Below are 144,179 nucleotides of genomic sequence, written 5' to 3' on the forward strand. Positions count from 1 at the left end.
GGAGCTGCCGGGAAAGTGACATTTTTTTATGTTGAGTAATGCAATTGAAAATATTTTAAGTTGTTATGAAATACAAAGTGTGTTTGAATATGTGTAAAAGTTGATCAAAACGGCCAATGAAGCAAACATGTTTTCATACCGTAAAATGTACTGGTTGAAGGAACGAAAGATTAGTCTCACGACTGATGGAATATTTTGAAAAAAAAAAAGAAATTGGACAAAATGATTTTTTTACTTTTTGATTGAAGGAACGAAAGATTAGTTTCACGACTGATGAAATATCTTGAAAAAAAAAAAATTGGACAAAATGGCTTTTTTACTTTTTGAAAGTGATTGTTAATTTTAAAAATTGCTTAAAAAAAAGTTAAATTTAACTCTTTAAAAGTTAATAACTTTAATAACTAAAAGCCATAGGTTGATCAAGTGAAAGATACTTTTGTCCTTCATAATTCTCTCTTATTTCAAAATTACCTCTTTTGTATGAAACTTCTAATTTATAAAATATAATTTTTATGTATTATTCTCCTTCTTTAATATATTTTTTTAAATTTAGATAATTATTATTGTACAATAGATGAATTTCTCTAAAAAATAAATAACTCACTAACCTGGAGAACAGCACTGAAGATATACAACTTCATGAACGATCAGTGAACAATCCACCTATATTTGATGACGCAACATTCATATTCGATAATGTTTTAATAGTGATATAGTCATTACTCAATCAAAAGAGTAATATATTTTTCAATTAGGAGTCATTTTATCAAACAAATAATATCATTTGTGACCAACTATTTATCTATTAATGTAATTAAAATGATTAGTAACATATATATTTTGCTTGATGATTTAAACTTTTCTAACAAAAAAAGATTTTTTAGCGCACAAATTTAATAGTCATTCGTGAAACTATAAAACTATATATATATATATATATACACACACACACAACAACAACAACAACAACAACAAACCCAATGTATTCCCATAAAGTGGGGTTTGGGGAGGGTAAGATGTATGCAGTCTATACCGCTATCTCCAAAGAAGTAGAGAGGTTGTTTCCGATAGATCCCGGCTTAAGAAAAAGAATAGCAAACAAGGGGATGGATGACATAACAAAAATAAGGAATAAGAAATAATAAAATAGAACTCAGAGAAATACGAAATACGAGAAATAAGGGCAATGCGAAATGAGAAAATAGGAACTGTTTATTTTTAAAATAAGTTTCAGCACTTTCATAAGCACTTTTAAAGAACTTTTTAAAAGCCACTTTCTTTCAACCCTGGGGACCGAGCATGATTTAGGCCAAATTGGTGTACAATAGCCTACGGTTTTTGGGGTGGGCCTGGGGACCGAGCATGATTTAGGCCAAAAATCAATCGGGCTGCCCCATGCAGGCTGGGGAGTGGCCTAGTGTGGTCCATTATGGTCAGCGGGGCAATTTAGGTTGTCAAACGGGTGAAACAACATGAATGGGGCATTTTCGGGCCAAATCTATGTGCAAAGCCCACGATTTTGGGGTGGACCGAGGGCCTGAGCATGATTTGGGCAAAAAATCAATCGCGCTGCCCCAGGCAGTTTGGGGAGTGGCCTATTGTGGTCCAATATGGTCAGCAGGGCGGTTTGGGTGGTCAAACGAGCGAAACGGCATTAACGAGGTATTTTTGAGACAAATTGGTGTGCTATAGCCAATGATTTTTGGGGTGGGCTCGGGGCCTGGGTGTGATTTAGGCCAAACCTCAACTGAAATACCGCTAGGTAGGCTGGGGAGCAGCCTAGTGTGGTCCATTGTGGTCAGCGGGGCGGTTTGGGTGGTCCAACGGGCGAAACAGCAGAAATGTGGCATTTTCGGGCAAAATCAGTGTGTTATAGCTCATTGTTTACGGGGTGGGCCTGCGGCCAGGGCGTGATTTAGGCTAAAAATTAATCGAGCTGCCCCTGGCAGGTTGGGGAGCGGCTTAGTGTGGTCCATTATGGTCAATGGGGCGGTTTAGTTGGTTAAACAGGCGAAACGGCGCGAACGGGGCGTTTTCAAAATAAGTTGGTGTCTATAGCCCACGATTTTTTGCGTGGGCCTAGGGCCCGGGCATGATTTGGGTCAAAAATCGATAAAATTTCCCCAGGCAGAATGGGGAGCGTCTTAATGTACTCCATTGTGGTTAGCAGAGCGGTTTGGGTGGTCAAACGAGAGAAACAGCGCAAACAGGGCATTTTTGGGCCAAATTGGTGTGCTATAGCCCATGGTTTTTGGGGTAGATCGGGGTCTCGGGAGTGATATAGATCAAAAATTGACCGGGCTGGCCCAGGCAGGTTGGGGAGCGACCTAGTATGGTCAATTATGGTCAGCGGAGTGGTTTGGGTGATCAAACGGGCGAAACGCTGGGAACGGGGCATTTTCAGTTTTTGAGGTGGACTCGAGCGTGATTTGGGCCAAAAATCTATCGAGCTGCCCCAGGTAGGCTGGGGAGCGGCCTAGTATGGTCATTGTGGTCAGCGGGGCAGTTTGAGTGGTTAAATGGGAGAAACAATGCGAACAAGGCATTTTCGAGCCAAATTAGTGTGCTATAGTGTATGGTTTTCGGGGGAGCATAGGGCTCGGGCGTGATTTGGGCCAAAAATATACCGAGGTACCCCAGGCAGACTGGGGAGTGGCCTAGTATGGTCCACTGTGGTCAACAGGGTGGTTTGGGTAGTCAAATGGGCAAAATGGCGCGAACGGGCTTTTTTGGGGCAAATTAGTGTACAATAGCCCACGATTTTCAGAGTAGGCCCGAAGGTAATTTAGGCCAAAAATCGATTGGGCTGCCCTAGACAGGCTGGGAAGCGGCCTAGTGTGGTCCATTGTGATCAGGGGGCAGTTTGGGTGGTCAAACGGGCAAAACGGCGCGAATGGGGCTTTTTCAAGCCAAATCGATGTACAATAGCCTATTGTTTTTGGCGTGGGCCAGGGTGTGATTTGGGCCTAATATCAACCGGGCAGCCCCAGGCAGGTTGGGGAGCGGCCTAGAGTAGTCTATTATGATCAGCGGGGCAGTGTGGGTGGTCAAACGGGCAAAACAACATGAAAGGGAAATTTTCGGGCAAAATCGGTGTGCTATAGCCCACGGCTTTTCTGGTGCACCCGGGTCTCGGGCGTGATTTGGGCCAAAAGTTGACCTGGCTACCCCAGGCAGGCTGGGGAGCGGCCTAGTGTAGTCCATTGTGGTAAGCATGGCTGTTTGGATGGTCAAACGGGAGATACAGCACGAATGGGACATTTTCGAGCCAAATCGATGTGTTATAGCCCACGATTTTTGGGGTAGGCTTGAGGCCCGACATGATTTAGGTAAAAAATAAATTGGGCTACCCCAAGGAGGCTGGGGAGCGGCCTAATATGGTCCATTATGATCAGCGGGGTAGTTTGGGTGGTCCAACGGGCAAAACGGCATGAGTGGGGCAATTTCGGGTGAAATCGGTGTGCTATAGCCCACGATTTTTGGGTGGGCCCAGGGCTCAAGCGTGATTTGAGCTGAAAAGCAATCAAACTACCGCTGGCAGGCTGGCGAGAGGCTAAGTGTGGTCCATACTGGTCAGCGGGGTGATTTAGGTGGTCAAACGGGCAAAACGGTGTATTTTCTGGCCAAATCAGTGTGTTATAGCCCACGGTTTTCATGGTGGGCCTAGGGCTCAGGCATGATTTGGGTTAGTCGATCGGATTTCCCCAGGAAGTCTGGAAGTGGCCTAGTATAGTCCATTATGGTCAGCGGGATGATTTGGGTGGTCAAACGGGCGAAACATCGAACGGGGCATTTTTGAGCCAAATCGGTGTGCTATAGCCCACGGTTTTTGGGTGGGCCCGGGGCTCGAGTTTGATTTGGGCTAAAAATTAATTGGGCTGCCCCAGGTAGTCTGGGGAGTGGCATAGTGTGGTCCATCATGATCTGCAAGGCAGTTTGGGTGGTCAAACGGGAGAAACCACGTGAATGGGGTATTTTCGAGCTAAATTGGTGTGCTAGAGCCCACTGTTTTCAGGTGGGCCTGAAACTCAAGCGTGATTTGGGCCAAAAATTGATTGGGCTATGCAGACACGCTAAGGAGTGGCCTAATGTGGTCCATTATGGTTAGTGGGGCGATTTGGGTGGTCAAACGGGCGAAACAGCAGGAACGGGGTATTTTAGGGCCAAATCGATGTGCTATAGCCCACGATTTTTGGGGTAAGCTCAAGGCCCGGGTGTGATTTAGGCTGAAAATAAACCGGACTACACAAGGCATTCTGTGGGGCGGCCTAGTATGGTCCATTTTGGTCAGCGGGGCGGTTTGTGTGGTCAAACGGGCGAAACGGCAGGAACAGGGCATGTTTGAGACAAATCAATGTGCTTTAGCCTACGGTTTTTGGAGTTGGCCCTGGGCTCGTGCGTGATTGGGCCAAAAATTGACTGGGCTATCCCAGGAAAGCTAGGGAGCGGTATAGAATGGTCCATTGTGGTCAGTGGGGCAGTTTGGATTGATAAACGAGAGAAACAGTGCGATTAGGGCATTTTCAGGCCAAATCGGTATGCTAGCCAATGATTTTCAAGGTGGGCCGGGGCTCGGGCGTGATTTGGGATGACATTTTATCGAGCTACTACAGGAAGGTTGGGGAGCAGCCAAGTGTGGTCCATTGTGGTTAGTGGGGTTGTTTGAATTGTCAAGTAGGCGAATCAATATGAACGGGATATTTTTGGGCCAAATCAGTGTGCTATTTCCCACCGTTTTTGGGATTGGCTCAGGGATCGCTCGTGATTTGGGCCGAAAATAGATTAGGCTGCGCCAAGTAGGCTAAGGAATGGCCTAGTATAGCCCATTGTGGCCAATGGGGCGGTTTGGATTGTTAAAGGGGTAAAACTGCGCAAACGGGGTATTTTTAGGCCAAATCAGTGGGCTATAACCCATGATTTTTGGGTTGGGCCTGGGTCCCAGGCGTTATTAAGGCTGAAAGTCGACTGGGCTGCCCCAGATAGGCTGGGGAGCGGCCTTGTGTGGTCCATTATGGTAAGCGGGGGTTTGGGTGGTCAAACATACGAAACGACGTGAATCGGGCATTTTTCGGCCATATCTGTGTGCTATAGCTCACGATTTTTGGGTGGGCATGGGTCTCGAGCGTGATTTAGCTCAAAAATTGATCGGGCTACCCCAGGTAGACGGAGAGCAGCCTTATGTGGGCCATTGTGGTTAGCGGGGCAGTTTGGGTGGTCAAATAGGAGAAAAGGCATGAACGAGGCATTTTTGGGCCAAATCTATGTGCTATTGCCCACGTTTTCTGAGGTGGGCTCAGGGCTTGGGTGTAATTTGGGATAAAAATTGATCGGTTTTCCCCAGGAAGGTTGAAAAACGGCCCAGTGTAGTCCATTGTGGTCAGCGGGGCAGTTTGGGTGGTCAAACTTGCAAAACGACATGAACAAGGTATTTTCTTATCGAATCGGTGTGTTATAGCCCATGATTTTTGGGTTGGTCTTGGGGCCCGTATGTGAATTGGGCCAAAAATTAATCATACTGCCCCAGGCAGGCTGGGGTGCAACCTAGTATGGTCCATTGTGGTCAGCTGGGCGATTTGGGTGGTTAAATAGGTGAAACGGCACGAGCGGGGCATTTTTTAGCCAACTCGGTGTGCTATAGCCTACGGTTTTTAGGGTGGGCCCGGGGCCTGAGCGTGATTTTGGACAAAAATCAGTCGAGCTGCCCCTGGTAGGCTGGGGAGTGGCCTAGTATAGTCCATTACGGTCAGCGGAGCGATTTGGGTGGTCAAACGGGTGAAATAGCATGAATGGGGCAATTTTAAGCCAAATCGGTGTGCAATAGCCTACGGTTTTTGGGGTGGGCCAGGGGCCCGGGCATGATTTGTGTCGAGAATCGATCGAGCTACCTCAGGCAAGATGAGGAGCGGCCTACTGTGGTTCATTATTTTCAGCAGGACAATTTGGGTAGTCAAACGGGCAACACGACGTAACGGGACATTTTTAGGCCAAATCGGTGTGCTATAGCCCATGGTTTTTAGGGTGGGCCCGGGGCTCGTGCATGATTTATTTTGAAAATCGATTGGGCTCCCCCAGGCAGGCTGGGAGTGTTGTCCATTATGGTCAGCAAGGCGGTTTGGGTGGTCAACCAAGTGAAACGGCGCGAACGGTGCCAAATCGATGTGTTAAAGCACATGGTTTTTGGTGTGGGCCCGAGGCCCGGGCATGATTTGGGCCGAAAATAAAATGGGATACCCCAGATAGGCTGGGTAGTGGCCTAATGTAGTCCATTATAGTTAGCGGGGTGGTTTGGGTAGTTAAACGGGCGAAACAGTGCGAATAGGGCATTTTTAGGCAAAATCGATATGCTATAGCCTACAATTTTCAGGATGTGCCCGGGGTTCGGGCGTGATTTCAGCCGAAATTCGACCGAGCTGCCCCATACAGATTGTGGAGCGGCCTAATGTGGTCAATCATCGGGGCGTTTTGGGTTGTCAAACAGGTGAATCGGCGTGAACGGGGTATTTTTTGGCCAAATCGGTGTGCTATAGCCCACGATTTTTAGGGTGGGCCCAGGATCGAGGCGTGATTTGATCAAAAATTGACCGAGCTTTCCCAGGCAGGTTGAGGTGCTATGTAGTGTGGTCCATTGTCATCAGCGGGGTAGTTTGGATGCTCAAACGGTAGAAACGACGCGAATAGGTTATTTTTGGGCCAAATCGGAGTGCTATAGACCACAATTTTCAGGGTAGGCCCGAGGCTTGGGCGTGATTTGGGCTAAAAATTGACTGGGCTTCCCCAAACATGCTTGGGAGCGGCCTAGTGTGGTCCATTATAGTAAGCGGGGCGATTTGGGCGATCAAACAGGCAAAACAGCGCGAATGGGACATTTTCGAGCCAAATCGGTGTGTTGTAGCCCACGATTTTCAAAGTGGGCTCAGGTCTCGGGCGTGATTTGGTCTAAAAATTGACCGACTGCACCAAAAAGGTTGTAGAGCGACCTAGTGTGGTCAATTGTGGTCAACTGGGCAGTTTAAGTGGTCAAACGGGAGAAATGGCGTGAACAGGGCATTTTTGGGTCAAATAGGTGTACTTTAGCCCATGGTTTTAGAGTGGGCTCGGGGCACGAGCCTGATTTAGGCCAAAAATTGACTGGGTTGCCCTAGGCAGGCTGGGGAACTGCCTAGAATGGTCCATTATGGTCAACAGGGTGGTTTGGGTGGTCAAACAAGCGAAACGGCATGAACAGAGCATTTTCAGGCAAAATTGGTGTGCTATAACCCACGGTTTTTAGGGTAGACCCAAGACCCGAGCCTGATTTGCTTTGAATATCAACCGGGCTACCTCAGGCAGGCTAGAAAGCTACCTAGAGTGGTCCATTATGGTCAGCGGGGTGGTTTGGGTAGTCAAACGGGTGAACAGTGTGAACGGGACATTTTAGGGCCAAATCGGTGTGCTATAGCCCACGATTTTAAGGGTAGACCTAGGGTGCAAGCGTTATTTGGGCCAAAAATTGATCGGGCTACCCCAGGCAGGCTGGAGAGCGGCCTAGTATGGTCCATTAAGGTCAGCGGGGCATTTTGGGTGGTCAAACGAGCGAATCTACGCAAATGGAGCATTTTTAGGATAAATCAGTGTGCTATAGCCCACGATTTTTAAAGTGGCCTTGGGGTCGAGGAATGATTTTGGCTAAAAATAGACCGGGCTGCCTCAAGCAGGCTGGGGAGCGGCCTTTTGTGGTCCATTGTGGTCAGCGGGGAGGCTTGGGTGGTCAAATGGGTGAAACAACGCGAATGGGTCATTTTCGGGCTAAATCGATGTATTATTGCCCATGGATTTTAGGGTTAGCTCAGGGCCCGAGCATGGTTTGGGCCAAAAATAGATCAGGATACACTAAGCATGTTGGGGAGCTGCCTAATGTGGTCCATTATGGTCACCGGGATAGTTTAGGTGGTCAAACAGGCAAAATAGCGTGAACAGGGCATTTTCGGGCCAAGTCGATGTACTTTTGCCCATATTTTTTAAAGTGGGCCCAGGGACCAAGCTTGATTTATTGTCAGAGGGGAAATTTGGGTGGTCAAATGGGAGAAAAGGCACGCCCCACCAATAACTAAGATTGCTCGGGGTTGTATAATCTATCAAATGCTGATTAAGTGTGGAGGATATAGATTGTTTAAGTAGAGAGAGTTGTTGATGGGGGTATTTTCGAGCTAAATCGGTATGTTATAACCTATGGTTTTCAAGGAAGGCCTGAGGCTCGGGCATGATTTGGGCCGAAAATCAATCGGGCTTCCCCAGACACGCTGGAGAACGTCTTAGTGTGATCCATTATAGTCAACGAGGCGATTTGGGTAGTCAAACGGGTGAAACAGCGCAAACAGTACGATTTTGAGCTAAATTGGTGTGATATAGCCCATGATTTTTGGGGTGGGCCGGGGGCCCGAGCGCGATTTAGGCCCAAAGTTGAGTGGGCTACCCTAGGAAGGCTGGGGAGATTCTTAGTATAGTTCATTATGGTCAGCGGGGCGATTTGGGTAGTCAAATGGGCAAAACGGTGCGAACAGGGCATTTTCTGGCCAAATCAGTGTGCTATAACTCACGATTTTTAGGGTGGGCTGGGGATCGAGCGTGATTTGGGCTAAAAATCGATTGGGCTACCCCAGGTAGGCTGGGGAGCGTCTTAGTGTGGTCTATTATGGGCAGCGGAACAGTCTGGGTTATCAAACGGGCAAATCGGCGCGAATGAGGTGTTTTCGGGCTAAATCAATGTGTTATAGCCTACTATTTTTGAGGTGGCCCTAGGAATGGGGTGTAATTTGGGTTGAAAATTGATCAGACTGCCCCAGGAAAGCTGTGGAGTAGCTTAATGTGGTCCATTGTGGTCAGTGGGGTAGTTTGGGTAGTTAAACGCGAGAAACGACACGAACGGGGCATTTTCAGGCCAAATCGTGTGTTATAGCCCACGGTTTTTAGGATAAGCCCGATGCATGGGCGTAATTTGGGCTGAGAATCGATTGGGCTACACCCGACACGATGGGAAGTGGCCTAACATGGTCCATTGTGGTCAGCGAGGCAGTTTGGGTGGTCAAACGAGCGAAACAACGCGAATGGGGAATTTTCGGGCCAAATCATTGTGCTATAGCCTATAGTTTTTGGGGTTGGATCTGGTCCCGGGTAAGATTTGGGCCGTAAATAGATCAGGCTACACCAGGCAGGTTAGGGAGAGGCCTAGTGTGGTCCATTGTGGTCAGCGGGGCGGTTTGGGTGTTCAAACAGGCGAAACGGTGTGAACATGGCATTTTTCGGCTAAATCGGGGTGCTTTTGCCAATGATTTTTGGAGTGGGTCCAAAGCCCGAGCGTGATTTGGGCCAAAAATTAACCGGGCTAGCCCACAATTTTTGGGGTGTGCCCAACCGTAATTTGGGCTAAAAATCAACCAGGCTGCACCAGGGAGTCTTAGGAACGGTCTTGTGTGGTCCATTGTGGTCAGCGGGGTAGTTTCGGTGGTCAAACGGACAAAATGGCGTGAATGGGGTATTTTTGAGCCAAATCAGTGTGGTATAGCCCACGGTTTATGGGGTGGGCCCGAGGCTTGGGCGTGATTTAAACCAAAAATCAATCGGGCTACCCCAGGCAAGTTGGGGAGCGGCCTAGTATGGTCCATTGTAGTCATCGGGGTGTTTGGGTGGTCAAATAGGCAAAACAACGTGAATGGAACATTTTTTGGCCAAGTTGGTGTGCTATAATAGCCCATGATTTTTGGGGTGAGCCCGATGCCCGGGCATGATTTAGTCCAAAAATCAATCGAGCTGCCTTAGGTAGGCTGGAGAGCGGCCTAGTGTGGTCCATATGGTCAGCGGGGCAGTTTTGATGGTCAAATAGGTGAAACGGTGCGAACAGGGCATGTTGGGCCAAATTGGTGTGTTATAGCCCATGATTTTTTAGGTGGGCACGGGCGTAATTAGGCTTAAAAATCAATCGGGCTTTCCCAGCCAGGTTGGGAAGCAGCCTAGTGTGGTCCACTATGGTCAGCAGGATGGTTTGGGTGGTCAAACGGGTGAAACGGCACGAACGTGGTGTTTTTGCACCAAATCGGTGTACTATATAGTTTTCTGGGTGGGCCAGGGGCCCGAGCGTGATTTGGGCCAAAAATTGATCGGGCTACCTCAGGTAGGTTGGGAAGCGGCCTAGTGTGGCCCATTATGGTCAACGGGGTGGTTTGGGTGGTCAAACGGGAGAAAGGACACAAACAAGGTATTTTTTTAGCTAAATCAGTGTGCTATAGCCTACAATTTTTGGGGTGGGCTCTGGGCTCGAGCGTGATTTTGACCAAAAATCAACTAGGCTGCCCCAGGTAGGCTAGGGAGCATCTTAGTGTGGTACATTGTGGTCAGCGGGGCGGTTTGGGTGGCCAAACAAGGGAATCGACATGAATCGATCATTTTTGGGCCAAATCGGTGGGCTGCAGCCCACGATTTTTGGGGTGCGCCGGGTTCCCGGGCGTGCTTTGATCCAAAAATCAACTGGGCTGCCCAGAGCAGGCTGGGGAGCGGCCTAGTGTGGTTTCATTGTGGTTAGCGGGGCGGTTTGAGTGGTCAAACGGGTAAAATTAAACAAATAAGGTATTTTCGGGCAAAATCAGTGTATTATAGCCTATGGTTTTTGGAGTGGGTCGAGGGCCCAGGTGTGATTTGGGTAAAAAATCGACTAAGTTGCCCCAGATAAGCTGGGAAGCAGCCTAGTGTGGTCCATTGTGGTCAGCGGGGCGATTTGGGTGGTCAAACGGGGGAAATAATGCAAACGGGGCATTTTTGGGCCAAATTAGTGTGCTATAGCCCACGGTTATTGGGGTGGGCTCGGGGTTCGATCGTGATTTGGGTTTAAAATCAACCAACCTTTCCCAGGTAGGTTGAAGAGCAGCCTATAGTGGTCCATTGTGGTTAGCGGGGCGATTTGGTTGGTCAAACAGGTGAAACAACCCAAACGGGGCATTTCTGGGCCAAATCGGTATGCTATAGCCTACGATTTTTAGAATGGGCCTTGGGGCTAAATCAGTGTGCTATAGCCCACGATTTTTGGGGTAGCCTAGGGGCCCAGGAGTGATTTGGGCTGAAATTCGACCAGGATGCCCTAGGCAAGGTGGGGAGAATCCTAGTGTGATCCATTGTGGTCAGCGGGGCAGTTTAGGTGGTCAAACGGGTGAAATGGCAAGAACGAGCTAGAGCGTGATTTCATGGTGGGACCGGGGATCGAGCGTAATTTGGGTTAAAAATCGACGGGGCTGCCAGGCAGTCTGGGGAGCGTCTTAGTGTTATCCATTGTGGTCAATAGGGCGATTTGGGTGGTCAAACAGGTGAAACGGCGTGAACAGGCTATTTTTGGGGAAAATCGGTGTGGTATAGCCCACGATTTTTAGGGCAAGCCCAGGGTTCGAGCATGATTATGGCAAAAAATTGACCGGGCTACCCCAAGCAGGTTGGGGAGCGGCCTAGTGTGGCCCATTGTGTTCAGCAGGGCAGTTTGTGTGGCCAAACATACAAAACGGGGCAAACAGCCCATTTTCGAGCCAAATCGGTGTGGTATAGCCTATGGTTTTTGGGGTGGGCCCGGATATGATTTTGACCAAAAATATACCTGGCTGCCTTAAGCATACTGGGGAGCGACCTAGTGTGGTCCGTTGTGGTCAACGGGGCAGTTTAGGTGGTCAAATGGGCGAAACGATACGAATGGGTCATTTTAGGGCAAAATTGGTGTGTTATCGCCCATGATTTTTGGGGTGAGCTCTGGGCCCAGGCGTAATTTGGGTCGAAAATCGATCGGGCAACCACAGGCAGGGTGGGGGCGGCCTAGTGTGGTCCATTATGGTCAGCGGGGCGATTTGAGTGGTCAAAAGGGGTAAATTGTGCAAATGGGCCATTTTTGGGCTAAATCGATGTGCTATAGCCCACGATTTTTGCGGTGATCCCGGGGCCCTGGCGTGATTTAGGCCAAAATCGACTGGGCTACCCCAGGCAAGCTGAAGAGCAACCTAGTGTGGTCTATTATAGATTGCGGGGCAGTTTGGGTGGTCAAATGGGCAAACAGCGCGAACGGGCCATTTTGGGCCAAATCGGTATGCTATAGCTCACGGTTTTTGGGGTGAGCTCAGGGCTTGGGCGTTATTTAGGCCAAAAATTGACAGGGCTGCCCCAAGAATGATGGGGAACGGCCTAGTGTGATCCATTATGGTCAACGGAGCGATTTGGTTGTCAAATGGACGAAACGGCGTGAACGGGCAATTTTCTGGCCAAATCGATGTGCTATAGCCCACGATTTTTGCGGTGGGCTCGGGGCTCGGTTGTGATTTAGGCTAAAAATTGACCAAGCTTCCCCAGGCAGGCTGGGGAGTGACCTAGTGCGGTCCATTGTGGTCAGCGGGGCGGTTTAGGTGGTCAAATAGGTAAAACAGCGCGAACGGGGCCATCTTTGTGCCAAATCGTAGTGTTATATCCCACGGATTTTGGGGTGGGCTCGGGCGTGATTTAGGCCAAAAATCAACCAGGTTACCCCAGGCAGGCTAGAAAGCGGCATAGTATGGTCCATTGCGGTCAGCGGGGCAATTTGGATTGGCAAAATGATGCGAACAGCTATTTTCAGGCTAAATCGATGTGCTATAGCCCACGATTTTTGTGGTGGGCTTGGGGATCGAGCGTGATTTTAGTCACAAATCGATCGGGTTGCTGCCTAGTGTGGTCCATTGTGGTCAACAAGACGGTTTGAATAGTCAAACGGGAGAAATAGTGCGAATGAGCCATTTTTAGGCCAAATAGGTGTGTCATAGCCCACAATTTTCAGAGCAATCCCGGGTATGAGTTGGGTCAAAAATCTATCGGGCTGCCCCAGGCAGGATGGGGAGCGGCTTAGTATAGTCCATTGTGATTAGCGAGGCAGTTTGGGTAGTCAAACAGCGCGAACGGGCTATTTTCAGGTTAAATTGGTGTGCTCTAGCCCATGATTTTTGGGGTGAGCTCATGGTCCGGGCGTGATTTGGGTCGAAAATTGATTCGTCTACCCCAGGTAGGCTGAGGAGAAGTCTAGTGCGGTCCATTGTGGTCAGCAGGGCGGTTTGGGTGGTCAACGGGCGAAACGGCGTGAATGGACCATTTTCGAGCCAAATTGGTGTCCTATAGCCCACGGTTTTAGGGGTGGGCCTAGGGCTAGGGTATGATTTTGGTCAAAAATTGATTGGGCTGCCCCAGGCAGGCTGCGGGGCAGCCAAGTATGGTCCATTGTGGTCAGCGGAGCGGTTTGAGTAGTTAAATGGGTAAAATGGCGCAAACGGGCTATTTTCGGGCCAAATTGGTGTTCTATAACTCGCAGTTTTTAGGGCGAGCCTCGGGCCCGAGCGTGATTTGTGCCAAATTAATCTGACTGCCCCAGGCAGGCTGGGGAGCAGCCTAGTGTGGTCAGCGGGGCGGTTTGAGTTGTCAAATGGGCAAAACGGCGCGAAAGGGGCATTTTCGAGCCAAATCAGTGTGCTGTAGCCCACGACTTTAAAGGCAGGTTTGGGGCCCCGACATAATTTGGGCCGATAATCAATCGGACTGCCCTAGGCAGGCTGGGGAGCGGCCTAGAGTAGTCAAATATGGTCAACGGGGCAGTTTGAGTGGTCAAACTGGCGAAACAGCGCGAATGGGCCATTTTTTGGCTAAATCGATATGTTAAAGCCCATATTTTTTAGGTGGGCCCCAGGCCGGTGGATAATTTAGGCCAAAAATTAACTAGGCTACCTTAGACAGGTTGGAGAGCGGCCTAGTGTGGTCCATTATGGTCAGCAGGGCGGTTTGGGTGGTCAAACGGGCAAAACGGCGTGAACGGGCTATTTTCGAGCCAAATCGATGTGTTATAGCTCACAATTTTCGGGGTGGGTTTGGGGCCCGAGCGTGATTTTGGTCAAAAATTGATAGGGTTGCCCCAGGCAAGCTGGGGAGCGGCCTAGTGTGGTCAGTGGGGCGATTTGGGTAGTCAAACAGATGAAACGACGTGAACGGGCAATTTTTGGGCCAAATCGATGTGCTATAGCCCACGATTTTTGGGGTGGGTCTGGGCTCGAACGTGATTTATGCTCAAAATCAATCGAGTTGCCCCAGGCAGGGTGAGGAGCAGCCTCGTGTGTTCCATTGTGGTCAGTGCGGCGGATTGGGTGGTCAAATGGGCAAAACGGTGCGAACGGGCCATTTTCGAGCCAAATCATTGTGCTATAACCCACGGTTTTTGGGGTGGGATCGGGCATGATTTAGGCCAAAAATTGATCGGGCTGTCCCAGGTAGGATGGAGAGCGGCCTATTATGGTCCATTATGGTCAGTGGGGCGGTTTGGGTGGTCAAACGGGCGAAACGGCGCGAAAGGGCCATTTTCGGGCCAAATCGGTATGCTATAGCCCACGATTTTTGGGGTGGGACCGGGGCCTGTGATATGATAAATACTTGGAAATACAAGAAAAGGCACAAAACATACTCCAAAATAGTCCACAAGTTCAAAGAACAGAGGACCCCTTTGATGACCACTCTCGGATTCAACAAATACAACAAGGATACATTATAAAAATGGTGTATTTCACACCAAAACAGCCAACAAAACAACAATGGTGTGAAGAACAAGATGAACAACAATAACACAAGTTTCATATTTAATAAAGGACCCAAAACAATCCACTACACAAGATAACAACAACAAAAGTAAAGATAGAAAGTAAGACATATCTTATTACAAGGCCTAAGAACTAGGGTGTGGATTGAACACCCAAACCCTTAGAAACATGTAATAAGAACACCTACACTCTTCTTGGACATAAGAGGGACCTCAATCTCCCAAGCACCCAACGTTCCAAGCCAAGAACAAACAACACAAGTGATTCCACACTTGGTGTTCACCTAATTTCGGGTTTGCCTCTAAGAGAAGAGAGGACTTGTGTTACAAAGTGTTACACACTCTCAAAATATCATCAATAACTAATGAATGAAACCCTAAAAGGTTCTATTTATAGTCATTACAAAAATAGAAGCTAAAATGTCTAAAATGCCCCTCTAGAGATAGGTGCCCTTTAAGTGTAATGTAGGGATTGTCTTGTTGTGTTTCAAGGCTCATCTTTACACTTCAAATGTGAGATTAGGGTTGGGTTGGTGTGTTTTAAGTCCTTCACTTGCACACTCCAAGTGTCGGGTTCATTACGCTCTCATATACGTCCATCTTTGTGATCGTACTTGTATCAGCCCGGGCGTGATTTGGGTCAAAAATCGATCGGGTTACTCCAGGCAGGCTGGGAGGTGGCCTAGTGTGGTCCATTGTGCTCACTGGGGTGGTTTGGGTTGTCAAACAGGCGAAACGGTGTGAACGGGCCATTTTCAGGTCAAATCTTTGTGTTATAGCTCACGGTTTTTGGGATGGGCACGGACGTGATTTGTCCCAAAAATCGACTGGGCTACCCCAGGTAGGCTGGGGAGCGGCCTAGTGTGGTCTATTGTGGTCAGCGAGGCGATTTGGGTGGTCAAACGAGTGAAATGGCGCGAATGGGCCATTTTTGGGCCAAATCAGTGTGCTATAGCCCACTATTTTCGAGATGGGCTCGAGGCCCGGGCATGATTTGGATCGAAAATCGATCGGGCTGCTCTAGGCCGCTGAGGAGCGGCCTAGTGTCGTCCATTGTGGTCAGCGAGGCGGTTTGGGTGGTCAAACAGGCAAAACGGCGCGAACGAACCATTTTCGGGCTAAATCAGTGTGCTATAGCACACGGTTTTTTGGGGTAGGCCCGAGACCCGGGCGTGATTTGGACCAAAAATCTATCAGGCTGCCTAAGGCAGGCTGGAGAGTGCCTAGTTTTGTCCATTGTGGTCAACGGGGCGATTTGGGTGGTCAAACAGGTGAAACGACCCGAACGAACCTTTTTCGGACCAAATTGATATTCTATAGACCACGATTTTCGAAGTGGACCCGGGGCCTGGGCGTTATTTGGATCAAAAATTGATCGAGCTGCCCCAAGCAGGCTGGGGAGCAGCCTAGTGTGGTCCATAAAGATTTAAAACATTCAACAATAACTTTGTTAGATACAAGCAAATTCCTTTAAATTGTTACCTAATTCTCTCTTCTGATACCTTCGTTTTAGCAATTTTATTTTTCTTTTGTATAACTTTATTGATCGACATGAAATACTCGTACAACGCCCGTACGGTACTAGTAACAGTAAAACTAAATGAATCACACTAGTAGTTTAGTTGTTGGGACAAGGAACAATCCCAAAACAAATAAATTATACTTTCCAGCATTTAATTATGAATATTAATTAGACCCAAAAATAAGAACCATCCATGTAGAAGGTAGGATAGATAATCCCTTATCGTTTGGTTTGAGGTATAAAAAATCTAAGGGATAAGTTATCCCAGGATAAAATAAAAAATCACTTAATCCCTTGTTTGGTTGGAGGAATTAATTCAACCCGGAATAACTTATCCCACCATTTTCCCCTTAGTGATGGGATAACTTATCCCATATACATGGTGGAATAAGTTATCCCGGATAATCCCGGGATAACTAATCCCGATATTAGCTATCCCGGAATAACAATTTTCCAACCAAACGACCCCACGTCTATCCCATCCTGATAACTAAACGCCTCCGTAAGGAATACGACTGTACAACAAGAGAACTGCACACCCAGAAAGTATAAAATGCAATGTTGGTAAACAACAACATACCCAGTGATTTCCCACCTAGTGGGGTTTGAAGAGGGTCAAATAAACGCAGTCCATACCAATACCTACGAAGGAGAATATTGGTATAGTATACAATGTAATATTTCAAAAATGAGTATTTCTCTGGTAATCTTTTTGAGCCTCACGAGTACACAGTAAATTCTCCCAAAATTTATATCCTCTCCTCGACATTCAACAGTGACAAGATACAAGACTTTATCAAGAACAAATGCTAAAAAGCCGCCACTACGCATTAAAATATAGCTTTAGTGAAATTGTCAAAAGATTTGCTTCCTGAAAGAAAGAAATGAGAAATTTGATTGAATCATGATACAAATTAGAAACAAAAAATTGATAACGAACATTCACATCAGGTTGAGAACCATTTGGTTCCCGTAAAATCATGAGCTCTCCCCTCGACTTCGCTTTGCAGAAAAATGACCATTTTCTTTTGATGTATTGTCCAGAACTGCAGTACTATCCTTATCCTTCAATTTGAAAGTCCAACCTAGAAAATCGGACTCCGGAAACAACAAAGTTGGAGTTGCTGTGTAGAATGCAAGGGGGACCTGTTTAACTCGCCTCCTAATCTGCAATTAAGTATCATAGTTAGACTGCCATTACATGCAACATTAACATTAATAATAGAGGAGGGCAGATGGCCAGCATACAACATGGAGACGGAGTTAAAATGCCAACAACAACATATCCAGTGAATTCCCACAAAGTGGGGTCTGGGGAGGGTAAAGTGTACGCAGTCCATATCACTACCTCAGATGAAGTAGAGAGGTTGTTTCCGATAGACCGAAAAAGGAATGTCAAAAACCCAATACCAAAAGGAAATTTAATCCTACTACTGTGAGGTCTACGACAGCCACAAAAGAGAAATGGCAAAGCAACTCAGGCCATTTAATCAAACGACACAACTCATCGGTTAAAGCAATTATAATACTGAAGAGAGTATGTCAGCCAATTGCAGCAAACTTTTCTAGAAAAATTATTGTCAACCAATAAGTAAATGATTATCATTATACAACCAAAACAAATGTAGTTGCTTAGTGAACATTACCTCATCACCAAAAATTGTTGCATATGAACCAGAACTGAAATCGTTGACTGCTACTTCAGTAGTTTTAGCTCTTACTGTCAAATCATTCTCAAGGGACAAAACAAATCTAACAACACGTAAAAGAAGAAACAGACTTAGTTCAAAAGCTCAATTAAACCAACCATAAATGCCCATCGACACAGGAGAAGCTATAATCATATGATACACTTACCTTGAAACCGGTGGGCAGTAGTGATGACGGAGTGTGTCAACTTCCCACAAAGAACTCCCTGTGGAATGGTAGAATTCAACACATCATCTATGTCAAAAATAGTGTTTTAAACAAGCAAAATGAAAACTTTACATTGAGGAAGCGCTCACTAGTCACTTCTATACCTTACAAATACCCCAACAACCAAAGCATTTCTAATGACTAAGCAAACACACTCGGAATATTGATCCAGAAAACTTAACTTCCACTTAAAGGTATACTTGATCAAGTTATGCTAATAAGCAAATGTTGAAACGACAAGGAGTTAATTTACACTTGTTCACAACCCCAATCCAAAGATCCTGTAGCTAAAAAAGACCAAGTAATTCCTTGGCCATCCCTTTCCACCGAAAGAAGAATGGAAAGTATTCTCCGCCAAAAGAGGTAGTAATATAACCCCAAAGAAAAAAAAAATTAATTAGACAAGTACCCATTCAAGTTGATTGGGGACTTTGAAAAGCCTTTTACCAGATTAGAAAACAAAAAAAGAGACGGCAAAATGCGTGACACTACATTGGTTGACCTACTGAAGCTCAGAGTTGTAAGGTCATGGGAATGCATTTTCAACACAATTTAGAAGGAAACAAGAAGTGGTACAGGAGACTGTGATAGCTGAATTATTGAACTTTATAATGTCATGAAACAAGAAAATTACTCATTGCATTAGTCTTCAAAGGATCAGTCTGCTTGTCATCAAAAGGATCAATGCCAGTCTTCATGCTTGATTTTACTCTGCTGGGACTGGAGACGTTGGTGCTATCATCAGCCCCACTCTCTGCACTTTTAATGTCTGTAGTAGTCTCATTACCACCCTCCTACAAAGAATTTTTACCTCAAATATGAGCTTTACAAATCTACAGTTACAAGGTAGCAGGCAAAAAACTTTACTATGACATTTTCCAAACAGAAATATTTTGCACCTGTGACCCACAAGTTTTTTGTTGAGAAGGAAACATTTTTTGTATAACTATTTGCTGCATAAAACCTGCAGTCATTCATACTTACAATGGAATAAAGGAAGATGTACTAAGCTATAACCTACTTACAGAGATCCTATAACATCAACAAAAGATTCTACATCTTCCATATATCATGTTTACACAAAAAATAGAAAAGGGCATCTTCCTGCATCACACAAGTTGTGTGTCATCCATTCACAAAATAAATAATAACTACTACTCAATCACAAACTAGTTAGGGTTAACTACATGAGTGTTGTACATCCATTCTGCTCTATTTAGATCCGTTTCGCTCCATTGCTCAATAAATTTGTTTTCTACACAAGCTAGGGTTCCCTAAATCTCAGTTTAGCCCTTCACTGTCCCACATAGATACAAAATCTCAAACAATGACTTCAGCAGAAAAGTAGGGTAAGATGCCATAGTCTTACCTGGTGCACCAAGCAATTTATGGAAGGATGTCTCCTCAAGAGATTATGAATTAGAGCGACAATGACTAATGCTCCAGAAGGAGGGACAGCAAGTGATAGCCAACTGAGTTTTTTACAAAACGAAGCTGCCAAATATGCAGGAAGAAGTGGTGATTTCAAGCATGAATCAAGAAGCTGCAAGTGACATTCTGCAATTAGCGTCCATAAACATAACAACTACATCTACCATATTGCAACATATTGAAAAAAATATTTCCATCCAAGACAATCACAAATTAATTGACAAGTAAACCATGTTGTACTGACACCTTCTCTTTATTGATCAGAAATTAACTGATTTTTCAATGAGTAACACACGAAATATCACATAGCTCAAATATCCCTTTTCTGCTTGATAAGATCAGTTCAGTATGCATACTCCTCCAGAGAAACCAATGATGGAACTACGATGGACTTCATGAATCTGAATTCACTTCCTAAACTACAGAAATGACAGTAATCCAATGACAACCATATACAGAAAATATAGAATATGCAGAATTTTTCCAAGTTTACAGTATTCATACTTTCCTTGGGTGCATGCAACAAAGAAAGTCTGATAGTCCCTGCCTTCAGGTGGAAATTCATGTTACATATGGGATTGGTATAAACTATAATCCCCAAAAAAATATCTCATAGTTTGAAAGTCCGCATAGCAACCATACAACGAGAGAAAAATAAAAATTTTGCCATTACCTGGAAAAACCTAGCCCTATGTTTTGCCATAAAAACAGAAGATTCCAATAGAGCATAGAGCTTTTCATAGAAGTTGGGGTAATCTAGACCATGTTGTGTCATGAGAACGAACAAGCTGCTAAGAGCCATCACACTGACTACCCCGCCAATATCATATGACCGGGTTAAGAAATCACTGCATATGAAAAAAGTACTGGAGTCACTCATGAAGACTTATTAAGTCTGAATGAATAGAAGCAATGAGACAAACAAGAAAAGAGTACAATGTATTACCACAACATGAGAGGATTAGACAGATAGGGAATAACAACTTGATGAAGGTTCACCAGAACCTGAGATCACAAAGCAAAAGAGAGAATGTTAGAAATCGTCATAACAATCACGTTTCAGGAGTTAGAAAGCAGAACAGAATCACAAACAAAGCTGGCTTTGGAATAATACCACTTCAACCAAATCTTTTGAGAGGGTCACTGGAAAAGTTAATGTGAAATAGATTTTACTTCTCTGTCCCAGAATTGTTGCCCATCGGCTTTCAAAGGCTAGTTAAGGTTGGTGAAAGCTAAGGTTACGCTAAAATTTCACAAATGTGTACAGTTTCATGATAAAGATAACTCATGAAAACTGCTAAATCATATTGAGGAACTATTAGCCATAGGACAGATATCTATTTTTTCACATAAACATGCTATGCACTACAAAACATTAAAGTTCAAATGAAAATAACGATGTAATATGACAGCATCACTAACCACAACTTGGATCAAGTTGTGATACTGGATAAGAAAAGAATAGATGGAGCAGAGATCATGGAAGTACGGATGTTCCCAAAATATGAAAGCAAAACCTTGTTCCAATGCATGAAACAGATATCCACTCAATGGAACTGTTTATTTACCTCTTTGTAAAGATCAACTGGAAGTGGTAGTCCAAGGAATGATATCCAGGCTTTAGAAAATCTCAGTTTCATCTTTTTTGCGATGTTGGCTGGAGATAAAACCTAAAAATCACAAAGTATTCAAAATATTAGCTTGCATCAAAACCCAAAGAGAATCAGTAAATGTCCATAAAGAACACACTAACAATGTGAGGCACACAGAGGAAAAGGTCTTTTTTTAATTCTTAATTTCTTTTCTTTTTAAATTACAAAGTTTTTACAGTAGATACCTTGATATTAGTTGCTTCGTCCTTGCACTGCTTTCCGGTGTGACCTTTCTCATTTTCTTTTCCAGTAAATATACCTAAATCCACATAAATTTAAAATCACATCAATAGGCAATAAGACAAAAATATTAAGTTAGAATAGGTCATATTGCACGCATTGCCAAGAAGAATGATACGAGCAGCTTGCTTTAGGTAGGTCATATTGCACGCATTGCCAAGAAGAATGATACGAGCAGCTTGCTTTAGGCCTGAAATAGTAAAAACTAAAAACTGCTAAAATTTAAATTGTAGAATCCTGTCAAACTCTATTTTTCTTTTCCTTGTGATATGGTAATTTCTCTAGATCTTCTCCTCCTCTCGATTTTTCTTTCAAAAGCTTTTTTATGGATAAATTGTTCTTCGATTTAATCAAGAAGTTTGATTTCTCTGTTTGTTCAATGCCAGCTTCGCCTTTTGATTCCTTTCCTTTACATAGTCAGATTTTTAGTGAACCTTGTATTTGCTTCTAACCTTTGTAACCTGGGAGCGTTCACCATAGGTAGAAGAAGTTCACAATGTACGTGAGTTCATCAACAACCACTCGGTCGGATATGATGTTGTCTGGTTTGGATGAGGTTCAATTTGATAAGGAGAGGAGACCTTGCTTATTAATCTACACAAGTCGTGACAATTTCACCTTTCTCAGATGCATAGAATCTAAAGCTTGCTTTTGTATTTTTGTACGTGTATGTTTAGTGGCTAGAGTTATTTGTAATAATTGATTTTGATATCAACAATGAAAATAAGCTCTTTCCATACTCTACTGATACTTGATATGAGAAATAGCCCCCTTAAAAACATCACACTCCATTCAACTTCTATAAGACTGCAACCTACAGTCCCGACTCCCGACTAGGTCACTAACCATTTATGAGTGCAGTTACAAAAGTAGTCTGGTGAATCAAACACGATTTCTGACAGGAAATGAACTATCAAGGTGTAATGACCTGAGAAATGGCAATAAAATGAATGCAGTCACTCCAGTTAAAAACTAGAAAGACAGAGGGAAATAACTAACACTAAAATCAACAGCCACGATCAGAATTCAGTTAATGAGCTCCGGGGTCTCAAATGCAGCCAGCTGGACAAGTTCTGTTATAAAGCCTAAAAAACTCGTTTGGCAGAGTATTATGGCATAACTGGTATAGTCCAAATTCTCGTCTCTCTTTCTATCCTCTAACTTGATTCTATTCTATTCTATTCTCTTCCATTCTACAGGTTACAAGCTCATCTATGGAGTCGAGTAGATAGTTTTCCATATTTTTAGTTATCCTTTAGTTTTCATAGTTGTAATCATCATTCAATATCAATCAATATACTATCAGAAAATTGTCCCAAAAATATTGTGATTACTCCTTTTTAGCTTTTGAGAATTGAGATCATAACACAAGGGCAGCCCGGTGTACAAAAGCTTCCGCTATGCGCAGGGTCGGGGGAAGGGCCCCACCATAAGGGTGTATTGCTTGCAGCCTTGCCAATGCATTTCTACCAAAGGCTGTTTCCAAGGCTTGAACCTGTGACCTCGCATTTCTGCCAGAGGCTGTTTCCAAGGCTTGAACCTGTGACCTCCTGGTCACATAGAGGCAACTTTACAAGTTACTCCAAGACTCCCCTTTAGCAAATGAACTATCAAGACTCGATGAATTGAAGGCTTATTTTCTATTTTACTGCACTTTCCAGCAAATGAAGCAGTATGCATGGAGAACATTAGTTGATCATTGTGACATTTAAACGAGTCTTAGGGAAGTTAGGGTGTGTTTGGTATGAAGGAAAACATTTTCTTGAAAATGTTTTTCAATTTTTTCATGTTATTTATTTTCCTCAAATCTAAGGAAAATGACTTCCCTTCAAAAAGTAAGGAAAACATTTTTCAAAACTCTCTTTCAACCTCGCTCTTAAGTTGAAATATTCATACAACACCCAAAATCACTCATCCTTACTCCGACCCCCAATCCCTACACCCACCGCACCCCTACCTCATTCCCCTATCCAAACCCATACTCCCCCCCCCTCCCCCTCCACCACCTTTTCCAAAAAAATATTTAATTTTTTTTTTAAATTCAAACTTTTTCTTACCCTGACCCCCTCCCTCAAAAAAAAATTAGAATTTTTAAATTTATTTTTAGAAAAATTTTAAATTTTTCCTTACCCCACCCTCACTCCCCTACCTCGACCCCTACCCCCCATTCGAAAAAACTATTTCAAATTATTTTCTTACCTCAACCCCTAACCCGAAACTCAAACCCCTACTCCCTTCAAAAAAAAAATATTTAATTTTTTTTTTTAAATTCAAACTTTTTCTTACCCCGACCCCCTCCCTCAAAAAAAAAATTAGAATTTTTAAATTTATTTTTAGAAAAATTTTAAATTTTTCCAAACCCCACCCTTCACTCCCCTACCTCGACCCCTACCCCCCATTCGAAAAAACTATTTCAAACTATTTTCTTACCTCATCCCCTAACCCGAAACTCAAACCCCTACTCCCTTCAAAAAAAAAAAATATTTAATTTTTTAAAAAAAATTCAAACTTTTTTCCCTCCACAACCCGACCCCAGCCCCACCCTACCAACCCCCCCCCCCCCCCCTTCCAAAAAAAATAATTTTTTACTCACCCCACCCTTACTCGCTACCCACCCCCTACTACCCCCCTCAAAAAAAAAAATTCTTACCCCGCCCTTACTACCTCATTTGACAACCTCAACCTCTACCTACCAACCTCCTCCCAAAAAAAAATTAATTTTTTTAATTTGTTTTTAGAAAAAAAAATCAAAACTATTTTCTTATCCTATTTGTTCTCATTATTTTTGTTAAATATATACAAATACTTTTAGAAAATATATACTTAACCAATTTGCATAACGAACACAAGAATATACATAAAAACCAACTTATTTTTCTAGAAAACGTTTTTCTTCCTTCATATCGAACAAACCCTGAAAAATATAGCGTCAAATAATTTTCTAAAATGTATTTTCACTATTTAGCTAAACACTAAAATGTATTTTCTGAAAAATACTTTTCATTCACCAACTAAACACTAGAAAACATTTTCCATAAAATATTTTCCATCCACTAACCAAACATAAGAAAACAAGTAAGAAACCAACGGAAAACATTTTCCTTCGTACCAAACACACCCTTAATCTCCTCTATCAACTATCAAATTGAGGCCACAGGAAAGAAAGATCATAACAAAATCAAGACTTTAGTTGTTGTAGTCTGTCACTGTGTTGCACATAAAAGATACACAAATGCTAGAATACAGGTTTTCATGTTTGGTAACACAATGAAACAATCTGTTGTTCTATTACTATGCAGAAAAATACAAAATTGTTTTCAGCAACTAGAGAGTCCAAGACAAGAAAATAGTCCATCAAGTTCTTGTCATATTAGGTAGAAGTAGAATGCCTGCCTATAATAGGAAAATGTGAATAGGATTAAGCCGTGGAGGTCAAGTTGAGATTGAAAAATATTCTATATATCTATATAAAATATTTTTGTCGCATTTTGACTAATAAAAACACTATATAAACCAGTTTGATCGTCCTAGTCTCCACACAACCAACACTTCAAAACAGAATCACAAGAACACGAATCAGAAAGAACTCTATCATGGGAACAGCTCTTCTGGTCTTGCTGGTTTTTGGCACTCTTACTTACTGCTTAGATGCAAGATTACAGGCTTGCCAGCCGAGTGGAAAAATCAGAGGCACAAAGCCACCTCCAGGGCAATGTAACCCCGAAAACGACTCAGATTGTTGCAAACAAGGCAAGATGTACCCCACTTACAAATGTTCGCCTCCAGTGACCGGTAATACCAAGGCTGTTCTAACACTAAATAGCTTCCAAAAGGGTGGAGATGGTGGTGGACCCTCGGAATGTGATAATCAATACCACTCTGATGATACTCCAGTTGTTGCCCTTTCAACTGGATGGTATAGTGGAGGAGATAGGTGCCTCAACTATGCCACCATAAGTGCTAATCGAAGAAGTGTGAAGGCTAAAGTTGTAGACGAGTGTGACTCAACCATGGGATGTGATGACGAACATGATTATCAGCCTCCATGCCCAAATAACATAGTTGATGCCTCTAAAGCTGTGTGGGAAGCCTTGGGTATACCTGAAGGTGACTAGGGTGATTATGACATTACATGGTATGATGCTTAGCGCATCATATATACTACTTATTGTACCATTCCAATATGATGATTATGTTCATACACACATCACGATTCATGTGTAATATGTGGTGTAAATACTAAGTACTAAATTCTCATGTTTGTAGTTGTGAAATTACAGTGTAATGAAATTCTGTTCATGAAGACTTTTGAAATATAGTAATATCAAAGTCATGCCAATGAAAGACACATGATTCATGAAATCTAAACAGCACTTAGTTTAGCAGCTAACCTAAACCTACTACAATTCGACCAAGATCAATCAATCAATCAATCAACAAGGCCTCCACGCATTAGAAGCTTTAGCGAATGATGTTTACAATCATAATATTGCAGCTATAGCGGGGCAACAAAGAAAATAATTATACAGTGAAAATAAATGTGTTTGAGATACACACATTCAAAATACTCAAGACAATATATCAGGTAGCATCCTGCGGAGAGTGCATCAAATGCAACTTCTTTTGCAGTTAAATTTTTCCTCAATGACACTACAGAGCAGGCTTGACACTTGTCTGAAAGATGGTAATGATTAGCTTCTTGAAGCTGCAGAATTTGTCACAATAAACAATCAAGATAGCAGCAGCCAATTGCAAGCTGTTAGTGTTTGTAGTACTTGTCCGGTTTGGAATTGGCATAGATGTCTAAGGGTGAAATTTAAATCAATAAAGAAAAGGAAGTAATTTCTTTCTCCTTCTTTAGCGTAAGGGTTTGCCTCCTAATACTGAATCATAAGTATTTAAACATTTTTATTAACATTAACGACCAGACCTCTGAGAGTTGCTTCCTGAATCCAAAAGAGACAACTTTGGGTTCTCCCAATAACTAAAAAGTGTAGCACGCCTCAATCTAATTAGGGTATGCTTTGGTGGAGGAACAGCATCAGAAAAGGAAGGATTGTAGCTTAAAAGACTGCATAATTAGGCTTCAGTCTCAAGTTAGTAAAGACTGCATAAAGCTAGACTATTTTTACACCAATTCCTTCCTTATTCAGTCGTGGAACCAGCTATACTGTGTACATATGGCAGGGTTATGAATTGGCCAATTATTAAAATCTGAGCTTTTTAACTTTATAGTGATACCCTCTTCCGGGGAAAAAATATTTAATGATTTAAACTCGATAATGTGGGATACAGAGCTGCAGAACTTCATTTAGCTCTACAGTTGGTTGCAGGGTCCTCTGCTTCTCACGTTAGTTGTGTTAACTTATCTTGGTCTGTGGGAAACAATTTGATATCTGGCAGTCGCGATGACCATAGTGATACATATAGTCAAGACAATAAGTCAGGTCACATCCGATCCAAGGGGTACTACCTCAGACACAACCTTGTTTGCCAGTTAAGTACACTACACAGTGGCAAGCTGATTTATTGAGTGTCCTGTTTTACAATCTCTCGTAATTGATCTCAAGGGAAGCAAGATGATTAGAATGTAACAAAACAAAGACCTAGTTTGTTGTAGCGTGTTTCAATATACATAAAAGATATACAGATGATAGAATAAAGGTTTCGTGTTTAGAGACGAGCTTAAATCAATAATCTGTTGTTCTATTACTACTCAGAAATATGCTGTAACCATCAAGGAAGTAAATATAAGCTATAATCAAATATGTCCTAATAACAAAAAGGAACTTGACTGCTAAACTTCATAACTAAACCACAAGAACAAGAACCATCAAGATTGTTTCATTTCCCGGGGCTCGAACCTCTCGAGGGATTTCAACCATCCCAACTCAACCCAAGTTAGTAAACAATAATTTTCTTATTTCAATGTTATGATACTTTCATCAAAAAATCAGCAGTAGTTAATTGGTACAAGGAAATGTATTTCCTTACACGATAGTGATGGAAACGTAACACATACCAATAATTGACATATTCAAGTGTGACAAAATAATTGCAAACCTACAACGTCAGTTTATGCCCAAAAAGAAACAAACAAAAAAAGAAAAATTAGACAAAAGATTTCTTAATATCAATAAATTAAAAGCAACAAACCCATTGCACTCCCACAACGTAATTAATGAGTGATCAAAATTTGTTTGTCCTTGCATCATAATTTATATTTTGAATGCCCTTAATGAGAAAAAGGGGCTCAATAAGAGAGAAGGCTTGACATCAATTTAAGAGGATTTCAACATACAATGCGAATTTGTTGAAAAGAAGTTTGCCACATTATTTTAACAATATTTGAGTTCCACTGAACATGGTTTCTCCGAGGAGACAGCTTTCACATCGCATGTTATTGGGCTTCTGATTTTAATTGCTGGCCCTAGGGTCAAAGCACAAGATTCTGGAAGAATCAGCAACACCTGTCTCAGAGGCTATTAAATCTAGGTCTCATAATTCTAAAACACCCTTGTTACTGGAGTGTTTGGCATTATCACCTTTGTTGGTGGTGAAGAACCAAAAGAAACAGAAAGTCTATGCAATTGATGAGGCAAGTCATTAATCCAAAACTGCGTCCTAATGTGGCTACTGCTAAACCTTTACCAGCAACGATAACAGCAGTTGTATCTTCATGGTCTTCCCTTCTTACTACCATGGATGAACACCTAAGCCAAAAAAGTTGGCAAGGGTCAATCTCCTGCTTCTCAACTCTTCTAGACAAGGAAGACCGATCTGTGCGCATTGCAGCAGGCAAAGCACTTGCTTCAGTTTTTGAAGTCTGGAGTCTTGAAAAGTTTTCTGGCAAATCTAAAGGATCTAGTGACAGCTCCATAGATGAAGCTAACAAATCTAGTGAATATAACATATACAAGGATTAAGGGAAAAAAGTCCTGTACCAGGTGTAAATGGAATAACATGGTCAGTGAGGTTCTTATAGACGTCCCCCCCAACTTGCTTGGGACTGAGTCTTAGCTGTTAGCCTTGTTTTAGAAGTTAAATAGGGATGAAGCACTATGTCTGGATTAAATAATTGGGAAAGTGAAATTACCTGCAGCGTTCCACATATCATAGTTTGACTTGACATCTGAACCTTCCAAGGGAGGGATATGTGATAGTAGATGATATAACTTGAGAACTGAGAGGTCCAAGCTTTAAACCATGAAAGCAAAGTTACAAAAGAGAAATATTGAGCCCAATGTTTTCACACGAATAAACTAAAACTTCCTGGGTAATGACTAAAAGGAAGAATTGCTTCTATTAGTTGAAAATAGATGCGGCATGCAGAACCAAAAGAAAAAACCATCATATACACTTGGTCAAATCGCAACATATTTAATAGTAGAAAGTAGAAACATCTGATGGGATGGAAAGAAACAAGACTTCTATTGCAAATTAAATTGATATATATATATCCTGGATCTGAAAAGGTGATAAAGGGCGCAGTTTACAAATGACATGCCAAAATAACCGTTTTCAATTCTCTAAGACATGCAAATTATGTGATCTGTAGAAGAGTTGGAAAAGAAAAGCCAATTGAAAAGAAAACAAGGCTGAACTTGGCATCTACAATTTAGATAAGGATATAAAAGGTGAACTAATACTGTTTTTGAGAACCATCATGCAGATGAAATTTGATCAGAATTGACGGGCAAGATGCAATAACCTGGCAAATATAATTTAGCTGAACCTTTGTCCGACCGATTTTTCTTTAACATCCTAGCTATCTGGATTAAATCTAGGGGTGCCTCAATAAAATTAAAGGAAAATGAATGGAAATTCTTAACTTATCCTTCCATCCAAATGGGAAGGTCAAAGAACACAATTTCATGGTAAATAAATCTCACTGAAGCATCAAAAGTAGATGACATAATCATATTTTTTATTTTTATTATGATAACTGTGGTGTCCGGGCCAGCTTGTGTGCACCTCGACTAAATCCACGGGATACCTACCACCTGCCACCTCCCACCAGCAGTAGGTACCAGTAACTCCGTCCACCAAGGCTAGAACAAATGAGAAAAAATCACCTAGTGTCTCTCTGTTGGGATTAACCTGAGACATCATGGTGTTCATCCCACTTCATTGAACCACTAGGCCACAGCCTTGGGTGCATGACATTAATCATATTTGATACAACATTACTTGCCTTGGCTTTCTATAACACAAATATCTACCATAGTTAATCAAATGTTGCAAACAATCAGCACCCAATACAAAAAGAAAAAAAAGTTATAATACATTAATTGAGAAAGGAAAAAAAATTGTCCACGTGATATAAAATGGAATTAACCATCAAGTAATTTCTCACGGAAGGACATAAGCTTCAGTCAGATATTTAAACCAACCTTGATTCTGGCTGGTTCACACCGCTGGTGTCTAGGCCCTCCCTTCTATCGTCTGATAGTAGAAACAACAAAAAAGGGATGAGAACAGGTGCAAGAAAAATAAAAGAGGTAAAGACAGGATGATATTAATATGGAGTAAATAAGGTAGTTATACCGGAGATATCTTTGGCTCCTATGCGTTGGGAAAGCTTTTTGAAGCTGATATAAGTAAAATATCTGATGAAAGAAACCAACTGATCAGAAAAAACATATAAAAATGTATTTGGGCTGATCATTATTTAACCTGATTAAACATGAATGCAGCCAACAGACAGAACTGTCTGAAGCTCAATGAAATGTCTCAGCATATAAGAACGTATCTCAGCCATGCTAAAAATAGAATTAAGAGAATCCCCTACTTCCATTCTCCTTAAAAACATAATCATTTGAGGAAATAGTCTTCATACCGTATATCAATGTACTTAAAATACTTCGATGAGAGCAAATCGAGCAAAACATCATGGACATCGAGGGAGGAATGAACCTGCAACATAGAAAGAAAACCAAAGTATCTTTGTTTGACCATTAGAAAGAAAACAAAAGTATCCTCAAATGAAGTTCCTTGCAAAAACTACGAATGCAATAAATAAAAGATGTGGCCATTACTGTAACTTACAACGCGATCAAGAAGCCTGTGGTAAATAGCAGAGTGAAACTTCCCACCATTTCCAACTTTCACAAACTCCATCAACGTATCCAACACAACTTCCTAATCATTCAAACCAAAGTTAAAACACACAGATCATATCCTTCAATGAGATAAACTTTACTCCCCTATCCCAGTTTATGTAGCACCTTTCGAATTTTGAGATTCAAACAGGTCTTTTCTTTAACAGTAATTTTTCCACATATCTTTTTAATATTTTCATTCGTGCGACTTAAATACTTTATAAAAGTAGTTTTCAAACATGTAAATTTTCTTTCAAATATGTAAATTTTCTTTCAAAAAAATTAAAGATTATATACCCGAATTCACAGTTAAAATTAAGGGTCGTTTGGCCATGAAATTCTTTCACTTTTTTTCCCGGAGCTACACGTTCAAAAAAAATTGGTATTTACTTTTTCCACTCTAAATTACCCAGACAAATTCAAAAACAACTCTAATGCATTTCATGGCCAAACAGATATCATTTTTCACTTTGAAAGCAAAAACTATTCACAATGAAACATGGCCTGACGATAACTAAAATTTTGACTCTCGAAATTCAAAGTGAGCCACATAAATTGGAAAACACAGCGAGAGACAAATATTTAAGAAGTCGGAGTGGCCATTACTCTAAGTGCCTCATTGGATTCGGAACAAATAGCAATATCAAGGAGGTATTGAACGAAGTCATCAAACTTAGAACGAACCCAGGTTCGATAAATAAACTCGGGATCATTCTGCGAGACTGAATGAGTAGAAGAAGGGAGTTGGGGAAGAAGAGGAAGGAAAAATGATTGAAGAGAAAGTAGAGATTCGAGTGCGTATTTTGGACGAGTAGATGGAGTGATGAATGAGAGGAGAAGAGGGAGATTGTTGATGTGTGCTCTTGATGAAAGAAGTTGGTGACCTAGGGTTTTCAGGTCTGATAATGAGTATTTATCTTCGTTTTTCTTCTGCTTCTTTGATGCCATAGAAGAAGAGATTACTTTGATTTTTGAGTCAATTGGAAATAGCTTAACAAATTTAAGCTATGGGAAGCAATTACAGCACTGTGAATTGAATGAAAATGTGTTTTGCTTGATCGAAACACCGTTTGGATTTCTAGGTGAGACTTGGAGGAAGTGTAGAGGAGGAGGGAGGGTTTTGGCAAACACAGGGTTTAAGGTAAAGGGGGAGAAAAATGAGTTGAAAGAGATTAAAGGCAAAATGACTCAATTTTAACTGGTGACAAGAATAAAGAAAGTGATTATATTAAAATAATTAAAAAAAATAAAAAGATTAAAACTTTTTTTTAGTTTTTAATTTAACAAAAAAAAAAATAAAAATTAATAAATTTAGAAAAAAAATAAAAATCTCCCTCCCTCGTCCAGCCATCCCCCACCCCTCCGCCATCGACCCCAGCCCCCTCTCCCCTACCTCACCCTACCCTACCCCCTATCCCAACACCCTCACCTTGCCCCAACACCCCATCTCAGCCTCATTCCCAGCACCCTCACCCCACTCAGCCCCTTCCCAACACCCACACCCCACCCAGCCCCCTTCCCAGCACCCACCCCCCCATCCAGCCCCCTTCCAACACCCTTACCCTTCTCCACCCTCATTCCCAGCACCCTCACCCCGTTTCCAGCCCCCTCCCCCCTTCCAAAATTCAAATTTTATTTTATTTTTAAAATCTTTCCAATCAATTCAATTTTTTTCATATTTTGGGGGATTAAAATTTAAATTTGAAATTTTTTTTATTTGGGATTCAAATTTAAATTTAAATTGAAAGTGAGTGATAGCAAATATTGAAAAATTAGTAATTTAATGAATAAACTTGAAAAAACTTAAAGTTTTTGCGAATTTGTTAAAGATATCCAAATTTAAAAATCAAAATTCATTATATTTGTATATATGAATTTATAGTTAAAAATTTAAATTAGTTGGAGAAAAATTTTAATTATTTGGAATGAATTTGATGTTTAATTTGTGAGCAAGAATAAAAACATGATTATTCAAATTTTTCTACAATTTATAAATTTTTCTTATTTAATTAAATTAATTTTAATATTTAATTTGTTATGTAATATTTTAAAAGTGACTTGAAATTTAATGAAATGCTAGAAAATGACGTGGCATACGTGGCAGCTGACGTGGGAGAGTATGATATACTCTTCAAAAAAGTGTTTAAAATATTATTTTTAGTGGGTTCAGGAGTTCAGATGACAAACATGTAAGTAGAAGTGTGCAACTTATAAAACCGACTACAAGGGTCCATCGAACCATTTTGCCTAAATTAAAAAAAGGGGATAAATGGGTCCACAATATTATTAAATTAGAAAATATAAAGTTGCTTAAACAATTAAGACAGTTATTCGACAATTATATTAGTTGTTTCAACAACTATCAAAATAACTTTGCATAGTTATTAAACAACTTTACAAAGTTGTCGAATAATTTTGATAGTTATTGAGATAATCTTTTTTAATTATTGAGGCGAAAATATTTAAATTTTTAAAATTTAGAGCGCCATCACTTAATTGAGAAACGTATTTATTTAAGGTCCCTTCTCAAACCCCAAAGTTTGGTATAACACTCAACTAAGAGTTCCACAAATATTATAGGACTAGTTACTAATAGCCCGTGTAAGGCACCGGCTCAATAAATATTTTAAAAAAAATTATTTTAATTATTGTGATTTATAGTATTTTTCACATATTTTTTAAAAATATATAACAGATTATTCTTTTTAGATATTTTAAGTTGTTAACTATTGTAATTTATAATATTTTTTTATTTAAATTTCAAATGTTTATATGATCATAAAGTGATATAGTAAAGTTACGATTGAAACAACAAAACAGACATATCTTAATGACTCAAAACAACTAACTAGAAATGATATATCAAAATTATTATAAAAAATACTTGTAAAAAAATTTAAATGGTCATAATAATTAATTAGGAGTGACATAGTAAAATCATAAGTGAAACAGCGAACCAGACATGTCTAATTAAAAGTGATATAACAAATTACTATACAAAAATATTTGGGTGAAGCAGCTAGAACAGACATGTCATAAATATCTATTTTACTTTTTTATTAAATATTATTAATTTTATAATACATAAATAAAATTATAATATTAATTAGAGATGATATAATAAAATGATGAAAAAAACAACTTATGAAGTAGGCAGGAGAAACAGGCATGTTGATGGTGACCTGCCTACTTCTCCTCCTCATTCCCTCTTATAAGATATACTAGATATCAATGGCCCGTGCCAATATATATTATCTTTTGTGTTAAATTATGTGACACAAATAGAATTTAGATAATCAATCATTAAAATTATTTAAGTTTTTACTTATTGTGATTTATAATTTTTTTTCTTCTATTTCAATTTAAGCGACACTGATATAATTTTTAGAGTCAGCCAAATATTTTATATCTTTTAAATTTTGTAAGTTGTTAATTTAATAATTTATAATTTCTTGTACATAATTTTTCAACAAGACTCTCTTTGCCCCGATTTATGTGGCACAGATAAAGTTCAACTATCAATCTATTTTTTTAATATATATTTTTATATTAAGTTCTTAATATTGTTATTTACAATATACTTTATCTCATTTTCAAATGATATATGTTACTTTATGTCTTACTCTGTTCCATTCCAATGCAATTTATGTGGCACTAATATAATTCTGACAGTCAATTAAATTTTTTATGTTGACATATAATTTTTCTAATGTTTAGATGACCATAATAATTAATTAGGAGTGATATAATAAAATTACGATTGAACAACAAAGCAAACATATTTTAAATAACTCATGATAACTTATTAGAAGTGATATAACAAAATTACAATAAAAAATAGATATGAAAAAAATAAGCGGGCCTCGTATAAGATATCAAGTTAATTTAAAACATCAATAGTTTTTTTTTTTTATGTAACTTTTTAATACTTAGATGACGGATAATAATTAATTTGCGATGAAATAGTAAAATTATGGTTGTAGCATCTGAAGCAGACATATCTAAAATGTCCATTTTTTAAAAATTAAATATTATTATTTTCTTAATACTTAAATAATATACAATAATTAATTAAGGGCGGTATCGTAAAATTATGAAGGAAACAGGCACGACGAATATAGTAAAATCACGAAGGAAGCAGGCACGACAACCTTCACCTGCTTCCCTAGTTAATTTATCTTTTTTTTTTTGTTTATTTTAGCTTTTTTATTAAATATTATTAATTTTTTTAATATTTAAATGACGCATAATAATTAATTTGGGATGAAATAGTAAAATTACAATTGAAGCAGGTGAAACAGACGTATCTAAAATGTTTATTTTATTTTTTTTATTAAATATTATTAATTTTTTAATACGTAAATGATATATAATAATTAATTAAGAGTAATATCATAAAATCACATAGGAGGTCCGTGACCTTCACCGGCTTCCCTTCACTCTTCCATATATTAGAAAGTAAAATAAAGGAACCTCATAGGCGTTAGTTGTCAAATAATTAAGCTTTGATTTGAGTTTTGGGAATGAAGTAATTAAGTTTTAAATACAAAACAATTTGGTAAACAACAATTAAGCTTCAGTTTTGTGTTAGGTCAACAATATAGATATTTACTAGCCAATGCACCTCAATAGTTCAATTTAGACTCTTTTCATTTTTATATTCATTAAAATTGGTTATCTAATTTTTTTATTGACATACAAATAGTGTTTTATATATCAAATTAATATAATTTATTATAATTAAGTGATTCAATGAAGTAAAATATATATTAATAAGTAAGTCTTAATTTCAACTATTTAATTAATATTTATAAAATAAAATTATTGTCTTTACGTAAATCTATAACTTTTGAGTTAAAGTCTCCCTGTCCAAGTTCCTTTTATGATTTGGATTGAGTTGTATTGCTAGATATTAAAATTCTATTTTTATAAAAAAAAATTGTGAGTCGAGGATTTGTCACGAAATAATCTCTATATCCCTACAAAGGAAAAGGAAGATGTGTGTACATACTATCATTTTCGAACTTCACTGTGAGATAGTTAAAATAAGAAAGTGAAAAAATGCTTATTTTCTCAAAATAAAAAAAAAAACCACAAAAAATATGTTCCTTCATAGTGATCACACTTTTTTTTTTTTAATACACTTGCGATTCATTTGACCATAGATAGTATTCAATATATTTTACAATACATTTTTGTTTTATTCTGGAATATTTGTTTGGCCATATGTAAAACACTTTAAGAGTCGTTTTCACCGATTTTTGTTTTAGTTTTTACATTTTTTATTTTTTATTTTAAATTCTTTTTTTAATGAAATAATCTCATTTTCATTAAATTTATTTCCACTTTATATATATATATTTTCCAAAAAATATATATAAATTTTGAATATTAACTCTAAAATAATATGATCAAGCACAACTTTTTCCAGTTTCACTTTATTTTAATAAATTGAAGTATTTTTTTTTATTTTCATGACCAAAAATTACCTATGGTGTCGGTAAAAAATTAAATTTATCACCAAAGGATATGGTGCAGTGGATGTGCTGCTACTCTCTGATCTCGGTTTGAGCCCCTTGGTATGAAAAATCTTTGGTAGAAAACACTACCTCTGACCCTATCCGATACAAATTCAAATTAATCGGGTTTCAATGCGAATACCGAACACAAGAGCAAGAGGGGAACCAACAACAAAAAGAAATGATTGAACTTAAATTCTAATAATCCTTTAAAACTTAAATTACCAGTTGATGTGATTAGCCATTGATTATACATACACCAGGTACAAATTTCTAAATATTAACAAACCACTGACTTCCATAACGCGCTTAATACCGCTACGGCATCTAATTACTAATACAAATCGTTTCCTATTTATTACTCCCATTTTTTTAGCCTTCAATGTCCATAGTGTCGGTATATTTCTCTCCTAACCTTCACGTCATTCTCATTTATCCGATCTCAACAACAACAGCAGCAAAATGCGAAGGTAAATTCACATAAATCATACTTCAAATCTGCAAAATTTCCATCATTTTGATTGAATAAAGCTTTGGATCTGATGTGTATACAGGCCTGGATATCGGCAACCGCTGAAACAGCAATTAGGTGGTGTTAAGGCAATGTTTATAAGGCTATCAATTGCTGTTATTGTTCTCGTGATTTGTATGTTCATGCTTATGACTGCTATGTCCAGTAGTTATAGTAGCACTTCTTCAGCTGAGGTAATTGCAGCTTTATGCTGTTTGTAGTTTTGTTTAGTTGCTTAATTTTAGGAGTTAATGGTCAAAAACACATGTAAAGTATCCCAGTGTTTTTGAGTTGAATTTTGTACCTGAACTATTAGGTGTGCGACTTTTCTACTTGAATTATCAATCAGTTGCTGTTATTGTTCTCGTGATTTGTTTGTTCATGCTTATGACTGTGATATCCAGTAGTAGTAGTAACACTTCTTCAGCTGAGGTAATTGCAGTTTTATGCTGTTTTTAGTTTTGTTTAGTTGCTTAATTTTAGGAGTTAATGGTCAAAAACACGTCTAAAGTATCCCAGTGTTTTTGAGTTGAATTTTGTACCTGAACTATTAGGTGTGCGAGTTTCCTAGCTGAACTATCAGTAATTGATTATCAAGGCACACCTAAAGTTTTTCGGTTTTTGGGTTTCATACCTAAACTATCAGGTGTGTGAATTTCCTATTGAGATATCGTAATTATTTATCAAAAACAGCTCAACTATCAATTGTTCACTTTCCCTAACTGAATTATGGTGATATTAAGTTGTTTGTAAATTAGCTTGGTTTACTTTTTGTAGTTTTTTCAGTTGCTTAAAAACATGCCTAAAGTATCCCTTTTTTTGAGTTTCATAATCGAACTAGTAGGTGTGCGAGTTTCCTATCTGTATTGTCACCAACTGTTTATCAAAGCACATTTAAAGTATTCCGTTTTTTTGAGTTTCATATCTGAACTATCAGGTGCATAGGTGCATGTGTTTCCTACTGGTGAACTGATTATCAAAACACTCCTCAACTATTAAGTGTTTGAGTTTCATACATGAAATTTCAGGTAGGAAAATTGAACAATTAATAGTTAAGGTGTTTTTTTTTATAAATACTTGGTGATAGTTCAGGTGGAGAACTCACACACTTGGTAGTTTAAATATGAAGCTCAAAAAGTCGGGATACTTTGATTGTGTTTTTGACCATTAACTCTTTCTTTTCAGTTGTTTAATTTGATTTAAAATGTGGTAATTTAGATAGGAAAAGATATATATTTGCTGTTAAAATTAATTTTGTAACGAATCTGCAGTTGATTACTCTCATAGATTTGATTTAGTGATATTCTCAAATTTTGTGATTAGCCTGGCTTGCTTTGTTGTTTTTAGTTAATTTTATCAGAAATGTGGTGATTTAGTTAGAAAAGAATTTTCCTATATGCTGTCATCGTTCTCGTGATTTGTATGTCCATACTTACGTCTGCAATGTCGAGTAGTAATAGTGACTGTTCTTCAGCTGAGGTATTGTGTTTCAGCTGTTTGTAATTAGCCTGGTTTGCTTTTTGTAGTTTTTTAGTTGCTTAATTTTATTAGAAATGTGGTGATTTAGCTAGAAAAGAAGTCCTATTTGCTGTTGAAATTAGTTTTGTTAGGATTCTGCAGTTGATTACTCTTGTAGATTTGATTTAGTAATATTCTCAATTTTTTTGATCTTATTCCATTTTTCGGATTTTCTTAGTAAATTCATATTGACCTTGTTCAACTACTATGTAGTATGTACTCCCTCTGTTTCAATTTGTTTGTTGGTTTTGACTTGGCACGTAAGTTAAGAAAGTAAAGACTTGTGAATCTTTTGGTCTTAAATTAAACATACGTAGAATGAACTAAAAATATCTTTTAATCTTATAGTATTAAACAAGCCATGTGGAAAGTTGAAATTAAAAAGTTGCTAAAGAAGGAAAGAGGCATTCTTTTTGAGACAGAATAAAAAGGAAAGTAAGCCAAACAAATTGAAACGGAGGGAGTAATGTCTATAGGCCTTTAAGTGGCTTTATCTTTGTAATGTCCTTCTCTAAATTTATTATTTCTATGTTGCTTATTCTTGTGAAAAATTTGGCTTGCTCTTAATCGCCCTTTTAAATACGTTATATCCACCTTTTCGTGAAATATTAGTGGTGAGAATAACTCTTCAGATTAGCTAGGTCATATAATCAGTCTAAGTCTATCTGCTTCATATAAGGATGTGTCATTAATTTCACTTAAAACCTCAGCAAATCAAGGTCTCTAGTTATGTCGGTAAGACTAGATTATAGTCCAAGTAATCGTAATTTAAATTCATAGGCAGTAGATGGTCGTAGAGAGAAGAAAGGTGGTCTTATCAAATGAGTCTCATTGATTCATGGCATTGCTGTGCTTGCATAGTTGCAAAGATGAGTTGAAAAGGAAAATCACCAGTTTAGACAATGCATACTCTCATACAGATGATGCTGTGCTAATTATAGAGTGAGATTTTTGTTTCACTTTACCATTTGGCACTGTATGTGGGCACTGCATTGTGAGCATGTTAGACCTGCTGGGTAAGTAGTGAGCTTTCTCCATCACATGCTGTATCACCTCACCCAGCTGGCTTCCGTCCTCCCACATCCTCTTGAGGGTTTCACAAACAGCAATCTGCATTGAAGTTCCTCAATTGACAGCATTGTTGGATATGCTCCCGTGAGGATTGCTGTCATCTGGTGAGTGTTCTTAGTTCGATGGGGCAATAAAGCTGGCAGTGGTGGGGCCTCTGTCCATCCTCCTCCTAGAGCTTCTGCGTCTGATTTCTTCGTAATGGAAGTGTTAACTGTGTTGGTGTTGGCAATGACAATGCTAAGAAGGCTAGGAGGAGAGTAGAAAGGGAAGAAAGCTTTGTCATACTAGTAGTTAAAAGGCTTGTGAATAGAAGAGCTAAATGGTGCTTGTGACAATGATCATGGTTGTCTTGAAGGGCATTTATAGCAGAGTTAGCGGCAAGCCTTGTGCGATAGCTGAAGGCTGATTGAGAAAATTACGTGACGTAGTTGAGCTTTGAGGTGGCCAGTTTTAAAGCCTCCACATAAATTTACATGCAAAAGCTGCCAAAAGCACCTAGATTGGATGCTGAATGTAAATTGTCTTTTCAAAACTTTCCATAAGCATTTGCGTAGCATACCAGTCTTGGCTGTTTCTGTTTGAGATCACTGTAAACTATTCTGTACTTGGTTTTCTGGAGGTCATACATTAATCTCTTAATAGGAATTTATTAAAAAAATATTATTTATGGCTAATGAAAATCTCAGCTACAAATTCGGTTGATGATAGTTCATTTCACGCTGTTTACATTTTTCCTCTTCTCCAAACAGGATATTGATCATTGCAGAATTTCTGATATGCTCATCTTTGATAACATAAATGCACAACATATAGTATCACATAATACTATCTAATATAAAATATTGCATGAGCTGAGCTATTTGTCTTACCACATCTCCACTAGGTTTTAGCTATCTTTGTATATAAATATGTAATCTTTTGTCAATTATGGAATCTGAACCAGCAGTTCACTTTTCATCAGTTGATTAATGTGTAACGTATTTTTACGTTTTTTTCCTATCTTAGCAGATCAATACGGAGGCACTCTGGGGAACTGCTGCTTCTGATGGCTGGAGGCCATCATCTACTCCTCGATCTGATTGGCCCCGTATGCAGTTTTACCTATCTATGTCCTAGTCCAATTCTAAATGAACGCAATTCCGACCTCAAAATCTACAATGCTGTAGCTTTATGACAACATCCCTCTTATCTTTCTCTCCTTTTGCAGCTCCTCCCAGTGAAAGCAATGGCTATTTACGGGTTCGGTGTAATGGTGGTCTGAACCAACAACGTAGTGCGGTATGTAACTGATCCCTGGTGTGAGATTATGTTTATTTTTCCATATAATTTATTGAAGTAAATCCCTCTTACTGCCATATTACTATTTTTTAATCAAAGAACATCAACTTTGGGAAGTAAGTTATAAAGTTAGTCAAGCAACATCAACTTCGAGATGGGGCAAGATAGGAAGGTTTTTTCGTCTTATTGGAAGGATGGGGCAAGAAGCTAGCGAATAAGAAAGTTAGATTCGGATAGGTAGTTATCGTTTTATCGTCTTGACTGCTTCTCATCGTTAATTCTGGTTAACCATGGACTCACCTCAGAATTCGAATGAAAATTTTGGTTGTGATGTATATGACAGGGTCCCTCATAAGCACAAAAGATTGGTGATACCGTCTGAACAAGTATCTGTTCTTTATTATTAGTCTTAGCAAGATTTATGATGTTCTATGTGAGGTCAATAACTATAGTGAAATGCTCTGAAAGCTAAGTAATACTAAACTATTGTGAGACCAATAACGTTATGTATGAGTGCATGTTGGCCTCCTAAGGCTCAACATGTCTACAAGATTTTGTTAAAATGGAGATGTTAAATGAATTTGCAGTCATATAAGATTGCACAAGATTACAAATGATCAGTTCGAATAAAAGATGAAAGTACCAGAATTACAGCATAATAAACCCTTCCGTCCTGATTTATGTGTCATACTTTACTTCTCCTTGTCTTTGGCTTAACAGCCATTCTTTTTGTACATTTAGGAAAATGGCTTAGTGTTATATCTGTAGGTTTTAGTAGCTAGGAGCTTTCCCTAATTTTCTTTGTATTGTTTTCAGCATCTTTTTGATGCCAGTCAATATAACAATTACTTCATCAAAATGTGTCATACTTTTCTTGTTAGTCAGTTGTCAAAAGAATGTCATACTTCCTTATATAGAAACAATTTAACTTTGAACTTCCATCTTACCCTAAATAAGATGATTTATCGCCACACAACATGTCTATGACTTATTTTAGACCACAAGTTTGAAGAGTCTTTTTTTAGAACTCCGTGCTAGTTACTTCTTTGTAGAGATACATGTGAGATCTAGAGAACATGTAGTTTCCAGAAAATCCTAATTTCCCTCAAAGACATTTCTTCAGTATTGCACCCAAAGGATGTGGCCTAATGGTATATGAAGTGGGTGGAGAACCATGAGATCTCAGGTTCAAATCCTAATGGAGGTAAAACACTTGGTGATTCTTCTTATCTGCTTAAGCCTTGTTGGACAAAGTTACTCAGATTGTGAAATAGGAGGTGCATGCAAGTTGGCTTAGTCACCAAAAAAGGGTAGCCCGGTGCACTAAAGCTACCGCTATGCGCGGAAGTTGGCTTAGACACCACCATCATTAAAAAAAAGCACTTTTAATTGTATTGCATTGAACCTTAATAAAGCAAAATGGATAATGAGAATTCATCTAATTAATCTAACTAATTTGGGATTGATTAGTATCTCTCTTTTCGCGTTTATGTTGTGCATATATTCGGCATAACAAATTCTTGTGACTTTATAGATCTGTAATGCAGTTCTTGCTGCACGAATAATGAATGCTACACTGGTGTTACCTGAGTTGGATGCAAATTCCTTCTGGCACGATGATAGGTACTTATTTCCTTGAATTCCCTAATTCTTCTACCATTTAAAATATGAATCATGACTGGCATTGTTATTTGAGTATATTGCTTAAATCTCTGCACTATAATGACACTGGTTCCGAGTATGTACTCAACAACATGTGTGGTATTATTCTAAATCTGTTATTAAAGTAGTATACAGGCTGGCCGATGATTTAAAAAGGTAGAAAAGAGTTTATCTAATACTCTTCAAATAGTTTTGTACCTTAATGACACGTAGAAATATCACTTTGAGCGTGATACTTGTGCTCTCTATTCTCTTATTTATCTGTTTATTTTTGTTCTTGAAATTTTAACCATCTCAAAAACTTTTATAAGATCAAAGAAAATGGAAACTTTATGCGTGTAGAAGCATAGTGGTCACGCCCCCAGTAGTTGGTAGATTTTCTCTGATACAGATGACCTTTACAGATTAAAGGAAATATAGGAGTTAAAGACAGTTTGAAGTTTAGCCACTCCTCTTGAATCATGGGCCTCAAGACTCTTTAGTTTTCTCTACTTGATATTCTGTTGTTAATATTGGATGTGCCACTGAGTGATTTTTCTTTTTTTTGTTTCCGGTCCTGCTCTCCGAAAAGTTCTAGTAGAAAGTATGACTCTTAAGTAAATCATATGGTTGTTGGCACTTGTTGCACCAGTCTCCTTATCGCTCGAGGAGGAAGATTCTCTTGAGTATTATATTGCTTCATTTTAGACAGTTCCTTAAAATATTTGTTGGAGTTAGTATGTGTTACCATTAACTTAGTCCCACTAGCTTGCTTTTGATTGATTTATAATTCTCACAAATGTTTTAGTAGTTTTGAGTTTTTACCATTAACTGCGTCATAGCAAGTAACTTTATTTCTATTAATTCTCAGTGGATTTCAAGGTATCTACGATGTTGAACATTTTATCAAGACATTAAAGTATGATGTAAAAATAGTGGAAAGCATTCCAGAAATTCGAAAAAATGGAAAGGTCAAGAAGATAAAAGCAAAACAGGTATACATTGCTCCAACTAAATTTGATCATGTTCTGCTTGAGGCTCTGATGGATTTTAAGAAAGCACTTCTTTTTTCAGATTCGACCCCCTAGAGATGCTCCTATCAGTTGGTATACAACAGAGGCTCTAAAGGCGATGAAGGAACATGGTGCCATTTATCTTACTCCTTTTTCACATCGACTGGCAGAAGAAATCGATTATCCTGAGTATCAGCGGCTGAGATGTAGAGTTAACTATCATGCTCTTCAATTTAAGCCTCACATTGTGGAGTTAAGCACCTCAATCGTCGATAAACTTCGTTCGCAAGGCCACTTTATGACAATACACCTTCGTTTTGAGATGGATATGCTAGCATTTGCTGGGTAAGTTACTCATTTTTGTGTGCACGACACCTTAAGTATATCAAAGCTCAAGTGGTGCTTTACTCCCCCATCTTCTGTCCTTTCCTGAGGTGGCCCAAAGGAAAAACAAAACAATGTAACTGAAAAAGAGGTTGAAAGAGAGGAAGAACAGATTCTTCAAATCTCTCTCTTTCGTGTTTTTTTTCTCTTTGCCTGTTCCTTTTGTGGCCGGGAAAGTTACGAGCTGATTACAAAACTAATTGCTCGATTCCATTGGGTATCCTTATCCATTGAAGTACTTCTAGTTGGTGCTAGTTAGTATAGACCAAAATTCTTTTTTTTTTTAAAGCATTGAGTTTGTGATCTGTTTAATCTTGGACTCAATATCCCAGGTGCTTTGACATATTCTCTCCTGAGGAGCAAAAGATTTTGAAGAAGTATAGGCAAGAAAATTTTGCAGAAAAGAGACTTGTTTATGATGAAAGAAGGGCAATTGGGAAATGTCCACTAACTCCAGAAGAGGTAATCTTATACTAGATACTTGTACACCATGTGTGGATGTTTGTCAAATTTACACTTTCCCTGCTTTAAGTTACTTGATTTAAAGCCATCTTAGAATGATTAGATATGTATTATTTGATGAAAGTAGAGGTTAAAGATGCTTAGGATAGCTCTGATGTTTTGACGATAACAATAGTCCATATCCTATTCGACTCTGTTCTTTTCGCAAAGAGTAACTACACATCTAAGGAAGTATATCTATGTAAAGATGAACTCTAGAAATTCATTAAAGAGATTATCCGTTGGAACTTGATCTATCTTTTGTACAATCAGCAAAGAACTCTTTTGGGGATACAACCAGAAGTGCACAAATACGGCACCAAGAGTGCGTAAATTTCTTGTGGTTCTTCATGATGATATTTTATTAATCTGAGTCTAAAATATTTTTTGAACCATTAAGAAGCCATGACAGAGCAAGGTGAGTATATTCAAGGTATGAGAAGATCACTGTCTTTTAATATCCTTTTGAGGACTTGAATAAGTTTGTGATAATTTCTCTAATCAGAATTGCACATTATTAAATCGAGAATTAGCTCAAATACTAACTTGACTCTATATGAATGGAAGTATTTCAACATTTCTCTTGTTTCATGAAGCTCAACTTTTAACTTGATTTACTTGTATGTGTGGCAGTGTATACAGTAGAAAACCGTTCAAACAATAGTGAGTTTGATTGATACATTCTTTATGAGTTCTTTAAGTATATATGTTAATACTTGTACTGTTCATTGAAAAATTTGAGAATGGTTAACTGGAAAATTCTTTTGTAAAATTTGAGGACGGTAACTGGAAAATTCGTAACTTTCTGTGGCTTTGGTCGAGGTGCGTGAAAGCTGGCCCCGACACCACGGTTATCCCCAAAAAAGAATTTGTTGTCAGGTAATTGATATTTTCCCTTCTAATCTGGCAGGTGGGTCTAATTTTACGTGCAATGGGTTTTGACAACTCTACTAGGATATACCTTGCTGCGGGTGATCTCTTCGGTGGTGAGCGATTCATGAAACTTTTCCGTTCCATGTTCCCCCGCTTGGAGAACCATAGTACAGTGGACACCACAGGTGAGCTGGGAAAAAACACAATGGGCTTGTTAGGTTCAGCTGTGGATTATATGGTTTGTCTTCTCTCTGATATTTTCATGCCAACATATGATGGACCAAGTAATTTTGCGAACAATCTCCTTGGTCACCGGCTATACTATCGTTTTCGCACGACAATCCGACCTGATAGGAAAGCGCTAGCTCCTATCTTTATCAATCGTGAAAAGGGTCAGACAGCTGGTTTCGAGGAAGCAGTTAGGCGTGCCATGTTAAAAACAAACTTCGGTGGACCTCATAAACGGGTCTCACCCGAATCATTTTATACCAATTCTTGGCCTGAGTGCTTTTGTAAAAAATCAGCTGTAAATCCTGCTGATAAATGTCCATCAGATGATGTTCTTGCAACCTTAAATAGCCAACTGGAGAATGAAGGTATAACTGACTTTGAGTCAAGCGGATCAAATTTGACGTCAGCTGTGGATGAATAGATGTTATGTGTGAAGTTTCTTGGTAATATTTTTGGATGTTGAAATGACGTGACACCGTGATGTCAAATGAAGAAGTGAGATGGCTACAGGTTGGTTTTACAGGTATCACTTGTCTCAGATCATTCTATCTTAAAAGCTTTTGTGATGGTTTTGCATGTACAGTGTTAGTCACCACCTGATGACAGTAAATGTAGCTGTCAATGATAAAAGCGGCGTAGGAGGTTAGGTTACAGGAACAAAAGGATCATGATTTATTGAGAGTATCCTTACTTGGAATTCGAGTTAATTTTTCTATCCGCGGGAGTCCAGTGAGGTTTCGTGTGTAGGACATAGGGATAATGCTGGAGATGTCAAAATCTGGGCATTTTATTTTGCTCATTTTTTCAGTTTATCTTTCGAGTATCTGACGATGTCTAGTTCATTACATGAACTATTGTTGTATCTGAATTGGGGATCTTCTCCAATATGAATTAAGATTCTTTCCCACATTTCATCATGTTGTGTGTTCTGGTGTTGACAATTATACATTAGACTTTTTCCCTATGGAGGAAAGACAAATTCTATCAGTGAAATTAGTATCTTCAACTAACGATTACTCCAGGATTAGAGAAAATGTTCAATTTTATAGTTAAGCTATTTAAGATAGGATAATTTAATCTCAAACTACTTAGATTTTCTTTAACATAAATACATATTTTGAGTCAAAGCTGTTCAATTTTGCTAAATTCATATGGTAAATGACATTTGCCCTTGTTGCATCTTTTTAAGCACTTTAGAACAAACGCTTACACAAGATTGTGATATTTTATAGAAAAAATAACACAAACATACACCTTAGCTTAACATATTTACACAAATTTTCATTCTTACAAAGTAATTACAAAAATTTCAACTAATTATGTATTTTTGTTGTATGTATCGGAAGCTAATTATGTATCTCGATAGACTTAAAATAAAAAAAAGATGTATCGGGAGTTGGTTATGTATCTTTATTAAGGAAAAAATATATCTTCGTCGGATGTATCGGAAGCTAATTATGCATCTCGATAGACTCAAAATTGAAATTTTCAGTAACTATGTAAAATATCGATTTTTTTTGTAATTAAGTTTCAAACTCTCAGAATTTATGTTAGTTTCCACTATTTTACAAGTATTGAGGTCTTCACTAGATTAGACAATGTCATCTCACATCAAAAGTTTACACTCACTAATCTAGAAAAGGAACAAGAACCAAAATTGATTAAGTTTGGATTTACTAAATTAAATCATCTCTCTTGGTACTATCAGAACAATAACCTACACAAATTGTGATATTTTATAAGCATATTACATCAACTTTATCATCTAACATCAAAATTTTGCTCTCATTACTCTGAATAAACCGTTTTGATAGATATTATATAGTAGATGACCACGTCCAAAACTCGTCATATAAAAAACAGAAAAGGGCTTAAATAGCCCTTTAACTATGTGAAATGATGCAAAAACATCCTTCTTCTACCTATTGGGCCTAAAATACCCTTTTTGTCTATCTATTGGGGTTACTTTACCCTTTATTTAGGCAAATTATATGGAAAGCCATTTTTATATAATACTATGTCAAAATTTTATTTTTTCATTTTTATTCCTCGCTTTCACGATACCTCCATAAAAATATATGGTATATTTATATATTATACAAATTATATTTATATCATAAAAATACATGATATATTTACACCATACAAATTATATTTATACCATATAAATTATATTCTTACCGTAAACATACATGGTATATTTTAAATATAAAAAATGTATAAATAACATAAATATCAACCTTTTAAAATTAGTTACACTCTCTTCCACTTTTTAACTATTTTACTCTCTCTCCCTATTAATATACATAACATAACTGACATATACATAGCATTCTGTGTATACGTGGGATTTTTGTAATATGTTTAGGGAGTTGAGACTTTTTGTAATATTGAAAACATAAGTTATGTATTTGTGTGATTTTTAGTAAAAAAATTTATACCATAGACATGTAATTTGCCTAAATAAAAGGGCAAAATAAGCCTAACAGGTAGACAGGAAGGACATTTTAGGTCCAAAAGGTAGATTAGAAGGGCATTTTTGGCCCAATAGGTAGATGGAAAGTGTATTTTAGGCCCAATAGATAGACGAAAAACGTTTTTGCACCATTTTACATAGTTAAAGAACATTTTAGACCCTTTTCCGTATAAAAAAAAATAAGCGATTGTCACAAAAACGCTCTACTTCTAATTATAGTATTTTAGTTGGAGATAATATATCAAAAAGTAATTACAAGACCAACACATTAAAAAAAATAATTCATGTAATGGCATTGACAATGTGTGAACTCTTGTGGGATCAAACAATTATTTAAATAAATAATTAAAATGTGAAGATAAATTATTTAATAATCACTTCAAACATTCTAGAGGAATGTTTTGAAATCTATTGGTGTCTTTACAATAATCATAAATTATATTTTTGCTTCTAATGTCTTGATATGATTTTTCTTGATCCTGATTTAATTTCCAAAATTTCTCATAATTCCACCACAACTTTGTTGAATTGCAATTCAAATTATAATTAGAAGAGCAACCCTCAATATTGAAGCCTTGAAATTGAGCTATAAATGGAGAATTTGACCAATTGATTTTTGCCTTTCCATTTTCTGTTGCCCAAGTTTCTCCATTCCATATTGTGGCCTCTGATTGCATTGGTTGTGAAGGGTATCCAATTCCTCTATGGTTCTTGTAAACCCTGATTGGTATTTCATCTACAAAAAAACTATAAAGAAACAATTTAATTAGACAATAATCATGTAGTAGTAAATAGGAAAATAAAATACCATATGGCCATCAAGTGGTTGGTACAATAGGATGATTGATTGAGATTCATTCACTTTTAGATGGAAATCTCGATTTTAGTCAAATGAAAAATATTTTGCTAGGAAAATACTTTGACATAGTATCGAGGGTTAGAAAAGATCCGAATGAAGTAGCTGATAGGATGAAAGCGAGCCATAGGGGCGAAGGGAAGCGCGAAGGGCTAAGAAATATGAAAATCATATTACCTTCCTTAGCCGGCCTACTCGATGAGAATCCAAATTAATCAGATCAGTAAACTTCAGATACTAGATGATTAAATAGAAAAAACCGGTTGGTTGATCAAAACTTTACAACATACAATATGAAATAGCTTGCCACACCAAATTAATCTATTTTTTATTTTGAAAAGGGAACACAAGAGGTATTAAAGTACTAGGTAGTTATGTCAAAGCTTTGATGAGAGGTATAGAGTTCGAGTTTTGGAATAAAATCATTTTCGGTGGGAGCGTTTCAGTGAAAATTCGACTCATAGAATTATAAAGTGGATACCGAATGCTGAATGGACGCAAAAAGAAAAATAAACCTACACAATTTGATGTGAGTTCCATAGGATTGAGTAGTCATGAAAATTTGTTGTTGGATCAAACCAAAGTTGAATTCTTTGCTCTCTATCACCAACACCATTTGCAAATACATTTGTTTGCAATGTGTGTGGTTTCCCTTCTCTATTGCCCAAAAATTCAAAATCCAATTCATCATGGTGGCTTGTATGTGAATGTAGCTTCAAAAAAAGACAGTTCGGTGCACAAAGCATTCCACGTTAGTATGATCCAGGAAAGAATAAAGAGTAATATTTATTAAATATAAACAAACTAAACAACAGATCATAACTACGTTCCAAATAAGTTCGGTTATATGAATCTTCATTATCCTCTTCACTCCAATATTTCTAGTAAGACTAGAGTGAACATAATAGCATTAACAGAACTACGTTCCAAATAAGACTCCACACTAATATTGGACCTGAAGTGAACATAATAGCATGCATGACTAAAATTTAATCCCAACTAATTGACATTACCTATAAATTTATATAGCTTATGATAAAAAATAAATTATTTTAACCCTCAAGAAGTGAAATTTTTTTTTGAATATATATATGTTTTCTTACATAGAAGGTTGTCACTACTCCAGCTGAGTCTTTGCTTGGTAGCTTTATTCTCATTTTGAATGATCCTGAGCCATAACTTTGTTTTGATTGAATTCCACATCCTGCAAAAGTGTTTTTTTTTTTTTTTCTCATTTGGTATAAATCTAAGAAAGTAAAAACTGAAAAAGAAAAAAACAAAAAAGGTTAAATTTGTTTTTGTACTATTCGAAATTGAGCAACTTTGTTTAAGGAAAAATCTCATATTTTTCGTCTATCCCTAAAAACGGTCCAACCTGATTGGTCTATTAAAATCATAGTTAAAACTTGAGGGGTGAATATGTGTACTTGAAGAATTTGGATGCGTAAAGTCCAAGTTGATAGTCATTTTAAATCGAAGTGAAAAGATGAGGGGTAAATATGGACATGAAAAATTTCACTCTAAGTTCTGTTAATGCTAAGGGCAAATACGAGATAACATGCTAACGACCAAGAGTGAGTACGAACTAACGGAAGGCAAAATTGAACGATTGCTAATAGTATATGGACAAGCTAATGGTCTTTCAAAATCATAATTAGAAGTTGAGGGGTGAATGTGTACTTGAAAAATTTGGACACGTAGAGTCCAACCATATTTCACTCTAGAGCTCTGAGCTGATAGTCATTTTAAATCAAAACCAAAAGTTGAGGGGTGAATATGGACTTGAAGAATTAGGAGACATAGAGTTGAACTATTTCACGCGGATTTTAAATTAATGCTAAGGGTAAAATTACACGATTGCCAATAGTATATGGACAAATTTGCACATCTAATCCTATTTAAAAAGTAGTCATTTTTCTATATTTAGGATAACAACACCATATCTGGAAAACTATGATATTGTGTATACAGATCTTACTTCTGTCTCACGGATAAAATGAGTAAAAAACCAAAAGAAAACTACAAAGAAAAAATCACCAGAATTTTTATCAAGGGACAACTGAATTTCTTCTCCTTTATTCAATGACTTGACATTGTTGTTACCCCAAGAAATGTTGTAATTTTTATCAAATGGTAAAGCTTGACTTTCAAAAACTCTAGTTAATAATAATAAAAGAGCACCAAGACTTAGTAGATGGAAACCCATTCAGTAATTTAACAAAATTGCATGCACTAAGATATTAAGGAGGATCACTTTTTTTCTTTTTGCTTTTTGTTGGGTTGAATTAGTAAGTGAAGAGTTTTAAAGTGACTTAAGTTGAGTAATTAGAGTAATAAATATGTCTTCAAGGCATGACTTAGTTTTGTTACTAAGTGAAGTAACTGTTGACAACATAAATAGCCTGGGGTGGGGGTGGGGGTTAAGTAACTGATGTGAAAAAATGTAAATAGCAGTATATATTAACTGATGTTCTTCAAAGATTTTAATGGTTGTCATTAAAATTTCAGAGTTTGTAAAGTTTTGCGTTAAAGTAACTAAACTTTACTATTGGTAACACAAATTTAATGAACTTTATCCAACTATTTTTTTGTCAATAAGGTAACTGAAGTTTACCTTTATAACAGCAAAATTATTAAACTGCCCTTGGAAAAATGTGGCACCTAAGCCTAACTCATCCTGATGTGGACTCCTAGATAGATGGTATTAGAGCCGGACGTCCCGACGTGGGTGCCCAAATAGATTGTTCACGCCCTATGGGGACCGGAGAGTGTTCGCGTGCAGAATTGGGAGGGATACCCCCGGATAGAATTGAGATGATTCTGGTCTAATACCATAATAAAGAAATGAAACATTGGGCTTCACTCAACCTCAAAAGCTAATTTAAGACGTGAGGATTAAGCCATATAAAGAAACCAAATTCCCCATCCTTAGCTTAAGTGGGAAACTCAACAGTACTTACTGTAACTTTACAGTTATAACAACAACATACTCGGGAGTGAAATCTGGGGAGAGTAGAGCGTACGCAGTCCGTACTTTTACGGTTATAAGAAGGAAGAAAAATTGTACTCCATAAGTTTCACAATGAATTATATAGTTCAATCAATCGAGTTGGAAACCACAGGTTCATTGCACAAGTTACAATTTAATTTGCTTACTTCAGCCTTCAGGCCTGAACTTTAGCTCTCATTTTCTTCTCAAGCTTGGCGCGTTCAACAACTTCCTGGATAACGCTGATCATGTTCCCTGAGCAATCGATCCACATCCATCGAGTTTGAAAAATTTTCCCTTCTTACCTTTGAATTCGCAGTCATTATGATTTGATGCAACAGGTAGTTTTTTCCCCTTAATATCAGCAGTTGATGGAACATGATTCTGCTTCTTCTTTCCCTTGATAAAACTCCACAAGTTGTGTTCCTGATGCTCGTTGCCCTTATCTTTTTTAAGTTGTTCTTCTTTAGAAGATGTTAGAGAGTCGGACATGTTGTGTATTTGTCTTTCCTCTCTTGTCACCCAAAACGCCATCTCTATTAAATCATCCTGCTCGTCAATCCAGTTAGTTTCGTCAAAATAGGTTGATTCAGCCTTAGCCTTAGCTTTCTTCCATTTTGCATCCAAACCATTGGTTTGAGGGTATTTTGGCAAACTCGATGGATCGTAAGCAAGTGGGGTTCAACATAGAAAAAGTCATGATCCATAGCAAGCAGTGAGGTTCTATAGAAAGCAGTGTTTTCATAAGTTCCACAGCAGCAACAGGAAAATCGCGAAATGTTTCTTCAATCTGCGGGCGATAAGGCACTTTCTGTGTCAAAATTGCTGCGTTAGCTGAATTGTTTTTTCGCCAATAGTCTTTAGACTGAGATCCACAGAGCTTGAATATCGTATGCAATTGATCAAATTTCATTTGTACCTTGAAGAATCGCTTCGCCACTGAATAGTTCTCCAAGTACACAACCAACACTCCATAAATCTACTTCAATTCCATAAAAACGCCATCCAATTAAGAGTTCTGGTGGTCTATGTTAGGTTGTGGAGCCTGATTAATATGTGACGTACCGTCAAATATTAATGTTCACGCGGTTGTACCTTTTATTCTCATTCTCTATGCAATTGTACATACTCCAAATCATTAATATAAATAACCTGTCCGCCGTGGAGGTTACCCACGGCTGTTACCACGAAATTACCTCTCTCTTTCCTCAAGAACTCTCTCTAGTTTTCTTCATCCTCTCTGTAGATTTAGTGTGTGTGGAACAGTCTATACCAGAGAGTCCCAACGCGCGCGGCTAGTCAATGGGACATTAGGATACCTTGATTGTCTACTAAAAAATTCGAAGTGGTTATGTCTCGATGAAGGATGCCCCGACTATGTATGTGACTAATTCCATCTAGTAGTTGTTTCATGTAACATTTGATCTGTGATTCGGAGAAAGTCACATCATGCAGTGATAGAAGACCTTTGAGATCATGTTCCAAATACTCAAAAATAAGATACAAACAACCAAACATATTACTCGAGGTGATGACCAATCTAGACATTGAAATTTTGTGGATTCTACTTTAATTTTGGTTAGAGTTCTCAAACGCTACTTTACCTCAAATCTAGTTTGATGGCTACCCAACCTAAACCCTAAATTACGTCTATATAAAGGGGCAAATATCCTTTAAAGATCCCATAAGTTCACGGGATATATCAAAGATCTCAAAAGTCCCAATAAATTAATGGGATATTCATAAAGATCAAAACCCCTCTTTTTTGATAATCAAATACATCAAAAACAAACACTTTCCTCTCTTCTTGATAATCAAATACATCTTTTGACAAACCCTCCTTTCATAGAGATCAAATGCAAATGTTCCAACGAGAAATACGTCACTAATGACCCTCGAATTATGGAAAAATTCATATTCAAATCTTCAAATATTCGAGAAATATGCTTCCGACAGCCCTCGAATCACGAAGAAAATCAAGAGAGAAGAATGGAGGGGAGGGAGGAAAAGATTTGTACCCCATCGTTTATCAATAAAATTATTGTTTTTTCCTATTTTTATTTGCGGTTGAAGTTTATTTTCCGTGAATTAAATTATATTGGAAACACAGTCCTTCCAATTTGATAACGTTTGGGTGATCAGGCCTTCGTAAAATGCTGATTTCGTTCGTCATAAACTGGACATTGTCAAACTTCAATCGCTTCAGAGCAACCTTATCAAGCATGTGGAACGATTCAAGTTTTCTTGGATGGCTTCTTCAGCCTTCAGTGCAATCCAAGCAGGCCATCCTGCTGGGAATTTGTTCACCTTCCCTCGCTTCCACGACACTTTTGTTGAGTCCTGGCCTCGAGTATCCGCTCTCCCTCTACATTTTCTTCCTCTTGAGTTGACTCAACTGTTGCAGAATCGTTCAATTTCACATAGTCGATTGACATTACTTTTTCGTGAGAGGTGGATGTATCCTGTTTACGCAAAGTGAATCAGAATTTCCTACATTTTAAGACGGAAACACTTTTTCTGTTAGATCCTCGACTCAAAAGAAAGTAAACAAAGCATAATACAAGTGCACTCATTCTCTCGAATCCTGAATCCGCGTCTGAATCCATACACCTATATCTCATGGAATGTGTCAATGTCAACTAAGCTAAGAATTTATAAATGTTTGTGTACTTTTCTTTTCCCTCTAAACTAATACAAACAGAAGGTTTTTTATGCTTCTTTTGATGATTTCAAGTTTCAACACACTAAGAAACAAAAAAAAAAAAAAAAAAAACTTATTTTCTTGAAAAAAATTAAAATATATGAGAGAGAGGCATAGACTATGCGTTACAAAACTTTAGAAATAAAATCATGAACGATTTTACTGATATTTGTTGACTATCCGTTAATAACGAAGACATGCATAAATAAATATTTTCAGAAAGATATTTTTCTATTTAATATGTTATATATGATCGTAATAAAGTGAAAAAAATGATTTAGTCAGTAATTTCTATTTTTCTGGATGGTTACAAATGCACAATGTGCCTCCTATTTATACTAGTCCATGGATGATTCTAGATATCCCTCTAGATATATCTAGAGTTACGTACTAAACTTTTATAAAAGAGCAATTAAAACTTAATAAGAATTGTCTGGTTAAATTATGACCCACATTTTAGCTTATTTAACTCTTAGATGAATTATTCAAGGTATTTTAACCCGCTCAAATTCAGTCGAATTCGCCCATTTGACATCGCTAGTGACTAGTCTAAAACATATCAGTAAAATCCTCTGTGGGTTATTATAAAACTAATGTGTTATGTAAACAAAATAAATGTAGTTTAGAAAGAGGGGAAAAGGAAAAGTATTCAAACATTTATTAATTCTAAGTTGACATTGCCACTATCATGATCCATAAGACACCTATACATGTTCATGAGACATAATTTTCCATTTTTTTCCACAGGAGACAGATTCAAAATTTTGAGTTTATGAATTCTGAATTCTAAAAAACATGGTTTATTATAGTTACATAATTTTATCCATATCGAAAACGACCTTTCTGCCCAAAAAGGTATGGATAAGGTCTTTTACATCCTAACTTTGTACAATCAAATTATAAAAAAGAATTTGAATAGAGTGAAAAGTTACAATGCTATTGATATAAATCAAAATGGTAAATAGTTATATACCAATTCAATTCTCATAAAAAAAAATAAAATAATCATATTCTCTTTCTCAAGGTATATTGTTAAGTTATATACTCTTCCTTATGCAATTGCACATCAAAATTGGAAAAGTAAAACCAAAAAATGGGTGTTGGTACTGGAAATTCTCCTACCCCTTTCCTTTTCTGTGTATGTGTGTGTATACCCAAATATCATCATAAATTAAGAAATTTCTATCAAGTTTCTTCGTAAAACAAAATGTACGCGTCAGAGCGAAGAACTTCCTCTAACGAGACCTCACGAACATGACTGTCGCTTGCATAATACCACGCGAAATCTTCCGCGTTCTTGTCTTTCCCTGCAATCTTGGGACCTCCTCTAACATATGCAACATAATGACCTCCTCTCATCGTCCCCGAATGTATCACTACACCAATAAGCTGGTATTTGTATGTCTCCTTCTGCAGGCACCTGCAAAGGCATCGTGTAATCATCAGGCCATTTCAGCAGAGAGATTCGATTTTGCAGAAACTTACTAGAAACGGAAAAGGAACAAATATAGCCCGAACTATGATTAATGGTACATATATACCCTCCGTCATACTTTGGGTACATATATGCCTATGCCGTTAATGAAATGGTATGTAGATGCCCCTCACACTAACAGTAGGGGCATATGTGTACCCAAAGTATGATGGAGGGTATATGTGTACCATTTATCATAGTTCAAGGTATATTTGTCCCTTTTCCGTACTAGAAAAATGACATGTTGCTTGCGCATTGAACATAGGGCCATTTTATCGACGAATCTTTGAAATCACTTGCATATTATGTAGGACATGGAAATCACAAAGCATGAAGCTAACACACCACAAAGCTGTATTAGGAAATATACGCCAGCAAAATCAAATATACTTACTGTCCAACTTTGTTACCAAACTCATGGAGAAAACTCAGAGACCTTTCACTAGAAAAAATGTAAATACTCGAACAACAACAACGTACCTAATGTAATCCACAAGTGAGTCTGGGGAGTGTAGTGTATGGCTACGCATACCTTACCCCTACCTCGTAGAGATAGGGAGGCTGTTTCCGATAGACCCTCGGCTTTAAAAAAAAAACATTTAGGAGCAGTTCGAAATACTCATCAAAACACATTGTTTACCAATCTAAATCCGTTCTCGATTCACATGATACACTTTGACATTTTTTTAATAATCCACATTATTACATTACTTTGTTGTTTTCATGGATTACATTCCACATAATTATTCTCAAATTATTTAGCTCTGGAATGCCGATCAAGTTGTAGAAATCATCTGAATACAACTCTCATCTTGAGCCTCAACAGATTTGCTATTCTATTCTATAATATAAATATTCTAAAAAGCGTGGCTAGTGGTCAATGAAGTGGATTGAGAATCCTGACGCCTCAGGTTGAAATCCCAACGGAGGCAATAACACTAAGTGATCTTTTCACATTTGTTCAAGCTTTTGTGGACAAAGTTACCGAACACTGTGTTAGTGGGAGGTGGGATCTTGATAAAATCCAAAGGGGTTGGCTTAAAGGTCAGAGTATAATGAACAAGGGATACTCAAAAATCCAGAAAAAAATAAATGCCCAAAATGAACGCGAATCGACAAACCTGGTGTCAACATATGGTCTGAGATCAACAGTATCTCTGAAATTGACATGGCCATTCAGCTTATTCAAGCGCCCCCGAGCATCTTGACTGAACCTCTTTAGATGAATTGATAAAATAGGAGGGACCTTATCAATTAGGATCTGTTTAGTTGCATCTCTCTCGGCCCCAACTCTTTTAAAGTCTGTCTCTTCGCTCTCACTTTCTTCAGATTCAGATTTAGCAGAAATCAGTGGAGCTTCCAGCAGCTGAATTATATTGTTCTGTAAGTTGATATTCATTTGACTACTAGCTTCACCTTGATTTTCCTCTGTGTTGTTTTCCAATATCCAAGACACTGAATCTTGCTCAGCTCTAGGGCTGGTTCCCTTTGGGGACAACAACCTGTCTTCAAAAGTTTCTAGTGCATCATTGTCTGTACTTCCATTATTTCTCAGTCCAGTCGGAGGAGATGTCCCTGAACGAGACGCACCATTTGGATTGTTGCCCTCATGTCCGTTCACCAGGCTATGTGATCTAGGCTTTACCGATTTATTCTTAGATCTCATTCTCTTTTCTTTAAGAACTTTTGTGCAATTTTCACATTGCCAAGCATGTTCACTTTTGGAAAGAAGCTCGGGCTTTGTAAAATAAGCCAAACAACTCTCAACTGATACTGGAGCATCTGTATTATCAGCCTCTTCCGGATCAGACTCGCTGATGTTTGAAACAGTAAACCTAGTTTCGCAGAGTCCATTGGCCTGAGAAACGCCGCCGTTGCACAAAAGTTGTTCAGAAAGTTGTGCATCAGACTCAGGTTCATTATATAAATCTCCCACACCATCCAAGTCCAATGAATCTTGTTCCCAACCAACAGCAGCGGAGGATACCTCACAACCTTCTGTTAACGTGTCGCCAGCACTTGAGGTTACTTCTTTGTAAGGAAGTAACAGAACCTCTGACTCTTGTAGTTGTAACAGGGCTTCATCTTCCGATAGCCTTGTATATGAATCTGTGCCAAGATTAGAATCCACAGAGCAGATCTGGCTGCAGAACACTGAGCTATGCTCAACATTTATAACGTCTTTAATCAGTAACTTTTTACTGAATTCAGAATCTATATCGCAGACTGCTGATTCGGATTGTCTTTGATCATCCAAGCACATTAAATCACTAGGAGAAAAACAGCTGTCTGTACATGTCAACTTCATCTGTGTATCAGCATCCAGATTATTCTGCAAAGAGTCAACAGGCTGAACAGATCGCGTTTCAGAACCCTGATTAGTCAGGACATGATCAACTTGTGAAGCTGAGTCATCACCATTTCGCAGTGTGTCCTGATCGAGAAAATCTAACCATGTCGAATCATCTTCTGTAGCCAACTGCCTAGTCACACCATCACAATTTCGCACATAATGGGTCTTCTGAATGGAACATAAGTCCAGTGAAGATAAACCCAAATAATCAGCGATAACACCAGCATCAATGGATTCTAGCGATGCATCAGAAGGCCCTATAGGAGAACAAGTGATGTCTGTACATGTCAACTTCACCTCTGTATCAGCATTAAGATTATTCTGCAAAGAGTCAACAGGTTGAACAGATCCAATTTCAGAACCCTGATTAGTCAGGCTGTCATCAACATGTGAAGCTGCATCATCACCATTTGGCAATGTATCCTGATCGAGAAAATCTAACCAGGTCGAATCATCCACCGTAGCCAACTGCCCAGTCACACCCTCACAATTTCGCTCATAAGAGGACTTCTGAATGGAACATAAGTCCTGTGAAGTTAAACCCATATAATCGGCCATAACACCAGCATCAATGAATTCTAGCAATGCATCAGAGGGAACTATCATTCCTTCAGAGACAGGTACTGTAGGATGCACATGGCTTAGAGATTTCTCTTCATTTCCTTGAGCACTTTGAGAATTAGGAGAAGCTGCATCTCTGCTAACTTTAGGAAGAACTTTTCCGCTTCTCTTTGGAGGTTTTGATATTTTGGCATTGGAGATTGATTGAGCTCCTTTAGATGGAGGTCTTATAGTCGGAACAGGCAACGAGAGATCCAAGAATGGCTCATAGACAACTGAAGTGTGCCCACACTCAAGACAACTAACGGTGCTAGAGAGTCGACCACCAAAGATGTCATCAACAAAAGTTGGATATGAACGTAGGGAGTTATCGCCATCCTGAGAAGATTTGTTTTGCTTTCTGAGGATCAATTCCTCAGTACACAGACGATCAAGTAAACAACGAAGCAATTCGTGACTGTCCTGCTGTTGGTATCCTCGAAACTGTGGAGCCTTGGCGCATATTGAACCAAACAAAGATTTTGGATTTATAGATTTTTGCAAGGAAGTCTCGTTGCTTGTCTCAGTAAAGAGATTCTTCAGAGCAACGGTAAGAGGACCAGAAAAACCATCAAACTTAAGGAAGTAATCCCGTAGTCTATTCATTGCCAGTAGGTTCTGCATTATGGAATTGAAAAAACATGTGTTCCCTAAATTAACCAATCCCCTGATTACATAACCACCTTCTCCATCAGCACCAATAGAGGCAGAAGCTTCTGACTTAATCCCACTAGCGACACTCCCACTCCCAAACAAAACAGCTTCCACATCAACAGTAGGTCCTTCAGACGGACTTCTTTTAATCATCTTGAGAATGTACTCAAGTACATTTTTTTGTTCACTGCCATCCTCTACTTTCTTAGCACGAAGTAGTGTATTGCACAGAAAACACCAGCGCAGTTGAGGATTTTCAAACTGTACGGCTAGGGGGTGATGGTAATGCCTTGCATGCCGAACTGCATGGCTCTGAGGTGTAGCAGGGAGCCCAACACCTCCACACGAGAAATGTCCGCATACTAAACAGACCCAAATGGCTTTAGACTTCTGCTTGGGATCTGCACCTCCCTTATTTTTTCCTTGTTTCCTACTTGCTCGTCTATCAGCTACTTCTTCCCTGCAATCCTCACACCTAACAGATTCCGACGACCCAAGTTTAGCAGAGACTTTGTCCACATTAATAACCTTATCAACATGTGGACATCCTTTTCTATCACTTACAACAACAGCTGCATCATCAGGAGAATCAATATTTGGACTGCTCTTTTCATCAATAGGATTTGTAGATGCAACAGGATTCCGCGTTAGCTTTACACCACTACTGGCTTTTTTCTTAGCCCTTTTCCCCATTATTCCCTAAAAACAACCTCAGAAATCAAATGAATTCAACTTGCAAACACTACTACAACAGCAACAATAACAACAACAAAACCAATGCAATTCCACATGTGGGATTTGGGGAAGGTAGAGTGGAAGCGCAAGCCTTACCCCTACCTTTGGAAGGTAGGGAGGTTGTTACCGAAAGACCCTCGGCTGAACAAACAGTGGAAAAGAGGCAACAGAAACAACAAGAAGATAACAAGATACCAAGGCGAAACAACAGACAGTGATAGAACATTTTTACACTATTTTTGCATTTTAACTGGTTATATTAAGCTACCTAGAACCTTTTTACGGCTACCAATCTGCACCTACTACGGAGATTTACTTGTGATTAGCTTTTCATTGACCAAGATTGCACAAGTATTTTAGACATCAGAAGTGTATACAAAAGTTAAGCTCAAACCAAATACAGTAAACAAAACATTCTACTCCCTCCATTTCAATTTGTTTGTCTTACTTCCCTTTTTAGTTCGTTTAAAAAAGAACGTCTCTTTTTGGAAACTCTTTAATTCAACATTCCACATGACATGTTCATGATCACTAGATTAAAGGACATTTTGGTACATTCTACATATATCTAGTTTAAGACCATCAGATTCAAAAGTCTTTACTTTCTTAAACTCCGCCAAGACGGTGTGTGTGTGTATGTAACTGACTAGTCAAGTTGACATATACAACAACATAAGACCAATAAACTACCTTACCCTACCTTCCACATGACATGTACATTCTACGTATATTTAGTTTAAGACCACCAGATTTAAAAGTCTTTTACTTTCTTAAACTCTGCCAAGCCGGGGGTGGGGGTATATGTAACTGACTAGTCGACATATACAACAACAACATACCAATAAACTACCTTACCCTACCTTTGTGTGGTAGAGAGGTTGCTTCTGATAGACCCTTGGCTCAAAAGAAGTGTAACCTGTCAAATTAGTCCTTGGGCCTAGCTCAAACTCCAAAAGCTAACTCAAAGGGAGCAGGATTACCCAAGCTGTAAAAGGATCCCAAGAATTTTATCTTTGTCCGATGCGGGACACATTTCCTCAACACCCCCCTCATGCCTAAATCCAGACATTCTCTATCTGGGGTTTCACTGTCTTATCCAGAGCGTGATATTCAGAGACCAGGAGTGTATCCACAAACCCCCCAGACAATCCGAGGCGCCATGTCGGACCCGATGGGCCTAGCTCTGATACCATGTCAAATTAGGTCTTAGGTCTAACCCACACTCCAAAAAGTTAGCTCAAAGGAATTATCTAAGTCTTATAAAAAGCCTAGGAATTTTATCCAAGTCCGATGTGAGAAAGTTTTTCTCAACACCCCCTCATGGGCGAATCCAAACATTCGTTATTATAGGCCTGACTCCGATACCATGTCAAATCGCACTTGAGCCTAACTCAAACTTCAAAAGTTCGTTCAAAGGAGGATTGTCCAAGCCTTATATCAAGCCCAAGAATTTTATCCTAGTTCGATGTGGGACACTTTTCTTCAACACCCCCTTGAGAAGCTAGCTCAAAGTAAAGAGAATTATCCAAGCGGCCAAGCCTGATATGAAGCCCAAGAATTTTATCCTAGTTTGATGTGGGACAACTTTTCTTCAACAACCCCCTCCCCCCGCCCAAATCCGAACATTCTTTATCTGGGGTTTCACTGTCCGGTCTGGAGCGTGATATACAAGAACCGGAGTACATTGCAACCCCCACAAAGTCGCGGGCCGCCACATCAAACCCAGTGGTCTAGCTCTAATACCATGTCAAATTAAGTCTTGGGTCTAACTCGCATCCTAAAAGCTAGCTCAAAGTAACGAGAATTATCCAAGCATTATAACGAGCCCAGGAATTTTATCCTAGTCCAATGTGGGACACTTCCCATCAAACATAACCAACACTTAATTAATCGAATAATAGGACAGCAAAATAGCAAGATACATAACAACAGTGGATAGTAATACGCATCGAAGAATAAGAAACTACGTGCTAACTAAATAATTCAAGTTAACACAAAGAACCACAAAGTTCTAATTAACTCAGTCCACAATAACAAAAAATAAATAAATAATTGTGGTTAAAATTTCGATTTTTCATTCCAACAAATCCAAAAAACAAATCTTTAATACATATATAAACTAAATCTTATTACTAAAAAGGGTACCCAAGTATATAAGTAAAAGAGAAGGCATTTACCAGAAACTCTATGGAGAAAAAAGGCAGAGATATTTTTCAGTAAATTTCAAAAGATTCGAATAAATATTTGTTTATAAGTTATTCAAGTGGGGTTGGGGGTGGGGGTAGCGTGGGGGTGGGGTGGCAAATTCAAAAATCATAATATGGCAAGCCCTAGTGTCGTTTGGTACGCGGTATGGGATAGTCATTCATAAAAATACAATTTGTTTCTTTTTCTCCTAAACGATTTGGGTTTACTAATACTTGTTTCCTACTAAGAAGAGGTATCACTAAAAATTGAAAAAAAAAAAAAATAGTTTTAGCAAATTTTATTTTCTTTTGTTTTATTTTTGGAGCACCTTTAAAGCTCGACAAGGATATAATTTTAGATACGAGAATATGAAAAACCAAATTTAATTAGGATAGAAGGTTAGTAGGTAGTTGAGCGTTGTATATTCACCTACTATTTTATTTTTCAATTTTACTGTAACTTTTTTATTTGGTTTCAATTACCATATTATTAGTTATTGTTATTGTTCTTTTCGTCTTTAGTTTTAGCAAGACTTGTGAATTATTGTATTTCTTTTCTACTCGTAAAACTTACATAAACCCCCAATAAATTTATCCCTAATTATTTCTTATTCCTAGTCTTTGTTAAATTACAAATAATTTCTTAATTTGTAATTTTTAGATACATAACTAGCATTTGGATACATAATTTTGAAGTTGAGACACATTGATTTCTAAAATTATTTGATCGAAATACATAATACATTAATTAAAATTATGTATCTGAAAATTTATGTGTGTCTCCAGCTTTTTCTAAAAAAATGGGGGAGGGGGGCGGAGGGATTTAGGTAATTAATGAAAATGATAGGAATTTTATGTAATTTAATAAAGATAGATGTTGTTAAATTTTTCCTTTATAAATTGATAAAATTGAAACAAAGAACATTTTCAAACAAAAATATCAAGGGTAGGATTACATCTAGCATCTTATATTACAAGTAACCAATAAAAAAACATTTAAAATCCAACATGGGATAATTAAGGATTAAAAGTCTCTACCAATAATTTTTTTACATTCTTGAACAAGGATCTTTCATTCATATGGAAATAAAAGTATACTAATCAATTAAGTACCACAATTAAGCTAATTAATTAACTATAGTACTTTGAGGGGTTGACTCATAATCCAATCCTCACCATCAATGAATGAAAGGCTTGTTAATTTTTGTAACTCATGTTGACTCAACTTGGCTTTCCATGGCACTCTTTGTCTTGTGTTTGATCCAATTCCATTGCAATTTACTTCACAAAATGTCAAGTGATTCCTATAATATAAACAAATGACACCAATGGTTATAACTATGATGATAATACATATAAAATTGACAATAAAAAAGCTTAAGAAAAATAGCCTGGTGTATTAAATTTCTGCTATATATGTACGTATGAGATTTAGCAAGAGGCAAATCACATCAGGTTTATTTTGCAGAATCATATCAAGTATTTAACGTGTAACGTCATAATCACATAAAAAATTTTACCAGGAAAAATGTCAACTAACCTTGTGATAGAATGATAAAGGAGCGATAAACTGTAGAAATAACATTCACTGATCACTTTTCAGTTTTCGGATTCCATAACTGAAGTTCATGATAATGTCGATAGAATTTGAAACTTCATGACTATAGTACTTCAGTTAAAATAGATAAAAAATGACTATACGCGATTTTACCCCACTAAAACCCTCTTTAATCTATGTGAAGTTTCTAATATACAGATCAGGCTTGTGAATTCTGAATATCAAATCAAGTCAACTCCAAGCATACATCGAATGACCGTTAAACAAAATAGATTTTACAAATAATATAATTTTGTCATTGTATATTATAGAACTAGAATTTACTCTTCAATTTGAAAAGTGACTTAAATATAAGTTAAATGTCGATAGAATTTGAAACGAAACTATATCTACTTCAATTGAAATAGATGAAAAGTAACTATACGGCGAATTTTACCCCACTAAAACCTCTTTTAGTCTATATGAGGCTTCTAATATTCAAATCAGGCTAGTGAATTCTGAATATCAAGTCAATTCAACTCCAAGCATCGAATGAACGTTAAACAAAATAGATTTTACGAATGATGTAATTTCGCCAGTGTATATAAGTTAAATATAGGACGGAAACTTACCCTTGTCCAGTGAAAAACAACTGTACGTGAACTTTACCCCACTAAAACCCTCTTTAATTTAGTCTATATGAAGCTTCTAATATACAAATCAGGCTAGTGAATTTTGAATATAAAGTCAAGTCAACTTCAAGCATCGAATGACCGTTAAACATAACAGATTTTTACGAATGATGTAATTTCGTCAGTGTATATAAGTTAAATATAATACGGGAACTTACTCATGTCCAATGAAATTCCAAGCAGACCAACCTTGTGGAACAACAATATTTGACATGGAACAATTATAGAAAAGTACCCTAGCATATGCCCTCCATGGCCTTCCTAAAAGAGTAAGTCCATTTCCAAAAATTGCACTATCTTTGAAAACAAATCCACTTTGATCATTTAAACTTGTTCTTCCTTGTGCTGTAATTGATCCTATTATTCCATTTAATACTCCTGCATTTACTGATATAATACATCTCTGCATATATAAAACAAAAAAACAAACAAAAATAGAGTTAAATACAAGTAATGTTAATTTCACCTAAAAAAAGTTCAGGAGATAATACGACCCCCCGAATAAAAAGAATTGTGTATTTGGTATTTCGGTCGCAGGTTGTGGGGGTACTTATGAATTTTCTCTTAAAAATACAATCAACTTTTCGTAACAAGCCCAATATGCTATACATCTGAGATCGCCAAATGCTCGGAAATTCCTCTATTCAATTCTTTTGCTTCTCCTTGTTGCTGAATATCTTGTTCGTATGCATCTTCTCTTTATTTTTCGGGCCTCTAGTGAGTTAGAGACAGAGTTATACATAATTTGGGCTCTAATATATCATAATCAAACAGTTGCACAAAATGTTGTGTATGTATATATATATATATATATATATATGACCAATTAAATAAAATAGTGTAACCGCAAGGGCGGTCGATCGAGTTGGTGGAGCATGTAATCTCATTTAGGGTTTCAGGTTCAAGTGTAGTTTACCGACTATCCCACTAGAGCGGGATTTATCTTGTGTGCACCCAAAGGATAGCAGATCGATGATAGAGACTTTGAATTTTCTAATAAAAATAAAATAAAATAATAATAATAAAATAAAATTAATAAAATAAAATAAAATAATAATAATAATAATAATATTTCACCTCATAAATAGATTGGCCATCACCAAAGATGAAATCAACAGCTCCAACAATAGTGCAAAGCTTGAAATAGTGTCTTCCTTGTACGTCCCATAATGTATCTTGTACTCCAATAAATCCACATCTATAAAATGTTGATTTATCTCCAGAAATCATTGCTGCCACTGCTTGCATCAAAACATTTCCTTTTGGAGGAATGTTATAAGAATTCTGAATATTAAAAATAAACATTATTAAATTAAAAAATAAATTAATCACTACTAACAAAACGCGAATTTATAACTTGAGGTTCCGACAAGAATGCTGGTAAAACTATTGTCATGTGACTAGAAGGTTATAAGTTAGAGTCGTGTGGAATTAGCCTCTTGCAGAATGGAGGGTAAGATTACTAAATGTAGATCTTTGTGATCTGGTTCCTCTTCGGACCCCACAAATAGCATGAGCTTAGTGCACTGGACTAGTACTCTTTGTTTTGACAAGAATGCTGGTAAAATTGTTGTCATGTGACCAGAAGGTTAGAGGTTAGAGTCGTGTGGAAACCACCACTTGCAGAATGGAGGGTAAGACTACTAAATGTAGACCTTTGTGGTCTGGTCCTTCTCCGAACCCCACAAATAGAAGGAGCTTAGTGCACTGGGCTACTCTTTATTTCGACAAAAATGCTGGTAAAATTATTGTCATGTGACTAGAAGGTTACAAGTTAGAGTCATGTGGAAACAGCCTCTTCCAGAATGGAGGGTAAGACTACTAACTATATATCTTTGTGGTCCGATCCCTCTCCGGACCCCACAAATAGCTTGGAGCTTAGCGCATTGGGTTACTCTTTGTTCCAACAAGAATCAGTTCTAAATATGGGATTTCCAATAGAAAGTAAGGCAGAAAGTTCAGAAACGGAGCCAGAATTTCAACTAAGGGGTTCAATAGTTAAAGAAAATCTAGAGCTACTATAGATACATAAAAATAATTTTAATATGTATAAATGGTATATTTTTTTGTCGAAGGGGGTTCGGATGAATCCCCTAGCCAAAGGCTGGCTCTGCCCCTGGCGGAAACGTTTCTGACAAGTCAATTTCTGATGAATTCCGTCAGAAATTCGCGTTTTTCAATAGTAAATAAAAGATCAATAACAAAGATAAAGTGACAGACATATAAAAGAAATTGATTCATCATCGTAACAGAAGTTTAAAATTGTTGGGTTTTTTTTTTTTGTCTTACTATAAATGTTATGCTCTTAACAATTGTATAATCAGCTTCAGAGATGAATGTAGCATCAATAGCAATATTGTCATGACCATTCCATGTCACATTTGTTTTTCTTTTTCCTTCTCCTTTGAGATAGATATATGGCTTCTCTCTAGGGATTTTTACTTGTTCCCTGCCCATAATTTCACTTCAATTAGTCAAAAATCGTGAATTTCAGATAAGTTAAGGTCGGCTATATGAATCTCAATATAAAAAAGTTCTCTAACAAAGGTTAGAAACTCTTTATATTTTCTATTGATATGTAAATAAGACACAACAACAACAACAAACATGGGTAGAGCTAGAGGGGCGGAAAGGAGTTCATTTAAATTCACTTCGTCGAAGGTCACATTGCATATATAAGGTAAAAAAAATAATTGTGTGTATATACTGTAGATATAGAACTCCTTAATGAAAATTCTGTTTCTGTCATTACTAGTAACAATAACTACTACATCTCACTCCCAAACAAGTTGAGATCTACTACTACATTTTTTTTTAACAATTTTTTTTTTCTAATATATAGTACTAGAAGTTATATACATTGGACATAAAGTAATAGTAAACGTACTAACATGACTAAAATCAAATGAGCAAAGTGTTTTTTAAAAACAGTAACATATATACTCGATGTAATCTCACAAACTGAGTCTTGGAAAGTGATGTGTATGTCACCTTACCCCTACCTCTTGTTCAGATAGATAGGTTGTTTCCGATAGCGACTTTCGCAGAAGTGAACAAACCATATAAAAAAATAATGAAGAAAAGAACAGCAGTAACAGCATATATGTACGATAATCGAAGAAAAGAAAACAACAGGTAGAAAAATAGTGAGTACCTATATGTTCCAGCTTTGATGTAAATACATATCCAATTTTCGTTATATTGAGGAACAGAATCAATTGCTGATTGAACAGTTGAATAATTTCCATGACCAAATGGATCAACATATATTGTTGGTAAATTACTTATCATTTTTTTTCTCCTATAATTATAACCTCTTTGAATTCTTAAATTTTCTTGTTCAGAAAATCCATTAAAGAAGAAAAGAAAAAAAATTATGTAGCAAAAAAAACATTGAAAAGAAGCCATTTTCACAAGAAAAATATAACAAAAAAGATGAAGAACAAATAAAAAGAAATACTCGAATTTTCAACTCTATATGAGGTGCTTATGATTTTTTCTTGGAAGAAAATTAAAAATGTAATATATATAAGTTTAAGTAAAGAAATTCTTTCATTTACTTGATTTGCAAAATCTGCTCTAAAATGTAAAAGTAATTTTCTTGAAGACTTTTCCTTAATTTTCTTTAGTAGTATTCTCTCTGTCCCAAAAATAATTTCAGGATCAACCGATATTAACATTGACCAATATTTTTTAGAAGAAAAATTGCAACATATACTTTTCGTGTAGTTTTCGAAGAACTAAGTTTTAATCTTGAATTGTTAAATTAATATAATTTATTTTAACTTCGAATATTAGTCAAAATTGACTCTCCGTAGACCGTAAGCGAAATATAACAAATATTTTAGAACGGAGGAGTAATTATTAATTTTTTAGAGAATATCTTTGATGAAGATTTTGTTTCCATTGATTGATTTTAATCGATCTTTTATAAAATTAGATGAGAGTTAATATGGAAAGTGAATGGGTGAGGAGGACAATAGCAAATTTGGAAAAAAGATTATTTTCCTACGGAGAAATTGGGAAGTGGTTTTTCTTAAAATGTAAAATGAATAAAGTATTGGTGATTTAAATTAAAAAAAAAATAAAAATTAAAGGCATAAAATCTGTACTTGTTTAGAAAATACGAACGTGAATAATAGTACCTAATCATTTATTTTTTTCACGAGATGAACCTTAATTATGATAATAACTCCATGGCTTTTTAAATCATTTTTTTCTTAAATTTTGTTCACTTTTCATTAAAATATGTGATATTCATCCATTTCTTTTTACTCGTCTGATATATTAAAAATGATTTATTTATTTTTATTTGTCCATTTTAATAAATTAAGAGAGAAAAATTTTCTTCCAATTTTATCTTTATTCTTAAATAATCAAATTTCTCAATTAATTTTTTTTTTCAATTTTATCTTTATCCTTAAATAATCAAATTTCTCAAACTTATTGGAATAGTCCCAGTGATCAAATGTACAACAACATACTCAGTGTATTCCCCACATAGTGGAGTCTGGAGAGGGTAGAGTGTATGCATACCATACCACTACCTCAGGTAAAGTAGAGAGGTTGTTTCCGATAGACCCCCGGCTTAGAACCGATAACAGTATAACAAACACAAAAGATAAGTGCAAAATAAACTGACATTCACTAGCAACAAGATAATACTATCACCACAAGATAAAAAAAAAAAGAACTATCTAACCTAAATCATAGACATCACACAGCACCACGCATAAAAAATTACAGACACAAAAGAGCGCTCCCTTATTGTTACCGACGCACTCCCACCCCTCACCCCATCTAGTGATGAAAGGTAGATTTACAAAATATAGATAATTTAGTAAAAATATTCAATTATTATTGTATAGAAGAAAGAACAAAAATCATAGTGAATAAATAAAAGGGAACATAGTAATTTATGTGTTTCACATGAGGCAGTGGTATGAACTGCGTACACTCTATCCTTCCCAAACTCCATTAGGTGGGAATACACTGAATATGTTATCGTTTTTGTTGTATAATAATTTACGTGCTTCGAGATGGCGTCAAATCGCCATGCAAATTGATAATACTAATGTAGTTTATGTGTACGGCTCGGAAAGCATTGTGCCTCATCGGAATAATATATTGTTGAACACATTCATCACCTCTTAGCTAGGAACTAGTTATGACAGAATTTTGTTCTTTTAAAATGTGTTAATAAAAAGTAAAAATATGCACTAACTTAAATAAATTTAAAACTTGGATCAAGTTTGCTACTCTTACCTATTCTGAGCTTTTGTTAAATACTTCAATTATTGTTCAAGAAGTTACAACTAATCAAATGACATGACAAGAATTAATTACTCTCTCCGTTTAAAAAAGAATGACCTACTTTCCTTTTCAGTTCGTTCGAAAAAGAATGATCCTTTTTTCCTTTATAGCAACTTTTTAATTTTAACTTTCCACATGACATGTTTAATATCACAAGATTAAAGGGTATTTTAATACATTTGACATATCTTTAATTTAACACCACAAGATTCAAAAGTCTTTTTTATTTTGTTAAACTTCATGTCAAGTTAAACTAGGTCATTCTTTTTAAACGGAGGGAGTACCAGTCTACTTTGAAATAAGCCTATTTTTTCTTCAAGTTTGATAGATAAATCTGACAGGGATTCAATTTTTTCATTTCCTTTATCCTGAAGTATAAAACGTATTAAGACGTGGTTCGTATCTTCAAACCTTCTCTTTCTTCATGCAATTCTAGTAATTGATCAAGAAAGCCTCATAAAATTCGTTTTTACTACCGTTGGAACTTCATTTTTGTTTCATGAGATCCTATTTCCCACTCTTATTTGCACACACTTTAGCCTCTCTCATACACCTTTTTGTGAAAATACTGTTGATATGTTATTGTTGTTGTTGAAGGGAAAAAATATGACTTCACTGGGCATGTTGTTTTGATATGTTATTGTTGTTGAAGGAAAAAAATATTACATTGGGCATGTTGAAAAAAATATGACTACACCAGGCATGTTTTTTTCATATGGCGTTCCATCAACAAAGAAAAGAACCAAACTTTAAGTTATCATACCTGAAATTAAACCAATTTTTGTATCTATTTAGTGTGATCAGCCTACTTTCTTTTTGATGGGAGTAGAGAAGAATAAGCTGCGCATTTAATACAACATACCCAATGTAATTCTATAAATTGGATACAAGGTCGCCGCATATATAGCCTTACTCCTACCTTTATTAGGAGGTAGAGAAGCAGTTCCTGATACCTCCTCACCTTTGGGGTTTGGTACAACACAAATTACTTCACTTGCATGAAATTTCAGATACATAACTAATTGAACATGGTTAGTGTAGCATCACAATGTGTCCAATTCTGCCTAGGATGAAATCAATCAACTGGCTAAAAGAACTGAAGCAAAGTGTACATCTTCAGATGGAATGATATTTGCAAAATTCATAATTATATAGGCTGAAACTGGCCAGCACAGGCAAGGACGTACAAGTTCTTCGAGGATTCGTGCAGCTATACCATGATAAAAATGCATAATAGCAAGGAGTAAGAGAACACAGCATCAGTAAAATGATACGATAACTCCAAAAGACTGTAAAAAACAATGAAGTCTGCAAACTGAACCATGCAGTACAATAAGGTAGCATTCTTTAGAAAACACAATTTGAAATCTCAATATCCGGCAAAATTTCACCTTAGAGATAAATTACGGTTACACTCTAATACTTGATTGGTTCGATAACTGCAAGTTGAGGACCGAGCTTCTCCTCGGCAGCCTTTTCAGCCTTAACCCTGAGTTTGGCCAGCTGCTTTCTCCTCTCATAAGTGACCTGGGCTCTCTCCTTTCTCTTGTCCTCGAGCTCCTGTAGTAATCGTGTTACAAGAGAAAAGTAAGCAGCTATCCAAATAACCGGGTAGTAACCACAGAAACACACACGACCAAAAAAGAACATATTTCGATTAGCAGTGTAACTATGTAAGCAGGACACACTGAAACCGGCAATGGGAAACCTGCAACCATCTAAATTCACGATAACATGGAGAAAGAAGGGTCATATGAGGAGCAACACAATAATGCGAGCAGGATAGAATATTACGCATGGATACGTTCACTATTCAAAACAATCTAGATAGGTCATATAGAATGGAGAAAGCAAGAAACTCACCTTGATAGTGTCGTAATGGTTCCATCCAACCTCTGATGATAGCTTACCCAAGAGACAGTATTTGTGTCCAGCTTGAAGTCTCAATACCCTAAATTAAAAAAAGGGTTCAACAAGTCAGTGTTAGCAATATTGATATTAAAACAATGTAAGCACCTGAATGGCCTAGCAACTCACTTGAGAGCATCAGGAATGACCATCCTCTTGATCTTGTCGTATGGTGGTGGAACACCCTCATAAACCTTTAAGCGAGCAAGAGCAGCAGCTCCACGCTTGGTTTTGTGGGGAATCATCCTAATAAGAAACAATTAGATCTAATCAGACACACCAGCAAGCAAAACATGACCTAACAATCTAAATAAATCAACCATCAATAGAATACAATAAAAACTTCAACCAAAATAAGCGAACACTTCGGAATACATCCGACAAAGAAAATTTGCAAATTGTGCAATATCTACATTGACATGCAAACCAGATAAAAAGGCCTACATCACAAAGTATTGAGAAAATTCCTCGTAGACAACTAGATTACCACGGACTCAGTAAAATGGCATTAAAATTTGAACTGGACACTATACCAAAACAGACTAGAAGTTAAAAGTAACAAGAATTTGCAACCTAACATCAGATACTACTAAAATTTTATCCTTACAAACACAAGCTACAATCTGCCCCCATTAAAACCATGAAATAACATCTACAAGGAATAATGAGTATACATATCATATACAAAAATCCATTATTTCACTTTTCCAATGAATCCCCCAACTGCCAGTATATGGAGTCTTTTACTTTACAGTATCGTCTACTGTCAAGCTTTAAACCTTCAAACCTCCACCAGAAAAGGAAGACATATATTCAAACATTCAATTTCGGATGCTACTAGATAACAATGTTATCAGACTAAGTGCTTCCCACATTCATTAGATAGCTATTTCATGAAGTACATATACACATACGTATATCTCAATAATATTGAACAACAAAGGTACTATCCCTTCAAATCTAAAAATGACAAATATCTGCGAACAGGTAGTCACCTGTTTCAAAAAAAAATGTCTATGAACAGTTATTACTACATCTACAAAACAAAAAATAGCTCTACCAGTCTTCCAAAAACTCTACCTATTAGTATATTCAGTCATTTGCTTTATAATAATCATTTACTATGTTTCAAAGATTTACCACCTCATCACACCACCTTGGAAACAAAGACGTTACATTCATACATTTTATCCAGGGTGCTACTAACAGAAACAGTCCTCTCTGTGTGCAAAGCTGAGGTGACACACTCTTCGAATCTTCAAATCACAAAATATATACAAACAGTTATTACTGCATCTTCAATTCACACAAAAAAAACCTACACACACTATTTATCACCAATCAAAACACAAAAACGAAAACAAACTCACCCATGGATTGTCCTCCAGAGAATTTTGGAAGGAGCGCGAAAGTGAATAGGTCCACGAGAAGGCTTAGTATTTATCCTCTTTCTTCAAAACCTAAGATACTTCATTTTCTGCCTAACAAGTCCACCTGATAAGCAAATCTCTTCCCATCTAACAACAACTCTTTGTCCATTCAACAATTCCTTTGGTAAAATTGATGAAAGTCTACCAAGCATATGGTGACTAGCATCAACTACAATTCTCATAGCGAAGATTCATGAACCTAACACCAATTTTTCTACACATTCTTCTAATTGTACATATCACCAAATCACAAAAAAATATATCGAGAAACTATTGTAACAAAAATCTATATGGTGACGAGCATCGACTACAATTCTCCTTACCGAGATTCCTGAACCTAACACCATTTTTTTCTACACATTGTTCCTAAGTTCCTTTCTTTTTTCATTTTGTCACAATGAAAAATAATGCATATACAAACAATTACTCCTAAATCTACATATCACAAAACAAATTTATCGAAACACTTTGCAACTGAAATCACCAAAATAAAGCTCAAAAAACGCGAAAAAATCACAAAATGAATATATCGAGACACTTTTGCAACAAAACATCGAAAAAATCACAAGAAAAAGCTATCAAAACTGTTTTACAACCAAAAGTACCAATAAAAACTCAAAAAAGCGAAAAAACTAACCCACGGATGGTCCTCCAGAGAATTTTGGAAGGAGCACGAAAGTGAATAGGCCCATGAGAAGGCTTAGTATTCATTCTCTTCCTTAAAAACCTAAGATACTTCATTTTCTGCCTAACAAGTCCACCAGATAAACAAATTTCTTCACATCTAACAACAACAACTCTTTGTCCATTCAACAATTCCTTAGCTAAAATCGATGAAAGTCTACCAAGCATATGGTGACGAGCATCGACCACGATTCTCCTAGCCGAGATTCCTGAACCGGAAACCATTTTTGGATTTTGCTTTTGGTGGCGGCGGAGAAAGAGGAGGAGGGAAAATGGAGGAAGTGGCTAGGGTTTTTGAGGTAGGGGATTAGGGTTTGGTTATAAGTAGTGGGGAAGCTTAATGGGCTTACTGTTTTGGGCCTCTTTTTGGGACTTGGGTCTGGTAGATTCTATTAGGGAAAATTTTAGAAATAACAACTCTTTAGCTTTAATTAAAACTTGTATAGCAATAGTTTCATAATTACGAAAAATAGCAAATTATATTTGTATTTAAATAAAATGTTGTTATATAAATATATATACAAATATATATGTATTACTCATAAATACATATGCACAACTGAAAAATGCATATTCTTCTATTACTATGAAGTGAGTAAAATATTGTTACTTTTGCTATAAATTGTAATTTTGAAAAAGTGTTGCTATTTATTGTAATTATAGTCTTAAGGATGCTAGTTTCTGTAATTTTTACTATTTTATGGGAAATTTTGATTTGGAAAATTTGAGAAGTAGCAATTATAAAGCCTTAATATATAGTAACTTATATAGCAATAGTTTCAAAATTACAAAAAATAACAATATTTATTCTGTATTTAAGTAAAAAAAATGTTTCTATATAAATACATATACAAATAGAGAATTTGTTTCTAATTTAATTCTAACCAGTTAGAGTTAAATAAGGAAAGAAATTGTTCCTTAATTCATGTTACATTTAATTATACAGATTTCTTTATCTTATATGATTCTTTTTTTACTACAACCGTTAATTTACAACAACATAATTCAAATTCAAAAAATATTTTCCATAGTCAGCAACTCAAAGCAAATTCAAAAAACAGAGTGCTTCCAATATTATTGATGATCGTCTAAAATTTTGAAGAAAAAATTAAAAATACAACGGTCCAATTACAGGTATTAATAAACAAACTTGATTCTATTTGTTAATTTCATAAAATTATAAAAATTGCTGAAAAACTTGTAACAAAATTGCGTAATAATCGCGGAATTCAAAAATTTGAGATTGCTATGAATTTTATCAGTTCTAAAAAAAAAAATGATCTGGGCGAAGTTCTTTTTTTCAAATTTAAAGTTATCCACTATGTAATTTGAAAATTGAGATACAATTGTTATATGTTAAATTTGAATTTTAGTCGAGGTTAACTAGTATTCGAATAGAAGATTTCTTTTCGTTGGAATTCGTTTTGCAGTTTTGTATATACGAATTAGTTGTTGTATATAGTACGTATTTATATACAAATTAATAAAAAATAAAAAAATATATATGCTATAATGAAAATACATATGCATAGAAGAAATATACATATTCAAACTTGTAATATACATATGCTGAGTTGGAAAAATACATTTGCTAAACTGGAACTGTCAAATTGATTTTGATTTTTCTAATTAGTTTTGTTTTAATAATTTCAGGTTATATCAGCATCAAAGTATGTCTATACAGTCCATGACAAGGAGAAGCATTTTATTGTTTGTCTTTAGTTTAATTGTTGACCTATTCATGATGTAGCATTATGTTAAAAAATAATTACTTCATTTTTTCACTAATAATTATATGATTCAAAATTTTGATAAAAATGTTTGATGTTATTGAACTTGTTATAGTTAAATTGTTGTAATTCTTTTACTGAACTTGCTTAATCAATTCATTATGAATATATTGTACAAGACATATAACATCGTTGATTTATAGCTAAGAATTGAAAGTCACATACGAAAATTTTAATTTGAAACATATGAGAATCTATTAAGTACTATGCCCATCTATAAAAACTAAGAATAAGTTAACATACATTTTTTAATAAATAAAAAAATAAAAAAATACATATAAAGACATATCAATTACGTAATCGAAACTTTAAATACATATATTTAAAAATATATATATATGCATTAATAGTACATAAATATGCATTATTCATAGATATATACACATAATTGAAAAAAAAACTATGGATGACTCATAAATATATATGCATATCTACTAAAATGCATATGTATATCTGGTAAAAAACATATGTATTAAACTGGACAAATACATATATATATGCATAGTTGAAAAAATACATATTCAGACAAATATATATATATATATATATATATATATATATATATATATATTGAAGCATATCTCCAACGAAGAAGATCTAGATCAAAGTCAACATTTGAAACACCTTCACCAAAAGTACGACCCTCGCCATATGTCATCATATATAAACCACAATCCCTGCAAATACATTAATTAATGAGTAAGTATTTGTATAAAATGAATAAATAAATATATATATATATATATATATATATATATATATATACACACACACACACAAGTAATATGTATATTCAATACTTACAAGTTGCCACTTGATTGTCGAGGTAAATTTTTCACAAAGGAAACATCAAATAGATCCATCTTATCATTGAATTTGTAATTTGAATGATTATCAATATCAATACCCTTCTTCTCATAGAATTTACATGCCAAACGACATCAAGGTATAACCTCAGCTAACTTTTCAATTTCAGCAAGCACCGCAACATCATGATCAGCAGATGACAATGAATCATATACGTATATGCATTTATCATTGAAAGATAAAACAACAAGAAACCAATAATGTTTGGCCTTTACATTAACAAGAATGAATATATGATCAACCGTATGTCATGGCACTGTAGCATGCATGCGGAACTCATTTATGTACTTATTTAGATGGTATTCATTTCTACCAGTATTAAGCGTTGAATCATCAATCGCATACACAGATAAAACAAAATAGTTCCACATATGTATTTATAGAATAAATTTAAAGTTACATATCAGTACCAAATACAAATATATATCTATACTGTAATAAATAAATTTTATATAATCCTTAAAATATAAATATATATCTTAAATTTAACAGATACATATCTTCACCTTACAAAGACAAAAATACATATATGAATATATTGTCCATAAAATATAAGATTACAAATACAAAAATACATATTTATAATGTAACAAATACAAATTTTATAATACCAAATGCAAATACATATCTATACTGTAACAAATACAAATCTTATCAGTACCAAAAATAATTCATAGCTATACAGTAAAAAATACATTTTATATAATCCCTTACAAATACATATCTTAAATGTAACAACGCATATCTTCACATTACAAAGACCAAAATACATATATGAATATATTGTCCATAAAATACAAAATTAAAATGCAAAAACACCTCCTCCACTTTCCCTTCTTTAGATTGATAATCAGATGAAACAGAGTTGCAATTTTTCTAGATACTCCTTGTTCGATTGACTTTTTTTTTCACCATTTTTTAAATTTTTGAGGGTTTTGGGGATGAAGATTGTCTCAATACTTTCTGTTTCATGATTTTCACAATTTTTTTTGGATCGTTACGCTGCTTCAATCTTACCTCTTCTATGCTAAAACCTCGCTTCGACTGAATATTAGTAGAAATCAAGTTAATGTCTTCATCTTATGTTAAATCAAGACTAAACGATGGTAGTTCATTGAAACTTAAATTTCTCAATGGAATACCTCTAACTGAACTACTACAATGTGCATGTTCTGTCATTATCGCGTAACTCCAAAAATTTCAACACACACAAAAAAAAAAAATCCAAAAAAACAAAACGAAGAAGAAAGTTGAAAAATGCCGAAAATAAATTACAAAAAAAAATTATATAGAAAAAAATAACATGTATTAACTGTAAAATCAACTTACCTTAATTGATAGGGAACAATGTTTATTCGAAATTTGAGAGGAAATAGCGGTATTTGAAAAAAAAATCAAAGAAAACATTATAGAAGAGGAAGCTGAAATAGGGAAAGTGGCTTGAAAATAGGTAAAGGTAAAATAATGAGTGGAATCTACACGTTTTTTAATAAAAATATTAAAATATTGCTACTTTTGCTATAAATTATAATTTTGAGAAAGTGTTGCTATTATTTGTAATTAAAGTCTTAAGTATGCTAGTTTTTGTAATTTTTTCATTTTGAAAAGAGAAATATATGACCCAACCATAAAATAGGGATCTTTACATAAATAGTCGGACAAATTTTGGATTTGGTAGAGTCGTACTATTGAAAATCTTGAAGAGAGAAATATATGACCCAACATAAAATAGAGATTTTTACACAAATAGTCAGACAGATTTTGGATCTAGTAGAGTCGTACTTTTGAAAATTTTGAAGAGAGAAGTATATGACCCAACATAAAATAGAAATTTTTATACAAATAGTCAGACAAATTTTATGTCTGATAGAGTCGTATTGTGGAAAATTTTGGAAAGAGAAATATATGATCCAACATAAAATAGATTTTTTTTATACAAATAGTCTAATAGATTTTGGGTCTGGTAGAGTTGTATTGTGAAATTTTTTGAAACAGAGAGATATATGACCCAACATAAAATAGGAGTTTTTACACAAATAATTGGACAGATTTTGTGTCTGGTAGAGTCGTATTGTGAAAAATTTGAAAAGAGAAATATATGACCCAACGTAAAATAAGGATCTTTACGCAAATAGTTGGACAAATTTCGAGTCCGGTAGAGTCGTATTGTGGGAAATTTTGAAAAGAGAAATATATGTTCCAATGTAAAATAGGAATCTTTACACAAATAATCGGATAGATTTATTGTTAATATTTTCTAGTCGTATTCATATATTATATATGATCGTGTATATATTTTAAATCGTTCCACTATTGGGAGAAAATGAGTATCAAAATTATTGTTTTTCAGTAAGACTGTAACATCTATCGGTCCACAATTTGCATTGGTCGTATTTGCTATTCTACTTTTGAAAAAGATTTTAAATTGTCTTCGTTATACTATCGATGCATATGTACTTTTAGCGTTATAAAGGTGGTTCTAATTTATGCTCCATTCGTTAATCTCATCAATTGTAGCCAAATGGAAGGGTGATTTGGGTCAAGTAGAGCCTTAGGTTACATTTGTTTTTTGTAAGATTCAGACATATAAATCTGAATGCACGTCTGAATGATTAAGATATTGTCTCTAGATCAAAAAATTGAATGATTAAGACAGTTTGTTTTTCAACATCTAAATATACAAAAATAAATATTTATATATATAATAAAATAAAAAATACAATTCAAATAAATAACTAATTATATATCAAAAAAGTATGTAATTTAGTACAATAAAATTATTATTTGATTGAAAAAAATATTTATGTTTGTTAGTGATAGTGGAGATGGTTTATAATGGTGGTAGCGGTGACAATGATTGATGTTAGTGATTAGTAATGTTAGTGGTGATAGTTGTGATGGTTGGTATTGTAGAGACTGTTATGATGGTGGCGGTTGATAGTGGTGGTGATGGTTGTAATATGGCGATGCTTGATATTAGTAGTTGGAGGTGTTGATTATGATGGCTGAAAAATGAATGAATGATGGTAGACGATGTGTTGGTGCTAGTTGGAGATATTGTTAGTTGTGATGGCGGAGAGGGTTGTTAGAAGAGATAAATTATAGCGATGATAGTGATTGAAATGATGGTATAGGTGGCGTAGTAGTGACAATGATCGTGGCCGCCGAAGAATGTGTGGAGGTTGTGATGTATTAGTGGTAGTTAGAGGTGGTGCTAGTTGTGATATATGAGTTGGTCGATAGTGGGGATTGACCGGTAGTGGTTGATGATGGTAGTGATGTTGACGGCGATGGTGTCGTTAAATATAATTAGAATAATAGAGGTAGTAGGTGTGGTAACGATTGACAATAGTGGTTGGTAGCGATATTTGTTGTCGATGGTGGAGGTGGTTAGTGGTGGTGGGTGGTGGTTGACAATGATGAAGGTGGCAAAGGAGGTGACTGATGATTATGAATAGAGCGACGGTGAATATTATCCAACACCAGAATATCTCTTCAGACCTATTAAGACTTGATTCAAGATCTGAATAATTAAGACATATTCGGACCTATTAAGAGCTAAAATCTTAATAAAAAATAAATATACTTAATAGTCTGAAGTCTGAACCATTCAGATTCAGACCTTCATTAAGTGCAAATAAATGAGCCCAGTAATGGGTAAGTGCAGAGATAGACACTTTTAACCTTTGTCATTTAAAAGTAAGCCACTTTAATAATTAGGCGTGAATATGATATGATATTAAATTTTTTTGATTTGTTGATTTCGACAGGAATAGTATGATTTGGCATTTTTAAAATTTGGATTCGATGTTTTTTTTTTTTGGGGTCATGTAGATCCTTATAAAGGATGGACTGCATAGAGAATCACTTTTAAAAGACTATTTAAAACTAAATGATTTTAACAAGTAATTAAAATTGAACAAATTTTCAATAAGAAAATAAGTTCTATCAGTCCATTTTTTTTATTTAGCTAGGAGATATGAAAGTGTCGCGAATTAGAGTAGAAGCATAGAAAGCGATTGAAGATTGTCTCACTTCTCTACGGGGTAGGCTTGGCGGATAAATAGTATTAGCATTATTTTTGTAGTTTCTTGTTTAATTCAATTATTACTACTATATGTTGTTGATTATGCTTCATTTATTACATCACTTTGTGTTGTATGGTCTATTACGTTTTTTCTATTATTTGTTATGTCTTATTTTCTATGCCTTATTCTATCTATGTACAGTCTTTTTTAATTGTCTTGTTATGTGTTGCTTGAATCGATAGTCTTTCGAAAGTAATTTCGGTTCAAGTAGCACATAACAAGACAATTTATCTATGTATAATCTCTCTCTCTATACAACAGCAACAACAAACCCAGTATATTCCCACAAAGTGGGGTCTGGGGAGGGTAGAGTGTACGCAGTCCATACCACTACCTCTAAAGAGGTAGAGAGGTTGTTTCTGATAGACCCCGTGATACAAATAAGTCCACCAAGATGCCAAAACAGTTCACAAAACGTGAGAAGAACAAGCAACACAAAGGGATACAAGATGACAAACACCAAAACACACGGATTTGCAAAATAATGAAAGGATAGATTGTGAGACCAAGATTATTACAAGATTAAGAACCAAGTATATTTCTACATTTATCCCTAATGAATGTACAATCAAAATCACACTCTTACGGTGACCGCCAAGGTAATCGACTCACCTCAAGATCCACCGTTTTCAAGCAAAGAACAATATTGGCTTTTCCAAGCCCTTTACTAAAGATGACTTTTTCAAGTCCTAACTAAGACTATTCTAAGGCGGTCTACTCTCAAGAGAGAGGATTTCAAGTTTTTAATCTTTCATCTTTCATAGACTAACTAGCAAATGAACTAATAAAACTTATTTATAGTCTAACTTATTACATAACAAAATGACCACAATATCCTTAATGAAAAGGGGTGGTCATGGAGTGTTACTTGGACAAGGCTAAGTAACGAAAATGTCCTTAATGAAGGACCAAAACCGTGAGTCCTCAATCTTCAATGCTCCAAGCAATCTTTCACACGTGGGATTGCTCTTTGGTGTACTCAAACCAGCCCCTCCATGTAGGATTCCGTTTCCTTAATATGACCAAAGCTTGATGCCCCACGTACTGACTTCGAATGATGTCATTGAAAGCTAAGGCAGCCATTTGAATTGTATCATCCCCCCCTTCTTGAAAAGGATTCGACCTCGAATCCAAACCTTGCAAAACCAAAGAAAGAACACATAAATACAAACTCCTCATGGCATGAGGGTTAGGGTAAGCACGACAAATCACCTTAACATACCAAGGTTGCACATATTTAGAATATAACCAAGGATCCATCCTTTGAACTAAATATTACATAATTAATGAAAAATGCACAAAGGATTTGGCTATAGAATTCACCAAAAATGATACTTTGCTTGTCATGTAAACCAAGCAACAAGTTGGGTGCACCATCATCACCAATTCTATATTTGGCACCGGGGTCAAACGGGAAGAGTGGTCATAGACACGGGTCTAGAAAGTACTCCCCTTTCCCGTGGTCTCCACCCAAAATAAACAACATACTCTCTACAATTGCATACATATTATCCCTAGAAAATCGAAAGTAGAGAAAGGTATCACTCAAGTCGACTTCTACTAAGGTTCCTTCATGTGTGTACTCACTACTAGTTTGACAATCATCACCATGAGTACTCTCAACAATAAAGTCACACAAAGTAGAAGGAGAAGTAGTTTCCAAAACCACAAATCCCTTACTCTTAAGAGTACTCTCATCTTCCAAGAAGACATTTTCATCTTTAGGAGGAATGTTGTCACACCATAGTGGGTTATCATATCGGTTGTAGCTTCTAAGGCAAGCTATACCATCATTTCCACCACTAGGTTAATTAGGAGTGGTTATATCATCTTCAAACGAGACATTATACCTTAAGAGAGTATGATCTATTTCATGGGCAGATTCGGAACAAACACGTTCATCACTCTCTAAAAGATCAATATCAAGTAGTGGTTAATTTTCACACAAAATTTTCAACATCATCACACACTTGAGATTCATTAATCACATTACACACATCCTCAAGTGGTGGTTAATTTTCAAACAAAAGTTGACCAACATAAATTTCACAAGATGATGTACTTCCGTTCAACATATAGGCTTCAACACTAGGTGGACATAAATTGATCTTATAGGAAGAGTCAATTTGGTTATCAATAGGATCAATTAGTGTATCCACACTCACAACATGTACATCATCAACAAAAGGCAAAGAATCATTAAACTCCTAAGTAAGTAAGCTACTACTCACACTCAATAGGCTACTAGCCACACAATTGTTATTCACATGCACAAAAGTGTAAGAGTTAGCTATTTTACCTTGAAGTTCTTGAGTCGACTCTCCTTTTTCGTGTTGTGAAGGACCTCCACAAGCTTGGGCAACAACTTCACTTTGGCATTGCTCTCATTCACTTGTCATGTAGGTACCTACAAAAATGTCCTTAGAAATAGAAGGACAAATAATGTTAGATCGGTTTGGTGCCAATCCCCTCACTTCGCTCCACACAACCTCTTTTTTTTTCCACTCTCGGATTACCACCTTGCACATCTTTACTCCTCACAATATTTTATCTCTCATAAGCATTAGGATTGGAGTAAGTATTCACTTCTTTTTGCGGCTCAGGCAACATGTATGTCACGAGGTGATTTCCCCACCGGTCTCTTATAATATTTGGCCAATTTTGCACATTTGGAACTCTATGCTGCGCAAACTAATCGGCATCTAAGCATATATGGCCGTATGTCAATGGAAGAATATCGCACCACACCTCCTCATGGTATTCAAATTGGGAGTAGACAACCTTGACCCTCTCGGTAACCTTAAACCCGTCCAAGAAGTATGAAACAAGTAAAGGCTCACAAAACAACCCCAAGTAGTCAACCATGGATGGAACAATGTAGTTACTATAATACCTATCATTTAATACAATGAGGAAGACCGGTATCCCACAAATGGTCACCTTTCAGAGTGTACACTCCTTCTCGGATCAACATTGTAAAGAACACGAGTACCCCTCAATTTTGGAGATGCATACCCTCTTCTTCTCATTGGACAACCTCCACTAGAGCTAGTATAACCATTCATACTATATCGACCTTGATAAAAAGTACTACAAGGTGGAGAATATGAATCTTCACACTCCTTACATGTACTCTCATCATAACTCTCATAAGCTTTGTCAACGAAAGGGTTATACCTAACACCAAATCTAGGTTCGGAGTGAGAAGTGTAAGACTCCTCATATGCCCCAACGTCATCATAAGATCCATCACGAGGTCCTACATCATCTCCAAATTCACTATAATCACTAGGCACTTCATTTCCCCCCTTAAAACCATAACTCTCAAATCTGCCCAAGTTTTGATCATGGCTATTTTCATAGCCTCCGCAATCTCCCTCAACTTCGTAGCCATAAAACCCCTTACTACAATCATAGTCTCCCATGTTGTAGTCACAATAATCCCCGGATATCGAAGACATGTTCCTCTTATATCACCTTTGTACCTACACAATGAACAAACAAAATTAGTAGTAAAAGCTCCTCACCAACACTCGTATATGTCCACCTTTGTGATTCTCACAATTGGAGCGGAGAATATTGAAAGTTGCTTATACTCCGGTAGTCAATAGGATGTCAATTCTACTTAGCGGCCGGAATGGATTCTTGTTTGATCGACTCAAGACACAAAAACAAAATTTACTTACGAACTTGAAACAAAGGAAATACTACGACTTATAAACGAGAAAAGCACAAAATACAATGCTTAACACGAAAGAAAACATACTAAAAAACTAATCTACAATCTAGTAGGTATTTACTAGTTTGCTAATTAATATGAGAACTAACAAAATGGAAACCAATAAAATCAAAAAAGTGAAACTAGGAATTCCAACGTTCTTGAGCTATTGATAATGTGGCACTCAACTATTGGTCAATGGACAAAAAAAATATTGTTGAAGTTGAAAATTTTTATTCCACAATTTTGGTTGTTCAAATTTCACAAAGATGGGGGAATTTTGGGTTTGGTAGGTTAACAAACAAGACTTTAAGTCCTTTTTTTGAAAATTCAAACCTTGACTAACTTTCACATTTTTGGCAAGATAACCTTTTAGAGGTCTTGTCCGCCTTTCCTCTTTTGGCTTGTCTAGAAAAATAAACTTACTTTCTTTTGGTATGAAGACTTTTTGGAGGTCTTTTGTTCTTTTTCTTCTTTGGTAATGTCTTGAAAGTTGTTTCAAGACTAACAAGAGTCCATACTCTCTTGCCTTTGAATTTGGATCAAACAACAACCTTTTACAAGACTTCTTCAACACAACACAAGAACTTCAACAACAACAACAACAAAACTGTCCACTCTTTCGACAATAACTTGCAATTTTTTTTGCTCAAGAACTTGGGTTAGACTTAAGTAGTGTTAGAGAGAAAGAAAATCAACACAATAAACAACAAAGACAATCAAAACAACACCTAAATCTAGACACAAATTCGGTCAAACAACAACAACACTTCGGCCAAGACACCAAACCCGTAGAATAACTTCTTTTTGTGAGATTTTCGACCTTGGAAACCTCTTCTAATGTTAGGAAACAAAGATCTAATACTAGAACACAAAAAACACACAAAAATCATAAGAAAACTAGACTTCAAATTTCGGCCTAAACACAAAAACGTGGATGAATTACTATTTTTGAGTTTTTCAACAATTTTTTTTTGAGTGAACAAACCCAAGATTGATCTCATGGGAACGAAATCAATGATGACTCTGATAACAAATGATACAAATCAGTCCATCAAGATGCCAAAACAGTCCACAAAACGTGGGAAGAATAAGCAACACAAAGGGGTACAAGATGACAAACACAAAAACACATGGATTTGCAAAATAATGAAAGGATAGATAGTGAGACCAAGATTATTACAAGATTAAGAACCAAGTATATTTCAACATTTATCCCTAATGAATGTATAATCAAAACCACACTCTTACGGTGACCGCCAAGGTAATCGACTCACCTCAAGATCCACCGTTTCCAAACACAGAACAATATTGGCTTTTCCAATCCCTATACTAAGGATGACTTTTTCAAGTCCTAACTAAGACTATACTAAGGTGGTCTACTCTCAAGAGAGAGGATTTCAAGTTTTTAATCTTTCATCTTTCATAGACTAACTAGCAAATGAACTAATAGAACCTATTTATAGTCTAACTTATTACATAACAAAATAACCACAATACCCTTAATGAAAGGGGTGGTCATGGAGTGTTACTTGGACAAGGCTAAGTAACCAGAATGTCCTTAATGAAGGCCCAAAACCGTGAGTCCTCAATCTTCAATGCTCCAAGCAATCTTTCACACGTGGGATTGCTCTTTGGTGTACTCATACTGGCCCCTCCATAGAGGATTCCGTTTCCTTAATGTGACAAAATCTTGATGCCCCACGTACTGACTTCGAATGATGTTATTGAAAGCTAAGGCAGTCATTTGAATCGTATTAGCCCGTCTCAAGATCTCTCTCTCTCTCTCTCTCTCTCTCTCTCTCTCTCTCTATATATATATATATATATATATATATAGGTTTAGAAAGCGTAGAGTGCATACAGAAAACGTACATATATTTTTGGATTTTGCTTTTGGTGGCGGCGGATAAAGAGGATGAGGAAAAATGGAGAAAATGGCTAGGGTTTTTGAGGGAGGGGATTAGGGTTTGGTTATAAGTAGTGGGGGAGCTTAATGGGCTTACTGTTTTGGGCCTCTTTTTGGACTTGGGTCTGGTAGAGTGTATTATGGGAAATTTTGAAAAGAGAAATATATGACCCAACCGTAAAATAAGGATCTTTACACAAATAATCGGACAGATTTTGGATCTGGTAGAGCCGTACTGTTAAAAATTTTGAAGAAAGAAATATATGACCCAACATAAAATAGGGATTTTTACATAAATAGTCAGACACATTTTGTGTCTGATAGAATCGTATTGTGGAAAATTTTAGAAAGAGAAATAAATGATCTAACATAAAATAGGAATTATACAAATTGTCTAATAGATTTTGGATCTGGTAGAGTCATTTTGTGGGAAATTTTAAAAAGAGAATATATGAGTCAACGTAAAATAAGAATCTTTACCTAAATAGTCGGACAGATTTTGGGTTTGGTAGAGCCGTTTGAAAAGAGAAATATATGACCCAACGTAAAATAGGAATCTTTACACAAATAGTCGGACAGATTTTGGGTCTAGTAGAGTCATATTGTGGAAAATTTTGAAAAGATAAATATATGTCCCAACGTAAAATAGGAATTTTTACACAAATAATCAGATAGATTTATTGTTAATATTTTCTAGTCGTAGTCATATATCATACATGATCATGTATATATTTTAAATCGGTCCACCATTGGGAGAAAATGAGTATCAAAATTATCATTTTTCAGTAAGACTGTAACATCTATCGATCCGCCATTTGCTTTGGTCGTAATTGCTATTCTGCTTTTGAAAAAGGTTTAAAATTGTCTTCGTTATACTATCGATGCATATATACTTTTAACGTTATAAAGGTGGTTCTAGTTTGTGCTCCATTCTTTAATCTCATCAATTGTATCTAAATGGAGGGGTGATTTGGCAAGTAGAGCCTTAGTAATGGGTAAGTGCAGAGATAGCCACTTTAACCTTGTTGTTTAAAAGTAAGTCACTTTAATAATTAGGCGTGAATATGATATGATAATAAAAATTTTTGATTTGTTGATTTCGATAGAAATAGTAAGGTTTGATATTTTTAAAGTTTGAATTTGATGTTTGGGGCTCTTTTTTGGTTTGAGTCATGTAGAGCCTTATAAAGGACGGAGTGCATAGAGAACCAGTTTTAACAAACTATTTAAAAGTAAATGATTTTAACAAGTATTTAAAATTAAACAACTTTTCAATAAGAAAATAAGTTCTATCCGTCCATTTTTTTGATTTAGCTAGGAGATATGAAGGTATCACGAATTAGAGTAGAAGCATAGAAAGTAATTGAAGATTGTCTCACTTCTCTACGGGGTAGGCTTGGTGGATAGATAGTATTGATATTATTCTTGTAGTAATTTCCTGTTTAATTCAATTATTACTGCTATATGTTTATTTATTGTGCTTCATTTATTACATCATTCTGTGTTAGTACGGTCTGTTATGTTTTCTTTATTATTTATTATGTCTTATTTTATGTGCCTTATTCTATCTATGTACAGCCTTTTTTAATTGTTTTGTTACGTGCTTCTTGAATCGAGGGTCGTTTGAAAACAATTTCGATTCAAGTAGCACATAGCAAAACAATTTATCTATGTACAGTCTCTCTCTCTCTCTCTCTCTCTCTCTCTCTCTCTCTCTATCTCTCTCTCTCTCTATATATATGCTACTATATATAATAAGTGTCAATAAGCAGGCGCGTCTTCGACATGCCTGCTTGTGTTGCTTGTTTCAGCTGCTTCAATCGAAATTTTACTATATTACCCCTAATTAATTACTATAAGTTATTTAAGTATTTAAAAATGACGTGTATAATACACGTGAAAGGCTGAAATTTTAATTTTGGACGTCCTGGGACTAAACCAATGCGCCTAGAGGGGGTGTTCTCACCTTCCCTGCCAACTCAGCATTTAGGGGGTAATAAATATAGGAAAAAAATAGATCAGGGGGTAATAGGTCTAATTGAAAGGTTGAGTATGTAGTTGGGATTTCGACTATAGGTTGGGGGGTATTTGACCATTCTCTCTTTAAAAATTTGTAATACTAAATAAAAATATAAAATAATCGACATGCCTACTTGTGTTGCCTGCTTCAGCTGCTTCAATCGTAATTTGATTATATTACCCCAAATTAATTACTATAAGTTATTTAAGTATTAAAAAATTATAATATTTAATAAAAAATATAAAATTGACAAAAAATAATAAATTAACTTTTGATTTTTTAAATTAACTTGATGTCTTATATGATACCTATTTATGCTTTTTTCACAAGTATTTTTTAAAGTAATTTTATTATATCACTTCTAATTAGTTATTATAATTCATTTAAGACACGAGTTCTTCGCTGCTTCAATCGTGGTTTTATTATATCACCCCTAATTAATTATTACGATCGCATTAGAAAATTAATAATATTTCATAAAATAGACACAAAATGATATGTCAACATAAAACATTTGATTGACTATAGAAATTATATTACTACCACATAAGTTAACTTTTAAAATTATATCAGTATCACTTAAATTGAAATAGAAGAAATAGTATTATAAATCACAATAATTAAAAACTAAATTATTTTAATAATTAATTATCTAAATTATATTTGTGTCACATAAATTAAGATTAAAAAAATAACATATATTGAGCTCGTGCTAGCACGGGCTAGTATATATATATATATATAGGTTTAGAATGAATAGAGTGCACACAATTCTTACCTCCACCTCGCAAAGTTAGAGTGATTGTTTTTAAAAGACCCTCAATTCAAATATCACATAACAAGACAATTTAAAAAGATAGTACACATGCAGAATAAGGCATAGAAAATAACACATAACAAATAATAGAGAAAGTGTAATAGACCATACAACACAAAATGGTGTGATAAATGAAGCACAATATTGCATCGGGGATTAGTCCTTAGCAATTTTTATTTACCTTGATGATGGATGAATTGACTGAGCGCTCACAAAGTGTGATGCCACGGTGTATATGTTATTTACGAATGACACAATTTTGATAACGAGACTCGCAATAGGATTAACCCTAAATTTTTGGTTTGACAACAAACCTTAGGGGTTTAAAGGATTTAAGTTGCGCAGAGCAGGATCAAACAATTATTAATTGCATTGCCATTTCAACTTCCTCATATTTTTTTCTGAAAAAAAATGACTCTCTCTTTTAAGGTGAAAGAACTAAAATCTTCAATGAAACCCCACTCCTTTTTTTTTTTTTTTTTTTTTTACCTTTCAAAAATGTATTTTACATTACAAAAGCTATCATCTAACTTTTTTAAAGAAACAATTTATAGGTTAAATTTTATTTATTTCAAAGTCCTTAAAGTATTTATTTTAAAATCCTAGCAAATTAAGACGTGGGTTTTTTATTATTAATAAATACATGAAAGTGAAAATTATTTCCTGGTCATAATTTAGATGAAAAATTTATTAATTTCAATAAATTTATGATTTGAAATGATAATAAATAAATTATGGTGTCATATTATATCATTTATATATAGATACATCATTTATTTTATCATCAATTGTTATTTTTTAACAATTTTTTCTTTTATGTGTAATTTTATTGATTAATGGGAAATACAAATGCAAAGCACGCACACTAAATTTGTTTTACAATAAGAATAATATTATAAAAATATTTGTTATTGTTTTAGATAAAAGATTATTATATAGAGCACATAAAAATTATTTTGGAATAAACTTAACTGTCATAGTGAAATATTATTATATAAGGATATTGTTATTAAAATAGTATAACTATACAATACAATATATGTGTTGCATTTTATTTCGATATAATTAATACCTGATATGAATAATACGAGGCAATTCTAGTGAAACCTTTTTAAAACGTTTTGGTAACACCTATACATTAATTTTCAATTGACAACTTCTAGGCTGCTAAAGTGCTCACGTGCATGAATATTATTAAACCTATCTCCAAAGAAATAAAATATTTCAAACTTTGAAAAAATTTCAATCTCTTTGAATCTTTAAAAAGAAAAAAAGAGAATCACATATCAAAGAGCTTAAGTATTTATTAAAACCTCATGTAAAGAGGTGATAAAGTTGTTCTGCTTGTGATTGTCATTAATTATTTAGGTGGAGGTGAAAAAAGTGATGAGTAAATTTGTGAGGTGGAAATTAATCCACAGGCTCCTCTTTTTTTTTTTTTTTTGTTTTTTTTCTTCTATTTAGTATTCGATCGATATTGTATTCCGACTAAATTTAAATCTGTTTATTATATGGCTTATTCGATATTTGATATATATATTAAAATTTAATTAAATTTGAATTCACACATTATAAGATTTATTTTTATAGACGACGCTTGCGATAAAATCTTGTTCAGTACTAAAGACTCCAAAACCCATAATTAAAAATAAAGAAATTTCACCATCCCACCATGATTCATATTGGTTCATAGGCTCCTCTGATATATATGTGATATATTTTAAAATTTTATCTTTGTATCAAGTATATATATAGAGAGAGATATTATTATATATAAATACAAACAAATATCACCTCCAAAAGTCAAAGACAACTTCTTGCTGGATACCTGCAAAGTCCATCATTTGATATAAAATCTTTCATGTCCCTTTTGTTTGTTTTTATTTTTAGTTCAATCTAGCAAATTCCACTTAAATTTTACATCTTCATATTTCCAAATTATAAGGTTAGTTTGCAAATTTCTATCTTCTTAGATATGCCATCTATTTTCATATATTAATTGTAGTACTTAAGGGAGAAAATAAATTAATAGATTTTCTATTTTTTTTTTTTAAAGATTTTCATAACGAATAATTGATTTGTCCATCGAAAGAGTTAGTATTAATAGATAAGGTATGAGTTCATCCGAAGGCGAATGTATAATACATAAAATTACGAGTTCATTTAAATTGAGTAAATTATAGATGCATGCTGGATGAAGAACTTGAAATTTTAACGTTTAAATTCTGAATTCTCATATGATATTTTGTTTCCTCATTATATATATCTTGACATGATAGTTTGATAATGAATTTTTTTTTTTTTTTGTCTGTTTCAGCTAGTGGTGGACCCTTGGTTGGAGTGATCAAATTCACCATAAAATTTGAGTTTTGCATGAATTTGTGAATAGTCAAAAGAGTTTTAGGGTAAAAACAAGAAACTATAACAAGACAATGGACAAAGGAGAAAATAGCCAGGTACTATCCAAAGTTCCAAACATATATATATATACATAACAAATATATACATAAGTGTTTGTTTTTATCATTTTTCGTTGCTTCTATCTCTTGCTTTTGACATATCAATATATAGTTATGTTGTTTCACTTTGAACATGAAATGTTTTTGCAGGCTAATTCTTTGCCTACATCTTTTCAAATTGTAATTGGTGAAACCTCATCAAATACCGACAATCAAATGGTTGATTACATGCTTAATCCACATTCTACACAACAACAACAGCAACAACAGCAACAGCAGAACCAGAGTTTGTTAGGGTTTTTGCCCTCGAATTCTTCTCTTGACAAGTTGAGCTTTGCGGATGTGATGCAATTCGCGGATTTTGGACCTAAATTGGCCTTGAATCAAACCAAGGTAGTCTCAGAGGAAGATGCAGGAGGGATTGATCCTGTGTACTTCCTTAAGTTCCCCGTTCTAAACGAGAAGAATGTGCATGAAGATGATGGTGATGATGATGATGATCAAGAAGGGTTAATGGTACAACAAAGTGATCAAGAGAAGTTTAAGTTAGTAGTAGATCAAGAAGGTGGAAAAGAAAAAAGTGAAAATGTTATTGTTGTTGAAAGAGGTCATGAAGGGAAGAACAATAAGAGAAAGAGGCCAAGAATTAAGACAAATGAAGAAGTTGAAAGCCAAAGAATGACACACATTGCTGTTGAGAGGAATAGAAGGAAGCAAATGAATGAACATCTTCGTGTGTTGAGGTCACTCATGCCTGGCTCTTATGTTCAAAGGGTATATTCTAATTCTTGATTTAAGTTAGTTAATTAACTTCATGAGGGTTTTTTATTTGTTGAGTATTTCTGAACTGTGTGACCATCTCGCCTTAAAGGTTAAATCGTTAGAGATCAAAACCCATGTTTTAGTCCTCTACTTAGTGATGTATACGCCTTTGTCACGACCCTTTTTACGTAATGGATCTGATTCTTTTTCAGGGGCCAAGCACGTGCAAATTGAATCTGTTGTACTATTGAGTGGTACCATCATCTCATCTAAATGCTTAAATTATGAGGCAAACCACACTTGATCTAGGATAGTTATTTAATGATATGTAATGAATTAGTGTGCAATGCTGTCCCATTTAAAAGCTTAAAATAACTGTTAGCAGTTGCTAGCTCACTATTTACTTTTTTTTTTTTGTGGAGGGATTTTCCATCCGGTGTTCGGTACTCGCATTGGAGCCCAAATAATTCGAATTCGCGTAGGGCCCATTCGGGGGAAGCGCTCCCTACCAAAGATTTTTCCATACCTAGGAAGGAGCAGCCCCATCCGCTGCACCACATCCTTTGGTGGTCACTATTTACTTAACTATATTATGTCTCAACACTCAACATGATACATATATGTCTTCAACTTGTAGGGAGATCAAGCATCTATCATTGGTGGAGCAATTGAATTTGTTAGAGAATTGGAACAACTCTTACAATGCCTTGAGTCACAAAAGAGAAGAAGAATCTATGGAGATAATAGTACTCCACCAACAAGGCCATTAGGTGATTCATCAAATATACAACCACCACAACCACAACCACAACCAATGCCAATTAATCAAAACCCTAGTAGTACTCATAATCATCAACCACCATTGTTGTTACCACTTCCAAATGAGTATATTGAAGCTGGAATTCAAGAAGAAATAGCTGAGAGTAAGTCTTGTTTGGCTGATGTTGAAGTGAAACTTTTAGGGTTTGATGCAATGATAAAGATTCTATCAAGAAGAAGACCAGGACAACTCATAAAGGCAATTGCTTCATTAGAAGATATGCAACTTAGTATTCTTCATACAAATATTACTACAATTGAACAAACTGTTCTCTACACATTCAATGTCAAGGTACTTATAATCAACACTAGCTCCCTCTCTTTTGTGTCTTACACTTTCCTTTTCGGTCTGTTTAAAAAGAATGTCACTTTATATATTTAACACTCACTCGATTTCAATTTATGTGAAGGTGTGTGACTGGACACAAAGTTTAATATTGAAATGAAGACATAATTTGGAACTTGTGGTTAAAACAAGTCATAAATATTTGTTTGACGGTAAATCATCTCGGGTAAAATGAGAAGTTTCAAGTCAAATAGTTACTAAATATAGAAAAATGTCATTCTTTTTTAGACTGATTAAAAAAGGTGTCACATATTGGGACGGACAGAGTAATAACTCTTAATTTCAATATCTCACCTTACATGTTTAAAACCATAATTCAAAGGGAATTTTGGTGCATTATACACATCTTTAGTTTACAACCACAAGATTCGAAAGTATCCTGTTATTTCTTTTTTAAAATTCCCGAGTCCACTGAAACTAAGACACGTAAATTGAAACAGAGGAAGTAGCACATTTTCACATGCTTATACAAATTTCCTCTTTGTTGCCTCATTTTATTTATTTATTTATTTATTTTTGCAGATTTCTGGTGAAACGAGGTATACAGCTAATGATATAGCAAACTCAATCCAGCAAATATTCAGTTTCATTCATGCTGAAATAGCCCCATATGATATCAACTAATTGAGCCCCTTGGGTGGTGTGGCCTGGCCTTTGTCCAAACTCTGCGTGAATGCAAGATGTTTTGTACACCGATCGAGCTGCTATTTTCTTTTTTACTATCTAGATGGTGCATTCTTTATAGCCACCTTAGACATATATCATATATAGAACATTATAATGTAAGAATGCTATATATTTACTCTAGATGAATGCAAGATGCTTTGTACATCGAGCTGCTGTTTTCTTCGTGCATAAAATTTAGACTCACTCGGTGTATACACCAAGCCAATACATGCATGCCATGTGTTTGAATTTAGAGTTCATGTTACGTAACCATGATTAATTAACATGTATTTTACTTGATTTAATTGCTTAATTGTGGTAAAGAACATTAGTTTGGTGTATACACCCGGTGCGTGTAAGTTCTTTATAGCCACCTTAGACATATCATATATAGAACATTGTAATGTAAGAATGCTATAAATTCACTCTAGATGAACGCAAGATGTTTTGTACACCGAGCTGTTGTTTTCTTCTAGATGGTGCATTCTTTATAGCCACCTTAGACATATCATATGTAGAACATTATAATGTAAGAATGCTATAGATTTATTCTAGATTCACGCAAGATATTTTGTACATCGAGTTGTATGTCGTGTTCTTTTTTACTATCTAGATGGTGCGTTCTTTATAGCCACCTCAGGCACATCATATGTAGAACATTACAATGTAAGAATGCTATAAATTTACTCTAGAAAAACGCAAGATGTTTGGTACATCGAGTTATTTTTATTTTTTTTACTATCTTGATGGTGCATTCTTTATAGCCACCTTAAACATATATCATATATAGAACATCATAATATAAGAATGCTATAAATTTATTCTAGATTAACGCAAGATATTTTGTACACCAAGCTGTCGTTTTTTTTTTTACTATCTAGATGGTGCGTTCTTTATAGCCACCTCAGACATCATATGTAGACCATTGTGATGTAAGAATGCTATAAATTTACTCTATAGATGAAATGCTATAAATTTACTTTATAAATGAACGCAAGATATTTTGTACATCGAGCTGTCGTGTTCTTTTTTAGTATCTAGATGGTACATTCTTTATTACCACCTTAGACATATATCATATATAGAACATTATAATGTAAGAATGCTATAAATTTACTCTAGATATATTTGGGAGCAAAGTCTTGATTATTCGTTATATTTCGTGAATTGAGTATTTGATGCTATAAATAAATTTTTATTTGAATGATCATTTTTAGAATGTCTCACCTTGGTTGAGAGAATTAATTGTTTTATCTTCTATATAGTGAGCAATCAAAGACGACAGATTCTATGGTCCTTGGACGATATGTCAAGGGACATTATAATGTGTTCGTATTAGAGCCTCATTAAATTTGAATTTACTAATATCATATTAAGAGATAAAATGTGTCATAGAAAAGACGATTTCATATTAACAATAGAATATTCTAAAGGGGTCGCAGGCGGAACAGAAGAGACTAGCTAATTCGATCAAGTAGGGCATTGAGTTTCCCCCTCATCTTTTTGCAAAAAGCCGCTTCACGGTGGTAAAATTTCATCTTGTGTGTTGGCGTTAGTGAGCCGTATGATGGGCAACTATCTCCTACGGTTCGGAGAGGACTCAGTTGTTAGTTAGTGCTTCCTTGATTTCGGGGTGGACCTTTTCACTCTATTTTATCAAACTCAAGATATCTGATTTCATATTAATAATAGAATTCAAACTCGAAATATTTGAGTGACATTATTTCCTATATTGATATAGTGTGACTATTATTTTCTTTGGCAATTTATAATATGACTTAGGGAAGTCAACGTTGCATGCCCCCACAAAAATGTACTCCTATCTTGTTTTCAGAGAGGGGTTTTGACTTGTCAGGACTTAATCTTGGGTGTATTAGCCTACCCATTAGGTCATACCATAACCAATGGCCTTTTGGTAGGGTCCCTTGTCCTAAAAAATGGTACTTCGAGTCGGAGACGGATTCAGAATTTTAGTGACATGACTATATTTTTTACGATAATTAAAGTTAAGAATCAGTGAAGCAACATTAAAAGAAATTGTTATAATCAAGATGCGAAATCGCGTCGCACAATCATGTTCAAGGACCTACAAATATGTTTAGAGTTCTTTTACAATATATGATAATTCTAAACGATTTCTCATTCGTTCAGGTGGGTGTTTGGCCATGAAAATAAAAAATATTTAAGTTGGAATTGGAGCTGTGTTTGTCCAAGAATATAAGTGGAGTTGTTTCTAAATTTTTGAGAGGATGAAGATGGAAAAAAGTGAAAACCAACTTTTTTTTGTTTTTCACTTTTCCATATATAACTCCAAGTTGTATTTGAAATTCTCACGACCAAACATCAACTTGAAGAGGTATTTGGCATAAAGTGAAATTTTTTTTCAAAAAAATGAAAAGAATTCTCATGACCAAACGGGTCACAAGTTTTGATAGATAGAATTATCTGATGTCTGTAATTGTGGGAGGTAGCTGGCACTCTAAAAAATGAGTCGAGATGCTTAGATGCCGTTTCGGACACAATAATTATAAAAAAAAAAAAAGAAAATGGGAATAGTCTTTTATTATCATTTGTCACTTATTCAACTTTTGTTTCTTTTATCTGGATATTGTATTTATGAAGTCACTTTTCTGGTCATTTTTGCATTTCTTTCATGCATGCATGAAATGAATGGCACATGGGTTGGCCAGGTGGGGTTTGTTTTCTTGTACGTTTTGTTTATTATTTTTTATAATTTGGTGAGTATATTTTTAGATTTAGATTTTAGATGCATGAATAGAAACTAGCTAGAAATTTGTTTAAAGCAAAAAAAAAAAAAAACTGACTATGGTCCATTATAAATTGCTGGTGGTTACTGAAACAAAACATGGACAATTTCAAGAAAATAAAAATAGAGACCTGAAAATTGATGTATCAAAGGTCAACTGGACAAAAATTGGTCCTGCCCAACACATGCATCACTTTGGATTTTACAATGTTTCAAATTTCACATCTAGATTGAACCCATTATATTTTTAAAATTATAAATTCAAATTGAATTCGTATTGATAAGGTACATTCTTCTATGTATATTACTATAGGTAAAGTAATCCTGTTGCTTCTTTTTCTTCTATGTAGTTTAGGTATACGCGTCTTGCGCCTATATGCACTTTAATGAGTTCAAACATTACACTAAATAGGATATTTATTTAAATAATAAAGATGAATACGATAATTAAATTTAATATCTTTTGAATATATAAAGATGGGGAATTTATTTATTAAACCTAATCTTTACCAAAAATATTTTTAAAAGTTGATCGACATTCATATACCATTTGTAAATTACAGCAAAACAATACAATGATAGAGACATCAAAATAATACAATTAAATCTAATCTGTGGACATAAAAATTTTCTCAAAGTCATCCAACACTCATCTACCACCTGTAAAAAATAACAAAATAATACGATAATAGAGATATCAAAATAATACAACTAAACCGAACCTTTATATAAGAAAATTCCTCAAAGTCGATCAACATTTATCTATCACCTGTAAACTGCAACAAAATAATACGATAAAAGTGATATCAAAACAATACAAGTAAACTTAAATTTTACACACAAAAATTTCTCAAAATCGATTGAGATTCATCTAGTAACTGTAAATTACCACAAAATAACAAACTAATTGAGATATTATGATAATACAATTAAACCTAACCTTTAACTAAAAAAAAATAATTCAAAGCCGATCCACATTCATCTAACATCTTTAAATTAAAATAAAACAACAAGATAATAAAGATATCAAAACAATACAATTAAACCTAACCTTTACACAGGAAATTCTTCAAAGTCAACTAACATTCATCTACGATCTGTAAATTATAAAAAAATATAATAGTGATCACAAAGCTTTGATTTTGATCCAACTAATACTTGTCTGAGCAAAAATTTTGACCTTGAAGAATGATTTTGAATGAAAATAAAGAAGATATATATACACACATGTTGAATTTTATTATGCTGATAAAAACAGTGAAGAAGTTGAGGATTAGAAAATCAAGCATCCACCAATCTAAACATGCAATCGAATCAAATTAGATGAGTATCAATCATATAACTAAGATAAAATATCACAACAAAAGAGAGTCGAGGTGCAAATCTCAAAATTACAGTACTTTTATAGAAATGAAGGAATCAATAATTAAAAAGGACACGTGTTAATATTTAAGAAAGATTTTTATATTTCATATATTTTAAAATATTTTTTTTTAATTTTATTTTGGAAAAGTCACGTTTAATACAAATATACCTTTTATTTTTTTTGGAAAAAGTCACAAAAATAAAAAAGTACCAATATTTTTTTTTAGAAAAAGTAAACCATCCCTTTATTTTTGGAATATTGACGTAAACAAAATAAAAACTTTCTCCATTTATTTTTTTATTATATTTATTATAATCATTGTTTTTTTTAAAAAAATCTTTTGAAAGTCTAGTAGAAAGGAAAATATTAATTAATTCTCCTACCATATATTTTAGGAAGTCTAGTTAATATAATAAAAAATAATTAAATAATAAATTAGAAAAATAGTGAAAAGACAGTTTTATCTAAAGAAAGTCTTTTAATGAAGGGCAAAAAGTTCAAATCACTTTTCTAAGCTCTTCACACTTTTAATATATTATATATTATACATCTATATATATAGAGAGAGATTATAGATGTTACTTCACTTGTTAGAAATCGTGTTATCTTTTTTTCTTCTATGCGTTACTATGTATATGTTGCTTTGCTTGGTTTATATCTTGCGATTTTGTTGGCTTTCTTCGAATTCTTTTCTTGTTAGTTGGGCTGTGTGTCCATCGGAAACAATCTCTCTCCACCCCATAAAGGTAGATGTAAGGTCTTTGTACATTCTACCATCCCGAGACCCTATTAGTGAAATTGCACTTTATATGTTGTTGTACCAGAACTCTAATGTTGTTTTACCCAATTACTTTTATACCTCAAATATCTCCTAGGAAATATGTGGACAAAACTGTATCATTAAATTCACATATGCAGTAGAATGTTGATGCATGAGAGAAATCAGACTAGGTATACTTGAAGGCATCAATGCAATCAATTCATTGCAATAGACAATTTCTTACTACACCACTCTATAGAAGTGCTAACAGAGTTAACAAGGGAAAGAATAGCAAAATATATCCAAACAGTGTCTGAGGAAAGGAAGCCTTTCTATCGTAAAGTCTTAACATGGTACAGTCTTGCTCCTCGACAATGGAGATATGTGATCTAGAGGTATAGATGAATAGACAAAGGATGTCGAGAGTAAAATCTCCAGTATGACGACAACTACTGGCTCGTCTCTAATAAGAGGAAACAAGCTTATATTCGAATTCAATTCGATCAGGGAAAATTGCTCTTTGGTCCCGAGATCTTCTACCTCTTCATATTCAGCACAATGCCTCGAATGGATTCCACGGAATTAACACCCAATCAATCAGCCAAACCTTTTAGATTACAACAAATCACGCGATATAATCAAATGGCTGTGGTGGCTGAGGCTCCTCGTCAGCAGCCGCTGCTGAGGCTGACCCCTGTTGTCCAGCTGATCTGCCAGTAGTGGATGCAGTTGATGATGGTGTATCAGTAAGAGCCAAGACTTCGGGTTCATCAGGACGTAGATCTTTCAGAAGCACAAAGCCAGAAGGTGATGATTTGATTGGCAAATATCTGCTTTCTTCCAAAAATTTTATGTACTTCTCCTGAGCAGGAACCACCCTAGCAGGGTTGGTCAAAATCTCAAATGATGGCTCAGGTTCATTCTTCTTCTCTGCAGGAGTATCCACCTGCCATTCAAAAATGTCAAAAACGGTTTGTGAGAAAATAATGACGGTTCAAACAACAATTCAATGCAAACAGAATCATTTAGCACAGCGCATTTTTTCTAATTCCCATCAACAATTGCCCAAGGACCCCAACGTATAAAGAACTGTCGCATTGCCACAGCAAGCAGAGAAGGCCACCTTTGAAGTGAAAATGAATGAACAGAAATATATTCTTACCTGCATAGAGTCTCCACCCTTACTGGAGGACTTGCCCTTGTCTGAACTAGTGGTAGCAGAAGATGACTCTGCACCAGATGCCTTCTCTGCATTAGCTTTCTCTGCCTCTTTCTTGCTAGCCCTGGCCTTGGCCCTAGCTGATGTCGATAAAACAGCTGTAGGAAGTTTGACAGCAGAACTAGTCGTGGCTACAGTAGTAGGCTTAGGATACTCAAATAGCGACGGCTTAGCATGCGATACAAAATCAAATTTTGGCACTTTCAGGTCATAGTTTAGCCCAATGAAAGCTGTGGGTGAGAATGCCAAGCTAACGAAATATATGAGGGGATACCAATACCAAAACTGACTAAATACAGCTAACCCGACAACTGCAGTAATTTTATCATGTTTCGACTTTGAAAGTAGCTTTATTGTCACATTCCTTCCACCGGCATCAAGAATTCCAGAGGCCAAGATTGCACCCATCTTACTCATGGTATCCTCATGCTTATCAAGGATAATTTTCTCTAACTGCCGCCTGAACAGATAAAAGTAAAAAGCTCAACAAACTGATGAGGAAACCAAAAAACCACTATGCAGAAATTTATAGATAAAATACCTAAATGTACCAACACGGGAATCACTAGCTTCACTTATTTGAACCATCACCATGGCCATAGCTATGAGAGCACCTTGACGTACAAAATCAACCACATCTGATGTCAAAGGCTCCAACAACGATATTGCCTCACTCAGACCAGTACCAGCACATGAAATACCAACTGCCAAAGCCGCACCATAGCGCACGTGTGGGTTGTAGGACTCAGATAACAATGACACAATGCGAGGCATCTGCAAATTCAAGGCAATTAACTAGATTAGCATCTTTTCTGTTCTATCACTTTAATTTAATGCCCCTACAGGGGTCACAAGCCAACGACTGAGCTCCGCTAACACAACTAACATTTTTAGAACTGGAGTTTAGCTTTAAGTTTTCTGCTTTTATTTTTCTGTTTGGGGATTTGCCTGTAGTTGGGGAAGGGGAAGGGAGGCAGGGGGGATATGGGTACATGGTAGAACCAAACATGGATCTGTTTCTAGAAGACTCTGAAAGGTAGCAATCCTGCTGACAACTGAGACCATAAATAACATAATGAGATTCATGAGAACCACTTAATAAACCAGTGTCAGAATAATAAACCAGTGTCAGAAAAGCTCCAACCTGCTCTGGTTCAGAATACATAACAAATCCAAGCGCCAAGACAGCAGTCCGCCTGACGTCATCACTCACATCTGATACAGCAAAATGCAGCAACTGACGGATAGCCTTATTATTTGCTGTTCCTCTGTAAGCTAACGCCAGAGCATACATGCCACCATAACGCAATATAGGATCTTGATCCCTGGTCATCTGCTCGATCAGTGTATCGGCTTCTTCTTCTCTTCCATACACAGTGAGGGCTATCCCTAATGCCAAACCCCTGCATGGAAATTTCAGAAGGAAATGGTCAAGCACAAGTAATCATCTCAACATATAAATACAAACAGTTCAATTATCCACAATCTTTTGAATAACATAGGCAGATTTATTTAATTTTTATATTTACAAGTGAACATAGACAGGTTTATCCTACTCACATAAAGCCATACAGGTTAGATTGTTTTAGTTTTCTTGCTTTACTCTAATCAATTGAAATCTCCATAAAGACAACACAAGTATTAATTTGACTCCATATTTAGCTCAATAAAAATAACTCAAATAATTTCACGCAGTTTTGACCTCAATTTATCCGTCAAATCAATTCAAACCTATCAGAGCTCTTTACCCATAATTGCAGTTGTTGCTTTTTACACATGCAATCTAATAGAACTTTTCAATTAATAGTTCCGTTATTTTACTTTTAATCAAAATGCTCATGTAGTCCATTATTCAGTTTTGTATTCTTTGCAATTTCAATCCTACCTGTAATCAATATTACAGTCGATAGAAGGCACCAGCAAAGATATTTCATATTGAGATAAAAATCAAAAGAAACTCCTCGGATGAAGAGATGGTACAAGTATTCAGCTGTCAACTTTACCTGATTATTTTCTCGTGTTGCGTCTCATGAGCATAAGCAAGCATCTCACCTGCCTTCTCACTTCCAGTTCCAACCATTAATAAACCCATACCGATACCGGCAGCTTCTCCAGCAACGGCACTGTCAGTATACAGGACAGTCTTAATGTCGTCATAAATGTCTTCATCAGCAGTTCCTAAAGCTGCCAAGCCAAGCCCTAAGCAAGCACCATGCTGAATAACCTGCAGAATTAAGAAGATGCAATGTAAGACAATAACAGACAAAATAAACAATGGGTGGAACAAACATAAGATGCCCAGGAAGCACGATCAAATTAATAAACATAAGTACAACAACACATACCCAGTCTAATCCAACAAGTGGGGTCTAGGGAATACATAAATACAAGTACAACGATCAAATTAATAAATACAAGTACCTCTACATTGGTACTTCGTAGACTATCACGAAGAAATTGCTTGATGCCCTCCCCATGATTTGCATGAATTAATCCGAGAGCATACAATGCACCACCTTCCGAATATGGACTACCACCTCCACCGGCTCCACCCTGCGGCAAATAAGGGGCCATAAGTGATCTCCCTTGCTGCAAGTGGCCACAGTGAATAACACCTAATCCAGCTGTCGCACTAAATTTGGCCCAATTTGTTGCTCGGCTTAGCCAGTCCTGATAATAAAAGCAGAAAATTCTGTTAGAACAAACCCTTGTGCTACATACGTATATATGAAGGAGAAGCTTATTTGTCAAAGACTCAGAATCTACTCACTAGGTTCTCCCTAAGGAATGTATCTACAGTTGTTCCAGCATGCATAATTGCATTTGCATATATTGTTGCACTGTGACACACACTGTTTCTCATCTCAACAGACTGCTTTATTGTCTTGAGAATTAGGAGATCTGACCTGTAAGCATAGAGTAAAGAAAAAAAGATACTTCAGTGTTTTCATTCATGTGTCAAACAACTAACATGGAAAGAATTTTAAAAGGAATGCATATTACTTGTTATGGCTGTACAAGAATTGCAAGGTCAACTTTATTGAAGTTTCACCAGACAAAATCCCTTTGATTTTTCCCAGCCTCTCTGCATACATTGCTTCTTTTGGATCTACTCTTCTTTCAATCAAAGGCTGATTTTCCTCCGCCATTGGAACATCCTCTGCAGCAGCAGTATCTCCAGTCTGTGCAGTATTAGGCTCAGCAAGTTCTGAAGGTTGTAGATCTGGACTGGAAAGTCGATCTCTCACATTCAAAAGAAAAGCTTGGTGCTCATTCTCTACTAGGTCAAAAGCTATTTGAAATGCCAGTAGTGCATCATCCTTATTTTCTGAACGTAGAAGCTTCTCTAATATTCTCGCTACATCCTCTGGTTTATCCAAAAACATAAGCCACTGACACATGCTCAAATAGTTCGGAGATGGTGTCCCCTCATACACTTCAACAAGAAGACGAAGGACCTGTTGGGAGAAGCAATTAAATTACTGGTATTCTATTAATCTAGCATACAAATGTAAACAGTAGTTCCTCAATTTGAGGTAATTATGTTACCTTTATCTACAAAGAAACAAGGACAACATGCAGATTTAGATGAGGGGTGATCTTATAGCAAAGAGACTTAAAGAAGGTAAATCATGCACCGGAAGAATTGGTGAGGTATATATGATTACTTTGGACAGAGAGCTAGTACTACACGAGAACCACATTAATAGGCGTGATGTCTAACATTGCACAAGAAGATTATAAATAAGCTATTACAAAAATATTATGCATTTTCCAGTGGCAATGATGGTCACAGGAACAGGCAGGGCCACAGGGGGCAACAGCATCTCTGGGTAAACTCAAGCAAACAATCAGATTATAGAGTGACACGGAAGGGGAAAAAGAAGAGTGGGGAGAAAAGCACAAGGGCTGGCATTCAAGGATCAAAATAAGGTGTCCATATTGTAATAATCCATACCTCACTTCGATATACTCTGCGACTGACAAAGTTATGGGAGACATTACTGCAATATGCTAGAGTTGCATCAACATTATCACTCCTTACAATTGCTTCGGCAACCTTATCCAGCCTTCTGCATTCAATGGCCATGCCAATCGCTTGTTGACACTTTCGATCCACTATACACCTAAGGAATGAAGCAAGCAATTGTGAAGTAGCAGGAAACCCCCCCAAAAGAACAACTTTTATAGTTTGAAGTGTACAAACATAATCTTTTATAATATACACAAAAATTTGCATACTTCTCAAGCATTCTCTCAACGATAGCCTCCAACCTAGGATCAACGTTTGCAGCTTCATCATTTGACTCAGCTGCCCTATTCCTATGACTTGCATATTCATCTAGTGCTTTAGCTGAAAGGGAGAGAAAGCACGTCAACAAACTCAATGGTATTAATAAATGAAAAATGAAAGAGCGGCTAAAACGATATAATATACGGTAGCTAAAACAAATGAAAGCTACCCGTTTGGAAAGTTCAATCAGTGCCTATCAAGTGTTTCAGCTTATATATTTTACTATTTCCCCAAGGAAACACAAAATCTCAAGTATTAAGTTTTTAGTGTTAACATCACCACACAAAAAAGCAAATATTTAGGCCTAGACAATGCAGAAACAGCAAACCATTTCAAGTTTGTAAGCAAGTCCTTACCAGATGAGCTGCAAAATGTATTAATATTAGTAACTAAGTGTATACAAAGATAGAATTCATAGAGAGCGCATGGATTAGAATATTTACCAAGAACGGTATGAACATAGTCAGAGTCCTCATTAACATCAAAAAGAGTGCCAGCTCCAAGGGCATAGGATAATGAGTCATTATGTTCTCCCAAATGATAGAAAACCTGAAGGCAAAAGAGCATGTGTGAGGATCAAAGAGAAAATGTTCATTTTATGAAACAAAATCAGTTCTTTCTATTGCCCTAACAATTATCTAGTAAATGAAGTAAGGCTAGAGAGTTTTTTTCTTTCTAATCTGCCCTGCAGAATGATTAACCTCCTATCTTTTTGACGTGGCAGGGAGGAGTTAATGCTAAACAAAAAGAATTAAAAAGGAACCTTCGAAGCAACTAATGCTGCAAGTTGTCTTTGGTCAAACTCTTCGTCCTCGTACAAGCTTTCTCTGCAAAGATCATAAAACACAAAAGGAATACGCAATCAATCAACAAGTCCTTAATCCTAAATCATAGATCACGAGTACAACAAGAAAGGTAAAGCATATGAATTTGGATAAGACAACCTCCGTGCGACATTCTAGAAACTTCAGTAAACAAGAGAAACAAAGCTCTGGCAATACATTATTTAACTTGGACCCTCAACCCGATCAATCACTACATAGTCAAAGCATGAGCTTGATCAATTTTTCAGTGTCCATAAGCTCCCAAGGCTTTGGTCTAGTTGCAAAAGCACAACGCGCAATTTGTGGGTTAGGCACAAGTAACAAATTCATACCCTGTCGCAAAGAGAAGCATGATATTTAAGTGGAGAAGGGTAGAGAAGCAGGCCTATAATCCACCGAGTTTCAAACCTTCGCCATCAACCATCGGGAATTTCTTGGTTCTCAGAGGAAAAAAAATTGGTGTAATAAACATATAGTGAATCCCAAGCTATCAATTAAGCTTTTGATCAGCTCAATCAAAATTTATGTGAGCTTGCTTTGACAAATAAAAATATCAAACATGATAAGAACTTTGAATATCATTTAAATAGTGAATCAAGGGAGAAGTTGTATCTTTAATTTAGGTCAACACACTAATACCATTACTTAAATAGAGAAGCTGCAAAGAATTAAAAAAAAAAAAACAAAAAAAACAGCATAGATAAAACCAGCAACACAAAAATGAATACCTATGGACCAATATGAGTTGGGTCCAAACCATCTGGGATAAGGCAAAAGGACCATAGTAGTAGGCTAAATGACATATTTACTGGTAGTTACATCGAAACATGACAAAATTTAATGCCAGATATTTGGAAAAGGAAACGAATTTATGCCAAACATCTGATAGACAAGGTATAAATGAGGCACAAAATGTATGCTCATGAAATCCTTCTACTAACTACCATGGCCTGGACAATAGCATCATCAGAATATTTGACCCCTTGTATTCTACATGACCACATGAAGCTCTTTGAAGAACAAAATTTTCTCCTCAAAACTAAAATACTAGTACCATTGACATTACACATAGAACCAGCATTTAGAATGAACAAGTCTTTGCTTTCTAGTACACTTATGAAGATATGATCTTTTTGCACAAACCATGGATTGACGCCATTGCATCGTCAACTCTTCCTTGCTTAAACCATACCAACTGTGCACATTGTAGTACCCACCAATTATTAAGCTTCAAGCATTACAAATCTTTTCATGAGCTAGTTTCTGGTGTTGAGCTATGCCCAAAGTCCATATTCTACTGATTTTTATCTTTCCAAAGCTCTTCAATTTTCACTAGCTTATGCTGAACTAATCTATCCGCAAATTATCTACACAGTACACAACACGCTTGCTGTCTCTCCTCCATATAGAAGGCAAGATAGATTTTTTTATCATCAGACTCATGGAATGGACTTTCTACTTCTTTAGAGGTAGAGGTATGGACTGCGTACATCTTACCCTCCCCAGACCTCACTATATGGGAATACACTAGGTTTGTTGTTGTTGTTGTACTCATGGAATGGACCTTCTAAAGCCCATTTAGTGTCTCCTTTTATTTGAAGGACACAAAGTAAATAGCTAAGACATTACATTACTAAAAATTTAATTTATCTAGTAAATGACACCTCACATTCAAAATCTCAACATGGGCATCTCCAAACTCAACAACAACAACAACATACCAAGTGAATCTCACAAGTGGTGAAAAAATTTGGACCATTTGTCGATTTGTGCGTGTCATTCTTGCACAGGGCCATGCTAATCTTCGGTGTATTATTCCAATTTTATCGGATATACCCGAAGGAATGGGCATCTCCAAATATGTCACGAAGACGACGAATCTCCCTATTCTTTGAAGTGAATAACTAAAAACCCAAAAGCTAGCACCTTACAAAAGGAATAAGGTTAAAACACGAACATGAAGGAAGAAAATCAACCAAAGAACATCTGATTGGTTGGCTTCCCGTGGAATGTTATTGATATCTTACTTCATTCTTATCAGTAAAGTATCTCATATTGATTGACAGAATTGTCCCTCTCTCTTTATACCATGTTAGGCAATCCTCAGCTTATGAGCTAATTTTTCGAGTAAATTAGGCTCAACATCTAGTTTCTTAACATGATATTAGAGCAATATCCAATCCTATTCTTGGTTTACTTCATGTTAGCCCTTGCATGTTATGTTGTCCACACTCCAACATCTAGTTGTGTGCACGCGGGGGCGTTAAGTATCCCCAATTAGTTGAAGAACGCGCTATTGTCTTTTTATATGCTTTGGAGCAATCCCTCACTTCATGAGCTAGCATTTGGCTGTTGAGTTAGGCCAATGATCTATTTTCTTAACATTGATTTTATCTTACCGAAGCTCTTCAATTTTCACTAGCTTATGCTGAAATAAACTATCCACTAGTCATATAAGGAATCCTTCACTTCAATGTAAATATTTTTTTTACATTCTGCTATTGTTTACCCAATTCAATTCCACAAAACAAGAGAAAATACTAGTATACAAATAACACCAATGGGTTGCTTGGTAGCTAGTAAAGAAGCAACTTATGTATAAGCTATACAACTTTTAGTAGCTAGCTAGGAAATGAGTTATTCATGTATAAAATTCATAAGATGCTTGTATAATTATACACCAATTACACAAATAACACAAATTAAGTCTTCAACAATAAAACAACTTTACACAATTCAATTGCACAAAACAGAAACAACTACTACTATTACACCTAACCAGCTACCAAACAACTCCTAGTTGTTCAGGAATTACACAACAATTATACATTAACTATCCAAATCAAATATTGTTCAATAATTTTACACAATTCAATTACACAAAACAAAACAAAAAAAACTACTACTATTACACAAAATAACACTAAGTTCAATTTCGAAACTTACATGAGCGCAACCGATGTAGAAATCTCAGGCCAAAAGTAATCAACAAATGAATTGCGATTCAACAGCACGTGAAGTTTATTATACACGAATTGTTCAACAATTATACACTAATCATAGAAATAGCACTAGTTAATTGCTCAACAATTCAACAAAAACAAAAGCACATTCAAGTGTCACACAAAAAATGCACTAAATTCAATTTCGAAACTTACATGAGCGCAACCGATGTGGAAATCTCAGGCCAAAAGTAATCAACAAATGCATTGAGATTCGACAGCGCGTGGAGTTTCAACTGAGGGTGATTTTCATTCAACATAGCTAATATACCACCGGCGGAGCTCACCGTAGTCGCCATTTTCAATTAGGGTTCCGATCTGAGGAAAATTAGGGCTTTTTTTTTAGGGAAGAAAAGGAGTAGAAGAGAAAGACGATGGACTGAAATTGAAGAGAGTTTGGATTTCTTGTTCAATGGGAAATGCTTGAGGAAAAAACCAATATTGTCCCTAAATACTTTTTCCCCTTTAGGAAAAAATAACCTAAATATACACCTTTTTAACTTATCATACCCGCGTGATACACGAATAAAAATATTATTTCTAATCTTTTTGAATTGTGATATTCGAGCATATTAAATCATATTACCTTAAATAAAATTTAATTATCATATTATTCCTTAATGAAATAAGGGCAAAGTTCAGAAATAACATACTTAGCACCTTAATTATGAGATTCATAGCAACACTTTCATAATTACATAATATAGCAAGTTGTATTTTGTATTTTTGCAAAGTGTTGTTATAAAAATACACATACAACTATTTTTTACTGCCCTTAATTAACTCCATTAAATATGGTAATACTGCCTTATATTCATCGTGAAGATCACAATCCCATTAAAATCTCATTAACCATGTTTTTTTCGTTATTTTCTAACAACCCCTATTCAAATTCAAAAAACAGTTTAATAACAACCCCTATTCAAATTCAAAAAACAGTTTCAGAAAAAATGTATTCCTTAAAAAAAATCCAATTTAATTTAATTGATTCAACAATTTCTCTCTAATTGAACAATCCAATCCAATTCTAACTGTTGTTAAAGGTATCAAATCGTTTTTTTTTTTGTGATTATCATTCAAATTCAAAAAACAGTTTCAGAAACGTGTATAAGAAAAAAATAAGTCAATTCAGTTGATTCTTCAATTTCGCTTTTATTGAACAATCCAATTCAATTCTAACTGTTTTTAAAGGTATTAAATCCTTTTTTTTGTGATTATAATTTTTTTTCGAACTGTTGTAGTTAATTCGTTCAATTTTTCTATTGATCAGTTTTTGCTACTTTGTTGAAATTTTTTTACTTTATCATAAATCAATTTTTGGGTTAAAGTTAATGCAATATTAATTTCAACTCATAGAACTAAAAACTGATCGTAATCAGTTTGTGAATCTGTTCAAATTATATTTTTGTTGTTGTTTTGTTTGACGGAATTTGAGAGAATATCTGTATATATGATAAGATCCTTGTATATGTTTTTTTTGTGTTCAATTCTGAAGTTTCTGAATTAGTTATATTTAAAATTGAACAGATACTTTTTAATTACATTTAGCCAGATAAATTTTACTTTGTTTCTAAGTTTAGTTTAACAAATGTTGTGTAAATATATTTGTTGTTGTGGTTGTTGGATGATTTGAACTGATATAACAAAAAATTGATAGAATTCATTTTGTCGAGCTAATGAAATTCTTTTTTTTGGAGTTTTGCTCGTTGAAATTTGACAGTTTATCTGTATATTTGAAAAGTTCTTGTATACATGTTTTGGTTGTGTTCGATTCTAGAGGTTGTGGATTTGATTGTAATTTATCATTGAACAGATAAATACACAAATTGTATTTTGGCTAAAAAATTTTACTGTGTTGGTATTTTAAGTTTACCAAATTATTGTGTAAATGTATTTTGGTTTGTAGTTGTTGGTTATGTAAGTATAGTTTACATTGATAACTGGAAAATATTGTTTTATTTTTTCTTTTTGGAAAATTGTATGTTGTAACAATTGATATCTTAAAAATATGTATTGTTTTGTATTTTGGGTGTAATCAGTTAGAAATGGGAAGTATACCAATTCTCGTGAAGCACTCTGGAAGATGAATGTATGAAAAAAATTATGAAGAGTACGTCACTGATGTTATATTGTTGAGCGCGACAACATCATTCAATGAGCTACACGATGTTTTGACATCTCACTTAAATGTGGATTTGATCAGCAAACGTATACTAGTGGAATATCAAATCACTGGTAATGCAGGGCAAATATAAATACAGAATGATATGGGTTTGAAGGTTTTCATTTTGCAGAAAAAAAAGATAAAAGACATGAATTGTCTTCCTTTATATGTAAGCATTTTGGAGAAAGTTGTTGGGAGCAACTTTGCACGCAAGTTCATCTGTATGTGCTGTTGAAAGAAGAGACATCTGTAACAATTCGCATACAGTGTCAAATACATCTTATGAAGGAGCTTTGGCGGTTTCTGAAAATACAACTGCATTAGATATATTTGAGATTGATACAGTTCAGGTGATAATCTCAAACCCACATCACAGGCATATTGTGGAAGACCAGGTATACTTGACTAAAAAAATTTTAAAGTCTGTCATGAAGGACTATACAATAGGGAGAAGTTTCAAACGCGAAGTCAAAGGTCAAGTAAGAAATGATACGTACAGTCTAGATTAATTTGTTCGTGTTTAGAATGAGTTTGAATATGTATTTTTATTGTATTAAAATTTGTTGGATGCAGTTATATATTGATTTGCAAATAAGAAACTGTTCTTTTTTATGTCGGGCATCAGGTATGGAAGATTCTGGAATGTTTAGAATTAGAGAATTCATACCGGAACAGACCTGCCCGGTGAAGGACAAGGTTTATCCAAAGATGCATGCCACTAGTATGTTGATAAATGGTATTGTTAATCAAAAATTCAAAAATCACAAATGAAAATACAGTCCGACCATTATAAAAAATGACATGAAGGAAGATTTTGGTATGAATTTGACATACACTTTATGTTGGAGGGCAAAGGACAGAGCGTTAGAAGAGTTCAGGGGTAAACCATCAGCATCATATGACAAATTGTCATCCTACTTCTATGTTTTGAACAATACCTATCCGGAATCATATATAAGAATGAAGAAGACGGAAGAGAATGAATTCTTGTATGTATTTATAGCTCTCCATGCGTTCATTAAAGGATTCGATCATTGTAGACCTGTCGTAGTTGTTGATGGTAGTCATCTAAGAGAAATGTATACTGGGACATGTGTTACTGCCTGTACGATGGATGGAGCAGGTTAGTATCATTTTATATTATTTACATTGTAGAACTAGTTGTATGTTTATATGTATTTTTGCATATCACCTGAAAATACAAATCTCTGTAAGATATATTCATATCTATATAAAATACATATATTCCCAAAATTTCATGAATGAAACATGTATAATTGATAAATGTATGTTTGTATTGTACATTTACATTTTAGTATATGTAATTCAAACTAGTTTTTCTTTAAATATACAATTTTTTAGATCTGTAGTTGTAATAAATACATATGCAGTTACTATATGTATTTATATCTGACTGCGCAAATTGTATTTATAATGCAGGTCATATATTCCCTTTAGCATATGGTGTGCTTGATTATGAAAATGATGCTTCATGGACTTGGTTCTTTGAGAATCTAAAGGAAGCATATGGGGAAAGACAAAGCATGTGTGTTGTCTCTTATCGGAATTCAAGCATCATAAAGGCTGTTGGTGATGTATACAAAGATGTGCCGCATTATGCTTGTAAGTGACATTTATGGGAGAACGTGAAAAAACTTTACAGAAAGCCACACGATGTATTATCAGAGATCTTTTATACAATGGCCAAAGCATATTCGAAGCCAGAATTTCACATGTTAATGAAAAAGGTTGAGGCAGTTGATATTAGAGTGAAGAAATATTTAGAATTAACTGGTTACGAAAAGAGGACTATGTCCTATTCAACAGTTCACCGAAGATGAACTTTGACTTTAAACATTGCTGAGTCAATAAATGGAGTACTTGTATCAGCTATAGAATTGCCAATTTATGATTTTTCTAGAAGAAGTTCGATTGCTTTTTGAAAAATAAAATTATGAAAATAGGTAGGAGGCTTCATCTACATTCACAACGCTCATCGAAAAATTTAATGACATACTAAAAGAGAATGAGGTTTTGTGTACTCGTACGACGGTATGATCTTTTAGATTTATTGCATTTATACTTATGAAAACTTAAGTAAAAGAATTACTTGCATTCAGTTATAAATTAATGAAACAAAGATTAGAATACATATTATGCATACTGCATATGTATTTTTGTATTGAAAAATATTAACACTGCATATGTATTTTGAAGCTAAATACATATAATGTATTTTGCATGTGTAATTTTATCGCAAAATCTGAACACTTCATAAGCATTAATCTCTATAACTAATTTAAAAAAATCTGTATTTTAGAAATAAAAATATTTATGAAATTTGTTGGTATAAAATATATATGTAAATATATTTTTGTAGCAAAAAATACATATGCAGTTACCCAATATATGTATATTTTTATGTTGCTTGTATGGTTAGAAGATATTAAAAAATACAGTTTGCATCTTTTTGTTGCTGCATATTCTTTCTTTTTAATCTTTTTGATATCAGGTTGTACCAGTCATAAAATACGTGTTTACGGTGTACGACAAACAAAAGCATTTCATCGTTTGCCTCAAGAAAAAAACGTGCTCATGTAACGCATTTCAACTCGATGAAATACCATGTGCACATCCTTGTGCAGTGTTGGCCAGCAAAAACTTTGAGAAGAGACCATATTATTGTGATTTGTATAAGCCAAAAACTGTGTTGAAGGTATATAATATTCCAATCTATCCTTTGCCACACAAAGATGACTGGATAATTCCAGTTAGCGTACGTAGTGAAATTATACTGCCTCCGAAGTACAAACGTCCATGGAAGACCTGCAAAGAAGGATCGTGAAAAATCGAGCCGTAATATGTTTGCAAAGAAGAACATCAGCTCATGCAGTGGATGTGGTGCTAAGGATCACAATAGACGTTCTTGTAGAAAATATCATAAATGATATATTTTTTGTTCTGTATTATTTTTTAATAATTTCTTCTGCACTTTTTATAATAATGAACTCAATTTTATAATTTTAGACATTTATGTATCATTTGATATCTGAACACTGTTTAATCTGAAAACTGCATATGTATATATTGCAAAATCTGAATACTGCACATATATTTTGAAATTACATCTCATATGTATTTTGAAACTGTATATGTATTTTGAGTTCAAATTAGTAACTTTGATTAACATCATATGTATTTTTGTATTAAAATTAATATATATGTAAATATATATGATGGGTAATGCATATGTATTTTTAATGCAAATTCTGAATACTGCATATACCTTTTTAAGCAAAATCTCACCATAACAAATAAAACAAGAACATTGAAATAAAAGAATTAATAAAAAAATAAAGAAAACAAATATGACATAAAATTTTGAAATGAATTACTGTCATGCAGTTCTAATTAGTTAGTGTGAAACTAATTCATGTTTTTAGTTCAAAAAGATTAAATACATATGATGTTTATTGCATATGTATTATTATTGTAAAATCTGAACAAGTGATATTAAATTAGGAATTAAATGAGCAAACATTAAAATACATATATGTATGTTGCATATGTGTTTTGTGTATTACAAAATCGTAACATTTTATATATATTTTGAAGCTAAATATATATGATGTATTCTCCATATGTATTTTTTAATGCAAAATCTGAACACTACAAATGTATTTTTACTCTAAATGTCACAAAAAAAATATACTTAAATGAATTTATTTCATTTAATATGCAAATTGAAAGTTTAATTCACCTAATATATATTTTGAAAGTCAATTAACACGGATTACAATATATATGAACGTAACTCCATATGTATTTTATTGAAAATTTTAAAACTGCATATGTATTTCAGATGTACATCTCACTGCAACAGATACTGTTGAACACTGAAATAAAATATAAAGTACAAAACTATTGAAAACATGTTCAAATTCAACAGCTGAAATTAATTTCTTTCATTCAGTTAATAATAAGTAACTTTTAAACAATCCAAAACATAAAATAAGTTTGTACCAAATAACCAACATTCATACACCAATTTATCAATTATCTAATGTAATAAATTCGACAATCATCATATCTTTAAAACTTCAGTGATACTAGTAATTCGGATTTGCCTGCCGGGCCTTAAGGATGCTTCAACATCACTAGAACATTTGCTTCTTATTTTCTCATGCCATAGTCCCAGAATAGTACAACATAACGGGTACGAAGTGTGTTGGGGTTGAACTCAATCGAAGAAAATCTTTTGCCATATGAAAGACACTCTGCGTATGTTATCATATACAGACCACAGTCCCTACAAAAAAAAATTGAATAATAAGTAAAATTTACTTTCTACATAATATTTTGGTAAATGTATATTAAAATACTTACAAGCTTTTGCTTGGTTGTTGAGGCAAATCTTCTTCAAATAACACATTTAAAAGATCTAACAAGTCTTTATCTTTGTATCTTGGATGGTTATGAAGATCAATACCTTTCTTTTCGTAGAAATTGCAAGCTTTGAGACACAATGAAATAATCTCAGCTAATTTATCTATCTCAGACAGAACAACCGTATAGTGCCCAGAGGATTCATATGAATCATATAAGAATATGAACCTCTCGGTGAATGATAAAACTGTGAGAACTCAATGATGTTTCTCCCTTATATTGACAGGAATAAAGCTATTATCCACTGTATGCCATGACACTGCAATATGCATACGAAACCCATTAATGTATTCATTAAGATGAGACTCCTGTCCTCCCGTATTAAGGTTTGGATAATCCATAGAGTATACTTCCATCACATACCTAATTATATTCATAAAGTTGCAATCACTGTGCTGTATTTGTAAGAGCTGTGGGGCTCATACTTCGACTTCTTCCGCAAATAGTAGAAGCAAACATCAATTTGCTGCAATAAGTAATACAACAAATTGTAGAACATTCAAACAAATTGTGTACTAAATTAGCATGTGTATATAAGAAAAAATACATATGCATTTTTTTGTTTAATGTGTAAGATCTACGTATGTATAAATTCATTTACAGACTACTTATATATAGACAATGTAAGAAAAAAGTATAAGCAACAATGTGATTTTAAAAGAACACATCATATGTATATTTAATAAATAGTATATGTATTTTTAACAAGGCATATGTAAGTAAACGTAAACATAGTAAAAATACATGTGTGTACGATCATATGTATTTACAAGTATAATTATATATATTTTAAGTAGTGTTTCAAATCTCAAAAGAAAAATATTAAAATAATATACTAACCGAGTCTGTCCACGATTGATCAGCGAACACCATAGTGTAAAATTAATTTTTATCTTCAACAATTTCAACTCCGAAATGCATCATTGGAATGGCTGATTTGCTCCTCTTATAATGATCCTCTTTTTCCTTCCTATTTATTTATGCATTACATGGTAAATCACGATAACATAATAAAAAAAAATCAAACAATTCAAAAGAAAGTACCTTTTAGCATGACCTTTAAGAAGATCGATAGAAATTTAGTCCATAAACTTATCAACAATCTTTTTGTCCACTATCTCATCAATTGGGTGAGAAACAAATGAATGTTTCTTAGAAAATATATGTATTTCACTTGCTGAGCTCCCTATGTAATTACAGAATACAAATATGTAAATTATGAAAATGTATTTGCAAATCATATTAGATGTAAAATATATATAACTTAGTGTACTTACCTTCTACTGACCTAAACTTAATCGTGTATAGTGACTCTTTGTATTTGGATGGTCGTCTAATTCTTATCTTTTGTTTGGGAGTTTGATTTTCAAGATTTGTGAAGAGATGAACGATGATACTTTTCCTTGTAGACGTTCAGACTATGTAGGAACTCATTAGGGATAGTGTTTTGTGAATCAGGTCAAACTGGTTCATCCCTTGGTGCATCAGTGCTTAGTGTATGAGTTTTAGGAGGTGTCCTAATTTTATCCTCTATACCATATTGACCTTCTTCACGCACTCATTGTTGATCTAGTAAAAAATAGGAAAAAAAATTAGATTGATCTGTCCATTATAACTAACATAACCTAAAAAATATGTTTAGTATACATACTCAACCATGCTCTTCAACAACAGTCTCGAAATGTTTATCATTCAAATCATCAGGAGTTTGTTCTTTACGGTTTGCCGTTGAATGTACGATGATGTTTTTTCTTTGATATGTATTTAGACTCGGTAGTGGGTCATCGGGGATTGTAATTTACGAATCAGTCAAAATTATTTCATTCAATTTTTCATCCCTGATCTAGAAAAAAAGAAAAGAAAAAAGTTAATTGTCCTGTGCAGTATTACATCACATAAACTAAAATACATATTCAAAATACATACTCGACAATCTTCTTGAACAACCTTCTCAGAATGTATATAATTCAAATTCATATTTTGGAGAAGCTCATCAGGGACTAAATATTGAGATTCAATTTCATTGTTTGTTTTATCTGAATGTAAATCAGTGCACCTCTTGCAGACAAATAAAAAAATTTAAATGAACATCAAACACACATCCAGTTGTATATTTTTATATACATATATATAGATGAACAAATAAATGCGAAGTACAAAATTATATATGTGCAGTCCAAAGAATAAACATATGTAAGTTAATTATTTACCTTTGTACCATCCAACTTCTCACCTAAATTTTGTACAACATTGGGACTAAGGCGTTGTTCAGATGTTTCGGCATCAACATAATCCATATGTTGGGGATCAGGATCTTTCTCTTTATTCTGTTGCTACAAATACAAATACAATTTCAATAAACTATTAGCACTTGACTTCATTGTATATGTATATATTTTTGTTTCAAACTGAATATGTATATATCAATTCATTAAAAAAATTAATCTTGATATAACAGCATTCTCAAAATACATTTTAAATACAAAATAAAAAAATACTATGTTATAGAGTGTGAAGTTTGCAATCAACCTAAAAATACATATTGTCATATCCGAAAGTCTCTAAAATACATATATACCCTACATGATTTTTTCCAAATAAATTTTTAACTAACACTGTATATACTCATGTATATATTAACATAAAAAATAAAACAAACATAATGAAATTACATTTGTGCTTTTAAATACATAAATGTAAGTTTAATATTTACCTTTGTACAGTCATACATCTTATCCAAATTCTAAACAACATCAGGACTGAAGTGTTGTCCAGATTTCTCTAAACCACAATTATTAACATTTTGTTCAGGTTCTCTATCTGCACACTATTCCTACAAATACATATGCAAGGACATTGAACAATTATTAACATTCACATTGGATAAGTTTTTTATATCAAATTAGAATATTAAAAAATTTCCCTTTACGTTTGTAACGTCAAACATATTTTTCGAATTATGAAGAACATCAGGACTGTAGTATTGTCGAGATGTCTCTAGACCACCATCATCAATATTTGATTGTTCGAATTCTTTATCTGCAAACTATTCCTACAAAATATATATACAAGTATAATAAAAAATATTTGCATATGTATTCTATATTTTTATAAGTCAATCCAGTAAAATTACATATTCAAATTAGATAAAGTATTTTAAAGTATATTTTAATAGAAAATTTTTTACCTTGCTTTGTTCAATTACTTTAAGAATCCAATTGAATTTTGTTTTCACAAGTCTACGAATCCCTTTCAACTCTCGACAAACCTGTTTTCATACAAAATCAACAAACAATTTTTTTTTAATATACACACGTATTTGACACAAAACTTATCTGATCACGGAATTCATCAAAAACTTTACTTCTGTCTCTGCAGGACTTCTTTTGTTTGACTGTACCGAAGGAAAAATAACCCCAGATATTTGCTTCACATTCTTCATTTTTGAAGCAGTTACCTGTTGTGTTTGTATTGGCTTAAATACTGGTGTCTTCACTCTGGCAATCTTTGCAACACGAGGAGCTGGAGTCCTCTTTGGGGTATGCTCGTCAACAATATTGTGTGACTGTTTCCTCACTGATTTCTTCAACCTTTTATTTCTTTTTTGAACGTTCATTAATTTGTTTAGGCGGTGGATCCTGGAAGTCATATCCGAATCAACTAACGCTCATCTTCAAGTCCAACCTTCTCTGGTATTTGAAACTTTGTCATTTCTCTTTGAGTTGGCTCAATGTTGTTAAATACAACCTACAAAAATAGATAAAATATGTTAAAATATCTGTTAAACAATTGTAAATCAAATGTATATATGTAGACTATAAAAAAATATGTTAATATAAATGTATTTACTAACAACGAACCTTGCCATCGTATTTAAACATAGCATCCATCAAAAATTCAAAACGGAATCGGGATGCATTTGTCTTTCAATTTAATAATCGGGAAATTCGATTATCAATCTTGGATGTAATCTTTTATGGAACATTTGAACAACACTCGTAAAGCCACATTTGAATAACCAATGGCATTTTCTGTATCAAATAAAATTTACCACCTGATGTCAACCTATTGGTCATACTTCTCGCTAGGTCCTCAAATAACAAAGTCCCCCATGAAAAATCCTTATATCTACCACTGTCTACTAAATCAAAATGAAAACGGAGTATAATCACAGTATCAACATTAGATAATACAAAAGAATGCAAGAAATACAAAACTGCAAACTTCTCAGCATCCTCATTATTGTTCTCCCCCCAAACTTTATCTGTGAATGCTAAAAATAATTGTCTTTGATGTATAAATTCTGCACCATTAAGATACTTCTCAACAATCCTGTTTGGTACATTCTCGTCAAAAACGAAGTCATACCTATTAGCAACACAATTCAAGCCAGTAACGATAGCAAATTTCCTAGGAGTAAAATGAAGAGAAGTGCCGTTAGCACGAATGACTATCGTAGAAGAAGAACTACCCTTTATCTCAAGCGACATAACACATCAGCACAACTGTGCTTGAACTACACAGTGCTTCTTCTTCATGAAATAACCAAAAATGTTATTGTCGCAAATTTTTTTGTATTATTCCTTGTTTAATATGGCCCCGTAAACTTGAATCTATATCATTGTCGCTGTACGAGTACATATGGGGTGTAAATCTTAAAAGTTTTCGAACAATGAATAATTCGTCACGGGGCATCTATACAAAGTAAAACTACAACTTATTAAACTGTAAAGAACTTCAAAACATAATCAACAATGTATTTAACCCCAAAAATACATATAATATTCATATGTATTTTCAAAAGAACAAAAAAACAAAAAAAAACAAAATCATCACTATAGTAATTGTATATTTAAACATTTCAACATATTGAAAATACATATGAAATATACTAAAAATACATATATCCAAATAACTCTTCATGAGTATTTCATATAAGAACATATTTTCCATACATGCAAACTTAGGAATTTCATCTAAAATACAAAATATAAATAAGCATGGCAGCTTTCCAAATTTTGCAAAAAGATACATGTAAAACTGTAAAAAAACAAAAATAAAATACAATTAACACACCAAAAAATACATATAACATTACATATGTATTTTGAACACAACAAATGAGATCAATGCAATCCCTAAATACATATCAGGAGAACATGAAAATATATATTAAAACTACACCTTATTAACTGTACAAATCACCAAAATACAACCAACACATCAACAAATACATAGAACATGTAGATGTATTTTAACAGAACAAATCAGCTCACTGCAATTCATAAATACATATAAGGAGAACAAAAAGTATATATTAAAATTACACCTTATTAAAATGTAGAAATCAAAAAAACACAACCAACACATCAAAAAATACGTATAACGTGCATATGTACTTTGAACAAAATAAATCACCTCACTGCAGTTCCTAAATACATATTTGGAGAACCTAAAAAACATATTAACCCACTGAAAAAATACATAATACTCTCAGCTTTGATAAAAGCTTTCCTAAATTCAAAAAAAAAAATATAACAGTAAGTACAAAATATATTTAGACCGAAAAAATACCTATTCCTCCATCTCTTCTTCAGATTTATTATCAGAAGAGTTCTGAACATCGTTATCAATCTTACTTAATTCTTTAATTTCTTTGGCTTTCCTTTTTCTTTCAATTTTTTTTCTTTTTTCTCTTTTGGTGAATGAGTTTTCTTCAATCATTTTTTTCTGACAATATCATCCATCTTCACCGCGTCGTTACGAATTTGTTCCTTCGTACTTTGAAATTTTTTCGATTTTAGGTGACTAGAAACAACATTAACTACATCTTCTTGAGTTAATCCAAGACTAAAAGATGGTGCATAATCAGACACCAAATTAATAGGTCGTATACAACTATTTATTTATGATTTTGGTGCTTGTTCATCCATTAGAGCATAAAAACCTTAAATTCAGATTTGCTAATGAATTACAGTACCAAAAAAAAATAATCTATAACATGCAACAACAGAATTAAATAGTTACCTGAAATAGATGAACACAATCCTTATCAAATCGTGCGAAAGGAAAAAAATTGAAGCGAAAACTCTGTGTTAATGGCGTAAAAAAAGGAAAAAGAAATTTTAAAATCAATGAAAGAGAAAAAGAAAGCGTGAAAAGAGGAACCCTTTCACAGTAACTTTTCTTAGGCGGCAAAAGTGGGGGACCACTAATTAAAATAAGGAAAATATTGCTATTATTGCTACACAGTGTAATTTGATGAAAGTGTTGCTATTTTTTATAATTTAAAACTTAAGTATGCTACTCGATGTAGTTTATCCATGAAATAAACTCCAACCCCAAATCATTTCCCCCCTCCTCCACCCCCATCATTCCATACCCAAAGCTATACCCATAGTGACAATGAATCACAAAATATTGAAAACTTTCATATTTTATATTTTATTTATTATGTTGCTCAATTTTTAAATTTAGTATTAACTTGTTAATATTAATTTTTAATAGCTTATCACTTGGCATAATGTAGTTATTAAGTGTCCTTTTGATTAATTATGAAATAGATATATTAATTTTGTTTACTTGTGACTTTTTTTCATTTTTAAATTTTTATTCTATTATTCACATCTTTTCAATTTAAAATTTATAGATAGTAATATATGTATAATCTAGTTACTAAACTATATTCTCATAATTAGTTCAAAATATTACCCCCACCCTACCCCCACTCCCCCATCTTCATATTTTTTTCTACTATATTTAATTGTTTTCTCTTGTATATTGATATTGATATTTATGTTCTATTTTTAAGATAATGAAATTTTTTTTATTTAAAGAATACTGACTTCAAATTCAAATACTTAATTTATTCAATTCAAGACGTGATAAGAGTCCAATTAGAACTCTCTAATGTGATAATTAATCATTTTTAATAAGTAATTTTATTTTATAACTATTTTTAATTTAAAATTAATAATTTATTAGTCTTAATTATCTTTTCATAGTTTATCTTCTATTTTTTTGGCACGTTTTTTTTTTCTTTTGTTTTGTTTTCTTTCCTTTCTTTTTTCTTTTGTTTGCTTGTTATTTTTTTTTTTAATAAAAATAAATTGACAAATTAGTTATATAAAGGTATTTCAAGTAGATATCTACGTTGAATTTAATTATAAAATTTTAATTTATATTTGCAATGTTAAAATAATCGCGAGTAAGGAAAATTTTTAGATACACACAAATATATATTATTTATATTTATAAATAATAATAATAATATTAATAATAATAATAATAATGTATTTATCATTATATTTGATATAGATAAGTTTATGAAATATAAGATTATATTTAAATATAGTTATTGCACTTAAATTTTAAATAGATAAGTTTGAAATAACAAATATCTATCAGAACTCTCTAATTATGAGTTTCTATTTTTAAGATAATGAAAAAACTTTTATTTAAAGGATAATGACTTCAAATTCAAATACTTAATTTTTCAATTCAAAACTTGGTAAGAGTGAATTAGAATTCTCTAATGCAATAACTAACCATTTTTAATAAGTAATTTTATTTTATAATTATTTTTAATTTAAAATTAATAATTTATTAGTCTTAATTATCTTTTGATAGTTTATCTTCTACTTTTTTGGCACGGTTTTTATTTTATTTTCTTTTGTTTTCTTTTCTTTCTTGTCAATTATGAGTTTCTATTTTTAAGATAATGAAAATCTTTTTATTAAAAGGATAATATATTTCAAATTTAAATACTTAATTTTTTACTTCGAAACTTCATAAGAGTCCAATTAGAACTCTCTAATGTGATAACTAACTATTTCTAATATGTAATTTTATTTTATAATTTTTAATTTAAAATTAATAATTTATTGGTCTAATTATCTTTTGATAGTTTAACTTTTTTTTGCACGTATTTTTTTAAAAGATTCAATGGTAAAGTTATTATTAACACAAAACTCTAATGGCCCAATTTTTTTTGCATATTTCCTTAAAATTATAATTTTTTTTATTATTATTACTTTTCTTCTTATTATTATTATTATAGTTTCATTTTTAATTTAATATTTAAATAAATTATATTTAAATATATTGTATAACTTAAATTTTAAAAGAGATAAGTTTGTAAAAGAGTAGAAGTCATTCTAGAGCTACAAACTGTACCACATTCAATAGCTATTAACATCTGAAAATTTATGATTGTCATATTCCTATTTAAACGAAAATGAAGACATGGGCACTTAATATATATATGCCACAAACATCTCAATGTCAAGTCCTTTCCTTTTAACAGAATCGACTAAGCAAAATTATTATGTACAAAGGAAAATAAATAGGCATGATAGTCAAATATACCGCTGCAAAGTAAAAATGAAAAGGGCAAAAGAAAAGAAGAATCACACCTATGAAAACTGAGCACTGCGAAACTTGTTAGCTCCAGCCATATGTGAATCAAGAGGGTTTAGATTTAACAATCTTGGAGCCGAAATCTTATCCCCCATGCGGCCGGCAAAATCAGTTTTAGTACTTCCATTCTTGTCAACAAATAAGGTGCATATCAATATCAAAGTATCAGTTGTCCCTAATATCCACTTCCCATCATAGGTAACATCGACATGAGTGATATGAGAACCAAGCCCTGAAAAAGCAGTTTTAACCTGTCTCATGGAACTGCTTGAGTACAACCTAATCTTGCCATCATGTGAACCAAAAACCAGTAGTAGCAAAGCACTAAAAGTTAGTTCCATCAATTTTAAATGTCGTGATTATTGTTTCTACCACTATCAAGTTAGTTCACCTCGAAGGACATCAATTTTAAATAGGAAAAAGGCATCGTTTCCACCCCAAACTATAACCGAAAAGTCGAAGCCACACCTAAACTATACTAGTGACCCATTACACACCTAAACTATAAAAAAGTGAAACTATTTACACCCAGTCAGGCTACCACCACTTGCATGTGGTGTAGTGTTTTACATGTGCTGCCACGTCAGCACCACATCAGTAAAAAGTATCACCTTTTTATAGTTAAGGTGTGTAATAGGTCATTTATATAGTTTAGGTATTGATTCGAATTTTCGACTATAATTTGGGATGAAAATGATGCCTTTTCCCTTAATGTTTTTAGCCATTTACTTTTGTTATTTAATAGGCTGGACTCACCTAAAATAAGTGTAACACACGCGCCTTAGAATGGGGGTCGCGGGGAGGTAATAATATCACTTTTATATAGTTTAGATGTGAATTCGACTTTTCAACTATAGTTTGGGGTGAAAATGATGCCTTTTCCCTTAATGTTTTTAGCCATTTACTTTTGTTATTTAATAGGCTGGACGCACCTAAAATAAGTGTAACACACGCACCTTAGAATGGGGGGTCGCGGGAAGGTAATAATATCACTTTTATATAGTTAAGATGTGTAATAGGTCACTTATATAATTTAGGTGTGACTTAGACTTTTCTTATATAATATGGGGTGAAAATGATGTTTTTTCACATTTTAAATATAGTGATTATTGTTTCTACCACTATTACTGATCATATAGATATAAAAGAGATATTAAGAAAATAGAACTCCACTTCAATTTAAATTTCATTTAAATTCAAATTTATATTCAAATTCAAATATAATATCTATTTATTAAAAGAAGATGAATTCTTCTTCTTCCTTATCCATAATTTTTCAAATATAGTACATACTTATCTTATAATGTCTAACATAATTTTAAATTTTTAATACCTAAATATACTATTTAGTTATTTATTTATATTATTATTATTATTATTATTATTATTATTATTATTATTATTATCATTATTATTATTATTATTATATTTTATTATTATTAGTATACTATCACACGTATGTACTACTATTATTACTACTAATATTATTATATTTTATAATTAGTAGTATACTACCACTATTAAACGTATGTATAGTACTACTATTATTACTACTAATATTATTTATTTATATATTATTATCATTATAAAATATTTAGAGTTTATTTAGACTCTTCAACTATGAATTTTTAATTTTAAACTAATAAAAATTTCTTTTTATTCTAAAAGCCTAATATTTCTAAATTCAAATAATTTTAAATCTTTTATTACAATATTATAAGTTTTGTCCTAAAATCTGCCAAGTGGCTTATTTTTATGCTTTCACTTGACTTCTTTTGGTGTTTCGTCCTCTGCTTTATAATATATATAGATATACAAAATTTTATTCTTATAAAGTATTTATAAAAATTTCAACTAATTATGTATTTTTATAAATATATTTGGAGTTAATTATATATCTTGAAATACCCAGAATCAAAAGCTTATTATACATCTTTACAAAAAATAATGTATTTTTGTTTGATGTATTATGTATCTCAACAAACCCAACATCAGAAAAATATATCAGGAATTAATTTTATAACTTTGTAAAGGAAAAATGAAAATCTTCGCTTTATGTATCATGAGCTAATTATGTATCTCGACAGATCAAAACTTGAGATTTTCGATAATTATATGAAATGTCAAAATTCTCTGTAATTAAACCCCAAATTGCTGAAGTTTATATTGTTTGTCCTTTTTTATAATGGTGATGTTTGAATCAACTTTGTATTTGAATGCATATTGCTATGTATGATTTGGGTAAACTCAAATCAAATCGATTAAATAAATCGAGTTTTATTTGGTTTGATTTTATATTTTTTAAAAAACTATAATACATGATTTGGTTTTGATTATATGCTTCAATACTCATTATTAAAAATATGAAAAAGGGCTAAATATATCACTAAACTCTGCGAAAATGTGCAGATATACCTTTCATTACAAGTTTAGCTCACAAATATCCTTGTTGTTTAACTTTTGATTCATATATATCCCTGTTGTCGAGTTTAGGCTAGTATATTTCCTGTTGCCGTTAATTGCTTTGCTAGAATTTCCCAATCTCCTTTTTCTTTTGTTTCTTAAAGAAATTATATTTGTTATATCATTTTTTAATTGTTACATCACATATAATTAAACTCATCCCTCCTTCTACACATTAAACATCCGACAAATGCTCTCATTTACCTTACAATTTCTTTGATTTTTTTCTAATTTATCAAAATCTCCTTGTTATATTTTCAAATTCTTGCGTAACCCCAAGAATTATCAAGATAAAAATGAAAAAGGTCAAGAAAACCCCATAAAAATTCAATGCACAATCAAGATAAAAATCAAGAATTAAAGTACTTATCAACTACAAATTATTCAGGAGTATCATCAATCGACTCTATCTTTTGCACTACCGTCAATTTCAACAACAAGAATAAGAAGAATAAGAAAAACTCAAGTGAGAAATTGAAATATAAAAGTGTAAAAGAGGTAGTCCAACAGAGACAGCAAAAGCAAGTTATCATCAGTTAAGAGGAATATCTTTTATATGTATGTATGTATGTATGTATGTATGAGACGAGCGGTTACGCAAGAATTTGAAAATACAACAAAGGAGTTTCGGAAAATTAGACAAAATTCAAAGAAATTGTGAGGTAGATGAAAGTATTTATAAAAGAAGGGCGGGTTTAATTCTATTTTTATGTGACAATTAAAAAGTGGCGTGACAAATATAATTTCTTAAAAAAAAAAAAAAGAAAAAAAGAGTTGAAAAATTTCAGTAAAACAATTAACGATGAAATGGGTGTATATGGGCCAAAACTTAAAGAAACTGCAATTCACTATGGTTGAGCTCCAAGCTGATAAAAAAAAGAAGAAGAAGAAATCAGTAGGGAGAGAGAGAGAAAAATCCAGAGAGAATTTGAGGGAGAGGAAAGAGGGGAAAGGTAGTTAGGTTACCAGATTTCTGTTGATGCCCCTTTCTCTCTCCTCGTGGCCTTTTATAGACACGCAAGCTGCGACAACGACTGATCTTGGACTTTCATCCATTTAATGACTTTTTAATCTGAACCGTTCACTTATTCCTCTAACTACCTTCAACTAACCTAATCGTAAGGTCATAACAGTTGGCAGCCGGAGTTTCTAACACATAGACAACTGTAATGAAATGACCAATTTACCCTTACTGTAAAATGACACAAGTAGCCCTTGGAAGTGGTAGGACAACTTCCACCTGTGTACTTCATGACACTTCTATATATTAGTAATACTAGATGTGGGAGCCCGTGCAAACACGGGCCCAATGATATTGCAAGGGAGACGTTACATATTAAAACTATTAACATGTAGGTTTTGTACATTAAATTGTGATTGTTTTATCAAAACGTAAAAACAAACTATTAGCATGTACGTTTCATACATTGAAGTGTGATTATTACATAAAAACACAAAAACTTTGTTTATGCAGCCTGACTTTGTGATGCTGGTCTAGTCATACCATGTGATGAAGCTGGTAGAGGCCACCAAAATGTAGTTGTAGTCAGCTGTCACAGAAAGTTCAAAGAATCAACAAGTTGCAGTTAAGAGGAGGAAGATGACAACAGTTACTTGAATGCATTGAGCATATATATATATATATATATATAGATAATGTAATAAAAGGAGAGGATGAATGTTGCACTTACCTACTGAGATTGAGATGCTGTGAATGCTGGATACAAAATGTCAATTTTCAGCAACTATACATATTTTTAAAAGAATTCACTTGGGTAGAATAGTTGAAAGTAGTAGTTCGAATTTTTTGTAATGTATATGTCATAGTTGTTGAACTTATAACATTTAACTAATGGGAATACAATTCACAAGCACAGGAAAATAACAGATGCATATAATTAAGTGGTATAACAGTAACCCTATAGTGGATAATATATAAAGATTGAAACTTTTGCACAATAATCCAAATATGAATCAACGGTTAAATAACTATAGCAAACAAACCTTAAAGAAAGTTGATAACTAAGGAATATGCTGTAAATATGCTTCATGAAAAGATTGAAACAATTACAGTTGCTGAAACAATCACAGTTGCGCTTAGAAGCTGATAAGTACCTCGTCAATTTAATAGAGATGTGAAAACTAATTCGAAGACAGTCATGTGTTCTTTCAATGAAAATATTCAACGGTGAAAAGTCTAAGATTCCAAAAACAGTAAGTGTTAAGATTTGCTATAATGAAGCCTATTTACAAATTCATAAGTGCGGGAATTTAGATATACAGAATAAGGTAGACATAATTAAGTCACATAATAGCTATCCCACAGTAGCAAATTCAACTTTGAAAGTATCGGAACCTTCATTTTTTTTTCACTGGGGTGGGTGGGTCGATTTTCTCTCTTACCGGTCTCCTCGGGAGAAAGTGGAGTTTCAGTGAAGGAGGTGATAGCCAACATACCGGTTTTTTTATCAAAAAATCTGAATAATGGCTTTTGTAGTTGGAGCTTAAATAATTTATGAGCGAGCAGCTGGTTTATGCAGGCAATACACAACGGTTTTTGCTAAGTAGAAAAGAAAGAAGACACCACGATAAATCAAAGTTTGTCTAATGTAGGGGTTTGATTTACCGAGAGAACAAAATTTTAAGGAAATGAGTTTTTTCTGTTGTTAATTGTATGTATATGTGTACCTGGACAGCAACCTGTTCATATATTTGTTCGGCGGTTAAGGACAACATGCTTTCACCCAGCGTTTCTGAGATCATTACCGTAATTGTATCGCTAGCATCCATGATGTTAACCTCAAAGTGACACCTGTGATTAACACAAAAGTGTAAATGAAGTGAATCAGTCCGAAAATATTCAGTAGTAGTTCCCAAGATCCCTTTTTTCTTCGAAATGAAATGCAGAAAATTAAACCAAACAAGTACTAATTACCTCACATTAATATGAAACAAAATAACTTTAAAGCATGATATTTGAAGGGAATTTGGGAGCTCATAAAGGAAATACAACAATTAAATAAGAGTAATTAGTCTAGGAAACTTTTGGAAGAATATGAAACTCCAGTCTATATATTAAAAATATATCACACCAAGGCCTAACAACCTAAGAAATTCATTGTCGCCTCATTGAATTCATAATTTGCCTAGCTATAGCACCTCGTCTTGGCTTCTCGGATAGTCCAGACTAATAATTTCTTCATTCAATGCATTAAGAACTCAATAAAACATATCAATACCCACAACAACTTTACTACCAGATAAACCTCAAGCACTTCAAATGCTATGACTATTTAATTGATGGAATATAAAACTCATGGAGGTGGAAACTATTAAATGAGTCAGTCAAACTTCACATCTAAAATACCATAACTCTGAAGACATGTATTGCTTATACTAATCTTCTACAATTAGTTTCTGTTTTAATTTCTTCATCCCTTTGATTATCTTTTTTCCTCTATTTGATCGCCATGTTTTTGCTCTATTAGTATTACTAATGGAAATTCTAAGAAATTTAGACAAAGCTGCAGATCCTAATCGGCTAACTATAGTATGAGATACATACACAGGAGAAGCAGCTGCTTATCGACGAACAAGAAGATTAAATTGAAATGTCATTTTGCCTTTTCATTTCGTCGAGATAAAGAAGCTGTGTTTGGAAACTATTCTGCTGCCACTATCAAAAACAGGAGAGCATGCACATTTTTTCAAGTTTTACCGTAGATGGAAGGAAAACGAAAGTGCGTAATAGAGAGTATAGATGATGCTGTAGTTGTAGTAGTTACCTAGGAACTAATTGGCGTTTTAGCTTACAGCTGAAGCATCGAACCATTTTTTTGGTCTTTGGGTGCACAAACTGACTGCAATTTGAGCACGCAAGTAGATAAAATGATTGAGGATGGTCAGGGAGTGATAATCTGGCTTCCACGGGGAAACTTTGTACCTGCCATATTAATGTAGAATAATGTTAGAAAGTTCTTCGACCTTACGAGTTGTACTCTGCGATACGGGTTTAGTTGGGGAAGAAACTAATTACTACATGTATACATTATGGGATAAACTAACAGTAGATAACAACTCTGGAATGGTGGATATAGCTAGCACTTGATCTTCAATTCGCGCATGATTCAGTGAGGATGATGAGCTTCTTAAAGTGTAAGACAACAACATTTGCTGGTTGTGCTTCACCCTGGAAAAGATTAGATGAAATAATAAAAATATTTTTTTTTCTAGTCATACGAAGAGGGAGCATGTTAGTGTATACCAGTTTTTCAGTGTACTGGCCTGGACATACTGAGGATTTGTTAAGATTGTAGTCTGATATCTTGTTGCTAGTCTTAGAGCTGCATACGTGAAAGGAAGTTTTTTTAATTCAATATAGAGAAGGAAAAAGTAAAAAAGAAGAGTTGCAGAAGATGGGCTAACGAATATACCACCATGAAATTTAGTAACACCTATACGTCTGGCAAGAATGACAGGGTACTCATGCAGATGGTGCAGTAATGCAGCTCCTTCGTTGTCGGCTAGATCACCCCATATTGTAAATAGGAAAGGTTTCTTGCTGGTCGAAATAGTAGATGCAAAAATTATTACAATCCAACCATGTTTTAACAAGGAAGTAGAATGCTTGGTGAAGTTGTTGTTGGTACGTGAGTAACTCACCTTTGGTCGATGACAATCGCCTCTCGAAAGTGCTTGCTTTGGTCAGTTGAATATTGAATAGCGCTACAATTAACTACTACTGCCAATAAGTCTGGAGTAATTAAGATTAACAGGTTAACAGTTAGTTTGATTAGTAGGTGCTAATTACTTAACGGGAAAAGAGGCTAGAACGTAAGATGGATGTTTACCAAATTTGACACCTGAACGTTGCTGTTCAATAGCCGAGAAAGAGAGTGTATCCAATTTTGTTAAAGCATGAAGGGGTGCCTCCAATCTATTGTTATTGGTAACCGCCTCGACGATTTTGTATCTGTCAGCTACCCATTCATACGTACCAGCTTGTATTGAGTAACTGCAGGGCTCTCTAACTTTTGCACACGACACCAAATATGTCTCAAAAAGGCCAAACAAATTCTCGTACTTTGGAATGTCATCACCGTAGAGAACTATAGAAACCTGTTGTTCCTGTAGTCAAGTAAAAGGAGCAAATTTTACATGTGCGGGAATAATTTAAGTAAGTAGTGTTACAATTTCAGTTTTTCTGTTGATGAGGTTAGAATTAGATTTTGCTTAATTTCTCAAGTCGTTAAAGTTATTACGTTTGTGACGGTAACAAATGTCATGCACATTATAACATTGTTGGATGTAATAAATTTCAGGGTATGAAGTTTGGTTTTTAAGAAAAGCAGAGGTGAAGAGGCAAGCTTACACTTTCATCCTGCACAGGTACTGTCTGGAAATGCACGGATGAGTTACTGCTTTTGCGAGGTCAGAACTTGTCTACTAACTGTACTTTGCAGGTCCAGTCTGTAGTTTCTGTTGTGATTGCGTCTACAGGGAGCTTTTGATCCATTATGTTGGTCTCTGATTCATTATTGCAGAGAAGGTGTATATGAAACGTAGATATATGAGATAGCAAATTAATATACGAATCTATAGTGAAACATTTACAGGGAAAAATAAGTTGTACAGTTTGCTGGTAGTAATGTTTTATCAATCAAATACAGAACTAAAGTGAAATAGGTAAAAATACAAATCACCCGTACTGGGAAGGCAAATTTACCGACAGTAAATAAAATGCAAAATCACTTATCACAGTACGAATCATAGGTACTGAAAGGGAAACTTTATCGATGACAAACAACAAAGCAAAATTAACAGTATCTAACACTTTGACATTTGAGTCAAAATCTTCACAAAATAACTGATCACACATGAATAAAATAGGAATATAATCTAATTCTATTTGTCTGTAGCTTGTTGTCATGGAAGGACCTCTTTTCATTCGCAATCCAACATCTAAAAAGAAGTAACATCTGGAATAAAATACTTTTGATACACAAATAATCTTACAGCCCACTAAAGTAGTATCTTCTTCTGTGGACACTGATAAATTCAAAAGGAAGGTCACAGCCCTGCTCTAACAAAGCTGAATCTATTGTCTTTTGTGCACCGAGATCAACAACATGTAGGTGTTGAATATGGTGAGTTATTTTTCACTTCCTCGCAGCTATTATCTGTTGATTAGCTTAACCTCCATTATCAAACAGAACATCTATATTTTACAAATCCAATAGTGATCGACCAAAAACAACAACTTCGTGGAAAATGTATACTGTAGGAAAACTTTTTTTCATAAAGATTTCTACACTCTTTCTCCAAAGACAACAGAATTGTAAAATTGTTAAAATTAGCAGAACTTTTACACAGCAATTACCTCATAAACTTGAAACCATTCAAAAGTAGGGTAGGTTATTCTGAATTATCAACAAAGAACAACACAGTTAAGTAGACCAAATCAATCAGCTCCAACAAATCAGTCAAGAAAATCTATCAAGAAATAACTCAATTTCTACAAGTTGTTTCCACGGCCTGAACTCGTGACCTTTTGATCACATGGAGACAACTTTACCAGTTAAGCTAAGGCTCCTCTTTAGATCTACTTGACTAACAACAGTTATTCACCAACCATTAGATGGCACAAGGATACACTCTACGGGATGCTTCAAAAAAGACAAATAATGATCTCTATTTGATGGATCAAGAATTAACAGGCAACTTGCACTTCATAACTCCAATTAGCAGAAAAGGTTTGCAACATTGCTGTAACGACAGTATGCCAACATCCAGTAATTTCTTTAAATATAGTCCTGCTAGAATTTTGTTAACAGTTTAAGCTGATACGCTCTTTTAGCTGAGTTCCAGTTCAAAGAAGGGATAACTACTTGGATAATCATCTTGTATCACTAAAGAATACTCAGAAACACAGTAGCATGAACTGTATTACCAATCATAGTAGGTCTGTTATAAGTAACGAAATTACATCTCACGATAACTCTCACACTCCCAACCTAAGTTAGCATTGTTCTTACATTTCAATTCTTAAAAATAAGCATGCCCGCACATTAACAATATAGTCAAATGCCTCTCAATAAAAAAACTGACACATCTTTTCTAAAGCCCCCTTCCTTTTGTACTGTGTAACTTCTTTGGTGCACGTGAGCTCGAGCTTTCGCGTTGCTGCTGGGGATTTGATTCTCCAATCTTCTAATCCCCTTTCCCATGTATAGAACTTTCTAATTTACTCAACCACAGGGACATAGTTTTGAAATAGTAACCATTTGGCTCAAGTATAACCCCCGATTAACTTAGCTCCAAACGGGGGAAGATACTAACTGTCTAGTTCACTAATTTGTCAAGACGAAAGCAAAAATCCAAAGAATTTTTTCATGGTTTATGTAACCAAAAAAAAAAAAACTTAAAAATTTATTTTCTCTTAGAATAGAATCCTCAATTACGTTAACTGAAAAATGGGGGAAAAAATAAGAACTTGCTAGTTCACTAATTTGTCAAGCCGAAAAACAAAAAACGGAATCATTTTCTCATGATTTATGTAAGCAGAAAAAGCTTCCTAACTTGTTACTTCACGAATTCATCTTATACAAACAAAACTCCAACAAAGATTCAAATCAACTTTCTTAACATCAAATTAAACTAAAATTAAAAAAACTTTACCATCAACATGCAACAGCTGCGAGAAAATCGAAGAAGGGGAAATAGACAGAAGGACCGATACTTTCAAATTAAAACAGCAACAACCAAGAACTCTTACTGTTCTCTTCTTTCTGATCTTGTTATGGCAGAAATTACAAAGTTAACATCAAATTAAACAAAGAATAAAGAAACTTTACCATCAACATGCAACAACTGTGACAAAACAGAAGAAGGGGAAATAGAAAGAAGCACAGATACCTTGAAATTACAACAACAACAAGCAAGATCAACTCTTACTGTTCTCCTACAAAGTGATTAAGTTTTAATTTCAGAGATGGTTAAAGAGAAATACACAGGGGAACCAAAGGAAGGAGAAGTAGCAAAAACAAACCTAAGAAACATACTGTAATGACCCAAAGTTGTTATGTCTGCATGCGCCAATTGAATAATCGTGAAAAAGAGAAATGAGATCAGCAGATATTTTACAAAGAACGGTGGAGATTAGCCCAATTATTAAGGCAGCCAGCTCAACACCAAATCAACCAATTTTATAAATAGCCTTAACAAAAATTGGGATCAGCAGTTATGAAATTGATCAAAAATCTCCTTGTTTAATCTTCTAGAACCTTCTTTTTTCTCTTCTGCTCTATCTTCTCCTTCATTACTTCATTCTAAGCTTTACTATTTTATTCATGGTGGAAGTTGCAAATTCACAGTGAAGTATAACTTAGCGTTTCCTTATTCGTTGATTGTAATCGTTGGTTGTTATCAATAAAACTTCGTTCCATTATAAATTCGTATTCACAATTCCAATTGAGTTAGTTTTATAACACATACCTTCTTCAATGTCCTAACGTGCTTCTGTGATAGACTAGAAGATGCAAGAAGCTCATAGATGAAGGAAAAAATTGTGACGAAAGGAGTGTTGGAAACTTTTAACTCTTAATAAATGACACTTTGGCTTGACCCAAAATATCGTAGACAAGTAGCGTATTACTCAGACAGGAGAAACTTTGGAAAGACTATATTACTCCAGACTAAATTACGAAGCTGCCCCTGTGAGGAAGCTGGTAAGACAACCTCCAGCAGCTTCCCCATTGACCTGTTCAACACTTATATATATTAGTAAAATAGTCTTCATTTTTTCATTCCAATGCACTACCTTAAATCCCAAGTATTCTAACTAATTCAAAAAAAAAAGGTTATAGATGGAGAAATCTTCATTTTCAATTAGGGTTGTTATTTTGATCTTTGCATCATGTAAATCTCTCTCTCTCATTCATTGTTTCTAAGAGTGTGTTTGGTACGAAGAAATATGTAATTTTCTTGAAAAATATTTTCTTGGAAAATGGATTTTACGAACATAAGTGGGTTGCTTATTTATTATTATTATTTTTTTTGGTTTCTCATCGGTGTTTGGTGTCTGCATTGGAGCTTCAACTGATTCGGATCGCGTGTTGCAGGACCCATTCAGGGGTAGTGCTCCCAAGGGCTCAAATTCAAGGGTGGAGTTGTCCCACCACTACACCACAACTCATGTTGGTTACTTATTGTTCTTTTGTTTATACATGAGATAACAAAATATATTATCCTAAAAGTATTTATATGTATATAATCTAGACAAATACTATTGGAGATAGGAATGGGAGTGGGGGTGGGGGTGGGGGTGTTAGGGTGGTGGGAATGGAGCCGGGGCTATGGAGATGAAGGTGAAGTTAAGATGTGTTGGAGGGTAGGGACTAGGGAGGTTTAACATGATATTACAGTCCTCGGACCTCCAATATAGATTTGATGATGTGCATTCTGATCTTCATCACGAATACACCCTAAATGTCGTTCTAGACAATTTCACCAATACTCAGTACAAGATTTTCGTTTTGTTATGAAAGAATCCATCATAAATTTGACCCTGACCCAGATCATTTTTTTGCGACAAATATAAAATTGTCACCGCTTTTCACCCTATCAACGAATAACTTTATGAAATCGTCATAAATATTTGATATTTTTTCATACTGATTTTGATTTATTTTATGGTAATGTTGCAAATGGATGGTGCCATGGTGAATGTACCATTGAGAAAAAGGAAGAATACATATACAGGCCTGAATTTTTTGACTTTTCCCCTATTGACACCTCAATTAGATCATGTACCTATTGAATCTTTTAATTATTTATAAACCTTGTTAATTAAATACAATTGCTGACATGACATGTGAAATACACTCTCCAAAATGAGAGTGAGAATCATAATTTACTCTTATTTCTTTCCTTTTTCTTTTTTCCATTGGCAAATGAAACCTCCTCTTCCCTTTCATTAGTCCACTATTATTTTGTTCCACTTCATCGGATTTTTTTTAAAGCTTTTGTTTTGCCCAATTTTCAATATACCTAGCAACATGTTGTTGCAGTGGGAATTGCCAGCTAACCTAGACGGAGTGAAAACTTCAAGCATATATGAAGAAATAAAGGTTGGAACCTAATTCCAATTTAGTAGAGTTAGAGTGATACAAGAATAATCACGGAGATGGACTTATGAGAGTGCGCGTCTAACCCAAGACTTGAAGTGTGCAAGTGAAGTGCAAAGAAACACCATATCACACACCAAGAACCGGCCATACACTACACTCCATAGACACCTTTTGTCTTTTCTTCATTAAGGGCTTTTGGGACATTTCACTTATGTTTGTAATAAGTCTATAAATAAATTAGTTTTAGGTCTTTAATTTTTTAGTTGTTTATTGATATTGAAAGCTGTAACACTTGAACCAAACTCTCTCTAGTGTGAGGACTGTACCACCTTAGCTTAGGGCATGAAAAAGCCACCAAATCCGAAATGAGGGTGATGCTAGGGTGGAATCGCTAGTATTGCCAAACATTGTTACAAACCTTGGTGCTTCAGTGGTTCACGCCCTCTTGTGTCATTGTAAGAGTGTTGGTGTTGCCTATTACAAGCATTAAGGGTCTTAGTGTGTGACATACACTTAGATTCTTAGTTCTTATGATACACTTTGTCTCACTTCCTATCCTTACACTTCTTGTAATCGTGTTTGTGTTCTTGTTCTAGTAAAGCCGTGTATTATGGTTATCTTGTTGTTATTGTCTTATCATCTCGTGTTCATCTTGTTGTTGGCTGTTTTTGGTGTAAAATACACTTTATATCATCTCGTTCTTATGGTATTATTGTTGGCCGAGACTTGTTCCCTTTTTAGTCCTCGGTTTGTCTTGCGTTTTGTGTCTTGTTTCCGTGTTATGGGTTGATTCCGTTATCATTTGGTATCAGAGCTAAGACTGGTTGTATTCCTACACTACCAATCTTGGGCTCTCTAAGTTGAAAAATAAAAAAAAATAAGTGTTGAAAAATTAAAAATTCCAAAAAGAAGCAAATCTGTCCATTCTTGTTGTCTTGGCCGAAATTGTGTCTTGTTGTTGTATTAGGCCGAGATTTGTGTCTAGATTTAGGTGTTTTTTTGTTGTATTAGTAGTTTCTTGTGTTATCTTGTTGTTCACTAACACCCCTTGAGTCTAAAGTCCAAGATTTGAGCTCTTGTCAAAGTGTTGTTGAAGGGTGGACGGCTAAGAGGTTATTGGTCATATTATTCTTGTTGTTGTTTATATTGTTCTTGAAGTGGTGTTCAACAAAAGGAGTTGTTTGATTTTGAAAAAAGGAGAGAGACAAGGCTTTGTGTTTGTCTTGGGAATATTTTCAAGACAACACCAAAGTGGTAAAGAAACAAAGGGCATCCAAAAACCTTAGTTACTAAAAGGGTGACAAACACTTTTCAAGAAGAGCCAAAAGAGGAAAGAGACAAGGCTACTACAAAAAGGTGTTTTGCCAAATTAGTGCAAGTTGGTGAAAAGTTGAAGGAAGCCTTTGACTCTTGAAAAGAGAGTCCAAAGCCTTGTCCACCTACACTATAACTAAAAATTCATCATCAAGGAAAGAGATTGAACAACTCAAGTTTGAAAAACATCATACTTCAACTACAACAACAATACGAGTTTAATTTGTGTGGTATTGTTGTTTGCGGTTCAAGACTTGAAACTTTGTTGGTGTTGTTGTGTGTGACGTTTTGGGACTGTTTTTGTGTCCTTTGTTGGCTGTTTTTGTGACATAGTGGACTATTTTGGAGCACCAAGACCTCATCCCCTCAACCCACGGTGGACATAATGCTACAAGTACTATTTTGGCCCTCATTGATGCTATGTCCCGAGACCTTGCTAGGGCTAATGCGAGTCTTGAAAAAATTGGCTCGTATGTGGTAACTATGAGTGAGAGGTTGGATCGAATGGAGAGTCGAAAAAACTCTCGTGCTTTTACTCTCGACACTTTACTTCCAATGACCAATCCTCCAAGACCATCACCTAATGCCGCAAGCCAAGCTCCAAATAGCCCTCAAAATCGAGACGTAACTAAGCCCATTTCCCCACAATTCGATCAAGTCCAACAAGGACCTGGATGCCAAATGCCTATACTAAAACCGAACCCTCCCATCCAAGATCCACTTAACCAAAGGCGTCAACTTTCACCAATTTAAATTCCTTCCGTCCAAGATCCACAACCGAAGCTCCGCTTCACTAAACCAACCCTCTTGACCGAAGCTCCACTTACCAAAACCGATATGTCCATGTAGAGGAGAATGGTAGAAAGGAACATGAAGGATATGAGGTCTACGACAATGCTTGTATGATGGTAGGAGACTTGAATCGGATAATTTTAAAGGTAAAGCTCAAGATGGAGAGAAATCCAAGATTCAAAATGAAGATGTCGGCCGAGACTTGTTGATATTGAGCTTGCGGGTTCTCCATGTTTTGCGGACAGTTTTGAGTGGCTTCCTTTAAGTGGCCAATTGAACGAGGTAAAGCCATGAATTTGTGGGCAAATTTCTCTCAAGATGGAGAGGATGATACAAGAATAATCACGGAGATGGACTTATGAGATTGGGCGTCGAACCCAAGACTTGAAGTGTGCAAGTGAAATGCAAAGAAACACCATATCACACACCAAGAATCGGCCATACACTACACTTCATAGACACCTTTTGTTTTCCCTTCATTAAGGGCTTTTGGGACATTTCACTTATGTTTGTAATAAGTCTAGAAATAGACTAGTTTTAGGTCTTTAGTTTTTTAGTTGTTTATTGATATTGAAAGTTGTAACGCTTGAACCAAACTCTCTCTAGTGTGAGGAGTGTACCACCTTAGTTTAGGGCTTGGAATTGTTAGAAACCTTGGTGCTTGAGTGGTTCACGCCCTCTTGTGTCATTGTAAGAGTGTTGGTGTTGCCTATTACAAGTATTAAGGGTCTTAGTGTGTGACATACACTTAGGTTCTTAGTTCTTGTGAGAGTTGATGTCACTTCCTATCCTTGCACTTCTTGTAATCGTGTTTGTGTTCTTGTTCTAGTAAAGCCGTGTATTGTGGTTATCTTGTTGTTATGTCTTATCATCTCGTGTTCATCTTGTTGTTGGCTGTTTTTGATATAAAATACACCTTGTATCATCTCGTTCTTATGGTATTATTGTTGGCCGAGACTTGTTCCCCTTTTGGTCCTCGGTTTGTCTTGTGTTTTATGTCTTATTTCCGTGTTGGGGGTTGATCCCGTTATCATAGAGACCATAAACTTTGGGGATTCTTGAACTGGGGCACTTCTTTCAACCCTAGGAATTAGATTGATATAACAAACTTTTCGATTCATCGGGCAAACGTTGGTCGCCATAAACATTGTGAACTCTCATAGTGGTAGTTGTTTCCAATTCGCCTTGAGATTATATCCAAAAGAGCACCTTGAACCTCTTTCAATTTGCTCCAACGATGGAAAAAATTGAAGGTTCACAATTAGCAATTTGTTTGCAACAGTACCAAAATTGCCTTGACGAGAAATCTCAATTTGCAAGTTGAAACATTGTGAGATTTGAATCCAAGATGAATTAGGAGTTGTAGAATCTTTCCCATGAATTGGAATTACCTCAAGAAAATTCGATTGAACTTTGAAAATTATTTTTTGAGCCCATCACAACTGTTTATCAGATTTTTCATGGCAAAAAATGGTGAAAATGGTTGAAAAATATGGCTGAATTTTGGAGGAAAAAATTCGCCGGAACTTGTTGATTTTTTTTCAGTATTGTTACTCTTTTGTCTCTTCGAATTTTCTTCTCAACAAACAACAATACAATAATAACACAAGTAGAAAAACTAATCTTAAATATTTCATTACATCAATCCTCCATTGATTTACAGTAAGAGGGAAAAGGGCCAGGGTGGTGTGGGTGGGTGGAAAGGGGAGGAAAAATAATTAATATATTTTTCTTTTGTTTTTTGGTGATTCGTCATTTTTTTATTTATCATGTTGCCATGTCAAAGACGTTTGAATTACACGCATCAAGCATGGTTAGCTTGGTGTTATAAATGTGCTTAATAGGTACAATTTGATTTAAGTGTTCAATAGACATGACCTAAATTCAAGGGTTCAATAGGTGTCTAGCTTAATTGAGGTACTAATACGAAAAAAATTAAAAAAAATTAGAGAAAAATTATGTTAAGGAAATTGCAAGGAGTTGATTGTGCTGATATGCATTGTAATACAACTGCTGCTTGTCAAATGTATGGTTGTAAGGGGCGTTGTATTAGTGGTCTTCACATTAATAGCTGTGCCCTCTGGTACAGTACACACAAAAACGTATATAATATTACGAGTTTAAGTTATATATATTATTGGCATAAATTTTTTTTTATATAATAAGTTCATCTATTATACAAATAAAGGTGATTTGAGGATGTAAGGGTTTGTACATAGATAGTGTATGTAACTTAAATTTTTTATTAATGTATGAATAAATTTGTGTATGCCTTTTCATTTCCACTTTCCTTGCGTGTTGCTGAACAAATAGCTCGATGCAGTTATGACATTATTGTAATATTTGAATAAATTATATTTCTTTTCAATTATATTTCTGAATTTGACTTTGGAGTTTCGATATGATCCAATCATATGTACGATAATCAAAAGAAAACTCTATAAATTAAGAAAATCATTTTATTGAGGATCAGGTCCACATGTAAACAAAGAAAAATATGTAGGATGTTTGATGATAGACGTTTATGTCACATAATTTTTCTCTAGTAAGAAATTATTATTGATCGAATTAGGGTAGATCGAAGATTAAATCAATCTCGATTAAAGAAAAAAAATTAAACTTATTGCAACAACGAATGTGAACAAATGCTTTCTGTTTAAATTAGTTTAACAAAAAAAAAAAGTATTAGCAATCTACACTGTGATTATTTATTTTATTTTCTCTATTTTTGCAATGCATCTTCCTCAATCTCTCAAATACATACAAATCAATCGAAAATCTTATTATCCATTAAGTAAAGCTAATCAACCAACCGAGTTGGGCAGGTCATTCATGTCACATAACCTTTCTCTAGCCAAAAAAAAAAAGTCATTATTGATCAAACAGTAGTGCCTGTTTGGATGGTGGTTTCCTATATAGTAGGGTAGCGTATGATATGGTTACCAAGGGGACCATACTTGTTTTGATTGTTTTCTAAAAGATATGGTATGGTATCTCTAAATGGTTTGGTAAACATGAAATTCCTCAATTTTTAGAACCACCGATTTGATGGTATCCCATGATTTTATTATTTCTTTTTTCCGATTATGCCTTTACTAAATATTTTCTAATCCTATTTTATCCTTTACTACCCTATATTACTTCCCACCATATATTTTTATTTTTACGTTTTTCCTCTGCATTTTTCTCTTGTATGAAGTTGTACATAAACCTTCCTTGAAATTGTCATTTCGAAATTGATTTTGAAGTTGCTGACCATCTTCACTTCCAATTGCCATAATACCCTCCAATTGATATTAACTCGTTTGAATGCGCTCAAACAAACTACGGCAAGGAAATATTTAGTCATTGGACACTTAAATTTTAGTAGTAGATTGGAAAAAATATTGCATACAAGGTTGACTTTTGTTACAAGAATTATGAATTTACTAAGGTAATATATTTACAAGACATGATTTGTCATAAATTTTTAGAAAGAAAATTATTTTATTAATAATTCTTGATAAATTTAAAATTTATAATAATTAGGGATATTTTAGTAAACTTACCCGTTACAATACAGTACCATACCATCAAACCAAATAAAAAACTGTCATTAAACAATAGTGAAAGATACAGTCTATCCAAACATTGTATTGTATTATATTATACAGTACCGTACAATATCATACCATACCATACCATAGTGTACCGACAAACCACCATCCAAACAGAGTGTTAAGGTATAGATTGATCAAAGACCAAGCCAACCCAATTAAGATTTTTTCTTTAAATTGCAACTATGAATGTAAACAAACGCTTTCTCATTGGATTATTTTGACCCAAAATTTTTTAATTCCACCTATGCTGCAATTTTCCTTCTATTTTCTCTTTTATACAATATGATATATCCAATTGACATTATTATAAGGTCAAAATTATGAATAGCATCCACATGTCAATTGGATCATTTTTAATCAAAAGAAAGATGGTAAGTGCTTATTATTCTCATTTAATTTATAATTTTATTGTTGTTCTTATAATTAATTAAAATCAATCTGTTTTTGATTAAAATTTTTTTTTTTTTTTTATTTCCCACCCAGTGTTCAGTCTCTAATTTTTATTTCCCACCCAGTGTTCAGTATCCACATTGGAGCGTCGACTAATTCGGCAGGGCCCATTAAGGGCATAGCGCTCCCAACAGGATTTTCTCCATACTCGGGGCTTGAACTTGAGATCTCTGATTGAGAGTGAAGCAGTCCTACCACTACACCACAACCCATATTTGGTAATCCAATTGACGTTGGGTGAATCTAAAAAATAGATCCAAATTGGTGTCACTTTCAAATTTTAGCCCCAAATAAAAAAATTTCTTTTTTCCTTTTTTCCTCTCAACTTCTTTTTTTTTTTCTTTTATATTATTTTTATTTTTATTTTTTCTTTCCTCTTTTTTTGTTCTTTTTAGTTTTTTTCAACCCTTACTTTTTTTCTTTACACCTTTCAACGTCTACTTTTATATATAAAAAAAAAAACTATTTATTTTTATTTGATTTGTTTCTTTTTAAATTTTTCTCGACCTTTGTTTTTATTTAATCTTTATTTTTTTTATCAACCTTTATTTTTTTCCTATTCTCTGTCAACTTCTACATTTTCTTTGATTTTTTATTTTTTTAATACTTTTCTTCATTTTTCACAATTTTTATTATTTTTGTTCTTTTCTTTGATTTCTTCCATTCAAGTTACATCTCATGAGTAAGAGTTGACACTATCACATTATAAAGGCAAAACTTACGACTTTTAAACAATAAGCTACGTTTTATGAGTAAGAATTGACACTATGCCATTTCTTAATAAGGTCAAAATTATGAATAGCAGACACACGTATCCAATGAAACTTCAAGGAAGTGCTCAATGCAATTTGCATCTACTCCAACAACCTTTTTTTCTCTGACTATATATATCATGATGAACCAAAGAGAATTGATCAATATATAGATTCAACATCATTAATTTCATTATATAATCAAAATAAAGATGGAAATGTGCCTATTATTCTCATTAATTAATTTTATTTTTGTTCTTAATAATTGTTTTTTTTTTTTTGAAAATTATCTCTAACTAAGCGTTAATAAATCAGAGTGTGTGGATCGGGGCAAATGAGCTTTCAATTATTTGGATCGACAATTCTGAGTATTGGAAATGGAATTATCTTCATGACGCTGGGTACGTATGGTTCGATTTGAATCGATTTATTGATTAAAATTAAATTAAATATAATATATATTTATTGATATCGTTATGTACACATTTTTCTTAAATTTTATTTGAAAGATAACTTCCCCAGCAAGAGGAGGGAAAGTGATTTTTCTGAAATTCTTCCATGCTATTTCCAAGTGATGCTTTCTACGCTAAGTTGACTTGTCATTAGAGCCGTCAATATGAGTCAGATTCGTTGGGTCAGCCCGATCCGATCTGTAATTTAATAAAGTTGGGCTTCAGTTTTTGCAGTCCATTAAGAACAAGGCTTTTTAGCCCGGTTCGAATAAGCTCGTGGCCCGTGGGGCTTGAGCAATGTGGATTGGATTAGCCCGTGAGCCGGTCCGTAAGTCAAATACATGCGACTATTTAGATTGTTATTAGTATTTCTATTTGGTTCGAAGAATATCATATCAAAAGTTATTTAATTTCGCTATTGAAAGTATTTTTTGGATATTAGAGACTTAATTAACAAGTATTAACATTATGTAATATTGTCTGGTAATATTTATGTTTATTAATATTTTAAAATTAAATTATAAAATATTATTTTTTAAAAAGTGGGTTAGCCCTTGAGGCCCACAGCCCACAGAGTAATTGTGTGGCTTGGTGTTTTTTGGCCATCATTTTAATGGACCAACCCGACCTGATCTGTCAAATTCAAAGTCCATATGAACTAGCCTGGATGGGCTGGGCCGACCCGTATTGACAGCTCTACTTGTCATGTTATATTTTCTTCAAAATATATTTTGCTTATTTTCCAAGTACCAAAATGTAGTTATCTTAATTCTTCGATTTTATAATTTCATGTTACTTCCGTTGCTTCAATAATCACGTTACACCTCGGATATATTATTGTATTATTGTTTTCTTCTACTTTGGAAACCCTTACTATTTAAGCTTTCATTACTTTTTTCCTTAGTTTCTCATCACACCTTTCTACTCTTATATTTCTTCAAATTTGTTTTGAAAATCTCGTTTCTACTAAAATAGGATAAAGGTTTGCATACATCACACTTCCCTCAAACCAGACCAACTTGTGGGATCACACTTGATATGTTATTTATTGTATAATGACTCGCTTTTGAGGTTTAATAAAGCTTTAATACTCTATTTGTCCATTTTTACTTG

The 144,179-nt window shown here is 34.9% G+C and overlaps 9 protein-coding genes, 1 long non-coding RNA gene, 1 other non-coding gene and 1 pseudogene across 15 annotated transcripts in view; 3 read left to right on the forward strand and 9 right to left on the reverse strand.

Annotated features, from left to right (window-relative positions):
• Nucleotides 1-177, reverse strand: part of LOC107871278 (stress response protein NST1) — a 5,737-nt gene extending 5,560 nt beyond the window's left edge. The window contains exon 1 of the mRNA XM_016718157.2: nt 1-177. This exon is cut by the window's left edge and continues 398 nt beyond it. Within this exon, the coding sequence (XP_016573643.1) occupies nt 1-22 (22 nt within the window). The 5' untranslated portion in view covers nt 23-177.
• A 16,742-nt stretch (nt 178-16,919) lies between these two features.
• On the reverse strand, nt 16,920-31,659 carry LOC107871276 (protein NUCLEOLAR COMPLEX ASSOCIATED 4). The gene is made up of 15 exons (XM_016718155.2): nt 31,075-31,659; nt 30,416-30,508; nt 30,207-30,283; nt 29,915-29,976; nt 29,761-29,812; nt 28,464-28,564; nt 21,313-21,386; nt 21,044-21,145; nt 20,422-20,480; nt 20,149-20,323; nt 19,414-19,587; nt 18,679-18,838; nt 17,985-18,042; nt 17,774-17,879; nt 16,920-17,294 (listed from the first exon to the last, which is right to left on the reverse strand). Exons 1-15 carry the CDS (start codon nt 31,414-31,416, stop codon nt 17,106-17,108), a joined length of 1,824 nt encoding a protein of 607 aa, XP_016573641.1. The 5' UTR covers nt 31,417-31,659; the 3' UTR covers nt 16,920-17,105.
• Nucleotides 31,660-36,185: 4,526 nt separating this feature from the next.
• On the forward strand, nt 36,186-45,925 carry LOC107871274 (O-fucosyltransferase 1). Of its 2 annotated transcripts, none has more exons than XM_016718154.2 (9): nt 36,186-36,457; nt 36,542-36,692; nt 40,096-40,174; nt 40,295-40,365; nt 41,900-41,988; nt 42,878-43,001; nt 43,081-43,364; nt 43,736-43,865; nt 44,815-45,925. In XM_016718154.2, exons 1-9 carry the CDS (start codon nt 36,450-36,452, stop codon nt 45,427-45,429), a joined length of 1,551 nt encoding a protein of 516 aa, XP_016573640.1. In that variant the 5' UTR covers nt 36,186-36,449; the 3' UTR covers nt 45,430-45,925. The 2 variants fall into 2 exon arrangements, with proteins under 2 accessions (XP_016573640.1, XP_016573639.1); XM_016718153.2 differs by having other exon boundaries at nt 36,239-36,457; nt 40,093-40,174.
• A 1,933-nt stretch (nt 45,926-47,858) lies between these two features.
• On the reverse strand, nt 47,859-50,620 carry LOC107872134 (xyloglucan endotransglucosylase/hydrolase protein 2-like). The gene is made up of 4 exons (XM_016718922.2): nt 50,378-50,620; nt 49,444-49,544; nt 48,860-49,053; nt 47,859-48,231 (listed from the first exon to the last, which is right to left on the reverse strand). Exons 1-4 carry the CDS (start codon nt 50,544-50,546, stop codon nt 47,859-47,861), a joined length of 837 nt encoding a protein of 278 aa, XP_016574408.1. The 5' UTR covers nt 50,547-50,620.
• Nucleotides 50,621-54,946: 4,326 nt separating this feature from the next.
• LOC107871273 (ubiquitin carboxyl-terminal hydrolase 2) lies at nt 54,947-62,205 on the reverse strand. Its single transcript, XM_016718152.2, has 3 exons — nt 62,024-62,205; nt 56,626-59,810; nt 54,947-55,450 (listed from the first exon to the last, which is right to left on the reverse strand). Exons 2-3 carry the CDS (start codon nt 59,802-59,804, stop codon nt 55,216-55,218), a joined length of 3,414 nt encoding a protein of 1,137 aa, XP_016573638.1. The 5' UTR covers nt 59,805-59,810; nt 62,024-62,205; the 3' UTR covers nt 54,947-55,215.
• Nucleotides 62,206-63,167: 962 nt separating this feature from the next.
• LOC107872133 (probable pectinesterase 29) lies at nt 63,168-67,585 on the reverse strand. Its single transcript, XM_016718921.2, has 5 exons — nt 67,416-67,585; nt 66,551-66,710; nt 65,339-65,545; nt 64,420-64,664; nt 63,168-63,336 (listed from the first exon to the last, which is right to left on the reverse strand). Exons 1-5 carry the CDS (start codon nt 67,550-67,552, stop codon nt 63,168-63,170), a joined length of 918 nt encoding a protein of 305 aa, XP_016574407.1. The 5' UTR covers nt 67,553-67,585.
• A 3,248-nt stretch (nt 67,586-70,833) lies between these two features.
• Nucleotides 70,834-73,900, reverse strand: LOC107871272 (60S ribosomal protein L13a-4). Of its 2 annotated transcripts, NM_001325007.1 has the most exon segments (8): nt 70,888-70,955; nt 70,957-70,965; nt 70,968-70,997; nt 70,999-71,048; nt 71,050-71,134; nt 71,438-71,525; nt 71,612-71,728; nt 73,550-73,879. In NM_001325007.1, coding segments are annotated over 8 exon segments (663 nt in total). In that variant the 5' UTR covers nt 73,822-73,879; the 3' UTR covers nt 70,888-70,943.
• Nucleotides 73,901-90,573: 16,673 nt separating this feature from the next.
• LOC107872670 (transcription factor FAMA) lies at nt 90,574-94,026 on the forward strand. Its single transcript, XM_016719297.2, has 5 exons — nt 90,574-90,750; nt 91,123-91,261; nt 91,415-92,038; nt 92,664-93,137; nt 93,714-94,026. The coding sequence occupies exons 2-5, from the start codon at nt 91,238-91,240 to the stop codon at nt 93,813-93,815; spliced, it is 1,224 nt and encodes a 407-aa protein (XP_016574783.2). The 5' UTR covers nt 90,574-90,750; nt 91,123-91,237; the 3' UTR covers nt 93,816-94,026.
• Nucleotides 94,027-98,944: 4,918 nt separating this feature from the next.
• On the reverse strand, nt 98,945-108,556 carry LOC107871271 (26S proteasome non-ATPase regulatory subunit 1 homolog A). Its single transcript, XM_016718150.2, has 13 exons — nt 108,246-108,556; nt 105,027-105,090; nt 104,707-104,812; nt 104,212-104,323; nt 103,928-104,096; nt 102,973-103,427; nt 102,740-102,875; nt 102,391-102,639; nt 101,973-102,193; nt 101,114-101,372; nt 100,511-100,743; nt 99,913-100,429; nt 98,945-99,696 (listed from the first exon to the last, which is right to left on the reverse strand). The coding sequence occupies exons 1-13, from the start codon at nt 108,386-108,388 to the stop codon at nt 99,376-99,378; spliced, it is 2,985 nt and encodes a 994-aa protein (XP_016573636.2). The 5' UTR covers nt 108,389-108,556; the 3' UTR covers nt 98,945-99,375.
• On the reverse strand, nt 106,832-106,933 carry LOC124899184. Its single transcript, XR_007056307.1, has one exon. It is a non-coding gene; the product is annotated as a U6 spliceosomal RNA (small nuclear RNA).
• Nucleotides 108,557-114,360: 5,804 nt separating the features above from the next.
• LOC107871270 lies at nt 114,361-120,811 on the reverse strand. 3 transcript variants are annotated; one of them, XR_007055557.1, is made up of 11 exons: nt 120,727-120,811; nt 118,064-118,446; nt 117,887-117,967; nt 116,626-117,032; nt 116,351-116,542; nt 115,977-116,268; nt 115,744-115,885; nt 115,540-115,669; nt 115,063-115,165; nt 114,640-114,958; nt 114,361-114,562 (listed from the first exon to the last, which is right to left on the reverse strand). It is a non-coding gene; the product is annotated as an uncharacterized LOC107871270 (long non-coding RNA). The 3 variants fall into 3 exon arrangements; XR_007055558.1 differs by lacking the exon at nt 120,727-120,811 and adding an exon at nt 120,274-120,665 and having other exon boundaries at nt 118,157-118,446; XR_007055556.1 differs by lacking the exon at nt 120,727-120,811 and adding an exon at nt 120,274-120,665.
• A 21,928-nt stretch (nt 120,812-142,739) lies between these two features.
• Nucleotides 142,740-144,179, forward strand: part of LOC107871268 — a 60,128-nt pseudogene continuing 58,688 nt past the window's right edge.

This window comes from Capsicum annuum, chromosome 5 (genome assembly GCF_002878395.1).
Source record: "Capsicum annuum cultivar UCD-10X-F1 chromosome 5, UCD10Xv1.1, whole genome shotgun sequence".
Classification (NCBI taxonomy): Eukaryota; Viridiplantae; Streptophyta; class Magnoliopsida; order Solanales; family Solanaceae; genus Capsicum; species Capsicum annuum.

Coding starts and splice junctions, on each gene's coding strand:
- LOC107871276 (XM_016718155.2), bottom strand. CDS start 31,416: ATGGCATCAAAGAAGCAGAAGAAAAACGAAGATAAATACTCATTATCA. Junction 30,509..31,074: donor AATCCAATGAGGCACTTAGA/GTAATGGCCACT, acceptor TTGAATGATTAG/GAAGTTGTGTTGGATACGTT. Junction 17,880..17,984: donor TACTGCCCACCGGTTTCAAG/GTAAGTGTATCA, acceptor ACGTGTTGTTAG/ATTTGTTTTGTCCCTTGAGA.
- LOC107871274 (XM_016718153.2), top strand. Junction 41,989..42,877: donor TCCTTCTGGCACGATGATAG/GTACTTATTTCC, acceptor ATTAATTCTCAG/TGGATTTCAAGGTATCTACG. Junction 43,365..43,735: donor GATATGCTAGCATTTGCTGG/GTAAGTTACTCA, acceptor TCAATATCCCAG/GTGCTTTGACATATTCTCTC.
- LOC107872134 (XM_016718922.2), bottom strand. CDS start 50,546: ATGGGTTTCCATCTACTAAGTCTTGGTGCTCTTTTATTATTATTAACT. Junction 49,545..50,377: donor GTCCCTTGATAAAAATTCTG/GTGATTTTTTCT, acceptor ACACTTTTGCAG/GATGTGGAATTCAATCAAAA. Junction 48,232..48,859: donor TGGAACTCACATCAAATTGT/GTAGGTTTATTT, acceptor GTTTCTTTATAG/TTTTTTTGTAGATGAAATAC.
- LOC107871273 (XM_016718152.2), bottom strand. CDS start 59,804: ATGGGGAAAAGGGCTAAGAAAAAAGCCAGTAGTGGTGTAAAGCTAACG. Junction 55,451..56,625: donor AGACCATATGTTGACACCAG/GTTTGTCGATTC, acceptor ATGCCTTTGCAG/GTGCCTGCAGAAGGAGACAT.
- LOC107872133 (XM_016718921.2), bottom strand. CDS start 67,552: ATGATAAGTAATTTACCAACAATATATGTTGATCCATTTGGTCATGGA. Junction 66,711..67,415: donor ATCAAAGCTGGAACATATAG/GTACTCACTATT, acceptor AATTATGGGCAG/GGAACAAGTAAAAATCCCTA. Junction 63,337..64,419: donor TGGAATTTCATTGGACATGA/GTAAGTTCCCGT, acceptor TTTATATTATAG/GAATCACTTGACATTTTGTG.
- LOC107871272 (XM_016718151.2), bottom strand. CDS start 73,821: ATGGTTTCCGGTTCAGGAATCTCGGCTAGGAGAATCGTGGTCGATGCT. Junction 71,729..73,549: donor CTCTGGAGGACCATCCGTGG/GTTAGTTTTTTC, acceptor GTTTCTTATTAG/GATGATTCCCCACAAAACCA. Junction 71,526..71,611: donor GTCATTCCTGATGCTCTCAA/GTGAGTTGCTAG, acceptor TTTTTAATTTAG/GGTATTGAGACTTCAAGCTG.
- LOC107872670 (XM_016719297.2), top strand. CDS start 91,238: ATGGACAAAGGAGAAAATAGCCAG. Junction 91,262..91,414: donor ACAAAGGAGAAAATAGCCAG/GTACTATCCAAA, acceptor ATGTTTTTGCAG/GCTAATTCTTTGCCTACATC. Junction 92,039..92,663: donor CTGGCTCTTATGTTCAAAGG/GTATATTCTAAT, acceptor TTCAACTTGTAG/GGAGATCAAGCATCTATCAT.
- LOC107871271 (XM_016718150.2), bottom strand. CDS start 108,388: ATGGCGACTACGGTGAGCTCCGCCGGTGGTATATTAGCTATGTTGAAT. Junction 104,324..104,706: donor CTATGTTCATACCGTTCTTG/GTAAATATTCTA, acceptor TCTCCCTTTCAG/CTAAAGCACTAGATGAATAT. Junction 104,097..104,211: donor GTTGAGAGAATGCTTGAGAA/GTATGCAAATTT, acceptor TTCATTCCTTAG/GTGTATAGTGGATCGAAAGT.